The sequence below is a fragment of the Oncorhynchus clarkii genome, chromosome 20 (genome assembly GCF_045791955.1).
Source record: "Oncorhynchus clarkii lewisi isolate Uvic-CL-2024 chromosome 20, UVic_Ocla_1.0, whole genome shotgun sequence".
Taxonomy (NCBI): domain Eukaryota; kingdom Metazoa; phylum Chordata; class Actinopteri; order Salmoniformes; family Salmonidae; genus Oncorhynchus; species Oncorhynchus clarkii.
The window spans coordinates 9,385,320-9,529,498 of NC_092166.1; the positions used below are offsets into that span (position 1 = coordinate 9,385,320).

The 144,179-nt window shown below is 42.0% G+C and overlaps 8 protein-coding genes across 9 annotated transcripts; 5 read left to right on the top strand and 3 right to left on the bottom strand.

Moving 5' to 3' along the window:
• Positions 1 to 4,913: 4,913 nt before the first annotated feature.
• LOC139375847 (GTPase IMAP family member 8-like) lies at positions 4,914 to 17,013 on the top strand. The gene is made up of 5 exons (XM_071117770.1): positions 4,914 to 4,975; positions 12,437 to 12,490; positions 12,684 to 13,382; positions 14,641 to 15,870; positions 16,019 to 17,013. The coding sequence occupies exons 1-5, from the start codon at positions 4,945 to 4,947 to the stop codon at positions 16,993 to 16,995; spliced, it is 2,991 nt and encodes a 996-aa protein (XP_070973871.1). The 5' UTR covers positions 4,914 to 4,944; the 3' UTR covers positions 16,996 to 17,013.
• An 8,401-nt stretch (positions 17,014 to 25,414) lies between these two features.
• Positions 25,415 to 52,540, top strand: LOC139376747 (uncharacterized). The gene is made up of 6 exons (XM_071119642.1): positions 25,415 to 25,483; positions 47,204 to 47,257; positions 47,448 to 48,149; positions 48,539 to 48,595; positions 49,151 to 50,383; positions 50,532 to 52,540. The coding sequence occupies exons 1-6, from the start codon at positions 25,453 to 25,455 to the stop codon at positions 52,538 to 52,540; spliced, it is 4,086 nt and encodes a 1,361-aa protein (XP_070975743.1). The 5' UTR covers positions 25,415 to 25,452.
• An 8,283-nt stretch (positions 52,541 to 60,823) lies between these two features.
• Positions 60,824 to 66,841, bottom strand: LOC139376754 (uncharacterized). The gene is made up of 4 exons (XM_071119651.1): positions 66,745 to 66,841; positions 63,093 to 63,137; positions 62,474 to 62,598; positions 60,824 to 62,140 (listed from the first exon to the last, which is right to left on the bottom strand). Exons 1-4 carry the CDS (start codon positions 66,839 to 66,841, stop codon positions 60,824 to 60,826), a joined length of 1,584 nt encoding a protein of 527 aa, XP_070975752.1.
• Positions 66,842 to 69,694: 2,853 nt separating this feature from the next.
• Positions 69,695 to 77,225, bottom strand: LOC139377238 (COP9 signalosome complex subunit 9-like). Its single transcript, XM_071120244.1, has 3 exons — positions 77,141 to 77,225; positions 72,784 to 72,856; positions 69,695 to 69,762 (listed from the first exon to the last, which is right to left on the bottom strand). The coding sequence occupies exons 1-3, from the start codon at positions 77,201 to 77,203 to the stop codon at positions 69,725 to 69,727; spliced, it is 174 nt and encodes a 57-aa protein (XP_070976345.1). The 5' UTR covers positions 77,204 to 77,225; the 3' UTR covers positions 69,695 to 69,724.
• On the top strand, positions 73,769 to 97,041 carry LOC139377237 (apolipoprotein D-like). 2 transcript variants are annotated; one of them, XM_071120242.1, is made up of 5 exons: positions 73,769 to 74,157; positions 94,074 to 94,201; positions 94,978 to 95,099; positions 95,759 to 95,847; positions 96,625 to 97,041. In XM_071120242.1, exons 1-5 carry the CDS (start codon positions 74,148 to 74,150, stop codon positions 96,873 to 96,875), a joined length of 600 nt encoding a protein of 199 aa, XP_070976343.1. In that variant the 5' UTR covers positions 73,769 to 74,147; the 3' UTR covers positions 96,876 to 97,041. The 2 variants fall into 2 exon arrangements, with proteins under 2 accessions (XP_070976343.1, XP_070976344.1); XM_071120243.1 differs by lacking the exon at positions 73,769 to 74,157 and adding an exon at positions 93,729 to 93,752.
• Positions 77,731 to 82,485, bottom strand: LOC139377236 (apolipoprotein Da, duplicate 1). Its single transcript, XM_071120241.1, has 5 exons — positions 82,398 to 82,485; positions 80,530 to 80,670; positions 80,126 to 80,247; positions 79,664 to 79,749; positions 77,731 to 78,214 (listed from the first exon to the last, which is right to left on the bottom strand). The coding sequence occupies exons 2-5, from the start codon at positions 80,647 to 80,649 to the stop codon at positions 77,988 to 77,990; spliced, it is 555 nt and encodes a 184-aa protein (XP_070976342.1). The 5' UTR covers positions 80,650 to 80,670; positions 82,398 to 82,485; the 3' UTR covers positions 77,731 to 77,987.
• A 6,610-nt stretch (positions 97,042 to 103,651) lies between the features above and the next one.
• LOC139377239 (sterile alpha motif domain-containing protein 7-like) lies at positions 103,652 to 118,470 on the top strand. The gene is made up of 7 exons (XM_071120245.1): positions 103,652 to 104,030; positions 113,917 to 114,052; positions 114,503 to 114,827; positions 116,155 to 116,795; positions 116,928 to 117,049; positions 117,351 to 117,461; positions 117,646 to 118,470. Exons 2-7 carry the CDS (start codon positions 113,950 to 113,952, stop codon positions 117,892 to 117,894), a joined length of 1,551 nt encoding a protein of 516 aa, XP_070976346.1. The 5' UTR covers positions 103,652 to 104,030; positions 113,917 to 113,949; the 3' UTR covers positions 117,895 to 118,470.
• A 4,113-nt stretch (positions 118,471 to 122,583) lies between these two features.
• Positions 122,584 to 142,205, top strand: LOC139375848 (translocation protein SEC62-like). The gene is made up of 8 exons (XM_071117771.1): positions 122,584 to 122,647; positions 126,520 to 126,628; positions 132,314 to 132,419; positions 132,736 to 133,204; positions 133,368 to 133,463; positions 133,958 to 134,018; positions 136,498 to 136,617; positions 138,229 to 142,205. Exons 1-8 carry the CDS (start codon positions 122,612 to 122,614, stop codon positions 138,726 to 138,728), a joined length of 1,497 nt encoding a protein of 498 aa, XP_070973872.1. The 5' UTR covers positions 122,584 to 122,611; the 3' UTR covers positions 138,729 to 142,205.
• The last annotated feature ends 1,974 nt before the right edge of the window (positions 142,206 to 144,179 follow it).

Consider the following 144,179-nt stretch of genomic DNA (forward strand, 5'->3'; position numbering starts at 1 on the left):
TCCAATGATCATCCTTGAGATGTTTCTACAACTTCATTGGAGTCCACCTGTGATAAATTCAATTGATTGGACATGATTTGGAAAGGCACACACCTGTCTATATAAGGTCCCACAGTTGACAGTGCATGTCAGAGCAAAACTCAAGCCACGAGGTCGGAGGAATTGTTCGTAGAGCTCCACATTTCTGCAGCATTGAAGGTCCCTAAGAACACAGTGGAAGAAATTTGGAACCACCAAGACTCTTCCTAGAGCTGGTTGCCCGGACAAACTGAGCAATCGGGGGAGAGATCAGAGATCCAGAGTTCCTCTGTGGAGATGGGAGAACCTTCCAGAAGGACAACCATCTCTGCAGCACTCCGCCAATCAGGCTTTTATGGTAGAGTGGCCAGACAGAAGCCACTCCTCAGGCACATGTCAGCCCTCTTGAAGTTTGCCAAAAGCACCCAAAGGACCCAAAGGTCACGACTACCAGGACACAGAACTACAGTGCTTTGTGGAACACTTAATTTCGTAATTTCCGGTCCCAACTTGTAGACTTGTTTACGTGCTGCTGTGTTGCTAACCTTACTTTGCTACCTGCCAACTTTACAGTTTTTACTTTTTAACTAACGTTTTATATTTCATTTTTTTCTCTCGCTCAACTTTTTTCATTCAACTTTTTCACCCTGGACGCTTTCTCTGGACGTGGTTCCGAAGCTAAGTAGTAACATTATGCCTTCTAATTGCAGTCGCTGTACTCATAATATACAGGAGAACGATCGCCTTATGGCGAGGATAGCCGAGCTGCAAGCCCAGCTTCAGACGCAATCGTTAGGCAAGCGTAATTTAAGTGTAGGAAAGGATGAAAGAGCATCTGTGCCACCAATAAGTACAGATTGTAGTTTAAATCCCCTCGCACAGTCCCTGCAGCCGGACAAATTTCTCATGGCTTCTGGAGGGAAATGGTGTAGGAATGCTCAACCGGTGTCGCTCATTCAGCTGACAGAAACTTTCAACCGGTTTTCCCCATTAAGCAACGGGTCGGAGTCAGAGGCCGAGCCTTCTCTGGTCTCTACTCCTCCCGTTACGGGGTCTGAGACGCCGAAGCTTCCCACGATTAGCTCTGACAAATTGAAAACTCTAGTAATTGGCGACTCCATTACCTGCAGTATTAGACTTAAAACGAATCATCCAGCGATCATACACTGTTTACCAGGGGGCAGGGCTACCGACGTTAAGGCTAATCTGAAGATGGTGTTGGCTAAAGCTAAAACTGGAGAGTGTAGAGAGTATAGAGATATTGTTATCCATGTCGGCACCAACGATGTTAGTATGAAACAGTCAGAGGTCACCAAGAGCAACATAGCTTCAGCGTGCAAATCAGCTAGAAAGATGTGTCGGAATTAAGTAATTGTCTCTGACCCCCTCCCAGTTAGGGGGAGTGATGAGCTCTACAGCAGTCTCACAACTCAATCGCTGGTTGAAAACTGTTTTCTGCCCCTCCCAAAAGATAGAATTTGTAGATAATTGGCTCTCCTTCTGGGACTCACCCACAAACAGGACCAAGCCTGGCCTGCTGAGGAGTGACGGACTCCATCCTAGCTGGAGGGGTGCTCTCATCTTATCTACGAACATAGACTAACTCCCCTAGCTCCACAATGAGATAGGGTGTAGGCCAGGCAGAAGGCTGTTATCCAGCCTGCCAGCTTAGTGGAGTCTGCCACTAGCACAGTCAGTGTAATCAGCTCAGCTATCCCCATTGAGACTGTGTCTGTGCCTCGATCTAGGTTGGGCAAAACTTAACATGGTGGTGTTAGCCTTAGCAATATCACTAGAATAAAGACCTCCTCCATGCCTGCCATTATTGAAAGAGATTAGGATACCTCACATCTCAAAATAGGGCTACTTAATGTTAGATCCCTCACTTCAAAGGCTGTTATAGTCAATGAACTCATCACTGATCATCATCTTGATGTGATTGGCCTGACTGAAACATGGCTTAAGCCTGATGAATTTACTGTTAAATGAGGCCTCTCCTCCTGGTTACACTAGTGACCATATCCCTGCGCATCCCGCAAAGGCGGAGGTGTTGCTAACATCTACGATAGCAAATTTATATTCACAAATTTATATTGTTTTCGTCTTTTGAGCTTCTAGTCATGAAATCTGTGCAGCCTACACAATCACTTTTTATAGCTACTGTTTACAGGCCTCCTGGGCCATATACAGCGTTCCTCACTGAGTTTCCTGAATTCCTATCGGATCTTGTAGTCATAGCAGGTAATATTCTCATTTTTGGTGACTTTAATATTCACATGGAAAAGTCCCACTCCAACTCCATTGACTCAGTGGGTTTTGTCCAACATGTCTCTGGACCTACACACTGGCACAGTCATACTCTGGACCTAGTTTTGTCCAGTGGAATAAATGTTGTGGATCCTAATGTTTTTCCTCATAAGCCTGGACTGTCGGACCACCATTTTATTACAATCGCAACAAATAATCTGCTCAGACCCCATCCAAGGATCATCAAAAGCCGCGCTATAAATTCTCGGAAAACCCAAAGATTCCTAGATGCCTTTCCAGACTCCCTCCACCTTCCCAAGGACGTCAGAGTACAAAAAGCAGTTAACCACCTAACTGAGGAACTCAATTTAACCTTGCGTAATACCCTAGATGCAGTCGCACCCCTAAAAACAGAAAACATTTGTCATAAGAAACTAGCTCCCTGGTATACAGAAAATACCCGAGCCCTGAAGCAAGCTTCCAGAAAATTTGAACGGAAATTCCGCTACACCAAAGTCTTCCACCTAGCTTGGAAAGACAGTACCTTGCAGTATCGAAGAGCCCTCACTGCTGCTCAATCATTCTATTTTTCCAACTTAATTGAGAAAAATAAGAACAATCCCCCCAAAAACGTTGAAACTGTCGCAAAGATAACTAAAAACCAGCATTCCCCAAGAGAGGATGGCTTTTCACGTCAGCAGTGAGAAATCCATGAACTTCTTTGAAGAAAAGATTAGAAAGAAAATTACGGACTCCTCTTTAAATCTGCGTATTTCTCCAAAGCTCAGTTGTCCTTAGTCTGCACAACACTGCCAGGACCTAGGATCAAGGGAGACACTCAAGTTTTTAGTACTATATCTCTTGACACATTGATGAAAATAGTCATGGCCTCTAAACCTTCAAGCTGCATACTGACCCGTATTCCAACAAAACTACTGAAAGAGCTGCTTCCTGTACTTGGCCCTCCTATGTTGAACATAATAAACGTCTCTCTATCCACCGGATGTGTACCAAACTCACTAAAAGTGGCAGTAATAAAGCCTCTCTTGAAAAAGCCAAACATTGACTCAGAAAATATAAATAACTATCGACCTATATCGAATCTTCCATTCCTCTCAAACATTTTTGAACAACTCACTGCCTTCCTGAAGACAAACAATGTATACGAAATGCTTCAGTCTGGTTTTAGACCCCTTTCTTGTCCCTAGGAGGGGTACTGCTCCAACTGTTCTGCCTGCGGCTATGGAACCCTGACCTGTTCACCGGATGTGCTACCTTGTCCCAGACCTGCTGTTTCAACCTTCTAGAGACAGCAGGTGCGGTAGAGATGCTCTCAATGATAGGCTATGAAAAGCCAACTGACATTTACTCCTGAGGTGCTGACCTGTTGCACCCTCTACAAACACTGTGATTATTATTATCTGACCCTGCTGGTCATCAATGAATATTTGAACAACTGGGCCATATTCTGTTATAATCTCCACCCGGCACAGCCATAAGAGGACTGGCCAATCCTCATAGCCTGGTTCCTCTCTAGGTTTCTTCCTAGGTTCTGGTCTTTCTAGGGAGTTTTTCCTAGCCACCGTGCTTCTACACCTACATTGCTTGTTGTTTGGGGTTTAGGCTGTGTTTCTGTAGAGCACTGTGTGACATCAGCTTATGTAAGAAGGGCTTAATAAATGAATTTGATTGATTGACTCTCAGACCATGAGAAACAAGATTCTCTGGTCTGATGAAACCCAAATGGCCCAAATGCCAAGAGTTACTTCTGGAGGAAGCCTGGCACCATCCCTATGGTGAAGCATGGTGGTGGGAGCATCATGCTGTGGGAGTGTTTTTCAGCGGCAGGGACTGGGAGACTAGTCAGGACTGATGGACAGATGAATGAAGCAATGTACAGAGAGATCATTGATGAAAACCTGCTCCAGAGCGCACCGGACCACAGACTGGGGCGAAGGTTCACCTTCCAAAAGGACAAAGTCCCTAAGCACACAGCCAAGACAACACAAGAGTGGCTTCGGGACAGGTCTCTGAATGCCCTTGAGTGGCCCAGCCAGAGCCCGGACTTTAACCCAATCGAACATCTCTGTAGAGACCTGAAAATAGCTGTGCAGCGATGCTCCCCATCCAACCTGACAGAGCTTGAGAGCATTTTCAGAGAATAATGGGAGAAACTCCACAGATACAGATATGCCAAGCTTGTAGCTTCATACCCAAGAAGACTCAAGGCTGTAATCGCTTCCAAATGTGCTTCAACAAAGTACTGAGTAAAGGGTCTGAATACTAATGTAAATGTGATATTTCAGTTTCAAAATTTGCAAAAATGTATAAAAACCTGTTTTTTCTTTGTTATTATGGGGTATTGTGTGTAGATATATGAGTGGAAAAAATATTTAATTAATTTTAAAATAAGGCTGTAACGTAACAAAATGTGAAAAAAGTCAAGGGGTCTTAATATTTTTCCGAGTGCACTGTATGCCAGGTGGAGAAAATGCAGTCAAATTGTTATTCTGTTTACAAATGTTCAAGTTAGTGGTTTGTAACAAATTCAACATGTAGATTGCAGTCTCTCCGCAACTCCACAAAATGAATTGTCCCTTTAACAGGTAGGAGGAATATGTTTTTCTTGAAGTTTCACTTTCACATTTATCTGTCCAGTGCAGACATTTGAAGGATGAAATGGCGGACGCTGCATCATTCAGAGACGAAGGTAAGAGCAGTAAAACCTCAACAATATATGTATTGGCCTGATGTTCACCAAATCTTGTAACGTATCATTCATATTGCTGGCCGACATTTCTAACTCAATTTGCAGAACGGGCTAAATGTATTTTTTTTTGTTGGCTCATCTTGGGCAACTGCTCTTCGTCTAGTATGACCTACAACAATCTCTATGCTGTATCTGTGGAAAATCATTTACAGGAAATATCTGAAACATGGGGTTCTGGAGAAATGCCTTCACCAGGCAGGCACCATATTATTGTTATCCAGTTTATTTATAAAAATGTAAAACCTGAATGTTAATAATGTAAATGTCATGGGTCTGTGTTGGAACTGATATGACTGTCTCGGTACTGTGTCGGAACTGATATGACTGTCTCGGTACTGTGTCGGAACTGATATGATTGTCACAGGTCTCGGGTTTGTGTAATTTTAACTGACTTCTTGGGAAGGGTCCATACAGATCCGGACACGACTGCTGCAGTAGAGAGAGATAAATGTTTTCATTTATGCAGCCAATCATACATCAAAGCGGCAACAGGCTACAGTCATAGAGCCTCCGCGTGTTGCAAAAGTTAAGAGATATATAATAAATGGAAGATGGAATTAAAATGACGAATGTCGATAAGGCAGCTCCTGCACGTTTCTGATTCAGAGGGGTTGGGTTAAAATGCGGGAAGACACATTTGAATGCATTCAGTTGTGCAACTCCCTATGTCACTAGCTCATAGTACGCCAAAGACAGTTCAATATAAAGATAGGCTAAAACTCTTTATCCAATAGAAATCCCTGATCACACTTGGAGGAGATGTCATGGCAAGCTAAGCTCATGCTCAGCTCACGTCATTGGGTCCAAAGGTCGTCTGCGTAACGTGTCAGTTTGTCACTTAATAACATGTTCAGCTACTTAAGACGTTGGCTCAAATCTAGGTTGTGCCTTTAGATTTTGAGAAAATGAACAATTAAGGAATAATCTTTCACATCTCTCATTAACTTCTCAAACCCCAAACCCCGGCTTGTTCTACATAGTCAAGCTTTCCCCGAAGTCTTGCAATGTTGTATCTCTGGGTTTAGAAACTCTGTGGTAGGGCCCCTCCCATGCCTGCTAGAGCTGCACCTCTCTCCCTCCTCGTGCTTTATCAGCTGTGGTTAATAAAGTGAGTATCCATACGAGTTAATGATCAATAGGCATGAACTTGCTCTTCACATTTGCAACATAGTTAGGAGTTAAATTGGTGGCTAAATTTACTTTGTTGGATAATCACTGTCAAAAGATTTATCATTAACTAATTTACTGGAGTGCCGATGACAATATAGTACAGTAACCGTGGCCTAGCTAGTTGACTGTGGCTGCAGTGCCGTGGTCTGGAATGTGGAAAAGGGTCCTGGGTACAGGGTTCGCCTCTCCCGAGTCCGTATGGGAGTTGCAGCGATAGGACAAGACTGAAACTACCAATTGGATATCACGAAATTGGGGAGAAAAAGGGGGTAAAAAGTACCCAAAATAATCATAACAAAAAATAACAAGAAATGAATTATTGCGAGTTTAAGAATATGTTGCAAGAGAAAATATAAATTGCCAGTATTAAACTCTCCTGATCATTTTCCTTCAATGGATGTCAATTTAACTTGTTTTGACTGCTATGATTAAGTAATAAGGCCCGAGGAGGTGTGATATATGGCCATATACCACGGCTAAGGGCTGTTCTTGGGACATAGCGCTTACCTGTGGTATATCGGCCATATACCACAAACCCTGAGGTCCTTTATTGCTATTATAAACTGGTTACCAACATAATTAGAACAGTAAAAAGTATGTTTTTGTAATTCCCAGGATACACGTCTGATATACCATGGCTTTCAACCAATCACCATTCATGGCTCAAACCACCCAGTTTATAATTGTGAATAAATCCCTTTTGTGCATGTGCATAACTATAGATAAATCCGACAGGAGAGTTTGAGTGAAAGTTGGACAGAGGATCTCGAAATCTCTAAGAATGAATGTTGGGCTATTTTCTGCCAATTGTGCAGTTGTAATGTGACAGATGTTAAGACTACAAACCGTTATAAATGGTCTATTTGCGAGATTTACTTATTTCAATAAGCAAAGAATACTGACTCAAATCGGGGTTTATAATTGCAATTCAATTTTGCCATGGTTTACTGAGCTAGATGCAGGTAGCCTATTTATTACACAAGGCTACAACAACAAACTGAGTTATTGTATTTAATGCTAGGCTACAGTAGCCTGCAATGGCATTGAAATTAATAGCCTACTTCATGGCCAACAGATGCAAATCTAGCCTATCATCCTCCACATTTAATGTAATTTTAATTGTGGACTTTTTCCCATAACACAAGCATGCAAGGGAGGTCCATAACTTCAATTTAAAATTTCCACTCGTGCAGTGCTCCAGACCATAGAACTGAGCATGAGTAAAACCCTTCACCTCAATACTGTTATCCATAAGAAAGTTGACTCAATACTGTTATCCATAAGAAAAGTTGACATTAGAATGCAGTTTACTTTAAACCACCTCTGAGCGAATTTATCTAAAGAGCAGAAGTAGTTTTCAAGAGCTTTGTCTCCATTATATCAGTTCTAGCACGTTAATATATTTGATGGAAAAGGGGTGTCTCCATAATGACCCATCCAACAAGCCTACCTACAACTGGTAAAAAGTTGTCTACGTGCTCAGGTGCTGTTCTGTCACCGTGACTCAGCTGCCTGTGCTGCAGCGCTCTCTTAATCAGTGTAATCAGTGTACTTTGAGCACACACACCCCTCCGGCCATCCCCCTCTCCCCCATCAATCAATCACTCACTCACTCACTCACTCACTCACTCACTCACTCACTCACTCACTCACTCACTCACTCACTCACTCAGTAACAGCCTTCTCACTGCCTGATAGTCAGCAGCACAGTGAAATACAGTACCAGTCAAATGTTTGGACACACCTACTCATTCCAGGGTCTTTCTTTATTTTACTATGTTCTACATTGTAGAATAATAGTGAAGACATCAAAACTATGAAATAACACGTATGGAATCATGTAGTAACCAAAAAAGTATTGTATGTAACATATATTCTAAATTGACTTTATACAATAGTCTTCATGTTGGTACCAACTTTCATTCAGAAATCATGGCTTAGTAATAATAATAAAAATGGTGCTCTGGTAGGCTACCAACAAAAAAAAAACACTTCACCACTGGTTATAATAGATGTAAAGGAATTGCCATGTGTGGCCAACTGATAATTAAAAGACCGTTTTATTGGGACAACGTCATTGTGCTGCTTTGAGACAAGCATGGGAACTCATCTTGATAAATTAATCAATGTCAGATTTTTTTTTCTCACTGAATCTCCGTTTGGATATTTGGTTACAATTGGAATGAGGAATGTTAGCTAAGTTGAGGTGAGTACTCATGATCATTAGTCAAGCAATTGAAAGCAATGCAGATATTCTCTCTACACACACACTCACACATTAGGCCTATTACATGATGAGCATCCCTGATGTTTTCCTGAACTTTCTAATACTTTTCTGATGCAATTCAGTCACTTAGCCTACTGATGCGAATACACATTTGTACACTTTTCCCATAGGCAATTCAAGTAATATTGTTTAAAAAGGTAATAAGTGTCACGCCCTGACCTGAGATATCTCTGTTTTCTTTATATTTTGATTAGGTCAGGGTGTGACGAGGGTGGGTACGCTAGTTTTGTATTTTCTAGGGCTTTTGTATGTCTAGTGTTTTGTAGGTCTAGGGTTTTTTGTAATTCTATTCTATTGGCCTGATATGGTTCCCAATCAGAGACAGCTGTTTATCGTTGTCTCTGATTGGGGATCATATTTAGGTAGCCATTTTCCTCCTTTGTGTTGTGGGATCTTGTCTATGTTTAGTTGTTGTTTTGTTCAGTGAGTTTCGATTTATTAAAATGATGTTGAACTCTACTCCCGCTGCGCCTTGGTCCGATCCTTACAACGAACTTGACAGAAACACAGGCTTCCAGGGAGGGCAATTTTGGGGCTTCACCATGTTTCATTGAAATGTACAGCTGTGTATCGTCCTTATAGCAGTGAAAGTTAACATTATGTTTCTGAATGACATCACCAAGAGGTAAAATATATAGTGAAAACAATAGTGGTCCTAAAACGGAATCATGAGGAACACCAAAACTTACAATTGATATGTCAGAGGACAAACCATCCACAGAGACGAACTGATATCTTTTCGACAGATAAGATCTAAACCAGGCCAGAACTTATCCGAGTAAACAAATTAGGGTTTCCAGTCTCTCCAAAAGAATGTGGTGATCGATAGTGTCAATAGCTGCAGGACAGATGCCAAACCTTGGTCTGACGGCAAAGTCTATAGGGGCGCTATTTCATTATTGGATAAAAAAACGTTCCCGTTTTAAGCGCAATATTTTGTCACGAAAAGATGCTCGACTATGCATATTATTGACAGTTTTGGAAAGAAAACACTGAAGTTTCAGAATCTGCAAAGATATTCTCTGTAAGTGCCCCAGAACTCATTCTACAGGCGAAACCAAGATGAAACGTCAAACAGGAAATGAGCAGAATTTCTGAAGCTCTGTTTTCTAATGTCTCCTTATATGGCTGTGAATGCGACAGGAATAAGCTTAGACCTTCTGCCGTTTCCCCAAGATGTCGGCAGCATTGTGACGTATTTGTAGGCATATCATTGGAAGATTGACCATAAGAGACTACATTTTCCAAGTGTCCGCCTGGTGTCCTGCGTGGAAATTGGTGCGCAAAGCCAGCTGCAAGTATTTTTCCATTTGATTGAGAGGAGAAACCATGCTTCCACGAACGATATATCATCGAAGAGATATGTGAAAAACACCTTGAGGATTGATTCTAAACAACGTTTGCCATGTTTTCAGTCGATATTATGGAGTTCATTTGGAAAAAAGTTCGCGTTTTGAGGACTGAATTTTCGGGTTTTTTTGGTAGCCAAATGTGATGTACAAAACGGAGCTATTTCTAATACACAAAGAATATTTTTGGAAAAACTGAGCATTTGCTATCTAACTGAGAGTCTCCTCATTGAAAACATCCGAAGTTCTTCAAAGGTAAATGCTTTTATTTGAAGGCTTTTATGTTTTTGTTGAAATGTTGCTGCTGGATACTAACGCTAATGCTAATGCTAAATGCTACGCTAGCTAGCTACTTTTACACAAATGATTGTTTTCCTATGGTTGAGAAGCATATTTAGAAAATCTGAGATGACAGTGTTGTTTACAAAAGGCTAAGCTTGAGAGATGGCATATTTATTTCATTTAATTAGCGATTTTCATGAATAGTTAAAGTTGCGTTATGGTAATGAGCTTGAGTCTGTATTCACGATACCGGATCCGGGATGGGGAGATCAGAGAAGTTAAAAGGTGATTTACCACCTTCATGAGTGCAGTCTCAGGGCTATGATGGGCTATCAACAGCTTTTACAAACAATTTTGAGAGGAATGTGAGATTCGATATTGGCCAATAGGTTTTTACATTTTCTGGGACAAGGTTTGGCTTTTTCAAGAGAGGCTTTATTACTGCCACATTTGGTACACATCCGGTTTGGTACACATCCGGTGGATAGGGACCCATTTATTATGTTCAACATTGGAGGGCCAAGCACATGAAGCCGCTCTTTCAGTAGTTTAGTTGGAATAGGCTCCAGTATGCAGCTTGAAGGTTTAGAGGCTTTGACTATTTTCATGATTGTTGTGTTGAGATGGGATTTAAAAACTTGAGTGTCTCCTTTGATCCTAGGTCCTGGCAGTGTTGTGCAGACTCAAGCACACTGAGCTTTGGAGAAATACGCAGATTCAAAGAGGAGTCCGTAATTTGCTTTCTAATGATCATAATCTTTTCGTCAAAGAAGTTAATGAATTCATCACTGCTGAAGTGGTGAAAGCCATCTTCTCTTGGGGAATGCTACTTTTTAGTTAGCTTTGTGACAGTACCAAAAATATATTTTGGATTGTTCTTATTAGCAATGAGGGCTCTTCAATATTGCACGGTACTATCTTTCCAAGCTAGTCGTAAGACTTACAGTTTGGTGTGGCGCCATTTCCGTTCCAATTTTCTGGAAGCTTGATTCAGGTCTCGGGTATTTTCTGTATACCAGGGAGCTAGTTTCTTGTGACAAATGTTTTTTTGTTTTTAAGGGTGCGACTGCATCTTGGGTATTACGCAAGATTCAATTTAGTTCCTCAGTTAGGTGGTTAACCAATTTTTGTACTCCGACGTCCTACATAGAAGATCATAAAGAAGTATTGCATTGTGATAATTTCTGATAACTGTCAGACAGATGGGAATTGTAATATGGCACATTTATCGAGACTCGCTAAACTGCCCCCTTCAAACGGGAAGGCATGTCCCCGTGCGTGGGCTAGTCAGTCCCCTCACATGTCCAGGCTGTGCGCTCCGATGACCTTATGGCTGTCATTCCACTTCTGACACCAATGTAGCGAACGACAGGGAGGGGAAGGAAGTGAACCTGGGTCACTGGCTTGAAAGGCCAACACTCTATGCAGTGCACCTATACGATTAGTCCACTTGGTGGGAATTGTAAACTGTAAAAACTGTTTTCAGAGGATTGTGGGTAATATATATATATTTTACATTACAATACTTTACACAATGTTGTATGCATGTTTGAAGAAACAAAAGCACATTTGTATATTAGTATCAAACAGTTTGTTGTGCTATGAGGTGTAATGGATCATGATGAATAGATATCAAAACCGTTGGGAAAGATTAAGTAGATCTAATGTAGATTAACAGTTCTGGATTTGATACAATTAAGTTGGATCTTAGCCATTGTTTTATGCTGGACTTAATATTTTAGTGTTTGAGAAACATTAAAAGTAAAGTATATTATACATAAAAATACATCATCTTGAGTATTCCCAAAAAGCTGATGCAAATAGTTGCAATTTGATTTTGAAGTGGAACCAACCAGCACAATATTTGATTTATTATTTGATCAATTGTTCACAATAACGTTGATATGACATTAAATTAGCTTACCGAAAACCAACATAGCTACTCAACAAAAAAATTATTTCAGAAGAAAGTAGCAGGAGCACTTCAATTATTCTACAAGAACCACAGATGCTCTTAAAAGGGAATCAGGTTGTCAGACCTGATGTGTGTATATTAATAACGTTTTAGCCTATACATTAGTGGGTTTTTAATTTTCAAACTCTCACGAGTGCCTGGACTTTGACTTTTTTTTATGCCACTTAGCACCTATTCGTCGTTAAAATGGTTCCTATTTGCTTTTCAAAAAATGATTTCAGTTTGTCTTAAAATCGCTCATGTAATACTGCCCTGCATCACACACATTCAACACAAGCAACAATCAACATTAACGTCATTACAAAATACTGATGCTTGTTAATTGGATGTGTTTTCAGTCTCGAATCCAAAGGCCCTGAGACGCAACAGTGTGGAACTATTGCCCCCAAAGAGTGAGTGATCAATAAAATATCAAACATATTTTTTTTCTGTCTAGATTGAAGAGTTGTGCATTTATGTTGTTCTGTTGAAATATGGTGCATAATGTTCTGAAAGAAAAGCAAACCAAAATGTTAGTGTCAATATATTCAACAATGTTTTCCAGCAGACATTTTAAATAAGGTTGTGGTGGTGTTTATGTTACAGTGTCTGAAAGTCCTACAGAGCTAAGGATTGTGCTGCTCGGCAAGAATGGCTCTAAGAAGAGTGCTGTTGGGAACGTCATCCTGGACAGAGGGGCATTTGACCCCAACTATGTACACAACCACTGTGAGAGAGCCAGGGGTCAGGTGGAGGACAAACACATAGCTGTGATCAACACTCCAGACCTGTTTGACCCTCACATCTCACTTGACAAACTCTCAGAGGAACTGCGTTGGTGTGTCACTCTGTCTGACCCGGGACCTCATGTGTTCCTGTTGGTGCTGCAGCCTGAGGAGTTCACACAGGAAGAGGGAGACAGAATCAGGAAGATCCTAGACACCCTCAGTGACCGGTCCTTTGACTACTCAATGGTACTGACAACTCATGAAGACAAGAGGGGACACATGGATGAGGATCACCCTCTGAATCAGATGGTCAGAGCCTGTAGAGGGAGGCAGCACCTCAGTGACCGCACTCAACTTATAGCAGATGTTGACAAGATTGTAAAGGAGAATGGAGGAGACTATCTCACCTGTGATGTATTTGAAGATACAAGTGGCATGGTACAAGGGAAAGAGGAAAAACACAGGAGTAAAACTGATGGAAGTCTCAAATCTTCCTCTGAGGAAGAACTTGGAAAGGATGTTTTGGAACAAGGTGAATCAGCACAACTGGACAAATGGGAGAACATTAGAGAAATTGGTAAGTATACAGAGAGCACAAAACTTATTGTGAAATGAACATTGAATACCACTGACAATTAACTTTTGTTTCATTATTACTGGTTTAAATGGACTGCTAAGAGGAAGTCACTGAAATTAATAGTGTAAACTTTTTTTCAGAATTGGTATCACTTATGAGGGAGGACTACGGCTCAGAAGGATTTGTCATTAGGACACATTTTCATTATTGTTGTTTCTGTTTTCAAAATGTCTATCCTGATAGGCAAATATGGTACAAAAGCTGTGTAGGTAGACGTGACCAAAATATATATATATATACGTTTTATTTTTCACTTAAGTCCATTTCAATATTCTGCCGACCTCCATTCCCAATGTGTTTGTATCTCTGAGGTCCTACTGTACTTTATAGTCTAGTACCATGCTCATGTCATTGTTTTGTTTTAACACTTTTAACGATTAGAATGAGATATGAGTTCACAGCTCGTAAACCAACAGTATCTATCAATTTGAGGTCATTGCGCCCTCTGGTGGATACAAAGACAAATACGGATCAACATTTAGAGATTATTTTTGAGGTGCTGCTTAGTGCAGCGATGTGCTGTGTAGATGTCCCCCCCCCCCCCCCTTATCAATATATTTGTCTCTATTTACTCTCAAATTAGAAAATGCTAATTACCATCAATGTAGATATCATGCAAAACTACAAATCCTTACAAGCTCCTGAATGTCATAGCTTACAATTTTGCTAACAGGTCATTTTAAAACTTGCACAAGACAGTTCACAGAATTGTCCATTTAAAGAAATGTTGCCAATTTATTCATTACTACATGTAGATAACATTAGATAGTTAATCCAGAGATTCTTACCTAAGCCTACACGAAACACAGCCCTTATTTTAAGTGATTCTAAAATCCCCTATTGGAAAAATGAATGGTGAAAAAACGATTGGTACCATTTCCCTGTATGACCTCTAGGTTTAATGGGTATTATGACACCTCCATTGTGGGGCTCTATGGTGGCCATTAATAATGGTGCTTTGGCGTACAATGTGAGGGATACCAGGGAAATAACTGTGCAAAATAAAATGCTGGAATTGAACTCAAACAATATTATTGACTACTACTGTCAAGCATTTTGAAAACAAGCATTGGGAGAAAAACATGATTAATTTGTAACAGGGACAATCCTCCAGTGTGAAAATTTGGTAAACAGGTCAACTACATTATGTTTTATATGCATATCCGTATATTAATCAATGTGTACATGTGTTTTACAGTGTCTTCACTCAGGATTCTGCTTCTGGGGAAGAATGATGACAAGAAGAGTACAGTGGGTAACATGATCCTACAGAAAGAGGCTTTTAGGCCTGCTCCTTTCTTCAACTATAAACAGCAATGTGAGTCAGCCAGTGGGAAGGTGAATGGCAAGTCTGTTACTGTTGTAAAGACTCCAGACTTCTTTGCTTCACCTCTGACTGTGCGGTCCCTGATGCAGGAGATGGAGAAATGTAAGTCTCTCTCTGCTCCTGGGCCTCATGGGGTCCTGCTGGTGTTGAAGCCTGAGAAGTTCACAGAGGAGAACAGAAACACATTCAAGTTGATCCTGAGCATATTTGGTAAAGAGGCCTTCAAGTACTCAATGGTGATTATTACTCACGAGGGAGTCACAGGAAATCCTCATCTGAGACAAATGATTGAAGAATGTGGAGGAAGGCATCATGAAATGTACAAACAAGGCTGTGACCACAAAAAGTTAAATCAAAAGATAGAAAAGATGGTAGAGGAGAATGAATGGAGATACCTCACCTCCAATGAAGAGACGACACATGATACCATGACACCAAAGGCTCAGAGACTGAACGTGGTGCTGTGTGGCAGAAGAGGAGCTGGGAAGACTTCTATAGCCAATGCCATACTGGGTCAGACAGAGTCCAGTCCAAAGTCCAGCTCCTCCTCAGTGTGTGTGAAGAGAGAAGGAGAGGTGTGTGGTCGGCCGGTCACCCTCATCGAGCTGCCTGCTCTGTTTGGAACACATCTCACTCAGGAGGAAGTGATGCGTGATACTTTCCACTGTGTCTCTCTCTGTGACTCTGGAGTCCATGCTTTCCTCATGGTCGTACCTTTGGGTCCAATCACTGATGAAGACAGAGGAGAGTTGGAGACCATCCAGAAGATTCTCAGCTCACGAGTCAATGACTTTGTCATGGTCCTGTTTAGACAGGATAACATTCCAGTCGATAAAACTGCAGTTGACTTTGTGGAACAAAATGCAGACACAAAGCAACTGATCAAGATATGCGGAGGGCGGTATAAAATCTTTGATGCTTCAAAGATTGAGAACGCTAAGCAGACAACAGAACTTGTAACAGAAATAATCAAAATGATGGATCAGAACAGAACCTGCTACACTCTGTACATGTACATGGAGGCTAAACACCAATCAGAACTGGAGGAAAAGAACAGAAGAATCAAGGATTTAGAGGAGATAATCAGGAACACGTCACAAGGTGAGTTTGTTGAACACAGGGAAGAACAAATACTGGGGGGTGATTGGGAAAGCAATGATTTAACACTATGAACCTTCAATGTTGATTTCAATATCAGTTCATGCAGTAATTAACATTCATATCTTATCATTTATTGTTTAATTTGTAGGTGCTGAAATGGAGTGTTCCAGCACAGAGTGCATAAGGGTGGTGCTGATTGGGAAAACTGGCAACGGGAAGAGCGCCTCTGCAAACACTATCCTGGGCAGAGATGAATTTGAGTCTAAAATCAGCAGTAATTCTACGACAACAGTTTGCAAGAAGGCAGTCGGCAAAGTTGATGGAAGAACAGTTTCTGTGGTGGACACACCTGGTCTTTTTGACACAACGTTGTCTAATAAAGATGTTCAGCAAGAGATAGTGAAATGTGTTTCCCTGTCAGCTCCTGGACCCCATGTGTTTATCATAGTGTTAAAAATCGGGACAATAACACAAGAGGAGCTGAACGCTTTGGACCTCATAGAGAAAACCTTTGGTCCACGGGCAGGAATGTTCTGCTTAGTTCTGTTTACTAGAGGAGATGACTTGGGAACAATGTTGATTCAAGATTACATTGGGGAAAGCAAGATTGCCAAACTGCAAAAATTGATCAGAGATTGTGGAGGGAGATTCCATGTCTTCAACAACAAGGACAACAATAACCGCACACAGGTCAATAAGCTTCTTAAGAAGATTAATGAAATGGTGTCCATGAACAAGGGCAGTTTCTATACCAATGAGATGTTCCAGGAGGCAGAGACCGCCATTAAACAAAAACAGGAAGCAATACTGAAGGAGAGAGAGGCGGAGATAAAGGCTGACATGGAGAAACTGAAGGTCAGCCATGAAACAGACATGGAAAAGATGAAGTCAAAGTTGGAAGAGGAGAGATTGAAAGTTCAGGAGGAAAGACAGCTGAGAGAAAACATGTTGAGAGAGAGAGAGGAAGCTATTCGAAAAGAGCATGGAGACAAGGAGAAAGCAGAGAAGAAAGAAAGAGAGTTGGAGGACAAAAAAAAGAAAGAAGATGAAAAGTTGAAAAAAGATATGGGACACAGAAAAAGAAAAGATGGAAAAAGAGATAAAAACTCAGGAAATAATGTTTAAAAAACAACAAAAAGAAAAGGAAGAAGAATATAAAATGAGGATGGAAAAACTGAGAAAGGAAGAGAAAGACAGAGAAGAACAGCTTCAAAATCAAGAAAGGAAGTTTGATAAACTAAAAAGGGAACAGGAGGAAGAAATTAAAATGAGACAAAAAGAAGAGGATGAGAGGAGAAAGAAGGAAGAGGAAGAAAGACAAGAGTGGCAAAGCAAAATAGAGGAAGCAGAGAAAGGTCAAACAGAACTCCAAGAGGTCATGCGTAGAGAAAAAGAGGAATGGGAGGAACAGTTGAAGAAAGAAAGAGACAGACAACAGGAAGAAGAAAGGCTAAGGAGACAGAAGGAGGTACAAACTCTTGTAGATCAAGAGAAAAAACAGAGGAGATTGAGAGAGGAGTTTGAAAGAGAGAGGGAACAATATAGAATAAAGATGAAGGAATCAGAAGCGCAGAGGAGAGAAACAGAGCAGAAAGAAAGAGAACGAATAGAACAAGACTTTGAAGAAAAGAGGAGAGAGTTGACAGACAAAATGACAATACAACAAAAGCAGTGGGAGAAAGAACGTGGAGAGGAACAGGAAAGAAGATTTCAAGAGGGTGTAAATAGAAAAGTGGAGGAGAGACTAAGACTAAGAAAACTGGAGGAAACGTTTCAACAAGAACGTGAAGAAGAAAACAGGAGGAAGGAGAAGGAAGATAAAGTCAGGAGAGAACAAGAAGAGAAGAATTTGAAGGAAATGAAGGCAGATTATGAAAGGAAAACAAAAGAAATGATGGATGAATATGAACAAGAGGCCAGAAGACTTGCAGAGGAAATGAATACCTTTAAAGAGAAATATAAAAATGATATCCAAAAACTATTGGATCAACATGAAGAAGAGAAGGAGAAACTAAGACAAAAGCACAAAATGGAGACTGATGAATTAAAGGATCAATATGGTCATAATGAAAAAGAACTGACTCATAAAATGAAGGAAATGGAGGAAAAACATAAAATAGAGACAGAAAACATGACAACATTAAAGGGAATCACTATACAAGTGGTAAACAAATGTACTACACAGTGAGAGATCAGTCGTCCTGGTCCCTTTGCAGAAAAACAGCCCCAAAGCATGATGTTTCTACCCCCATGCTTCACAGTAGGTATGGTGTTCTTTGGATGCAACTCAGCATTCTTTGTTCTCCAAACACGACGAGTTGAGATTTTACCACAAAGTTATATTTTGGTTTCATCTGACCATATGACATTCTCCCAATCTTCTTCTGGATCATCCAAATGCTCTCTAGCAAACTTCAGACGGGCCTGGACATGTACTGGCTTAAGCAGGGGGACATGTCTGGCACTGCAGGATTTCAGTCCCTGGCGGCGTAGTGTGTTACTGATGGTAGGCTTTGTTACTTTGGTCCCAGCTCTCTGCAGGTCATTCGCTAGGTCCCCCAGCCTGGTGCAGGTCTACAATTTTGTTTCTGGTGTCCTTTGACAGCTCTTTGGTCTTGCCCATAGTGGAGTTTGGAGTGTGACTGTTTGAGGTTGTGGACAGGTGTCTTTTATACTGATAACAAGTTCAAACAGGTGCCATTAATACAGGTAACGAGTGGAGGACAGAGGAGCCTCTTAAAGAAGAAGTTACAGGTCTGTGAGAGCCAGAAATGTTTGTAGGTGACCAAATACTTATTTTACACCATAATTTGCAAATAAATTCATTAAAAATCCTACAATGTGATTTTCTGGAGAATCTCATTTTGTATGTCATAGTTGAAGTGTACCTATGATGAAAATTACAGGCCTCTCTCATCTTTTTAAGTGAGAGAACCTGCACAATTGGTGGCTGACTAAATACTTTTTTGACCCACTGGGGCGGCAGGGTAGCCTAGTGGTTAGAGCGTTGGACTAGTAACCGGAAGGTTGCGAGTTCAAACCCCCGAGCTGACAAGGTACAAATCTGTCGTTCTGCCCCTGAACAGGCAGTTCCCAGGCTGTCATTGAAAATAAGAATTTGTTCTTAACTGACTTGCCTGGTTAAATAAAGGTAAAAAATTAAATATACTGTATGTAAATACAACATAGTACATAAAATGTCAATACCTACTGGACAGTGATGATGATGATGAGGAGGAGGATGAAGATGGTGTAAAAGCTGAAATTGTATAATATTAAGTTCTTTGCTCCACGTTCCATTAACAACAGTGTTGTAAATCTCATGTTTAAACTGCTGTAGCTATAGAACGATAACTACTACTATCACAGAGAAAGTGGTAGAGTCCGGACACCTGTACTATCACAGAGAAATTGGTAGAGTCCGGACACCTGTACCTGCATCCTAAATAGTAGTCTGTTTAGGTTTGAAAAAATTGAAAGTTATACAGTAGCCTATGTGAAATGTCTTGCCTACTAATTACTAAACAACATACTGTGTACTAATCATACTACATACTAGATAGCACGCACCGTTTAATAAAAACACATTCAGAAAGCAACAAATATCAACACACTACTTATCCGTACTGAGAAGGCTTCATCTAATGTGCAATAGCGATTGTACCCCTCCCTTGGTTTATTTTTGTAGAGTGCGTCCCCTATTCTGATCATCAGCTGTTGTCAAACACACTTGTTGAGAAGACGATTCTCTTCCTCAATAGGGTGCAGTGAATTCTACTAGATGAATGGCCAAATGAGTATGACATCCTGGCATTTAAGCTTACTCGATGTTTGAAATTTCAACATACTATAAAACTCTCTATTCACATACACTGAAGCCTATTAACTAGAATGCAAGTGCGGGTATTCGGTCATCGGCATTTGTTTTAAATGCTAGGATGTCATTCACATTTCGGCTAAGAATTCACTGCATGCTATTGTGGAAGAGAATCAGTTTTTCAGACCCAGGTGTGTTTTACAACATCTGCAAATAAGATCAGGGGATGTGCTGTACCAAAATGAACGTATGGCAGTAAACAACGCAATTGGGCATTAGATCAGGTTCCCAACCCCAGTCCTCCAGTAACCCCAACAGCACACATTTTAGTTGTAGCCCCGGACAAAAACACCTGATTAACACCTGTCAAGGGCTTGATGATTAGATGACAAGTAGAATAAGGTGTACTTGTCTGTGGGCCACAGAAATATGGTCCTACTTCTGGTTGTACTTGAGGACCAGAATTGGGGAACACTGCATTAGATGACACATTATCCTGGTATGTATGAGCCTAGTATGTATGTATGATCCTAGTAAGTATGGTCCTAGTATGTATGAGCCTAGAATGTTTGATCCTAGATGCTAGTATGTGTGATCCTAGTATGTATAATCCTAGTATGTATGGTCCTAGTATGTATGATCCTAGTATGTATAATCCTAGTATGTATGGTCCTAGTATGTGTGATCCTAGTATGTATAATCCTAGTATGTATGGTCCTAGTATGTATGATCCTAGTATGTATGGTCCTAGTATGTATGATCCTAGTATGCATGATCCTAGTATGTATGATGCTAGTATGTATAATCCTAGTATGTATAATCCTAGTATGTATGGTCCTAGTATGTATAATCCTAGTATGTATGATCCTAGTATGTATGGTCCTAGTATATATGAGCCTAGAATGTTTAATCCTAGATGCTAGTATGTGTGATCCTAGTATGTATGATCCTAGTATGTATGGTCCTAGTATATATGAGCCTAGAATGTTTAATCCTAGATGCTAGTATGTGTGATCCTAGTATGTATGATCCTAGTATGTATGGTCCTAGTATATATGAGCCTAGAATGTTTAATCCTAGATGCTAGTATGTGTGATCCTAGTATGTATGGTCCTAGTATGTATGGTCCTAGTATATATGGTCCTAGAATGTTTAATCCTAGTATGTGTGATCCTAGTATGTATAATCCTAGAATGTTTGATCCTAGATCCTAGTTATATTTGTTGCTTACTGCATTCATGTTTTACTTAACAGTACATTCTAAATAGTATTTAGTATGATTACATATTTCGTACACACCCATTGCCTTCCTGGCCTGTACTAGCAGCCGCTGCCTTGCTTTTATCTGTTGATTTCATCTGTTTAACTTTTATGTCCGTGACTGTGCTTTATATATCTTGATGCTATTTCTGTCTTTGTGCTGTTCAAACCAGAGAATAAAAGACAAAAGAGACATATATCAACACATCTGTTAATGATTGATTTATTTCATTCAGTTAACAACAGTTCCCAAATCTCAATGTCTTGTTGTCCAGGGGCATGTCTGAATACCCATTCTTGCATTCTAAATATTTAGACTCTGATTGGGTGTGTGAAAATAAACGTTCTCTGTGAAATGTATAGTAGACTATGTGAAATGTATAGTACACTATGTGAAATGCATAGTAGACTATGTGAAATGTATAGTAGACTATGTGAAATGCATAGTAGACTATGTGAAATGCATAGTAGACTATGTGAAATGCATAGTAGACTATGTGAAATGTATAGTAGACTATGTGAAATGTATAGTAGACTATGTGAAATGCATAGTAGACTATGTGAAATGTATAGGAGACTGTGACATTTTGCTGTAAAAAAAACAACATTTTGCCTGCCTGCAGACTGCTATATTGGTCCTCTAATACAGGATTATTAAAGGTCCAGTGCACTACAAAAAATAACAATAAAAAATGTTGTTTATAAAAAAACATTTGTTTTCTAATTTTTCAAGGGGTGCTGTAGCACCCTCAGCACCCCTACTTCCTGCAGCTATGGCTGCAGATAACCATCTAATAAAGCATTGCATGGGTTAGGGTTAGGCAATTCTACATGACTGCCGACATTAGCAAAATATGTTTAAGTACAACACAAATAAGAAAATGTCCATGGTTAGAATATAGTTACAATAGGGCATATTTTATATTTTGAATTATTAATAGGCTGACCTTACAGAATATCTTACCACTTCCATCGCGTTCTCTCTCGCTCTGCTTTATAACCTTCTCGAGTGGGTAGAGACGTGCAGAGAGAGGGGCTCTCTAACAGTTTAATGAAATAAGGTTAGTTGTGAAAACATGTCAATATCGATGTTCCCGAACAGATTTGGTTGGTTTTAGATTTTGTGGCTTAAGTGGGCTAGGTCTACTGTCTGTTCAAAAAGAAGATGTGTTCGCACCTGCGCTCTACCGCCTACAACGAGTAATATATTTTGCAAATAATGTTGCATATCTAACATAACAGTGCAATTCTATAACAAGGAAAATAAATCAAATGGGCATATTTCATTATTTTAAATAAATGATGAAGTGCAATGCTGGAGAGATGGAGAAAGAGTTGCAGGCTCATCTCTTTCAGAGCAGAGAGAGGGGGAGAGCGATCATAATATAATCTAATTCTAGTTCTGTGAAAGAGATTGTTACGAATACTCCCTCTCCGGCCTCTAGGTCACCAGGCTGCTGATTATCCCGCACACCTGTCACCATCATTACGACCACCAGCGCATCATGACACTCACCTGGACTCCATCACCTCCTTGATTACCTTCCCGATATCTGTCTCTCCCCTTGGTTCTTTCCTCTGGTGTTATTGACTCTGTTCCATGTCAGTGCGTTGTTCGTTGTGTTGTGTTAATTAATTAAAGATGCACTCCCTGTACTTGCTTCCCGATTCTCAGCGCATTCGTTACAGAGATGGCCTCATACGTCGGTCAAACACGCTCAAACTTAAACCCAGGCCCTGCCCAACCTGAATCTGTTATCACATTATTCCCTGCTGCGGCAGGGTAGCCTAGTGGTTAGAGTGTTGGGCTAGTAACGGAAAGGTTGCAAGTTCAAATCCCCGAGCTGACAAGGTACTAATCTCTCGTTCTTCCCCTGAACAGGCAGTTAACCCACTGTTCCTAGGCCGTTATTGAAAATAAGTATTTGTCCTTAACTGACTTGCCTAGTAAAATAAGTAAATCAAGCGTGGGTTGAAAATGTACATTTTCAAAATATGTTTTTTAGTGGGCAGGGTAATTAACAAGGAGGAAACTTGATATAGCCCAACTCTGATCGCTTTCCTTTGAATTTTTACAATGTAAACAGTGACAATTATTTGTCATGCCACAGAGGTACTGGATCCAGGCAAATAGGTGCCGGAATTCCAGAACAGAGGTTTTTCAAATGTAAAAAAATGAATAAATTACTTATTTACATTTACAAGTATTCAGAACCTTTGCTATGAGACTCGAAATTGAGCACAGGTGCATCCTGTTTCCATTGATCATCCTTGAGATGTTTCAACAACTCTATTGGAGTCCACCTGTGGTAAATTCAATTGATTGGACATTATTTGGAAAGGCACACACCTGTCTATATAAGGTCCCACAGTTGACAGTGCATGTCAAAGCAAAATCAAGCCAGGAGGTGAAAGGAATTGTCCTTATAGCTCCAAGATAGGATGGTGTCGAGGCACAGATCTGGGGAAGGGTACTAAAAAAATGTCTGCAGCATTGAAGGTCCCCAAAACAGTGCCCTCCATCATTCTTAAATGGAAGAAGTTTGGAACCACCAAGACTCTTCCTAGAGCTGGCCAGCAATCGGGGGAGAAGGGCCTTGATCAGGGAGGTGACCAAGAACCCAATGGTCACTCTGACAGAGCTCCGAAGTTCCTCTGTGGATAATAAGATATTACAGTTTTTAATGTCCCGTTGGTAGGGTATACGTGCTTTCAGTTCGTCCCATCTATTTTCCAGCGATTGAACGTTAGCTAGCAGTACGGATGGCAAAGGCAGATTAGCCACTCGCTGCCTGATCCTCACAAGGCATCCCGATCTCTTTGCACTAAATATCAGTTTCTTTCTCCAGCAAATGATGGGGATGAGGGCCTGTCGGGGTGTTTGGAGGATATCCTTCCCGTCCGACTCATTAATTAAAGAAACAGTATTTGTCCAATTCGAGGTGAGCAATCGCTGTTCTGATGTCCAGAAGCTCTTTTCGGTCATAAGAGATGGTAGCAGCAACATTATGTACAAAATAAGTTACAAACAAGAGAAAACAAACAAAATAGGATGGTTGGTTAAGAGCCAATGAAACGGCAGCCCTACTCGGCACCAATACAAGACGGCACCATCACAGTGAGTGAGTTAGCTGTTTCTGTCTGAAAATCTTTTGGTATGACATACCGTCCAGTATATATTCGGGAAAGTATTCAGACCCGTTGACTTTTTCCACATTTTGTTACATTACAGCCTTATTCTAAAAAATATTAAATAAAAATCCTCACAATACCTCATAATGACAAAGTAAAAACAGGTTTTTAGACATTTTTTGCTAAAATAAAACAGAAATACCTTATTTGCATAAGTATTCAGTATTCTCGTTAACAGAGCCCTTGTGTGTAACAACCTCTCCTGGCTCTTTCATATGTAACTGTGGCTACTATCTCCACATCATTCTCAATGTATAATGTCTATCCATAACATTCAACTTTTATCATTGAAATACTGTAGCAGATGGTTTGGTTAGTATCAGTACTGCCTTCCTGTTAATCTGTAGGCTACTGTCAGTCCCGACCTAGAAATGCCTTGTGTTTTCTGGATCAGTGGTATTGACAGTGTTCCTGGAGTAGGTGGTGTTGTGGCGTGGGTTCTCGGGTCCACCATGGTAGGGATGGACCATTTTATAACAACACTACATAGAGGTATATCCAACATGCAGTATTTACAACATTTTACTCCAAGGATGTATAGACAAAAATGTGAAAGATGTATTTTAAATATACAGCTGTTTTCCAGATAAAGCCACCGAAAGATATTGCTTATTATACAATAAGTATTCCCTGTTATGCAAGAAACAGTTTGTCACTCAAAACTTTCAACACATCATCCAGGTTTCTATGGTTACTGGTGCCACCTTGTGGAGGAAGCATTTCATTGTGAAGGTGGGTTTACAGTCTTGATATACCTGGAGACAGTTTGGAATTTTGTCTTTACAGTTTTGTTTTGGGTATGAAGGGCCTAGCTAGATCTACTTAGCCTGCTCAAATCACTTCAGAGTAACATCAAACCAAGTCATTTAGCTAATGTGTGTACAGTATATGCCCAATATTAATCAAATATGCTATTTATTTGAATTGTACATTAATAACCATTTACGTTTTACAATTATATTTTGTTGTTGTTGAACAATGTTTACCAAACACCTCTCAATATCTTCAACTGGAAAGGGCCAGAATGTTTGGTATGTCATTTATTTTTTAACTGCAAGGTATTTAAATGAGCTGGGTTTAATTCAATGTGCTGACATGGGTATGCAATTTAATGTATGTCAGGTGGAGAACATTCAGTCTTGTTGTTATTCTGATTACAAATCAAGATCAAGTTAGTGGTTTGTAAAGATATTCACCTTGTAGATTGAAGTCTCTCCACAACTCCACAAAATGAATTGTCATTTTAACACGTAGGAAGCTGCAACTTTCACTTTCACATTTATCTGTCACAGTGCAGACATTTTAACGATGAAATGGCGGACTCTGCATCATTCAGAGACGAAGGTAAGAGCAGTAAAACCTCAACAATATATATATTGGCCTGATGTTCACCAAATCTTGTAACGTGTCATTCATATTGTTGGCTAAATTTCTAGCTCAATTTGACAAACTGGCAAAATATTCTTTTTTGCGGCTCATATTGGGCAATTGCTCTTCGTCTAGTATGGCCTACAACACCCTATGCTGTATCTTTGGGAAATAATTTACAGGAAATAAAACCGCGGTTCTGGAGCAGGCAGCATATTATTGTTTTCCAGTTTAATTATAAAAATGTAATACCTGAATGTTAATAATCTAATTAATGACACGAATCTGTGTCGGAACTGATATTATTGTCACGGGTCTCGCCCCCTGCACCATTCTGATCCAAAAGAGTTGGGTTAAATGCGGAAGACACAGGAACGCATTAAGTTGTGCAACTGAACAGGGTTTCTTTCCTGTGTAAGTCGCGCACAGTACGATCCCTTCCCTGCCTGCTGGAGCAGCAACTCTCTCCCTCTTCGAGCTTTAACAGCTACGGTTAATGAAGTCCACATGCGGTAATGTTCAATAGGCATGACTTACACTTCACATTTGCAACATAGTTGGGAGTTAAATTGTTGGCAAAATTGACTTTGTTGCATAATCACTGTTAAAAGATCAATCATGAATTAATTAATTGGAGTACCGATTGCAATATAGTACAGTAACCGTGGCCTAGCTAGTTGGCTGTGGCTGCAGTGCCATGGTCTGGATTGTGGAAGAAGCGGCAAGGGTACAGACAAGGTTGCCAGGTCAAGTTCAAATTTGTAGCCCAACTGACCCCTGAAAACTAAATGAATATACAAATATATACAAAAATAAGACCCATAAATATCAAAAAGAAGTAACAAAGACAAATAGAAACAAATTGTAGTATATAAATACAAATTAAAAAGATAATCTAATTATTACACTATTACACTATTGCTAACAAAACACACAAATAAAACTAAATTGCACAAATCCTATAATCACACAAATACACAAATAGAATAACACACTTATAAAGAAGAGAACCTGATTATTACACTATTGCACTGCAAACAAGAAACACCCAATCTAAATTGCACAACTAATTGCATTACTAATTGCATTAGTACTGTGTAAAGTTAGAGGTGCGCTATTTGATAGATTCCCACACTCCCGCTGCCTCGAGCTTCCAGTGGGGAGACCTGAGGTCAACCTACCCAGGCATAGATGCTTGTAATGTTCAACTGTTTGAGTCATGGTGATAAGACTGACATAACATCATGACACCCCTTCAAGTCAACACCTACAGTACCTCATCATGTATACTCCAAATGCCAATTTGGAAAAGCAATTTCCAAACACCTGAAGGTACCACGTCATCTGTACAAACAATAGTATGCAAGTATAAACACCATGGGACCACGCAGCCGTCATACCGCTCAGGAAGGAGACGCGTTCTGTCTCCAAGAGATTAATGTACTTTGGTGCGAAAAGTGCAACTCAATCCCAGAACAAGAGCAAAGGACCTTGTGAAGATGCTGGAGGAAACAGGTACAAAAGTATCATTACCCACAGTAAAACAAGTCCTATATCGACGTAACCTGAAAGGCCACTCACCAAGAAAGAGGCCACTGCTCCAAAACCGCCATAAAAAAGCCAGACTACGGTTTGCAACTGCACATGGGGACAAAGATCGTACTTTTTGGAGAAATGTCCTCTGGTCTGATGCAACAAAAATATAACTGTTTGGACTTAATGACCATCGTTATGTTTGGAGGAAAAAGGGGGAGGCTTGCAAGCCGACGAACACCATCCCAACCGTGAAGCACGGGGAGGGGGGGGGGGTCATGTTGTGGGTGGAAGGAACTGGTGCATTTCACATGGCATCATGAGGGTGGAAGGTTATGTGGATATAGTGAAGCAAATCAAATAAAATCAAATTTATTTATATAGCCCTTCGTACATCAGCTGATATCTCAAAGTGCTGTACAGAAACCCAGCCTAAAACCCCAAACAGCAAGCAATGCAGGTGTAGAAGCACGGTGGCTAGGAAAAACTCCCTAGAAAGGCCAAAACCTAGGAAGAAACCTAGAGAGGAACCAGGCTATGTGGGGTGGCCAGTCCTCTTCTGGCTGTGCCGGGTGGAGATTATAACAGAACATGGTCAAGATGTTCAAATGTTCATAAATGACCAGCATGGTTGAATAATAATAAGGCAGAACAGTTGAAACTGGAGCAGCAGCACGGCCAGGTGGACTGGGGACAGCAAGGAGTCATCATGTCAGGTAGTCCTGGGGCATGGTCCTAGGGCTCAGGTCCTCCGAGAGAGAGAAAGAGAGGAGAGAATTAGAGAACGCACACTTAGATTCACACAGGACACCGAATAGGACAGGAGAAGTACTCCAGATATAACAAACTGACCCTAGCCCCCCGACAAAAACTACTGCAGCATAAATACTGGAGGCTGAGACAGGAGGGGTCAGGAGACACTGTGGCCCCATCCGAGGACACCCCCGGACAGGGCCAAACAGGAAGGATATAACCCCACCCACTTTGCCAAAGCACAGCCCCCACACCACTAGAGGGATATCTTCAACCACCAACTTACCATCCTGAGACAAGGCTGAGTTTAGCCCACAAAGACCTCCGCCACGGAGCAACATCTCAAGACATCAGTCAGGAAGTTAAAGCTTGGTCGCAAATGGGTCTTCCAAGTGGACAATGACCCCAAGCATACTTCCAAAGTTGTGGCAAAATGGCTTAAGGACAACAAAGTCAAGCTATTGGAATTGGCCATCTTAAAGCCCTGACCTCAATCCTACAGAAAATTTGTGGGCAGAACTGAATAATTGTGTGCGAGCAAGGAGGCCTACAAACCTGACTCAGTTACACCAGCTCTGTCAGGTGGAATGGGCCAAAATTCGCCCAACATATTGTGGGAAGCTTGTGGAAGGCTACCCGAAACGTTTGACCCAAGTTAAACAAAAAATGTTTTACCCCCTTTTTCATGGTATCCAATTGGTAGTAGTTACAGTCTTGTCTCATCGCTGCAACTCCCGTACGGACTCAGGAAAGACAAAGGTCGAGAGCCAAGAGTCCTCTGAATCACAACCCAACCAAGCCGCACTGCTTCTTGACACAATGCACATCCAACCCGGAAGTCAGCCTCACCAATGTGTGATGCTGTACACACCGTACACCTGGCGACCTACTTCTAAACCACTGGGAATATGATGAAAGTAGTAAAAGCTTAAATAAATAAATCTCTCTACTATTATTCTGACATTTTGCATTGTAAAACAAAGTGGCAATCCTAACTGACCTAAGACATGGAATTTTTACAAGGATTAAATGTCAGGAATTGTGAAAATGTGAGTTTAAATCTATTTGGCTAAGGTGTATGTAAACTTCCGACTTCAACTGTACATACATATACCTCCACATGTATATGACATTGCACATGTACATACTGCTGTTTAGGAGTTTGACTGACAGGGGGATTATGGAGCGCTTACAGTACAGTCAAAAGTTTGAACACCTACTCATTCCAGGATTCTTCTTTATTTGTACTATTTTCTACATTGTAGAATAATAGTGAAGACATCAAAACTATGAAATAACACATATGGAATCATGTAGTAACCAAAAAAAAGTGTTAAACAAATCTAAATATATTTTATATTTGAGATTGTTCAAAGTTGCCACCCTTTGCCTTGATGACAGCTTTGCACACTCTTGGCATTCTCTCAACCAGCTTCATGAGGTAGTCACCTCGAATGCATTTCAATTAACAGGTGTGTCTTGTTAAAAGTTAATTTGTTGTTTTCTTTCCTTCTTAATGCGTTTGAGCCAATCAGTTGCGTTGTGACAAGGTAGGGGTGGTATACAGAATATAGCCCCATTTGGTAAAAGACCAAGTCCATATTATGGCAAGAACAGCTCAAAGAAGCAAATAGAAAGTCCATCATTACTTTAAGACATGAAGGTCAGTCAATCATGAGCATTTGAAGAACTTTTAAAGTTTCTTCAAGTGCAGTCGCAAAAACCATCAAGCGCAATGATAAAACTGTTTCTCATGAGGACTGCCACAGAAAAGGAAGACCCAGAGTTACCTCTGCTACAAAGGATAAGTTCATTAGAGTTACCAGCCTCAGAAATTGCATCCCAACATCAACTGTTCAGAGGAGACTGCGTGAATCAGGCCTTCAGGGTCGAATTGCTGCAGAAGAGACTTGCTTGGACCAAGAAACACAAGCAATGGACATTAGACCGGTGGAAATCTGTACTTTGGTCTGATGAGTACAAATTTGTAAGACACTGAGTAGGTGAACGGATGATCCACGCACGTGTGGTTCCCAGCGCGAAGCGTGGAGGAGGAGGTGTGATGGTGTGGGGGTGCTTTGCTGGTGACATTGTCTGTGATTTATTTAGGAGGTATTTAGAACCAGCAAGGCTACCACAGCATTCTGCAGCGATACGCCATCCCTTCTGGTTTGCGCTTAGTGGGACTATCATTTGTTTTTCACCAGGACAATGACCCAACACACCTCCTGCATCAGAGTGCTGCATCAGATGACCTGGCCTCCACAATCACCGACCTCAGTTGGACCACAGAATGAAGGAAAAGCTGCCAACAAGTGCTCAGCATATGTGGGAACACCTTCAAAGACTGTTGGAAAAGCATTCCAGGTGAAGCTGGTTGAGAGAATTAAGACTTTTCAAGAAAACACTTTTTTGGTTACTACATGATTCCATATGTGTTATTTCATAGTTTTGATGTCTTCACTATTATTCTACAATGAAGAAAATAGTACAAATAATGAAAAACTCTTGAATGAGTTGGTGTGTCCAAACTTTTGACTGGTACTGTACATCTGATCAGATATAAGGGGAACCCTGTTGTGTCTGTCTGAAGGGAGAAGCTGAAACTCTGGGTGGAGCACATGGGAGGGGTCTGACATCATTTTATTGTTCTGTCTCATGATAGTTTGTCCATAAACACAGTCTGCAGTGACGGGTGCTACCTCACACCCATCACCTTAATGGCTGTATGGACCATTGATTTGTGATTTTAAGGTAACTGACAAGTTGCCAATAGAATAGAATAGAATCTATGACAGCCTGGTAGAATAGGAGCATGACTTTCTGTGATGATAAACTTCTAACACTGAGGAACCGTGTGGGAATGTACAGACCTATAAAAGACAGGAACGCAGGCTGGTGTACAGTGCATTCAGAAAGAATTCAGACCTAGGGCGGAATCTTTCAGTGGGAATTAACGGAAATATATGCTAAATAATATTAATACCATTTAAATGTAGATGTTCTTTGCATTGGATATATTTACCATATCATATGGAGACAGAAACATAAACTAACCTTATCATAAGTAGACAGAATTACAAATGATGAAATCCTTCCAATAGAAATAGAAAAAACAATTAAGTTATGAATTTAACTTTAATTAAATGAGTTGACTCTTCACATGGGATGATTTCACTGAACAACAAAAGAAAGGGAATATTGAATGATCCCCAATGATCCATCACATCTCCCAAAAACGTTTTCAACATATGTATGTTAGTCTAGAAACTAAAGCTTTGGTTGTCTTCCTCTCAGGCTTCCATGTCTTCTTCCTGGACCTCCTCAATGTCCACCTCTTGAACATCAGACTCTGAGGCCTCATCTTCACTGTCACATTCCAACCTTGTTGAGGATGGCTCATTTTCAGGCTCAAAAAGACTCAAATTTTCCTGGACGGCCACCAATTTCTCAACCCTTGTATTGGTCAGCCTGTTGCGTGCTTTGGTGTGTGTGTGTGTTCCCAAACAAGGACCAGTTGCGCTCTAAGGCGGCTGATGTTGGTGGGATTTGGAGGAGGAAGGAGGGAACAGGGGAAAGAGCCTCAGATCCACAAAGTCTCTTCCACCAGGTGGCTGATGAGATATGTTGGCACGACTGCCATATTGCATCTCCATCCCAAAGCCTTTGCTTGGAAGTGTACTTCGCTAGACTGCAAAGAACCTTGCCCTCATCCAGGCCAAGGTGGTGAGACACGGTAGTGACAACACAATAGACCTGGTTGATCTCTGCACCAGACATGATGCTCTTGCCAGCATACTTGGGGTCCAACATGTACGCTGTGGCATGTATGGGATTCAGGCAGAAGTCTTCGCGCTTTTTGATGTATTTCAGAGCTGCAGTTTCCTCTGCTTGAAGCAACAGTGAAGTGTGCAGGGCAGTACGGGTTTCTTCTTTTACATCTGCAAGCAGAGTCTGAACATCAGACAGGATGGCATTGTCTCCCTCAATCTGTGCAATGGCTACTGTTATAGGTTTCAGGAGTTTCAGGCTGCTTACCACTCTCTCCCAAAAGGATCCTCTTGATGGGGCTGTCCATATCAGCAGACTGTGGTATGTTCATTTCTTGGAGCAACTCCTTCCCCTCCAGGAGACTGTCAAACATGATGACAACACCACCTCAACGGGTGTTGCTGGGCAGCTTCAATGTGGTGCTCTTATTCTTCTAACTTTGCTTGGTGAGGTAGATTGCTGCTATAACTTGATGACCCTTCACATACATAACCATTTACTTGGCTCTCTTGTAGAGTGTATCCATTGTTTTCAGTGCCATGATGCCCTTGAGGAGCAGATTCAATGCATGAGCAGCACAGCCAACGGGTGTGATGTGAGGGTAGGACTCTGGCAGCGCTGGACTGAGTAGCTCTGGCGTAGCTCTGGCGCCTCTGGAATGAGGGGCTCTAGTGCCTCTGGACTGAGGGGCGGGAGCTCTGGTAGCGCCGGAGAGGCGGGAGACTCCGGCTGCGCTGGAGAGGAGGAAGGCTCTGGCAGCGCTGGACAGGCGAGGCGCACTGTAGGCCTGATACGTGGTGCTGGCACTGGTGGTACTGGGCCGAGGACACGCACAGGAAGCCTGGTGCGGTAAGCTGCCACCGGAGGGCTGGTGTGTGGAGGTGGTACTGGATAGACCGGACCGTGCAGGCGCACTGGAGCTCTTGAGCACCGAGCCTGCCCAACCTTACCCGGTTGATTGCTCCCGGTCGCCCTGCCAGTGCTGCGAGGTGGAATAGCCCGCACTGGGCTATGCAGGCGAACCGGGGACACTGTGCGCAAGGCTGTTGCCATGTAAGCCGGCCCAAGGAGACGCAATGGAGACCAGATGCGTAGAGCAGGCTTCATGGCACTTGGCTCAATACTCACTCTAGCCCGGCCGATACGTGGAGCTGGTATGTACCGCACCGGGCTATGCACCCGCACTGGGGACACCGTGCGCTCCACAGCATAACACGGTGCCTGCCCGGTCTCTCTCGCCCCCCGGTAAGCACAGGAAGTTGGCGCAGGTCTCCTACCTGGCTTCGCCACACTTCATGTGTGCCCCCCCCCAATACATTTTTGGGGCTGACTCTCGGGCTTCCATCCACGCCGCCGTGCTGCCTCCTCATATCAGCGCCTCTCTTCCTTCGCAGCCTCCAGCTCTTCTTTGGGGTGGCAATATTCTCCAGGCTGTGCCCAGGGTCCATTTCCGTCCAATTCGTCCTCCCATGTCCATTCCTCCTCGCGCTGCTCCTGCTGCCACTTCTCCTGCTGCACCCTGGTTTCGCCCAGGGTCCTCTCCCATCGAGGATTTCTTCCCAAGTCCAGAAGTCTTTATCGCGCTGCTCCTGCTGCTGCCCGTTACCACGCCGCTTGGTCCTGTTGTGGTGGGTGATTCTGTAACGGTTTTCCTGACTTGAAGGAGAGGCTGACCAAAATGCAGCGTGGTTTCTATTCATGGTTCTTTAATAAAGCAAAACTATACATGAATAGACTAACAAAAACAATAAACGTGAGAAAACCTAAACAGCCCTATCTGGTGCAAACACAGAGACAGGAACAATCACCCACAAACACACTGTGAAACCCAGGCTACCTAAGTATGATTCTCAATCAGAGACAACTAATGACACCTGCCTCTGATTGAGTTTTGTATTTTTTTTTATACATTTGCAAATATTTCTGACGAAAACATTTATTTAATACATTTTAGAATAAGGCTGTAACGTAACAAAATGTGGAATAAGTCAAGGGGTCTGAATACCTAGCTATAGCAACTATTAGTGTATTATAGCATGAGTCGGCTTGGTTGGTTGCTGTCTATCATCTCTCTTAACCACGGTAGGTAGCCTGGAGGTTAACGCAGTTGGGCCTGTAACCGAAACGTTGCTGGTTTGAATCCCGAGCCGGCAACGTGGTAAAATCTTCCGTTCTGCCTTTGAGCAAGGCAGTTAACCCCCCAACAACACCCACTCCCCGGGTGCCGATGACATGGATGTCAGTAAAGCAGCCCCCTGCACCTCTCTGATTCAGAGAGGTTGGGTTAAAATGTGGAAGACATGTTGGCTGAATGCTGTTGCGCCACTGACTAAGTTTTCTTTCCCCGCACCATATGTCGCTCACAGTATGCCCCCTTCCCCTGCCTGCTAGATTGGCACCTCTCTCCCTCCTCGTGCTTTATTAGCTACGGTTAATGAAGTACTTTTCTGCTGCTTCCATCACTCAGATCGGACCGGGTGTGGATCCGACCAGGTCTATATGGAATGGTTCTCTATATAAAAACAATCATTTATCCATATCGGGTTCGGGTGGGAAAGCCCCAGGTCTGTTTTGGACCCGTAAAGACCTCTATTCTGAACCCCTCCTGAATAGTCTGTTTGAGCCAGGGGAGAACGGCTGCTCCCTCTAATTGAAGCCACAAAGTTCAAGGCCGACCTCGGTACTGGAGGCATTGTTTGCAGAAAACAACATCCTCTATTATAGTGAATGAGGAAATGGCAATCTTCGTGGTACATTTTTGTGTAAATAAAACAATTCAGAAGAAAATCATGGTACCAATAACTGTTTCTTACACCAGATGTCCTTTAACCAATTATTTTGAAATCGCACACAGAAGAAGTTAATTTTGTAGATCATAACCTGTTGGCCTTCAACTTGAGATACTCAATGAGTCGTGTCACGTGATCGATGGCTTTGTCCATTCATATATACAGTGATTGGTTTAGAGCTACAGACTTCCTGGATGTGTCAATTGACTTGTGTATTTGTTCTGGATCTGCGAGACAAGACAACATCCAGAAAACGATTATTCTCATGAAAACGGTTTGAGCTACATGCTATTATGACCACACCATGAAAAGCTTAGACTGTTTTGCTCACAAGCCACACAGGACTCAGAATGTCAAGGTTTTTCTACAGAAGATCATCAGAAGGATTGCATTGTGATAATTCCGGAGGTTTCTTATAGCTGTCAGACAGATGTCGGAATTGTAATGCTGCTCATTTATTGAGGCTCACTAAACTGCCCCCTCCAAACAGGAAGGCATGTCCCTGTGCTTTGGCTTGTCAGTCCCTTCACAAATGTCAGTCTGTGCATTTAGGATGAATTCTGACACCAATGCAGCAAATGACAGGGAGGGGAAGGGAAGTGAACCCAGGTCACTGGCATGAAAGAACAACAGCCTATGCATCACTCCAATGGGGTTAATCCACTTGGTGGGAATTGTAAACTGCAAACAATGATTCAGGTGGTTAGTAAACTATACTATAAATATTTTGACATTAAAAAAATGTAGTTGTCATCTTTACTTGATAAAAATTAGTACTTTACTTGACTTCTTCAACCAACCTCAAAGAAAAGAAAAACATTAAACATACGATTTGATCTAAACAAGAAATTGTGTGTAAAAACAACTACAACAACAATTGTTTTTAACTTTCTCAATTTTCATAATATTTCCTTTCAACTTCAGAATTGTAAGTTCTTCCAACAACTTGCCATGTGTGGCTCTGTTTTCAAAGAATTGTGGGTAAAAAAATGTTTATACTTTACGATACTTTTACACAATGTCGTATTCATGTTTGAAGAACATAACGCACATTTGTATATTAGTATCAAACAGTTTGTTGTGCTATGAGGTGTAATGGATCATGATGAACGGATATCAAAACTGTAGACAAATTGACAGTCAATGATGAGAACACCCATTCTCACCATTACTAAGATCATGTGCGCCATTATTGCCAGATGCCAATACGTGAAGCTACAATGCTTTCCCTCCAGTTAGTGGAATGAGTACTGCGCTTAATAATTCCTGCTGAAGTGGATAAAAATGTCAACTGATTAAATACTGTAAATAAAGAAATGTTTAACACTAGAACACTATCAATGAAAATAACTATTCAGAAAGATGAAGTAGATCTAATGTACAATTACAGTTCTGGATTTGTTCAATTTAAAGTTTTATTAAGTTTTCTTGTTTTTCAATCAACCAACAGAACACATTCCACATTCACAGATGTGACAGGCTTTAAAAAAATAAAAAATAATAATACTTTTGAAAAAAAAAAAATACAATTAAAATGAATGATAAAGTCAAATAAAAACACACACAAAAAAAAAAAAAAAAAAAACATATAACCCTTGCAGCAGCACTATCAAGGTTCTTATCAGCTATTTCAAGCATTCGCTGAGACGACGGGCCAATAGTTCGTTTTTAGGTTTTACAGTACCTTACACAACATGTATCTGCGCATTTCCCTAGTCACCCCGTTCACTCTGTCCAGTTTGAAATATAGTTGAATAGTGGAGACCAGAGTCTATCAAACTTGGGCTGTCTCTTGTGGAGGTCATAAGTGAGCTTTTCAAGAGGAAGAAAGTCAACAATCTGGTCAATCCACATTTTAAATGTAGGAGGGGTATTAGAGGCCCACAATAGAAGAATACATTTCTTAGCAAAGTATGTAATAGTCATAAGCAAATTTTCTCTGTCAGGATCAAGAACAAAGTCCTGCTGGGCATTAAGAAGATAGATACACGGGGTCATATCAAACTGTACCTCTAGTATTTTCTGTGCAGCAGTATGTACAGATTGCCAGAATCTGGCAATCTCCCTACAGCTCCAAAATACATGCATATAGGTTCCGCTTTCAGAGGTACATCTTTTACAGTTAGGAGACATATCTGTTTTCATTCTATGGAGTCTCAAAGGAGTATAATAAAATTTGTAAAAAAATTTGTAATTAGATTCTTTCATTTTTACACTGGTAGAGGAGCAGTATACCCTGTCGCAAACCTCCGCCCATAACTCATCACTGATAGTCAGACCAAGGTCCTTTTCCCAGATTATTTTCAAAGGAGTAAAGGAGGAGCTTCCTTTCTCAGAAAGGAGTCTATAGATGTAAGATATTTTGCCTTTAATGGATTGTGCTGTGACAAGAAGGGTTTCAACTTCATTCAACTGAGTTCTAAACCTCCTCTTGGAGGTAAATGAGGAAATTACATGTCTAATTTGAAGATATTTAAAAAAATGGGATCTTGGCACATCGAATTCACTGCAGAGCTCTTGAAAGGATTTCAGTGTAGTGGTTTTCTGATGAAATAGGTCTGAAAAGGTCCTGATTCCTAGAGTATGCCAAAGATTAAAGTTGGCATCCCTCAGGGCTTTTGGCAAGTCTGGGTTGCCTACTATAGGCGAGTGAGAACATATTTGGGAGGAAATGCCCAGGTATTTCTTACAGTCCCTCCACGCTAGTAGGGTGCTGTAAATCGCAAAGGTTTTGGCTATGTTGCCCACTTCACTAAAGTTATTAATGAATATAATTGAACTTAAGGGCAATGAACCACAGGATTGGGCTTCTATCTGAATCCACGTTGACTCTTGTCTGTTTGTGATCCATGTTAGCATGTTGCGGATTTGGGCAGACCAGTAGTACAGTTGAAGGGAGGGAAGGGCAAGACCACCTTTAGATTCCGGTTTTGACAAAGTGGAAAACTTGATCCTAGGTATTTTATTTATTTCCATTGGAAAGGACAAAGTGTCTTCATAGAGCTGGTGAGTGTAATATTGAGAGGGCAGACAGTGGATTTGTTAAAATTGATCTTGTAACCTGAAAACTTGCCATACTGAGCAATTGTGTCTAAAATGAGAGGGAGTGATTTCTCAGGGTTGGATATGTAGAGCAAGACATCATCCGCGTAAAGCGAAATCTTGTGCTGCAGGCCACCTGCAGAAACACCCATAATATTTGGATTGCTCCTTATCAGCTCTGCCAGAGGCTCCGCCCCCAACAAGTAGAGCAGGGGGGACAGCGAGCACCCTTGTCTTGTGCCCCGTTCCAGAGGGAATCTGTCAGAGTTCAGTCCATTAGTAGTCACCATGGCATTTGGATGAGAGTATAGTGATTTGATCCATTTAATAAAATTTGGGCCCATATTGAACTTTTCTAAGACTGAAAACAGAAAGCTCCACTCCATCCTGTCAAACGCCTTCTCAGCATCCAGTGAAGCCAGCAGGACAGGGGTCTTTTGTGCGTTTACTTGATCAATAATATCAAAAAGACGGCGAATGTTATCAGAAGAGTATCTGTCTCTAATAAATCCAGTTTGGTCCGCTTTTATTATTTTGGGAAGAAGAGTGTTTAGTCTCTTGGCGAGCAATTTGGTAATTATTTTATAGTCGAAATCCAACAAGCTTATGGGCCGGAAGGACGAGCAGGATAGGGGGTCCTTGTCCTTTTTTGGCAACACTGTAATGCGAGCTGTGTGCATTGAGTCTGGGAGAACTCCGTTTTTGCAAAAATCCTCCAGCATTGGCATGAAGATAGGGCTGAGCTGGGGCCAAAAAGCTTTGTAGAACTCTCTGGGGAATCCATCTGGGCCTGGGGACTTATTAGGTGGCATGGAGGTAATTGCCTCCAGGATCTCCTCAGGAGTGAAGGGGGAGTTGAGATCTTCCTGGTCGGTCTCTGATAGTTTAGGTAGCGAGATTCCCTCTAGGAAAGAGTGGAGTTCTGCCTCTGTGTGTTTTCTCTCAGAGGTATATAGTTTGCAGTAAAAATCATGAAAAGTTAAATTGATCTTTTTTGGATCATATGTGACCTCGTCCTCCGTTCGGATAGCCATGATTGTACGCTCTGACCGCTCCTTTTTTAATTGGTAAGCAAGCAATCTACTGGGCCTATTGCTATACTCATGGTATTTCTGTTTAGTAAAGAAAACTTTTTTTTTTATCTCCCGAGTGTAGTCCAAATTCAGTTTGGCTTTGGCTGCTTTAGGTTGACTCCAGGAGGTGCTGTCTGGGGATTGTTTATGTATTTTTTCACAGCATTCCAGCTCCCTCTCAAGATCTAGCCTGTGTGCTTCCATTGCTTTTTTCTTAGAGGAAGCATATGCAATTAGATGACCTCTTAGTGTGGCTTTAGCAGCGTCCCACATTGTGGCCGGAGAAACAGGAGAGTCTTTATTGTCTTGTGTGTAGTTGTCTATCCATGTAGTTACCAATGTATGGAACTCGTCATTTGATAGCATGGAGGTGTTGAATTTCCAGCTCTTTGACCTCGGGATGTTTTTGCAGAGGTCAAAGCAGAGGTGGACAAAGGCGTGATCTGAAAGTGCTATGGGTCCGATTGTACATGTGGCTGAATTTATGAAACGCTTTGGGATAAAAATGTAATCTATACGGGAGTAGGTGTTATGGACATTAGAGTAGTATGTATAGTCCATAGATGAGCTATTATTCTCTCTCCAGATATCTATCAGTCCCATCTCTTTAGTAAGAGAGTTCAACATCTTTGCAGATCTAGGATTTGTGGTGGGGACTTGAGATGATTTGTCTAGGGTTGGGTTAAGGGTACAATTAAAATCTCCGGCCACCACGCCAAAGGAGACACAATGCTCATTGAACAGGGTTATAATTTTTGACATGAAGGCAGGAGTATCTGTGTTAGGGGCGTATATGTTTAATATAGTAATTGGTTGACCATATAGTGACCCAGTTATCAAAATAAATCTCCCCTCCGGATCAGATATGTTTTTGTCAATTATGAATGGAACATTTTTATGGATAAGTATGGCTGTGCCTCTACTGTTTGATTTGAAAGATGAGAAATACACCTGTCCCACCCAAGCTCTGCGGAGTTTGGCATGTTCAGCATCACAGAGGTGTGTCTCTTGTAATAGCGCAATGTCTGCTTTTTCCTTTTTTAGAGCACATAGTATCTTTTTTCGTTTTATTGCATGCCCTAGACCATGGCAGTTCCATGTCAATAGATTTAAGGTACTAGTCATCGTCATCGAGCAGTAATCGAACTTTAGTGCAAGTCATCGCTGGGTAAAAGTGGATAGTAATTACAGCTGCGTTCACATAAAAGGAAAATAAATGGTGTACACAAAATAATAATCTCTGAACACCCCAGCCGAGTTCCCAAACAACTCGACACATCCCGTTGGATCTATTACCCCCCCGCTCAGTCTCAATTCTGTGTTCCGAATAAAATAAAAACCGGGAACAGTTAGCAACGCACAACGTCTCCTTCTCCCCACCAAAGAAATGCCTCATCCTCTCCACCCGCATTGAGTAAATAACACATAACACAGTTGCCCTCGTCCAGACCCCAGTAAAAGAGGGGAGAAAAATAAAATCAATAGTCCAGCCTACATATGCCTCCCCCAAGGGACATAGGGAACCCCAGGTAATAATAGCAACAACAAAAAACAGGGAAATAAAAGTAGGCTGAAACATTAGTAGGCCTAGGTTAGGCTATACAGCCCATCCCTCTCAGTTAAAGGACAATAAGTATAAATTGGACGGCTATAATGACATTTAGGGGGTGGATCTCTGGATATCGGCTATATGTCGTCTTACCTCCTTTAGTAATGGCATTAATCGCATTTAGTCATTGGTCTGTTTCTCATTGGCCAGGATTGTCTTTCAAAAAACGTTTTGCCTCTTCGGGAGTTTTGAAGTGTCGCAAGGCTCCTTGGTGAAGAATCCTGAGCTCGTTTGGGTATTTGAATCCCCTGAAGATGCCTTGGTCAATGGAGTATTTCTTCACTTCGTCAAATTCTCGGCGCTTTCGGCGTATTCCAGCTGACAGGTCCTGGTGTAAAGCGAGTTTGGCGTTTCCCACTGTGATGGTGTTGTTTTTCGCCGCCTGTAGGACTCGTTCCTTGTCGGTGAATCTCAGGAAACGTATGGTGATTGGGCGCGGTGGTTGTCTGGCTGCTGGTGGGGGCCTCAGTGCTCGGTGAGCTCTCTCGAGTTCTATGGGCCTGTCGTTGGGCAGGTGGAGCCACTCGGGAAGTTTGTCTTGCAGGTAGCGGATCAGTGGCATGTTTCCCTCTTCTTTTTCGCCCAGATTGAATAGAACACAATTATTCCTTCGCCCCCTGTTTTCCAGGTCCTCTGTTTTCTCTTCCAGATGCTCAATTTTCTTTTTAGCATATGCTATTGTTTCCATGGCATCTGTCAATAAGTTTTCCATGGATAGGATTCGCCCCTCTGCCTCGTCCATGGTTATCTTGTTGTTGATGTCGGGCAAAGCGTTTTCCAGGATTGTCACCTTGCCCCCTATCGCACTGAGCTGAGAATTAATGGCATCTAATTTAGTGTTTAGTTCTGTACGTTGGGATCTCAACTCAGAAAGGATGTCTTCGACAGAGTGCGAGGTTGGCATTCGTTGTGCCTCGTGGGGGAGCGGCTTCTCTTGCTCCTGGCTAATGGCGCTAGTTTTTTCTGAAGCTAGCTTCTTCTTGGAGGCTTTTTCCGTCGCTAATACTCGAGTCCGGGTAAAAATGTCACCTGTAGTGTCGCCTTTTGTAGCCGCCATGACTTTTTCTTGCTAAAGCTAAATGAGTGTGAACTTGGAGTGGAGGTAAGATTAGGAATTGGAAACTACTTGTGCGGAGCTCTTAGTTCATGCGGCCATCTCGTTCAAGGGTCACGTGATCCCCCCCAGTTCTGGATTTGATACGATTCAGTTGGATCTATAAAAATGTTGTTATGCTGGACTTAATATATTAGTGTTTGTGAAACACTAAAAAGTTAGTATATTATATGTTAAAATTAGAGGTCGTCCGATTATGATTTTTCAACGCAAATACCGATGCCGATTATTGGAGGACCAAAAACATACAGATATCGGCCGATTTTTTTATATATACAGTGCCTTGCGGAAGTATTCGGCCCCCTTGAACTTTGTGACCTTTTGCCACATTTCAGGCTTCAAACATAAAGATATAAAACTGTATTTTTTTGTGAAGAATCAACAACAAGTGGGACACAATCATGAAGTGGAACGACATTTATTGGATATTTCAAACTTTTTTAACAAATCAAAAACTGAAAAATTGGGCGTGCAAAATTATTCAGCCCCCTTAAGTTAATACTTTGTAGCGCCACCTTTTGCTGCGATTACAGCTGTAAGTCGCTTGGGGTATGTCTCTATCAGTTTTGCACATCGAGAGACTGAAATGTTTTCCCATTCCTCCTTGCAAAACAGCTCGAGCTCAGTGAGGTTGGATGGAGAGCATTTGTGAACAGCAGTTTTCAGTTCTTTCCACAGATTCTCGATTGGATTCAGGTCTGGACTTTGACTTGGCCATTCTAACACCTGGATATGTTTATTTTTGAACCATTCCATTGTAGATTTTGCTTTATGTTTTGGATCATTGTCTTGTTGGAAGACAAATCTCCCTCCCAGTCTCAGGTCTTTTGCAGACTCCATCAGGTTTTCTTCCAGAATGGTCCTGTATTTGGCTCCATCCATCTTCCCATCAATTTTAACCATCTTCCCTGTCCCTGCTGAAGAAAAGCAGGCCCAAACCATGATGCTGCCACCACCATGTTTGACAGTGGGGGTGGTGTGTTCAGCTGTGTTGCTTTTACGCCAAACATAACGTTTTGCATTGTTGCCAAAAAGTTCAATTTTGGTGTCATCTGACCAGAGCACCTTCTTCCACATGTTTGGTGTGTCTCCCAGGTGGCTTGTGGCAAACTTTAAACAACATTTTTTATGGATATCTTTAAGAAATGGCTTTCTTCTTGCCACTCTTCCATAAAGGCCAGATTTGTGCAATATACAACTGATTGTTGTCCTATGGACAGAGTCTCCCACCTCAGCTGTAGATCTCTGCAGTTCATCCAGAGTGATCATGGGCCTCTTGGCTGCATCTCTGATCAGTCTTCTCCTTGTATGAGCTGAAAGTTTAGAGGGACGGCCAGGTCTTGGTAGATTTGCAGTGGTCTGATACTCCTTCCATTTCAATATTATCGCTTGCACAGTGCTCCTTGGGATGTTTAAAGCTTGGGAAATCTTTTTGTATCCAAATCCGGCTTTAAACTTCTTCACAACAGTATCTCGGACCTGCCTGGTGTGTTCCTTGTTCTTCATGATGCTCTCTGCGCTTTTAACGGACCTCTGAGACTATCTCAGTGCAGGTGCATTTATACGGAGACTTGATTACACACAGGTGGATTGTATTTATCCTCATTAGTCATTTAGGTCAACATTGGTCATTCAGAGATCCTCACTGAACTTCTGGAGAGAGTTTGCTGCACTGAAAGTAAAGGGGCTGAATACTTTTGCACGCCCAATTTTTCAGTTTTTGATTTGTTAAAAAAGTTTGAAATATCCAATAAATGTCGTTCCACTTCATGATTGTGTCCCACTTGTTGTTGATTCTTCACAAAAAAATACAGTTTTATATCTTTATGTTTGAAGCCTGAAATGTGGCAAAAGGTCGCAAAGTTCAAGGGGGCCGAATACTTTCGCAAGGCACTGTGTATATATATATATATATATATATATATATATATATAGATAGATAGATAGATAGATAGATAGATAGATAGATAGATAGATGTATATGTATATATATATATATATATATATATATATATATATATATATATATATAGATGTATGTATACATATATATATATACATCTATCTATCTATATATATTGAAATAATGACAATTACAACAATACTGAATGAACAATGAACACTTTATTTTAACTTAATATAATACACAAATAAAATCTATTTAGTCTCAAGTAAATAATGAAACTTGCTCAATTTGGTTTAAATAATGCAAAAACAGTGTTGGAGAAAAAAGTAAAAGTGCAATATGTGCCATGTAAAAAAAGCTAACGTTTAAGTTCCTTTCTCAGAACATTTTTTAAATTTAAAAAAAAAATTTTTTATTTCACCTTTATTTAACCAGGTAGGCTAGTTGAGAACAAGTTCTCATTTGCAACTGCGACCTGGCCAAGATAAAGCATAGCAGTGTGAACAGACAACACATGGAGTTACACATGGAGTAAACAATTAACAAGTCAATAACACAGTATAAAAAAAAGGGGAGTCTAAATACATTGTGTGCAAAAGGCATGAGGAGGTAGGCGAATAATTACAATTTTGCAGATTAACACTGGAGTGATAAATGATCAGATGGTCATGTACAGGTAGAGATATTGGTGTGCAAAAGAGCAGAAAAGTAAATAAATAAAAACAGTATGGGGATGAGGTAGGTAAAAATGGGTGCGGTTAGCTGCTCAGATAGCAGATGTTTGAAGTTGGTGAGGGAGATAAAAGTCTCCAACTTCAGCGATTTTTGCAATTCGTTCCAGTCCCAGGCAGCAGAGAACTGGAACGAAAGGCGGCCAAATGAGGTGTTGGCTTTAGGGATGATCAGTGAGATACACCTGCTGGAGCGCGTGCTACGGATGGGTGTTGCCATCGTGACCAGTGAACTGAGATAAGGCGGAGCTTTACCTAGCATGGACTTGTAGATGACCTGGAGCCAGTGGGTCTGGCGACGAATATGTAGCGAGGGCCAGCCGACTAGAGCATACAACTCGCAGTGGTGGGTGGTATAAGGTGCTTTAGTGACAAAACGGATGGCACTGTGATAAACTGCATCCAGTTTGCTGAGTAGAGTGTTGGAAGCAATTTTGTAGATGACATCGCCGAAGTCGAGGATCGGTAGGATAGTCAGTTTTACTAGGGTAAGTTTGGCGGCGTGAGTGAAGGAGGCTTTGTTGCGGAATAGAAAGCCGACTCTTGACTTGATTTTCGATTGGAGATGTTTGATATGAGTCTGGAAGGAGAGTTTACAGTCTAGACAGACACCTAGGTACTTATAGATGTCCACATATTCAAGGTCGGAACCATCCAGGGTGGTGATGCTGGTCAGGCGTGCGGGTGCAGGCAGCGAACGGTTGAAAAGCATGCATTTGGTTTTGCTAGCGTTTAAGAGCAGTTGGAGGCCACGGAAGGAGTGTTGTATGGCATTGAAGCTCGTTTGGAGGTTAGATAGCACAGTGTCCAAGGACGGGCCGGAAGTATATAGAAGGGTGTCGTCTGCGTAGAGGTGGATCAGGGAATCGCCCGCAGCAAGAGCAACATCATTGATATATACAGAGAAAAGAGTCGGCCCGAGGATTGAACCCTATGGCACCCCCATAGAGACTGCCAGAGGACCGGACAGCATGCCCTCCGATTTGACACACTGAACTCTGTCTGCAAAGTAATTGGTGAACCAGGCAAGGCAGTCATCCGAAAAACCGAGGCTACTGAGTCTGCCGATAAGAATATGGTGATTGACAGAGTCGAAAGCCTTGGCAAGGTCGATGAAGACGGCTGCACAGTACTGTCTTTTATCGATGGCGGTTATGATATCGTTTAGTACCTTGAGCGTGGCTGAGGTGCACCCGTGACCGGCTCGGAAACCAGATTGCACAGCGGAGAAGGTACGGTGGGATTTGAGATGTTCAGTGACCTGTTTGTTGACTTGGCTTTCGAAGACCTTAGATAGGCAGGGCAGAATGGATATAGGTCTGTAACAGTTTGGGTCCAGGGTGTCTCCGCCTTTGAAGAGGGGGATGACTGCGGCAGCTTTCCAATCCTTGGGGATCTCAGACGATATGAAAGAGAGGTTGAACAGGCTGGTAATAGGGGTTGCGACAATGGCGGCGGATAGTTTCAGAAATAGAGGGTCCAGATTGTCAAGCCCAGCTGATTTGTACGTGTCCAGGTTTTGCAGCTCTTTCAGAACATCTGCTATCTGGATTTGGGTAAAGGAGAACCTGGAGAGGCTTGGGCGAGTAGCTGCGGGGGGGCGGAGATGTTGGCCGAGGTTGGAGTAGCCAGGCGGAAGGCATGGCCAGCCGTTGAGAAATGCTTGTTGAATTTTTCGATAATCATGGATTTATCGGTGGTGACCGTGTTACCTAGCCTCAGTGCAGTGGGCAGCTGGGAGGAGGTGCTCTTGTTCTTGTCCTTATGACAGCTGGTGGTTCAATATTCCAAGTAAATAAATATTAGGTTGCAGTTATTATAGGAATAATGACGCGTCGACTATTTCTCTCTCTACCATTTGTATTTCATATACCTTTGATTATTGGATGTTCTAATAGCACTTTAGTATTGCCAGCCTAACCTCAGGAGTTGATAGGCTTGAAATCATAAACAGCGCTGTGATCAAGCATTGCTAAGAGCTGCTGGCAAACGCAGTAAAGTTTGAAAAGTAAAGTCAAAATCCTAGTACAAAGAAACTTTTCACCAGGTATGATGTTTTATTGTTGACAACAAATACATTTATGGGCTGACCAGTGAAAACTGCTGTTGTTGTCTTGAACAGTAGCTAACGTTAGCATCAGCAGTACAGGAAATAGTTATTCAGCCAACCTGAATTATATTAATTCACGCCCGTCAATCCTGTACCTTCAAAGGTAGAAACCTTGACATATTCATAAAAGCTGTTTATAACTATTCTTATTTGAAAAATTGTCCACATTAAGGTTGATATGACATTAAATTAGCCTAGCAATAATGTACATACTCAACAAAAAATTACTTCAGAAGAAAAGAAGTAGCAGGAGCGCTTCAGGTATTCCACAAGAACCACAGGTTGGAGGGGAATCAGGGTGTCTGAACTGACGGAACTGATATGCGTTGGTGTATTTTAATAATGTTTTAGCCTATACTTTAAAGGGTTTTTGACTTTCAAACCCTCACTAGTGCCTGGACTTGGAGTTTTTTGCCACTTAGCACCTATTTGTGGTTTTCCTTTTTTTTCAAAAACATATTTCAATTAATCTTTTAATACTTGTAAATTCTTGTCATTTAATGCTACACTGAGTTACACAAATTCAATTCAAGCAAAAGTCAACCTCTACAGGATCGGTGGGTCCCCCGCGTGACGGTTTAGCTAATGTAGGCTAATGTGATTAGCATGAGGTTGTAAGTAACAAGAAAATTTCCCAGGACATAGACATATCTGATATTGGCAGAAAGCTTAAATTCTTGTTAATCTAACGGAATTATCCAATTTACAGTAGATATTACAGTGAAAGAATACCATGCTACTGTTTGAGGAGAGTGCACAGTTATGAACTTGTATTAATGAAAATGTATTACTAAATCAATTAGCCACATTTGGGCAGTCTTGATACAGAATTTTGAACAGAAATGCAATGGTTCACTGGATCAGCCTTAAACTTTGCACATACATTGCTGCCATCTAGTGGCCAAAAAGTAAATTATGCCTGGGCTGGAATAATACATTATGGCCTTTCTCTTGCATTTCAAAGATGATGGTACAAATAAAATACACAAAAATTCATGTTTTTGTCTTTGTATTATCTTTTACCAGATCTAATGTGTTATATTCTCCTACATTAATTTAACATTTCCACATACTTCAAAGTTTTTCCTTTCAAATGGTATCAGGAATATGCATATCCTTGCTTCAGGTCCTGAGCTACAGGCAGTTAGATTTGGGTATGTCATTTTAGACGACAATTGAAAGAAAGGGGCGGCTCCTTAACTCTTTTAAGAGGGTTTACAACTTTACAAAATACTGATGATTGTGTTAATTTTATGTGTTTTCAGTCTCGAATCCATGGGCCCAGAGACGCAAAAGTGTGGATTTGTTGCCCCCAAGAAGTGAGTGATCAATAAAATAACAACCAAATAAAAATTTAAAAGATTTTTGATTTCTCTGTCTAGATTGAAAAGTTGTGTATTGTTGTTGTTTTGTGGTAATATGGTGCATCATGTTCATAGTGTTATCCTGAAAGGAAAGCAAACACATTTTTTAAAATTTGAAATAAGATTGTGGTGGTGTTTGTTACAGTGTCTGAAAGTCCTACAGAGCTAAGGATTGTGCTGCTCGGCAAGAATGTCTCTGAGAAGAGTGTTGTTGGGAACTTCATCCTGGAAAGAGGGGCATTTGACCCCAACTATGTACACAACCACTGTGAGAGAGCCAGGGGTCAGGTGGAGGGAAGACACATAGCTGTGATCAACACTCCAGACCTGTTAGACCCTAACATGTCACATGACAAACTCTCAGAGGAACTGCGTTGGTGTGTCACTATGTCTGACCCGGGACCTCATGTGTTCCTGTTGGTGCTGCAGCCTGAGGAGTTCACACAGGAAGAGGGAGACAGAATCAGGAAGATCCTAGACACCCTCAGTGACCGGTCCTTTGACTACTCAATGGTACTGACAACTCATGAAGACAAGAGGGGACACATGGATGAGGATCACCCTCTGAATCAGATGGTCAGAGCCTGTAGAGGGAGGCAGCACCTCAGTGACCGCACTCAACTTATAGCAGATGTTGACAAGATTGTAAAGGAGAATGGAGGAGACTATCTCACCTGTGATGTATTTGAAGATGCTACAAGTGACATGGTAAAAGGGAAAGAGGAAAAACACAGGAGTAAAACTGATTGGAGCCTCAAATCTTCCTCTGGTGAAGAATGTGGAAAGGCTGTTTTGGAACAAGGAGTTTCAGCACAATGGTACAATTTTGATAAAGTAACAGAAGTTGGTAAGTATACAGCACATTGACAAAAGTTATAGTGAGATGAGCATTGAATATAAGTTGACAGTATTATAGTGATAGTCCCCCTACATTACCCTGTCAGCACTTTTTGGAAAAGGTAAGACAGCAACCCATGCTTTGGTTGTGTTTACCTGGCCACTGTAAACAAGATTAAAATCGTTGTTAAAGTAACTTCATTGAACTACAATCAATTTCAGACACTTTAGGATGATTTGGACTTGAAACGGGGAAAATGCTATTGAACTATAGCATTAATACTGTCAACCTATATTCAATCTTCATTAAGGATGTCTGCTTTTTTAGTTTCATCATGCTTGGTTGAAAGGGACTACAAAGATAAGGTCACTGGTATTGATTGTCAACACTTTTTTCAGGATTGATGTTCCTTAAGGGAAAAGTGGGGGAGCAATCATGGAGTGGAGAAAAATGTGGTGGGTAAAATTAATTCTCGTTTACACCATGTTGCCACTTCTATATTAAAGTGGGATGGCTACGGCTCAGTTAGGATTTGTCCAAATTATCATTATTTTTGAAGCTCTGTTTTCAAAATGTCTATCTTGATAGGCAAAAATTATGTAACAGGTGTGTAGGCAGAATTTACATGTGAAAGTAAATAGATTAGATTTTCCTTTTCACTTGACTAACTATGATGTACTTATCTTGTAGGGCAGGAATTCAAAATGTTCATTTTTCCTAATGTAATTAGAACAATTGTGAAAACATTCCCAAGAGGGACATTGGCACATGGGTAATGTAATTTGTATAGTATAATAGTAGTACATCATGTTAGATTAACTGAGGATTTAATCCACATGTACTTACTTAATATCACTGTCTATTGCTGTCAAGCTTTTTAATCACAAGCATCACAAGAAAAGGGCCCATTTTAATTTGCATCAGGGACAATCCAGTATGAATATTGATAAACTATATTATGTTTTATCTGCATATCTTTATATTAATCAATGTGTACATATAATTTACAGAGTCTCAACTCAGGATAGTGTTGCTGGGGAGGAGTGACGACAAGAAGAAAACAGTGGGTAACATTATCCTACAGCAAGGGGCTTTTCCAGGAATAGGCCTCTCTGCTGGTTTGTTTGGCAAAAAACAGCAATGTGAGTCAGCCAGTGGGAAGGTGAATGGCAAGTCTGTTACTGTTGTAAAGACTCCAGACTTCTTTGCTCTGCCTGTGGAGTCCCTGATGCAGGAGATGGAGAGATGTAAGTCCCTCTCTGCTCCTGGGCCTCATGGGGTCCTGCTGGTGTTGAAGCCTGAGGAGTTCACAGAGGAGAACAGAAACACATTCAAGTTGATCCTGAGCATATTTGGTAAAGAGGCCTTCAAGCACTCAATGGTGATCATTACTCACGAGGGAGTCACAGGAAATCCTCATCTGAGACAAATGATTGAAGAATGTGGAGGAAGGCATCATGAAATGTACAAACAAGGAAGTGACCACAAAAAGTTAACTCAAAAGATAGAAAAGATGGTAGAGGAGAATGAATGGAGATACCTCACCTCCAATGAAGAGACGACACATGATACCATGACACCAAAGGCTCAGAGACTGAACGTGGTGCTGTGTGGCAGAAGAGGAGCTGGGAAGACTTCTATAGCCAATGCCATACTGGGTAAGACAGTGTCCAGTCCAAAGTCCAGCTCCTCCTCAGTGTGTGTGAAGAGAGAAGGAGAGGTGTGTGGTCGGCCGGTCACCCTCATCGAGCTGCCTGCTCTGTTTGGAACACATCTCACTCAGAAGGAAGTGATGCGTGAGACTTTCAACTGTGTCTCTCTCTGTGACTCTGGAGTCCATGCTTTCCTCATGGTCGTACCTTTGGGTCCAATTACTGATGAAGACAAAGGAGAGCTGGAGACCATCCAGAAGATTCTCAGCTCACGAGTCAATGACTTTGTCATGGTCCTGTTTAGACAGGATAACATTTCAGTTGATAAAACTGCAGTTGACTTTGTGGAACAAAATGCAGACACAAAGCAACTGATCAAGATATGCGGAAGGCGGTATAAAATCTTTGATGCTTCGAATATTGAGAATGCTAAGCAGACGACAGAACTTGTAACAGAAATAATCAAAATGATGGATCAGAACAGAACCTGCTACACTCTGTACATGTACATGGAGGCTAAACACCAATCAGAACTGGACCAAAGCAGAAGAATCAAGGATTTAGAGGAGAGAATCAGGAACATGTCACAAGGTGAGTTTGTTGAACACAGGGAGGAACAAATACTGGGGGGTGATTGGGAAAGCAATGATTTAACACTATGAACCTTCAATGTTGATTTCAATATCAGTTCATGCAGTAATTAACATTCATATCTTATCATTTATTATTTAATTTGTAGGTGCTGAAATGGAGTGTTCCAGCACAGAGTGCATAAGGGTGGTGCTGATTGGGAAAACTGGCAATGGGAAGAGCTCCTCTGCAAACACTATCCTGGGCAGAGATGAATTTAAGTCTAAATCCAGCACTGATTCTGTGACAACAGTTTGTAAGAAGGCAGTCGGCAAAGTTGATGGAAGAACAGTTTCTGTGGTGGACACACCTGGCCTTTTTGACACAACATTGTCTAATAAAGATGTTCAGAAAGAGATAGTGAAATGTGTTTCCCTGTCAGCTCCTGGACCCCATGTGTTTATCATAGTGTTGACTATCGGGAGAATCACGAAAGAGGAGCTAGACACTTTGGACCTCATAGAGAAAACCTTTGGTCCACGGGCAGGAATGTTTTGCTTAGTTCTGTTTACTAGAGGAGGTGACTTGAAAAATGAATCAATTCAAGATTACATTGGGGAAAGCAAGATTGCCAAACTGCATAAACTGATCAGAGATTGTGGAGACAGATTCCATGTCTTCAACAACAACAACGATAATAACTGCACACAGGTCACTGAGCTGATTAAGAAGATGAACAAAATGGTGTCCATGAACAAGGGCAGTTTCTACACTAATGAGATGTTCCAGGAGGCAGAGGCAGCCATTAAACAAAAACAGGAAGCAATACTGAAGGAGAGAGAGATGGAGATAAAGGCTGACATGGAGAAACTGAAGGTCAGCCATGAAACAGACATGGAAAAGATGAAGTCAAAGTTGGAAGAGGAGAGATTGAAAGTTCAGCGGGAAAGACAGCTGAGAGAAAACATGTTGAGAGAGAGAGAAGAAGCTATTAGAAAAGAGCATGAAGACAAGGAGAAAGCAGAGAAGGAAGAAAGAGAGTTGGAGGACAAAAAAAGGAAAGAAGATGAAAAGTTGAAAAAAGAAATATGGGACACAGAAAAAGAAAAGATGGAAAAAGAGATAAAAACTCAGGAAATAAAGTTTAAAAACCTCCAAAAAGAAAAGGAAGAAGAATATAACATGAGGATGGAAAAACTGAGAAAAGAAGAGAAAGACAGAGAAGAACGGCAAATAAATCAGGAATGGAAGTTTGATAAACTAAAAAGGGAACAGGAGGAAGAAATTAAAATGAGACAAAAAGAAGAGGATGAGAGGAGAAAGAAGGAAGAGGAAGAAAGACAAGAGTGGCAAAGAAAAATAGAGGAAGCAGAGAAAGGTCAAACAGAACTCCAAGAAGTAATGCGTAGTGAAAAAGAGGAATGGGAGGAACAGTTGAAGAAAGAAAGAGACAGACAACAGGAAGAAGAAAGGCTGAGGAGACAGAAGGAGGTACAAACTCTTGTAGAACAAGAGGAAAAACAGAGGAGATTGAGAGAGGAGTTTGAAAGAGAGAGGGAACGAGATAGAATAAAGATGAAGGAATCAGAAGATCAGAGGAGAGAAACCGAGCAGAAAGAAAGAGAACGAATAGAAAAAGACTTTGAAGAAAAGAGGAGAGAGTTGACAGACAAAATGACAACGCAACGAGAGCAGTGGGAGAGAGAACGTGGAGAGGAACATGAAAGAAGAATTCAAGAGGATGTAAATAGAAGAGTGGAGGAGAGACTAAGACTAAGAAAACTGGAGGAAACATTTCACCAAGAACGTGAAGAAGAGAATATGAGGAAAGAGAAGGAAGATAAAGTCAGGAGAGAACAAGAAGAGAAGAAATGGAAAGAAATGAGGGCAGATTATGAAAGAAAAACAAAAGAAATGATGGATAAATATGAACAAGAGGCCAGAAGACTTGCAGAGGAAATGAATAACTTTAAAGAGAAATATGAAAATGACTTCCAAAAACTATTGGATCAACATGAAGAAGAGAAGGAGAAACTGATATTAAAGCACAAAGGGGAGTATGATCTTTTGAATGCTCTATATGGTCATGATAAAACAAAACTCACTGAGAAAATCAATGAATTACAAGAGACGCATGAGGAAGAGATAAAGCACCTGTATAAATGTGTTGTACAGTGAGTATCTTGAGCCCTATTTGAATGGGATTGGTATAATTAAGCAATAAGGCCCAAGCCGGTGTGGTATATGGCCAATATACTGTACCAAGGTGAAAGGTTGTTCTTATGTACGACGGAGCCCCTGGATACAGCACTTAGCCGTGGTATAATGGCCATATGCTACAAACCTCTGAGGTGCCTTATTGCTGTTATAAACCGGTTACCCACACAATTAGAGCAGTAAAAATATTTTTGGGTCATACCTGTGGTATACGGTCTTTTTCCACGGCTTTCAGCCAATCAGTATTCAGTGCTCAAAGCACCCAATTTATTATAACTAATAAACATTGTAACTTAATACATTTTTAAATAGACTGCGGTGAAATGAGCAGCAGTGTGAACCAAAGATAATTCAGAGTGAGCGTGATGCAAGAGGTTAGACTCCCACACAGAACATCTGCGGCTGTGTGCTTGTGCATGGGATTTCACGTCACTCTCCTGTGATGTGAAAGCTGCCTGATACTATTTTGAATAGATATTCTCTGTCCTAGAACATCAGTACATGAAGGGGAATTGTCCAAAACTCCATTTATGGTTTCTAAACCTATTTGTTTGATCTATTGTTTATTATCCTTGTTCAAAGCCTTTTCCTTGGACAGATCAGACTGGCCATGACTCATGAAAGTAAACATGTTGCTGGATTGTTGGTCATTTTGTATCGATGTGCGAGGGTGTCATTTTCCTAAAGTCTGAAATTAGCATGTTGAGCACTTTAGTGAGTCTCCATTCAAGGACACTGTCAATTTCACTAAATACTACCATCCACAATATACACGTGATAAAGCAGCCATCTATTGAAGCCCTATTTGAATGGGACCGGTATAATTAAGCAGGGAGGCCAGAGGTATATGGCCAATATACCACGGCTAAGGGCTGTTCTTATGATGTCATATGTTTCATTTTCCTATCTGTGACTGTGCTTTATATATTCTGATGCTATTTCTGTCTTTGTGTTGTAACAAACCAGAGAATAAAAGACAAATCAACAAATGAGTTAAAATGTTTCTTTCTTCCTTTCACTTCATAGTTGTTCCCACAGCCTTGTTTAAAACGCAGCTGAATTATTTTCAACTCGGAGGAGGTCCCCAGTAGAGATTCTCCATTGAACATGTATTATAGTCCAGGAAGAGGCTTAATGTCTGTGAGGGAACATGACCCTACATGTATTATAGTCCAGGAAGAGGCTTAATGTCTGTGAGGGAACATGACCCTACATGTATTATAGTCCAGGAAGAGGCTTATGTATTATAGTCCAGGAAGAGGCTTAATGTCTGTGAGGGAACATGACCCTTCATGTATTATAGTCCAGGAAGAGGCTTAATGTCTGTGAGGGAACATGACCCTTCATGTATTATAGTCCAGGAAGAGGCTTAATGTATGTGAGGGAACATGACCCTTCATGTATTATAGTCCAGGAAGAGGCTTAATGTCTGTGAGGGAACATGACCCTACATGTATTATAGTCCAGGAAGAGGCTTAATGTCTGTGAGGGAACATGACCCTACATGTATTATAGTCCAGGAAGAGGCTTAATGTATGTGAGGGAACATGACCCTACATGTATTATAGTCCAGGAAGAGGCTTAATGTCTGTGAGGGAACATGACCCTTCATGTATTATAGTCCAGGAAGAGGCTTAATGTCTGTGAGGGAACATGACCCTTCATGTATTATAGTCCAGGAAGAGGCTTAATGTCTGTGAGGGAACATGACCCTTCATGTATTATAGTCCAGGAAGAGGCTTAATGTCTGTGAGGGAACATGACCCTTCATGTATTATAGTCCAGGAAGAGGCTTAATGTCTGTGAGGGAACATGACCCTTCATGTATTATAGTCCAGGAAGAGGCTTAATGTCTGTGAGGGAACATGACCCTACATGTATTATAGTCCAGGAAGAGGCTTAATGTCTGTGAGGGAACATGACCCTTCATGTATTATAGTCCAGGAAGAGGCTTAATGTATGTGAGGGAACATGACCCTTCATGTATTATAGTCCAGGAAGAGGCTTAATGTCTGTGAGGGAACATGACCCTTCATGTATTATAGTCCAGGAAGAGGCTTAATGTATGTGAGGGAACATGACCCTTCATGTATTATAGTCCAGGAAGAGGCTTAATGTCTGTGAGGGAACATGACCCTTCATGTATTATAGTCCAGGAAGAGGCTTAATGTCTGTGAGGGAACATGACCCTTCATGTATTATAGTCCAGGAAGAGGCTTAATGTCTGTGAGGGAACATGACCCTTCATGTATTATAGTCCAGGAAGAGGCTTAATGTCTGTGAGGGAACATGACCCTACATGTATTATAGTCCAGGAAGAGGCTTAATGTCTGTGAGGGAACATGACCCTTCATGTATTATAGTCCAGGAAGAGGCTTAATGTCTGTGAAGGAACATGACCCTTCATGTATTATAGTCCAGGAAGAGGCTTAATGTATGTGAGGGAACATGACCCTTCATGTATTATAGTCCAGGAAGAGGCTTAATGTATGTGAGGGAACATGACCCTTCATGTATTATAGTCCAGGAAGAGGCTTAATGTATGTGAGGGAACATGACCCTACATGTATTATAGTCCAGGAAGAGGCTTAATGTCTGTGAGGGAACATGACCCTTCATGTATTATAGTCCAGGAAGAGGCTTAATGTCTGTGAGGGAACATGACCCTTCATGTATTATAGTCCAGGAAGAGGCTTAATGTCTGTGAGGGAACATGACCCTTCATGTATTATAGTCCAGGAAGAGGCTTAATGTATGTGAGGGAACATGACCCTTCATGTATTATAGTCCAGGAAGAGGCTTAATGTCTGTGAGGGAACATGACCCTTCATGTATTATAGTCCAGGAAGAGGCTTAATGTCTGTGAGGGAACATGACCCTTCATGTATTATAGTCCAGGAAGAGGCTTAATGTCTGTGAGGGAACATGACCCTTCATGTATTATAGTCCAGGAAGAGGCTTAATGTCTGTGAGGGAACATGACCCTTCATGTATTATAGTCCAGGAAGAGGCTTAATGTCTGTGAGGGAACATGACCCTTCATGTATTATAGTCCAGGAAGAGGCTTAATGTATGTGAGGGAACATGACCCTTCATGTATTATAGTCCAGGAAGAGGCTTAATGTCTGTGAGGGAACATGACCCTTCATGTATTATAGTCCAGGAAGAGGCTTAATGTCTGTGAGGGAACATGACCCTTCATGTATTATAGTCCAGGAAGAGGCTTAATGTCTGTGAGGGAACATGACCCTACATGTATTATAGTCCAGGAAGAGGCTTACTGTCTGTGAGGGAACATGACCCTTCATGTATTATAGTCCAGGAAGAGGCTTAATGTCTGTGAGGGAACATGACCCTTCATGTATTATAGTCCAGGAAGAGGCTTAATGTATGTGAGGGAACATGACCCTACATGTATTATAGTCCAGGAAGAGGCTTAATGTCTGTGAGGGAACATGACCCTACATGTATTATAGTCCAGGAAGAGGCTTAATGTCTGTGAGGGAACATGACCCTTCATGTATTATAGTCCAGGAAGAGGCTTAATGTCTGTGAGGGAACATGACCCTTCATGTATTATAGTCCAGGAAGAGGCTTAATGTCTGTGAGGGAACATGACCCTTCATGTATTATAGTCCAGGAAGAGGCTTAATGTCTGTGAGGGAACATGACCCTTCATGTATTATAGTCCAGGAAGAGGCTTAATGTCTGTGAGGGAACATGACCCTACATGTATTATAGTCCAGGAAGAGGCTTAATGTCTGTGAGGGAACATGACCCTACATGTATTATAGTCCAGGAAGAGGCTTAATGTCTGTGATGAACTCGGAGGAGGTCCCCAGTAGAGATTCTCCATTGAATATGTATTATAGTCCAGGAAGAGGCTTAATGTATGTGAGGGAACATGACCCTACATGTATTATAGTCCAGGAAGAGGCTTAATGTCTGTGAGGGAACATGACCCTACATGTATTATAGTCCAGGAAGAGGCTTAATGTCTGTGAGGGAACATGACCCTACATGTATTATAGTCCAGGAAGAGGCTTAATGTCTGTGAGGGAACATGACCCTACATGTATTATAGTCCAGGAAGAGGCTTAATGTCTGTGAGGGAACATGACCCTTAATGTCATGTATTATAGTCCAGGAAGAGGCTTAATGTCTGTGAGGGAACATGACCCTACATGTATTATAGTCCAGGAAGAGGCTTAATGTCTGTGAGGGAACATGACCCTACATGTATTATAGTCCAGGAAGAGGCTTAATGTCTGTGAGGGAACATGACCCTTCATGTATTATAGTCCAGGAAGAGGCTTAATGTCTGTGAGGGAACATGACCCTTCATGTATTATAGTCCAGGAAGAGGCTTAATGTCTGTGAGGGAACATGACCCTACATGTATTATAGTCCAGGAAGAGGCTTAATGTCTGTGAGGGAACATGACCCTACATGTATTATAGTCCAGGAAGAGGCTTAATGTCTGTGAGGGAACATGACCCTACATGTATTATAGTCCAGGAAGAGGCTTAATGTCTGTGAGGGAACATGACCCTACATGTATTATAGTCCAGGAAGAGGCTTAATGTCTGTGAGGGAACATGACCCTACATGTATTATAGTCCAGGAAGAGGCTTAATGTCTGTGAGGGAACATGACCCTACATGTATTATAGTCCAGGAAGAGGCTTAATGTCTGTGAGGGAACATGACCCTACATGTATTATAGTCCAGGAAGAGGCTTAATGTATGTGAGGGAACATGACCCTACATGTATTATAGTCCAGGAAGAGGCTTAATGTCTGTGAGGGAACATGACCCTTCATGTATTATAGGGAACTGTGATTATAGTCCAGGAAGAGGCTTAATGTCTGTGAGGGAACATGACCCTACATGTATTATAGTCCAGGAAGAGGCTTAATGTCTGTGAGGGAACATGACCCTACATGTATTATAGTCCAGGAAGAGGCTTAATGTCTGTGAGGGAACATGACCCTACATGTATTATAGTCCAGGAAGAGGCTTAATGTCTGTGAGGGAACATGACCCTACATGTATTATAGTCCAGGAAGAGGCTTAATGTCTGTGAGGGAACATGACCCTACATGTATTATAGTCCAGGAAGAGGCTTAATGTCTGTGAGGGAACATGACCCTACATGTATTATAGTCCAGGAAGAGGCTTAATGTCTGTGAGGGAACATGACCCTTCATGTATTATAGTCCAGGAAGAGGCTTAATGTCTGTGAGGGAACATGACCCTACATGTATTATAGTCCAGGAAGAGGCTTAATGTCTGTGAGGGAACATGACCCTTCATGTATTATAGTCCAGGAAGAGGCTTAATGTATGTGAGGGAACATGACCCTACATGTATTATAGTCCAGGAAGAGGCTTAATGTCTGTGAGGGAACATGACCCTACATGTATTATAGTCCAGGAAGAGGCTTAATGTATGTGAGGGAACATGACCCTACATGTATTATAGTCCAGGAAGAGGCTTAATGTCTGTGAGGGAACATGACCCTTACATGTATTATAGTCCAGGAAGAGGCTTAATGTCTGTGAATGAACATGACCCTACATGTGAAAACTAAGATTAAACTGCAGAGCTGTATTACTCAAAGCTGTTTTATAACCTTTTTGAGAAAATAGATGGTTTCAGTGAGCAGTAAATCTAATTTATCCTCAGTAGTCCTTTCCCTAGTGGAGATGGTCTTAGCTCTCTTCAACCAGCAGAAACAGCAGAAACCAAACATTTACAAGACGACACCTGCAATTCAGTGCATATTTCCACGAGTTTTCAGAAGAACACTTTGGCCTCAAGGTGTAGCCAACTGCTGCTGACAGTTTTAAAAGCAAGTAGCACCCAGTGGAGAATGTAATGATTAGCTGAACCCAGTGTTTGTGCTCTGTCTGGTGACAGGTTTAAAAGCAGGTAACACCCAGTGGAGAATGTAATGATTAGCTGAACCCAGTGTTTGTGCTCTGTCTGGTGACAGGTTTAAAAGCAGGTAACACCCAGTGGAGAATGTAATGATTAGCTGAACCCAGTGTTTGTGCTCCGTCTGGTGACAGGTTTAAAAGCAGGTAACACCCAGTGGAGAATGTAATGATTAGCTGAACCCAGTGTTTGTGCTCCATCTGGTGACAGGTTTAAAAGCAGGTAACACCCAGTGGAGAATGTAATGATTAGCTGAACCCAGGGTTTGTGCTCTGTCTGGTGACAGGTTTAAAAGCAGGTAACACCCAGTGGAGAATGTAATGATTAGCTGAACCCAGTGTTTGTGCTCCGTCTGGTGACAGGTTTAAAAGCAGGTAACACCCAGTGGAGAATGTAATGATTAGCTGAACCCAGGGTTTGTGCTCTGTCTGGTGACAGGTTTAAAAGCAGGTAACACCCAGTGGAGAATGTAATGATTAGCTGAATCCAGTGTTTGTGCTCTGTCTGGTGACAGGTTTAAAAGCAAGTAGCACCCAGTGGAGAATGTAATGATTAACTGAACCCAGTGTTTGTGCTCCGTCTGGTGACAGGTTTAAAAGCAGGTAACACCCAGTGGAGAATGTAATGATTAGCTGAACCCAGCGACTGCTCTGTCTGGTGACAGGTTTAAAAGCAGGTAACACCCAGTGGAGAATGTAATGATTAGCTGAACCCAGTGTTTGTGCTCTGTCTGGTGACAGGTTTAAAAGCAGGTAACACCCAGTGCAGAATGTAATGATTAACTGAACCCAGTGTTTGTGCTCCGTCTGGTGACAGGTTTAAAAGCAGGTAACACCCAGTGCAGAATGTAATGATTAGCTGAACCCAGTGTTTGTGCTCTGTCTGGTGACAGGTTTAAAAGCAGGTAACACCCAGTGGAGAATGTAATGATTAGCTGAACCCAGGGTTTGTGCTCCGTCTGGTGACAGGTTTAAAAGCAGGTAACACCCAGTGCAGAATGTAATGATTAGCTGAACCCAGTGTTTGTGCTCCGTCTGGTGACAGTTGAAAAACAAGAGGCCCCCATCACCAACAGCGGCAGCAAACGCAAACTGATACCTAAGGACCTCAAATGGGGCAGCAGGGTAGCCTAGTGGTTAGCGCGTTGGACTAGTAACCGAAAGTTTGAAAGTTCATATTCCTGAGCTGACAAGGTACAAATCTGTTGTTCTGCCCCTGAACAGGCAGTTAACCCACTGTTCCTAGGCCGTCATTGAAAATAAGAATTTGTTCTTAACTGACTTGCCTAGTTAAATAAAAACAGCTTCTATGCTTCTCAGTCAGGAGGTAATATACTGTTCAAATACTTCACTTTTTACTATTTTATTTTGAGAAGCCCTATCATGATACTCATTCTGACGTCCTGGATACATCTACAATAGCCTTACCACACCCCTGGATTCCACTGCTGGATTCAGGAGATGACCAGGACTGAGTATTCTTACCTCTAAAATGCTGAACATGTTTGCTAATATGACATACATTTCAGACAGCAATGGCTTTTTACTGTGTTTTCATATGTTATCAAAACCACTTTGATATGTCGTTGTGTACTGTGGGTATTAATTCATGTTTCCGTAAGAAAATGGGAGCTTGTTTCAAAATGTTTTATTTGGAAATAAAATTAACAAACTAACGAGCGGAAGGGTTTGAGGTTGACAGGCTTTAGATATACTATGAAAACCACATTAAATTACACTCAGGAGAGACAATGTTCACAAAACACTGGAAATGGACAATGTACAACCACAGAAAACATATCAATATACTGACACAGATTTAGATTAGACCATATTCAAGTCTGCTAGCTTCCCCTAATTCTACAAACACAATACAGATTTTTTTTCTACAGACAAACGTAGTATTAAATGCGCAACTTTCACATAGACTTCTATGGGACCATAAAACCTAGAGGGACTCATGTTGGGTTTCGGGATAGCCAGGATATCACAGTCAGTAAAATGATATACCTTCAGGCACTGTAATTGAGCAAATCAGATTAACTATTGCAGGTCTGTAACTTCCTGTTGATAAGACACTAGTTGTCCTGCTTTAGCAGTATTGGACCATGGGAGATATTTTAGCACCTTGGTAGGACTGTGAGAGAGTGTGTGTGTGTGTGTGTGTGTGTGTGTGTGTGTGTGTGTGTGTGTGTGTGTGTGTGTGTGTGTGTGTGTGTGTGTGTGTGTGTGTGTGTAAAACATGAACTTGTCTCACTTTCTTCCAGTTCTAGCGTCTAGTTGACATTTGTGTGACGTGTGTTTTTTTAAATGTACTTCTTCCTGTACTGACCCATGTAACTCCTCAGGAAGTCTTCGAACTGTGGGACAGCGTACCCGGGCCCTGCCTTCTGCTGCACCTGCTCCTTCTTGGGCTCCTTGGTCGCGGATTCCATCGCAGCGGGGGAGTCCTCGGCGCGACGAAGGCGGCAGTTGTAGTCGTATTCAGGGTCGCAGTCGGGATCGGGCAAGATCACACCGCTCTTGGCCTTGTTGGCCTCAGCGGTGAGGGTAACGGGGGCGGACATGCCGTTGCAGGTGAAATCGTAGGGGTGGCACTGGGGTACGGCGGGGGCCTTGGGTTCGTCGCTGGCCTTCACAGGAGTGCAGTCCTTGTCGTAGTGCACGTAGCAGTCATGGCCCTCCTTGGTCTTCCCGAGGACGCCCAGGCGGGAGCGGATCTGGAACTGAGGCAGTGCTGGGGGGGCCTTATAGAGGGCGGCGGCAGCACCAAGCAGGCAGTATGGGTCGTAGCGCGGGTCACACGCCAAAGGGGCGGGGGCTGGTGCCGGTACGTCTTTTGGCGTGTACTCCAGGACGGGCTTGGTGAGGCCCGCCAGCTTGTTAGCGGTGAGGGGGTTGCAGCCCTTGTCGAAGAGGGGGTTGCAGTGCTGCTCCTTGGGGGTCTCCAGGGGAGTGGGAGGAGGGGTCGCTACGCTAGCCATGCACAGGGGGTCGGTGGCCGGGTCGCAGGTGGGGTACAGGTGGAAGAAGCCGGAGGGGCCCTTCTCCACCAGCTGAGGCCGGCAGTAGGGGTCCTTGGTGGGATTGCAGCCCAGGGCAGCATAGGACGGGGCGGGTCCAGTAGCGGGCCTGTAGCCGTAGGCGGCGCGCAGGTGGTACTGCAGACACTCGGTGTCGTCAGGGTTACAGATACGCAGCAGCTCTGTCTTCTGCTCAGCGGTGAGGAAGGGCTCCAGGACTGGGGCGTAGAACCCTGTGGGGGTCTTCAGAGGGTACGGCAGGAAGGGGGTCAGGACAGGCACTGGGGCGGCTTTGACCGGAGCCGGGGCTGGAGTCAGAGGAGGCTTTGGGGCAGCCATTTTAGGGGCCATGGGGAAGAGGCAGTAGGGGTCGATATAAGGGTTGCACATTCCGACTGTGGCGGTCTTGATGGGCGAGGGCATCAACACCTTGGCCTTGGGCTTGCTGGTGGACTCGGCGATGCACTCTGGGTCGTCGGATTCGGCGCAGGTCTTGTAGATAGCACTGAGGTGGGTGAGGTAGTGGTTGAAGGTGGGACCCTCCTCGGAGCGGTGCTTGTTCTGCAGGTAGATCATGTACATCTTGTCCAGATCCTCGATCTTTAAGTGAGGGAAGAAGAGACAGACTCCCATCAGATTCAGACATGGGTTCAAATTGTATGTTTTCTTTCAAATACTTTGCACATTTGATTGAGCCTGCCTGAAAAGCCAGATGGGTCAAATTTTCACTTTTCCCGACTATAACATTGGTTCCATTGTGCCTTGCTCAATCTAGACTGTTGAGGGCTAATGGGGGTGGTGGAGAGGCGCAGTACAAAGTAGCAGTTATCTACAAGTTAATAAACTGAAGTATATGGATTAAGATAAACTGGTAGCTATCAAACCAAAAGTACGTTCACTCAAAACAACATCTGTGGATTGTTTGACACTCACTCCTTCCTGGTTGCCAGTATCCATGAAGAATCTGTACCATCCCCAGAAGTCAGGGAGCCGCTGGAGGACGGGCATGTGAACAGGAAGACTCCTCTTGCTGCGGACATCCCTGGATACTGAAGATGCTGATACAAGAGAGAGAGAAAGACAGTATATATTAAGAAGAGAATGTGGACTCAAAAAGAGCCATATTAGATTAAATAAACACATCAACACCTGTACATGAGTATGTGTGAGTACACCACTACATGGCTGTTTGTGTATGTACTGTAAGGATGTATGTATAATGGTATCACAGTAAGTGAGTTAACTGTTTATGTCTGAAAATATTTTAGTATGACATACTATCCAGTACACAGTTTGGACACACCTACTCATTCAAGGGTTTTTCTTCATTTGTACTATTTTATACATTGTAGAATAATATTGAAGACATCAAAACTATGAAATAACACATATGGAATCGTGAAGCAACCCAAAAAGTGTTATATTTTAGATTCTTCAAAGTAGCCTCCCTTTGCACAGTCTTGGCATTCTCTCAGCCAGCTTGACTGGTACTGTACATGCTAATATCCATGTTCCCCTTGTTGTGTCATTCAAACCAGTCCCCCTCACTCACCCTCCTCCTCCACATTCTGCCTCACCGGGCCGGCCCCCAGAAACTCTGTAAAACAACGGTAGGGACATGAGTCAACGAGACCCAGATGTTGTGTGGCTCTGCTAATAGATTCCCTGGGAGCACATGGCAGGAGCCGGCACTTAGAGGAACAGGCAGCATCCTGACCATTAACATACACATCCTTTAAACATACACATACTGTACAGACATACCACCTGGAAGTCAGTGGAAACCATAAAACTACAAAGAGAGCCCAGAAGACCCCCCCCCCCCCCACCCAATTAAACCCCCACTATAAAGTAAGATGTTTTGGGGGGAGGGAGGGGGTGGAATCTGATGTTCTGTACATTGCGTCTCTGTACGTTAGACACACCAGGGGTTTCCTTCAGAGGTTTATGGCAGAAGGGGAAACTTCTCGTCAACTGGTTATGTTATGGTGAGATGTCTACGGTGCCTTACCTTGACTAATGAGACTAGAGTTCAGCTACAATGGCATCAGAGATTCAGCTCTAAGGCATCAGAGATTTCAGCTCCAAGGCATCAGAGATTCAGCTCCAAGGCATCAGAGATTCAGCTCCAAGGAATCAGAGATTCAGCTCCAAGGCATGGTAGTGTACACTTTAGCCTGTGTTCCCCTGTGGCTGACAAGTGATTATCTACCGTACAAGCATTGGTTTGATGTAGAGTGTAGTAAGTAACAGCCCTTTATTTTAGTGGCATTGTAGATCAATTATTATGTACCAACATCCATTAGTGGTATGAATGATGCTCTATGTATAATGCTTTCGGGCTACAGTAAAGTGACTGATCATAAAGCAATCTATTGGGCTACAGTTGTGCTTCAATTTTTGCCTGATCCTGTCACCTCTCCGTTTTGGACTGTTTCGTTCTGGAACTTATTTGACCGGTACCGGTACCTCTAGTGGCCTGGAAAATAATTGGCATTTTTTGCAATGTAAAAATTCTAATAACAAAGTTAATTTTAGTTGCCTTTTTTCGTTAATTATCCTGCTGCCCTCCTCCCCTATATCTATCACAGAACTTGAATGAAATTCACTTTCTATGGATCTCTCTCCCTCTCGCTGCTCTGATAGACATGAGCCTGTAGCTCTCATCTCTCCAGCGTTGCACTTAATAATGTATTACCTTTTATAGACTGGGTGGTTCGAGCCCTGAATGCTGATTGGCTGACAGCCGTGGTATATCAGACCATATTCCACGGGTATGACAAAATATTTGTTTTTACTGCTCTAATTACATTGGTAACCAGTTTATAATAGCAATAAGGCACCTCGGGTGTTTGTGGTATATGACCAATATATTGACCAATGTGTATCCAGGTACTCCACCTTGCGTCTTGCCTAAGAACATCCCTTAGCCGTGGTATATTGCCCATATACCACACCCCTTCCTACCACACCCCTTTTTGCTTAAATAGAGCCGCATGAATGGTTCTGGGGGAGCTGAGCACACCTGATCAATTGAAATAAACTTGCCAACGTTATAGAGTTCCTGCCGTCTGTTCAGAAAGAAATTAAATCAATTCAGAAAAGCCTACTGCACCATGAGAAATACTATAATTTTTCCACAGAGGGTGAATAGCTTATTAAAAATAGCCAAGCTGTGGAGTGTAGCCCAAAAACAAGGCATAGCATGCAGTCGGAAACACACTACAAATCTGTCAGTGAACGAACTGCATGTAGACGAAAATGGCCTTTCAAAATATTTATACAATTGCGGGAAAACACGTTGGAAAGCAAATGGCTCCTGCTGAAAAGAGAAGACTATAATCTGTAGGCTTCCAAAATATTTTAGCATCTTCCAAATATTATTTTACAAAGTAAAACGAGAGAGCAAGAAGAGAGAGAGCATGCCAAAAACCATTCTCAAAGTAGCCTGCCATTTCGATCATTGTGCGGTATTATGATGCTTTCAAGACAACTTGGAACTCTGAAAAAATGTGGTCGAATCATGATGTCAGTGATCTTCAGGTCAAAAAGTCTGAGCACTAGAAAGAGGCCAGAGTTCCCCACTTGGATTTCCAAATTAGATGACCGTTCAAAACTCATTTCTCCAGTCGGAGCTCGTTTATTTTTTTATACAGAATTCCCTGTTGTCTTGAACGCACTTAAGTCGGAAGCTGGACATTTCCCTGCTCCGAGATCCCAGTTGTTTTGAACGCAGCATTAAAAAAAAGATTATACCAAAGTCTTCAGTTATGTAAAATGAAATGCGTTTATAAAAGTCCCAAAAATGTTTCCCATGTGTGAAACTTCGGCAAGTGCCTCTATCTACTGCTCTATGCCACTACGCAAATGTGATATGAATGTAATGCTTAATTATAAAATATACTTTGTTTTGCCTCTTCTCATGCCTCAGAGCTCAGGTCACCCCCCTCTCTTGCTGACTTTTTGTTCCGGCACCTTTATAAATGAAGCACTAGGCTACAGTAAAGTGACTGATATAAAGTGCCGGTCAGTAAATCAGTCAGTCATGTCTTGTAGAAAGTGCTGAGGCACGGCAGTCTCACTCACTTGGTGAAAACATGAGGAGAATTCCAGTGTAGATCAGGGAAAACGGTCTTCCTGCCCGTGCCATTTTCAGCTTTGTCTGTCTCCTGAGGGTGAAATTGGGAATATTGAGTATTTTGGGGGGGAGGAACAGGTAAGAGCGAGTGAGATTTATTCCTGAACATGCTAAAATGGGCTAGACTTTATACACGTTTATGTATAAGCATTAACTATGTCTAAGTGGTGTACATACCAATAATAAATGAAGATGTGTTAACATTTCTAAACATGTAGTCTAAAATAATTTATACGTTTCCAACAGCGATCGGTTCCTCTAGCTCACAAAATGTCTGCTTGTCTATGGTCATGTAAATTCATAACCTTTGCAGTAAACAATTGTTTATACAGGCCCAAGTCATTGTCCTGTAAATGGATAATCAGTCTAATTTGTTTATTCTATCAAAAGGTTGAGAACAGCTGACCTTGGAGCAATGCACGAAAGCACCAAAGGCTAGTAACTTCAACAAAAAATATGCAAAACAATATCATGTAGCCTGCTTATCTTGGCTCGGACTAGACTATAGTTTTTCCTGAGGCAAAGTCTTGAAAAGGCATTAAAATGTAATGCACTGGAATGATGTATTATTCTATTGGCTTCACCACTGATGGAGGGATTGACTTGACAGAATAGAACTCCTATGTGTTATGATGAAAATCCATTGCCAGCTTTGCTCCCAAACCAACAACTGAATCATTGTCGATTCTGAAATAAACTCTTGCATGTAGCAACTGACTGACACTAGCTTTCCTACCATACAAAGAGCTCGGTACTAAATAAACTCAGCTTTAGCCATGGTTATATAGACAATATACATGAACTGTATATAAAAAGTCACATTAGTGACATCTAGCAAACATTACACATTTATGTATTTTGAGCTTATTCTTGTATAATGACAAGCGCTTTACAAATGCAATACATACTGATTCTTTATAAGCACACCACTGTAACACACTATACGCATTATAATCCATGACTTACCTGTTGTTCAAGTGAAGCTCTGCCCTCCGGAGATCCTGAAGGAGCCAGTGGCTCTCTGAGTTGATTGGTTTGGGGGGGGGGGCGGGGGTATAGCTCTCACCGAGCCTTTCTGCTACCTTTCTGCTCCCTTGTATGGGAGAGGAGCGCAGGGCAACATTTTTAAGGAGCTTCTTGATCATTAAAAAACAAAAAGCCATGTCGTGTGGCTGGAGCATGCTGTTACAAGCTCCGGTATTGGCTCCTGTACAGCCAGCTGATGGACCAATAGGGGGCCTGTAATTACCCCAACTGAACAGCAAGACCCCTGGGTAGATAAATACCCGATTAACAGGATACCATTTTGATGTACCTTATTTGTTTTACACCGATTTGTAGTTTGGGTTTAAGATGCCTATAAATATCAATCAAGACAACAATCATCGTCTCTGGATAGAACAGCCATTATTATGGATCTTGGAGCTGATTCAGGCAGCATGATTCACTCAGTAAAACCCTAAAAACAGTCAACTTGTCTCGGACTGTGTTGTTTCTCACAGAACATCTAGTGTAGTATAATAGAATGTAAAGATCCCTCACTCAGCCATAGATACAGCCTACCGTCTACCACTATATGTGCAGTGTCTCCAGCAGGTTCATAGAGACAGCCCTGGTCAATAGCTAGTCATATATCTCATAACACATTCCTCTGGTATTTAATTAGAATCCCCATCAGCTGTTGCTATAGCAGCAGCTACTCTTCCTGGTGGTGCACATAAATCATGACATAATACAGAACATTAATAGACAGGAACAGCTCAAGGACAGAATTACACAGATTTAAAATAACCAAAAAAGGGTCCTACAGTTTAACTATGGTCCGTGCGATCCAGAAACGTTTGGACGTCCCTACCCCACTGAAGTTGAAATTTAATTTCATTTAATGTTAAGTCCCAAGAATGCTGAATAATACTGACCGTTACACTATCTCAACTTCTTACACCATCTTTCCTGGAAACACAACTGAAGAGAGCGACTGTTGTCCAAGCAGAGACCTTAATGAGCACACTACCAACTGAGCTCTGACTGACACCTGGAAACATGCCAACCGGGACCGGTGGCACTGAGCTGTTTCTGTTGGAATCAACTTGAAAAGCTTTTATGAAGCCTTCAATGACCCTTCATAAGGCCTTCGTAGATGCTTCATCAACCATTCATAAGCAAACGTCATGCTACATGGAAGGTGGGAAAAGGGGCTATTGCCACATTTGAATAATATGGAGTATAGAATGTATGGATCATGAAATGGACCATGTGCAAAGTGAAGACATTACCTCCTCAGTCTTCCATGCATGGAGGCATTCTATAGTTCAATTGTTGCCTTGACAACAACTCTTAAGTTAATAGTAGCCATATTGTTAATGTCAAAGTTCTTATACTCATGGAAACGTTATGGCAAGGGAAATTTGTGTGAAAAGCCCATAAAGCGGTTTCTTAACACTTGTGGACCCTGAAAACTCGTAAAAATAAAACAGACACTTGCTGTAAAAAACGATGAGGTCCTATCACCACTTTCATGTAAGCAGTTTTTCATGTGTTCTCTTGCGTGTTCGTTTGACGAACTACACGCCACCAACAAGGGAAGAGAACACGTACAGTGGTCAGTCAACGAGGTGAAACGTTCTGAAAGATGTTTAGTGGTGGGAGTACTGAAACTATTTTTGTCCGCTCACACAGGAGCAATAAAGTCCCAGTGCACAAAAAAATATCCATCTCAGGGGAACCCTCAGCACCCCTGCATCCCACAGCTATGGGAATGAATAGAGCTGATACCATTATTTATTCAACATCAGAACTCTGTTCTGTGGAACAGATTTGATTGTATCTCAATGTTCTGTGACATAGCACCCTCGTCATCCACACTTGATTAAAAATAAATATAAATTTGTTGACATGGAAAGTGCTAATTCTAAAGGCCAGGAATTATTTAAATGTTGGATTTGGAACATTACAATGTGTCCTGAGCAATTAATCATAGCATAGCCTTATACAATGTTTGGTGGAATTGGTTCACACCAATAAATCAACAACTCTCCATATCGACATTAAACATACTCAAACTTTGTACTTCAGTTGTTTACTTTAGAAAATACAGATTATTCATGTAATTATTTGTGGAGTACAATTAACATTTTGTTGAGAGAATGCCAAGATTGTGCAAAAGCTGTCATCATATATATCTCAAATATATTTTGATTTGTTTAACACTTTTTTGGTTACTACATGATTCCATATGTGTTATTTCATAGTTTTGATGTCTTCACTATTATTCTACAATGTTGAAAATATATATTTTTTAAAATAAACACCCTGGAATGAGTAGGTGTGTCCAAACTTTTGACTGGTACTGTATATACAGTATATACAGCTTTATAATGTACTGTGTCCTGCTCTAGTGTTTCCAAGGTAACCAAATGCATGGACAAGTGATATATGCATTTTCTCATCTTTCTCCTTAACATTATGTAACCAATGGAGACCAAATGAAACAGGATATTAATCTCAACCACTATATCCATCAAGCCTCACTGTGCCCATATATAAAACCTAGGAACTACCATTATTGTCAGGCTTTTATTCGTCATTACAAATAATTTAAGCGATTCTTTGCGGCGCCCCATTCATCATCTGCCATCTGCAATCTGACTGCATCGGAGGCTCTGGGATCATCCCGTATATAATTATGCTCCACATGCCTGAGGAGCAGGTGTTCTCAGAGAGAAGAGGGGAGAGAGAGAGAGAGAGAGAGACAAACCTACAATCCAGCTTGGAAGTCTGTTGAAGCTACGTTGTCAACTCATAAATTGGAACATTCCAACATATTTTGGGAGAATCCAGCAACATCTGGTGGCAGCAGTGGCGATTTTGTTAAAACCTAGAACTGGCTATTTGGCTGAATGTAAATTGTATGTCATTAGAGTTTAAATAGCCAGTTTTCCATGTAGTCCCAGAAAATCATCCACTCTATCATTCAATCACCTTGTAAAAAAAATATGTAAAGCCCCCCCCCCCCCCCAAAAAAATAAATAAATCCATAATCTTCCTCACTGGACATCATCATCATCAGAATGGTCTTCAAAATCTGAAGGAAAAAAAACAGATGCATGAATTTAGAATAAACCGTGATCTTCACGAGTCAATCCCCTAAAAGCTGTTATCAAAAACCATACTTTGGCAATACTATCAAGGAAAAGGCAGACAACAGGAAAACATTACTTTAAGCCAAATGAAAGACTCTACCAAACCAACCACTTGTACATTACCTGTACTCTAAGACGGGCTGTTAAAATAGACAAGTACCTATCTCATATTACATGTTTATAGGGGGGCAGCAGGTAGCCTAGAGGTTCGAGCGTACAGCTCAAATCCTCAAGTTGAAAAGGTAAAAATCTGTCGTTCTGCCCCTGAACATTGTAAATAAGAATTTGTTCTTATTAACTGACTTGCCTAGTTAAATAAAAGTCACATAAAATAAATAGGGAGGCATGTTTAGGGACATAATCTTTGTGCATCTCCTTTGAACTCAATTGGGAAACATGTAGCCACTTAATGTACCAGACCTGGGTTCAATTAGCCTAATATTTTACATCTTTAAAGAAACGTTGGCCATTTAATTGAGCCTGAAGTGCCAGATGGGTGGGGTTTGCACTTGTGAGACTCTTTGATTGGTTCCATTGTGCCATGCAAGATCAAGCACAGATTAAGACTGTAAATAAAACATATACTATTTGATTCCAGGTCTGGTATGCAGCCTACTGTGTACACGAATGCTGTATTCTACAGTACTGTCTGTAAACGAATGCAAGAATGTTTTTCTAAATCAACCTTTAACCCAGTGATTCACAGAGCTCTCCTTGAGCACCTCCTCCCAGCCAGCTGATTCAAAAGCCCCTCATTAGTTAAATCAGCTACTGCTAGTTCTGGAATAGATCAAAGATGTGGACTGGCTTGGGGGGGTATTCCAGGAAAGACTTTGATTAGGGAAACAATGCTCTAAACTAATCAAAATGCACACAAAAATAAAAAAATTGTGCGCTACTTGATTTATTCAAACAATCCACTTTAAGTTTGGGGGAAGCCTCTTCAACTAGACACAGTCACATAGAGGAAATGAATACATAAATTCTGTCTCTTATGAACTAACGTCTCCTATAAACAAACAGCCCTGGATGTTCCAGCAGAGCGGGTCTAGGTAGGCTAGTGAATCAGACTCCATTATTTATGTATTAAGATTTGTTTTTCCAGGTTTCCATATTTTTTTGTATTATCATCTGTTTTTCAAAATTAAAAACATTTAATCGAAAAACAAAAATGTGGATGTTCTAAGTCCACAACATTTATTAAAACACACCAGGAGACTGATTTTTAAGTCTGGGAAGAAGAGGTTTATTTCCAATATGACAGTGGACACTACATAGCCGGTTCCAGACTGCGTCCATCTGCTCCCTTCTCAAAGGAAACACAATTGAATACTTTGGCTAACAACCAATGAGGGCCTGCCAATAAAACTATGGGCATCCAATCAGATACATATTTCCAATATCACGCGCTGAACACGTGCATACCATTTTAACCAGGTGTGCCTAATAACATGCTGCTCTCAAACAATAAAGTTACCCTTTCATTCCAGTGTGTACATAGCAAGAGGATGTTGTTTAGCGGTTTCATATATGTAATGATAGAGTTGGATTAATGAAAATATCGTTCTGCCAGGTAAGCATAGGCTACTATGCAGTTAACATTTAATTCAGAAGGATTTTGTGAAAGCCTTTCCATCTACCAGGGACCAGTTTTTCATAAGTGATCTATCTAGATTTCATCTACCAGATATGATTAAACGTATAGAAATAGAATGAATAGAACAATGGTTTGTCTGTTCTGTTCATTATATATCTGTGCATTTTAATCCTACCTGACAGGCGAAATCCAGATAACTTTTGAAAAAAATGGGCCCTGAAGGCCGTTTTCAAAACATCGTCGCTAACGGCTACACAAAGTTCAGAAAGGTTCAGAAAGTTGCAGGAAATACAAAATACTTGTGCATTCTGTTCATTATGACACACTTGGGGAAACATATTTATTTTTAATGTGTTTTAGTTGATTCCCTATCAATTTCAATACATTGTTGAATATTGTTGTTCCGTTTTAATGTCTGGATTCCGTGATTGCGTCCGCATTCTCCACATCGCAGATTTTATAGACATATGGTGAGAAGAAGTCATGTTTGATGTTATTTTGCCTCAAGACAGGGATCACACTACATTATAAAACTAACTTTGTAAAATAAAACAACAGGAATGATGGTTTGAGACCAGTAAAGATGCTTCCTGCTGCTTCAGAAGCCAACAGAGTTCTGAAGAAACAGAATGGAGGTGAGCTGCTGGAGGAAGGCACTAATGGATTCAATCTGCCCTGACGACTCGGGCTCCTACGGAACACAGCTCAGCTGCTCTGGTTAAAGGCAACAACCTCAACCCAGTCAAAGTTCCAATGCCCTACCAAGTCAATGTGTTTAAATTACAGTTGGAAACATCAATGTTTCTAGGAAAGACATTTCGGTTATCTGGTCAATTAGCCTTTAGTGACCTTTCTCGAACTTCATATTTAGTTTATCTTGGACATTTAAAAAAAAAAAAATACACCTTTTTCAGATCACTAAAAGAGACATCTAGAAAATATACTTTTATTATCAGTACACAACCTGATCATGACGTCACAAAATATGTCAGAATGACGTCATTGCAACCAGCTTTGTGTACTGGGCCATGGGTGAACCTTTATGTATAAAGAGAGTCTTCAAAAAGAGTGGTAGCATATAGCAGGATTTCCTAACCCTGGTCCTGGGGCACCCCACGGGGGCACATTTAGTTGTTGTGATTCAAATCATCCAAGTTTGATGATGAGTTGGTTATTTGAATCAGCTGTGTAGCGCTAAGGCAAAAAACAACGTTTGAGAGACCCTGGCATATAGGATGCAATGGCCCTGACAAACATTCACAAGAATGTAGCAGCAACTCTGTCTCTGACAGGATAGATAGTCCCATATTTACTATGGGAGATGTAGAGTTATAATTTCACCCTAACAGGTGTTCTTAAATCTTACCATTGAAAAAGTCTGCATGAACTGCCTTCTCATTGGTGGCCAGGTCCATGAGCAGTCCTGAACTCCCCCCGGCCTGTCAGGATAGAAAATGCAGCAGGTGATGGAGGTGAACTCAACGAGCACACAGTTAAAGAGATGGGCATCTCTGAGGGTTGCTGGTAATAGCTTTTCAAATATCGCCTAGTCAGATCATTACTCTTGTTCCAGCTGGCATTATTAGGTAGGTACCATTGGCGTAGCACAAAGAACTTATGACCAACCTTAATGTGACGATACTTTCAAATCTTCTCTCATTGATTGAGACAGGTGGGTGTTCACCCCAAAGTGCTGCATGTCATGATGACGCTCACCCGTCTCGATCAATGAGAGAAGATTTGGCCAAATCTAGAAAGAAGATGATAATCGCCAAGTTAAGGTTTGCTACACCAAACAGGTACCTATCCTCTACCGTAACAGGACACTCAGTAATGGATACCAAAACTCTGTGTCTATTTCCCATTATCTGGTGTATAATCTGTAGCTATGTGTGTGTGTTCCTGGGGGTTTCCCTGTGCCAATGGACAAAGTACGACTTCAACAGCTAACGTTAGTTCATCCAACTGCAACTCAAGTTAGACAAGACAGCAGTGCTTAAAGTTAGTGGTGAGCTGAACCAGAATCTGGGTTTACAAAAGAAGACGTTGAATATGGCGATTCTCCTTTAAGCTCAGGAAGCAGCCATTCAACTTGTCATTCACCAGCTTTCCAAGGTTAATAATGTCCAAATGTGACCCGATGCAGCAAACTAGACGTATGTCGCAAGTCTTCACTTCACAGGAGAGCCTTTTGAACTTAGTTTTTGTTTTTGGCAGAAATGCCTTCTTGAACATGTGAACTTTCATGTACCTTAATATCAAACTTGTATGTCATCTGTAAATACGAATAAAATTGTTAAATTACGAGCCTAGTTGGTTTAGCCACAGAGAAAGGCAGCAACCTTCCCGCTAGCCAAGATTGGCTGAGATAATGAGTGGGCTGGATTGGTCTGCGGTGTTGCATCTGTGTCTATAAAATTAGCTGCTAGTAATGCAGTTTTTTTTTAAAGATATAACTTTAGCCATGGAAAACTGCAAATTTGTTGCTACTGCTCTCAATAACATTGCTTCCCTGAATTTATCAGGCGCTATCAACAAAGGACTGGGAAAAAGGTTGTGATGGACTACTTTCTGGACGATCGTGCCGTGCAATGCTGGCTGACTCACTCTGAAAATAACATGTTTTGAAATCAGTGGAACACAACGGGCCAAACAAGCTGTGCAAACTAAACAGAAACAACACAGGATGTCTGATGAAAGGGGTTGCAGTCTGCCGTGAAGCTTTCATCCATGTATACAGGTAAGAATCTAGCTACAGATTCAGATATTATACGTTTCGGTTTCGTTTTGGTCAGACAGTTGTTTTCATTGCAAACTAAAGCTTGCTGTTAGCTAGCTAGCTGGAGTTCGATGGCTGGCTTGCTAACTAACAATGAAGCTAACGTTATTTGGTTAACTTTAGCTTGCTATGACAATCGGTTTGTATTGCTAGTAACGTGACTCTATGGATTGGGATTATAGTTCTTATTTTAGCTAGCTAACGTTAATGTGACATGTCTAAACAAAAGACCAAGTTAAAGCTTGCTGTTAACTTTGATTTATTTCACCTTTATTTAACCAGGTAGGCTAGTTGAGAACAAGTTCTCATTTACAACTGCGACCGGGCCAAGATAAAGCAAAGCAGTGCGACACAAACAACAACACAGAGTTACACATAGCGTACAATCAACACAATAGAAAAAAGGTCTATATAGTGTGTGCAAATGGAGTGAGAAGGTAAGGCAATAAATAGGCCATAGTAGCGAAGTAATTACAATTTAGCAAATTAACACTGGAGTGAAAGATGAGCAGATGGTGATGTGCAAGTAGAAATACTGGTGTGCAAAAGAGCAGAAAAGTAAATTAAAACAATATAGGGATGAGGTAGGTAGATTGGGTGGACTATTTACAGATGGACTATGTACAGCTGCAGCGATCGGTTAGCTATTCAGATAGCTGATGTTTAAAGTTGGGTGAAAGCTCTGACCTCTAGCCTGTAGATAATTTGTGGGCAGAACTGAAAAAGCATGTGCGACCAAGGAGGCCTACAAACCTGACTCAGTTACATCAACTCTGTCAGGAGGAATTGTGGCAAGCTTGTGGAAGGCTACCCGAAACATTTGACCCAAATTCAACTATTTAAAGGCAATGCTACCAAATACTAATTGAGTGTATGTAAACTTCTGACCCACTGGGAATGTGATGAAAGAAATAAAAGCTGAAATAAATCACTCTCTACTATTATTCTGACATTTCATATTCTTAAAATAATGTGGTGATCCTAACTGACCTAAGACAGGATTTTTTTTACTAGGATTAAATGTCAGGAATGAATAAATACATTTATTTGGCTAAGGCTAAGGTGTATGTAAACTTCTGACTTCAACTGTAAATGACTATCACCCAGTAGCACTCACTTTTGTCATCATGAAGTGCTTTGAGAGACTAGTCAAGGATCATATCACCTCCACCTTACCTGCCAGCCTAGACCCACTTCAATTTGCATACCGCCCCAATAGGTCTACAGATGATGCAATTGCCATCACACTGCACAATCCCATCTGGACAAGATTAATACCTATGTAAGAATGCTGTTAATTGACTACAGTTCAGCATTCAACACCATAGTACCCTCCAAGCTCATCATTAAGCTTGAGGCCCTGGGTGGTGAAGGTAGGAAACAACATCTCCACTTCGATGATCCTCAACAAGGGTGTGTGCTCAGCCCTCTCCTTTAGTTGCTGTTCTCCCACGAATGCATGGCCATGCACGCCTCCAACTCAATCATCAAGTTTGCAGACGACACAACAGTAGTGGGCTTGATTACCAACAACGATGAGACAGCCTACAGGGAGGTGGTGAGGGCAATCAGAGTGTGGTGTCAGGAAAACAACCTCTCACTCAACTTCAGGAAACAGCAGAGGGAGCACCCCCCCTATCCACATCAATGGGACAACAGTGGGGAAGGTGGAAAGTTAAGTTCCTCGGCGTACACATCAAGGACAAACTGAAATGGTCCACCCACACAGACAGTGTGGTGAAGAAGGCGCAACCTCAGGAGGCTGAAACAATTTGGCTTGTCACCCAAAACCCTCACATACTTTTACAGATGCACAATTGAGAGCATCCTGTCGGGCTGTATCACCGCCTGGTACGGCAACTGTACCACCCACAACCGCAAGGCTCTCCAGAGGGTGCTGCGGTCTTCACAACCCATCACCGCGGGTAAACTACCTGCCCTCCAGGACACCTACAGCACCCGATGTCACAACAAGAATTAAGGACAACAACCACCCGAGCCACTGCCTGTTCACCCCGCTACCATCCAGAAGGCGAGGTCAGTACAGGTGCATCAAAGCTGGAACCGAGAGACTGATGGCCTTGAGATAGAAGCTGTTTTTCAGACTGTTAAACAGCCATCACTAACACAGAGAGGCTGCTGCCGACATACAGGCTCAAAATCTTTGGCCACTTTAATAAATGGATCACTAGTCAGTTTAATAATGTTTACATATATTACATTACTCATCTCATATATATACTGTATTATACCATCTTGCCTATGCCGCTCGGTCATCCATATATTTATATATACATATTCTTATTCAATCCCTTTAGATGTGTGTGTATTAGGTAGTTGTTGTGGAACTGTTAGATGACTTGTTAGATGTTGCTGCACTGTCAGAAACTAGAAGCACAAGCATTTCGCTACACTCGCATTAACATCTGCTAACCCTGTGTATGTGACTAATAAAAAAATGATTTGATGTTTTGCCACAGTGTGGGCAATATCAGAGGGAGGGAGAGAGGCTGAGACCTAGTAAGAGGGAGATGTGGATATAGGAAATTAGTTTAAAGAGTATATTGAGTAGAACGTCATTACATATAGTCTTTAATCTTTTTTTCATCTTTTTTTAAGAGCAACGGGGCTGGCAGGAAGGATTTAGTTTCTCCCTGTTTCTGGCCCACACTCCAGTACAGTAGTTGGTGGTAATGCAGCATAACGTTGGATGCCTATCGCCAATAAACCCCCACCGAAGACGACAGTGGTGAGCTGGCTAAATTCAATAAAAAGCTCAATTACAATTCCTACAGCCACCAAATAGAGCTTGGTTACTTCTAGTGTGAGTAGTTCATACAGAGGAAATCTAACTAGTTACAGTAGCTCCCTAACAGGTCATGTTAACGTTAGCTAACATAGCTACCTAACTATCAATTCTGAAGCATAACAAATGTTTGCAAACCTCGTCAAGATCCACGTATGGCCCAGCTCCTTCGGGGAACATCTCATCGACTGCTGGCTTCATCACGGTTGAGTTTTATCGGTCTTTAATTATCATACGTGAATTAAATAATTGAACATGTAGCAAACTAGCCGCTAGCTAGCTGCCGTCGCCGGTTTTGATGCAGTGTCATATAAACATATATCTGATGGGGAGACAAGGAACGCGCATGCTACAGAATAAACGTACAGGATATACAAGTGTCTCCTAAGGCACATTTACACCAACATTGTGTTTAGTTTAAGACTATGTTAAATGAGACCATATGATGGATTAAAACAACGTTAGGAGTTTTAACATATTAAGATACGTGCATTTATCATGCATTCTTCTTTTTTCTTTTACAGTAGCCACAAGGTGGCAGTAGACATCTGTCCAATCAAGCTCACATGATATTGATTTCCTTGTACTTTATTGCCTCTAATGAGAATACTCGTGTTTTCAGTTTGCGACAAACATTTTAAATTTAGATCACAACAATTAATTTCCAGTCATAGGATTTAAAATAACGTAATTGTAACTGGAATATATATATATATATATATAAAAGCATAAAACCCAGACAAACTATTACTGGACATTGTTTTCCTCTAACGATTCCTCTGAATAATTAATGAAATGTCACTGAAGTTTCCCCGAGCGAACATTTTATTACACAGATGAGGGAAAATATATAACTTGTTTCCATCAACATCATACTTTGCATACTATGTTGTTGCAAACCAAATGTCCCTGTAGGAAAATTCTATTACGTTCTACTCTACATTACTATCCTATTGAATTGATTGTATTGAATCTCTCAGAGGGTCTAATCACAGCCCTGCTGCCTGCTGGCAACCATCCGACTAACATCAATGTTGCTGCTCGTGAAGATCTCCCTGGCTTTGTTGACGGTGGCGGCAGGGAGGGTGCGTGTGCGCCCCAGGATCCAGGCAAAGTCCATGTGGAACAGACGCAGGACATCGGTGCAGGAATAGATCAGCGCTGAGTTCTCATAGTCAGTGGAGAGGATCCAGTAAGGAGAGTAGGGCAGGACTATTAGAGACACAGAGATGAGAAACAAACAGATGAAGGCAAGACACACAGGATCACATTAGGTTTATTCCACAGATTATAATGTGATATCAGTCGTGATGACTTCTTCAAATTGCAAGAAATGTAATTATCCCTCTCAAATGGTGTCAAGATCAACATAGTGGGATGAGATGGCCTTCGGTTCTTATTTTTTATTATTCTGTTTATATGGGCTAACAAGTCCAACTCATGACATCTCCTGACTTTCAAAAAACAACCCCTACCATTTGAACTGTGGTGAGTGATCTCTACTGCTCAGTCCGTCCTTAAAGGCTAGTATCTTTCTCATATTTGTTGACCATTGAATGTCATTTGTTAGCTGTGAAGTCTACACACATGTTTAGTAGGGCACACTGTAGCAAAAACATTTAGCAACGGAAAACAAACAAGCAAAATCTCATTGGACAATTTCAGGTAGTAGCTACCTCCCTGTTTTATTCAATGGTTTATATATACACTAGATGACTAACAGGGGCCGCTGTTTTGATGCCACCTTGCCCTCCATCTTGGAACTACCCCACCGCTTTAAAAAATACTTTAGAAGCTATAGAAAGTAATTTATTAATGTCTACATTCGTTTTTGCCACGTTTATTATATTACAGTCAACAGTCAATGAACAGCATTCTCACATAGGTATTCCTCTTGTCCAGATGGGTTAGGGCAGTGTGCAGTGTGGTTGAGATTGCATCGTCTGTGGACCTATTATCCCCTCACACTGTGTACAAGACAGTAGTTTTGGAATTGTTAGTTAGATTACTTGTTGGTTATTACTGCATTGTCGGAACTAGAAGCACAAGCATTTCGCTACACTCGCATTAACATCTGCTAACCATGTGTATGTGACAAATAAAATTTGATTTGATTTGATTTATATTACACCTCAATGCATATTTGTTTATAATATTATGTGAGCATGAAAATAAAAATATAAAATATATAAAACATGTTCTTTAAAGTATATATTTTTTGCAAGTGCTAATGTTACTTTCCCCACTGCAAACAAAAAAATACTTACAATTTGGTCCTTGAAACATTTGATTGAAATACTGTAGAATTCCTATGAACGACTGTTCCTTCTGTGGAGTGCCAATATGATGCCCGGTGGCTTCAGAGCCTCTCATTGGCCAATACAAAGCATCAGCAATCCAGGGTTTATTCCATTTCAAAAGGTTTTCTCCTTACTGAACATGACCCTGGTTAAACTTGTAAGAAGAAAAGGGATGGCTTAAACCAGAATAGACTGTAGCTCTTGAGAACTGGAGCTGGGTAGTGGCACTCCTGCCCTAGATGAGGTGTAGGACACGTTCAGGCAGTACCTCCCTATTTAATGCAGTTTCTCCCTACTGAACACAACCCTGGTTGCCCTGCTCTACTGTAGTTATGGTGTAACAGCTGATCATAACACTCACCGTAAGAGTAGCTGATGCCTAACTTGGCTGGGTTCTTCAAGTCCTCTGTGACTCCTGTCCCCTCGATAGTCCTTAGCTCTCCCTTTCTGTCAAAGGTCACCAAAGGTCAAAAGCACGAGATTCATATCAAAGGATATCAACAGAAAGAACTGTACAGCAACTGAAATGATCTGCATGTCAACTGAAATTAGCTGATTTTCAACAGAAATTAAATGTGTCACAACTGAAATAAACTGCATGGCTCACTACTTTGAGACAACATTGTTCAGGATAAAAGTGTATGTAATCAAAAGGTGTATTTAGGGTTGAAAAATTCCTGTAACTTTCCCAATATTGCCTGGTTTTCCCAGAATTATTAGGAAATAAGCAGGAAATCCGGAATCTTCCAACTAGGATTTTTGGAAAATTGGAGAATTTAAATTACCGGAATTTTTCAATCCTGGGTGTACGTAATCTACTCACAATATTTCAGAGCTGACCACTCTAATGGTCTGATCAGCCTTCATGGAGAAGTTGGTCTCAATGCACTTCCCCTTCTCAAACTGGGCTGGCAGTTTGGCGATTTCAAACCATCTACCCATGAACTAGAAATAAATAAACACAAATTCTCAAAATCTCCAACTTAACATGTTGTTGTGCTTGTTGATTCTTTCTGTGATAAAATTCTACACAAGTTATTTAAATAAATGATTATTATCATGAACATATCACAGTGAATGTCATACTAAATCTACCTGTCTTACAAAATGAACACTAAACACTACATTAGTCATGGTCTCTTCATTTTCTGATTGACTGGCCATTCATGATTAGCAGGTACAGTAGGTAAATTATCTGTGCCGATTGGTCAGGCAGGGGGTTAGTACCTTTTTCATACTGAAGGCGGGCTGGACGGCTGGTTCCGGACAAGGCCCCCAGTGGGGAACCTGGGCACTGACGAGGGGCAGGAGGAGGAGAGGCAAGAGGAGGGAAAACAATGGCGTCATGGTCACAGGGGCAGCCGTCACCTGAAAATAATTACTATCAATCAACAGAGAAAACAAAGCTTTAACAAAATAACATTTTCTGAGGGACAACAGAGAGGAAGAGGCTAAGCGAGAGGTTTACTGCGCCCAAAATCTGTCGGCGAAAATAAGCCCACAAAGTGAGGAATTTTTGTATGGAGGTTAATGAGAGTGTAGAATTTGGTCAACAAAAAATGTAATCCTAATTTGCCACGAGGCGTATTTGATTGAAAATAAGTTTCTTAATGGTTAGGTTGTTTCAAATCACAGGCAGCCGGTGGCACCTTAAATAGGGAGGACGGGCTGGAACGGAATCATTGGAATGGCATCCAACACATCAAGCACATGGTTTTCATGTGTTTGATACCATTCCATTTACTCCATTCCAGACATTATTATGAGCCGTTCTCCCCTCTGTGGCCTCCTGAGTTTACAAATGCACTGATATAAGTGGACGCACTTGGATTTTTGGCAACTTTTTTAGTTGTGCCTTTTAACCATAGAGATATATAGTTTTAGCATGGACATTTGAGTTGAGGACTTCCACCATTTTAAAATAGTAAATTGGGTGGAGATTCCTATGAGTTTGGCGCAATCAGATAATGAAGAAGAAGGACATTAACTACATTTTGAAATGGTGATAGCACCATTTTAAAATGGTGCTTCCCATGCGGTCACAGATCTATAATGGCAAAGATGAATCCTTTATCAACAGAAGCTCTAGGGCCTGTTGTTCACATGTGTATCTGCCCTCTCATTGGCTAGAATAGTCCCACCTGATCTCGCCTCCTCCCACCTGCCTTCCATCTTTGATGACATGTATTTCCATTGTTAGAGCGGTCACTTGACTATCTTGTCAATAAGAGAACATTTTTGGGGACAAGAAGTCAGTCCAGGAATAGGCATAATTGGTGAAACTCGCCTTAGATGTTGTTGTCCATTTTGCTAATAGAAAGATGGTTAATTTTTATTTTATTTAACTAGGCAAGTCAGTTAAGAACAAATTCTTATTTTCATTGACGGCCTAGGAACAGTGGGTTAACTGCCTGTTCAGGGACAGAATGACAGTTACTAGTCCAACGCTCTAACCACTAGGCTACCCTGCCGGCTACCCTGTTAAAGAGAGCAAACCACAGGAAATTCCATCTCAACAGTGTTTTTTTCATTGTCGATTAGTAGTAAATAGTAATAGTAAATGGAGAAAAGGAGGACAGATGACTCATCGGCCATCATTTCCTCAAATGCAAAATATTAACATATACTATCTCTCTCTGTCATAAACGCAAAGCATACAGTATCTCTGATATCTGTCTTAAAATGGCTGGCAAATGTCACTCTCACTTTCTCCTAATTAGTCACATTTTCAAGACAGAAAAAAAAGATTCTTCACAAAGAAAAGATAAAATCAATACAAATATGTTTCAGCATCAACCATGTAACACACATCAATCATTGGGTTATTTTAAGTTCACTGCTATTTGTAAATAGACAGCTATATAGAGATCAGGTTTGTTTCCTTTCCCAGTCCCTGCTGTTGGTCTCTTCGTCTCAGATGATGAAGATATTCAGCAAACTCTACCTTATTTCTCTTACTATCGTACCAACCAAAGGCGACCGTTCATTTGAACTCCCCAAACAAGTTTTCTCATTTGAACATTGAGAGCGTACATTCATTCAAAACATTTATCTTTATGTGAAATCCCATACAACAGCAAAAAAGCACATCTTACCTCTGTCTCTCTGGTCAGAATATCTGGTCAATTCAGGATGTGTATTTATAAGAGAAGCTTCAGTCTCCTGGGTCACGCCACACTGGAGTCTCTCTCATGAATGAACGTCTTTGTTGCACCCCAGGGCTTATTTCTGACATAAAGTAAACAATTAGCAAACTGGAGTCATGGGGACATACCAGGATAAATGTTATAAAACAATCTGGCGGGATGGAATAGAATGGAATGGGATGGACTGGGATGGAATAGGATGGAGTAGATGGACTGTGATGAAATAGGTAGGAATAGGATGGAATAGATAGACTGGGATGGAATAGGATGGAGTAGATGGACTGGGATGGAATAGGATGGAGTAGATGGACTGGGATGGAATAGGATGGAGTAGATGGACTGGGATGGACTGGGATGGAATAGGTTGGAATAGGATGGAATAGATAGACTGGGATGGAATAGGTTGGAATAGGATGGAATAGATAGACTGGGATGGAATAGGATGGAATAGATAGACTGGGATGGAATAGGTTGGAATAGGATGGAATAGATAGACTGGGATGGAATAGGTTGGAATAGGATGGAATAGATAGACTGGGATGGAATAGGTTGGAATAGGATGGAATAGATAGACTGGGATGGAATAAGTTGGAATAGGATGGAATAGATAGACTGGGATGGAATAGGTTGGAATAGGATGGAATAGATAGACTGGGATGGAATAGGATGGAATAGGATGGAATAGATAGACTGGGATGGAATAGGATGGAATAGATAGACTGGGATGGAATAGGATGGAATAGATAGACTGGGATGGAATAGGTAGGAATAGGATGGAATAGATAGACTGGGATGGAATAGAATGGAATAGATAGACTGGACCCCCCCCCCCCCCTAAAACCCCAAACAGCAAGCAATGCAGTTGTAGAAGCACTGTGTTTTAAGCTCTTGATTGAGCTTGCCTGGCTCAAATGAACCAATGTAATTGTCCTGAAAGTACAAACCTTGCACATCTGGCTCTCCAGGCAGGCTCAATCAATAGCTCCAAAATATTTGAAATAAAAACTGTTATTTTGGACCCTTGTCTGTACTGACAACTGACAAGTGAGGGAGTTTCATCTGACAACTGAGGGAGATTCTAACATGGATGCCATACTTGGAGTTTCTTTGTTACTCGGGCATGACAGTGCAGAGTTTGGGGGGTCTCGTCTGGGGCGGAACGCTCTCTGCTCAGGATCAAAGTTCACATAGATCAGACTGCCGAAGTTAGTGCAGGAGTAGAACAGGGTGTAGCTGTCATAGTCAGTGGACAGCACCCAGTAGGGACCAGGGAGTAGCTGTCATAGTCAGTGGATAGCACCCAGTAGGGACCAGGGAGTAGCTGTCATAGTCAGTGGACAGCACCCAGTAGGGACCAGGGTGTAGCTGTCATAGTCAGTGGACAGCACCCAGTAGCGACCAGGGTGTAGCTGTCATAGTCAGTGGATACACCCAGTAGGGACCAGGGAGTAGCTGTCATAGTCAGTGGACAGCACCCAGTAGGGAACAGGGTGTAGCTGTCATAGTCAGTGGACAGCACCCAGTAGGGACCAGGGTGTAGCTGTCATAGTTAGTGGACAGCACCCAGTAGGGACCAGGGTGTAGTTGTCATAGTCAGTGGACAGCACCCAGTAGGGACCAGGGTGTAGCTGTCATAGTCAGTGGATAGCACCCAGTAGGGACCAGGGTGTAGCTGTCATAGTCAGTGGACAGCACCCAGTAGGGACCAGGGTGTAGCTGTCATAGTCAGTGGACAGCACCCAGTAGGGACCATGGAGTAGCTGTCATAGTCAGTGGACAGCACCCAGTAGGTGTTACTACTACTACAACAGTCACTACTATTGCCGTCATAGTCTACTACTACTACTACTGCTACTACTACCACTACAACAGTGTCATGACGTTGGCAACAGTTACTACTTCCACTACTACTACTTCTACTACTACTGCTACTACTACTACTGCTACTACAACAGTTACTACTTCCACTACTACAACAGTTACTTCTTCCACTACTACTACTACAACTGTTACTACTACTACTACTGCTACTACTACTGCTTCTACTACTCCTACTACTACTACAGTTACTACTTCCACTACTACTAATACTACTGCTGTTACTTCTCCTACTACTACTAGAGTTACTACTTCCACTACTACTGCTACAACAGTTACTACTACTACTACTTCCACTACTACTACTACTACTACCTCCACTACTACTACTACTACTACTACAACAGTTACTACTTCCACTACCACTACTATTACAACAGTTACTAATTCCACTACCACTACTATTACTTCCAATACTTCTACTTCTGCTACTACTACTACTACAACAGCTACTACTTCCACTACTACTGCTACTTCCACTACTACTGCTACTTGCAATACTACTACTACTTCCACTACTACTACTACTACTTCCACTACTACTACAACAGCTACTACTTTCAATATTACCACTACTACTACTACTACAGTTACTACTTCCACTACTACAACAGTTACTACTTCCACCACCACTACTATTACTTCCAATACTTCTACTACTGCTACTACTACTACTACTACTACTACTACTACTACACACAGCTACTACTTCCACTACTACTACTACTTCCACTACTACTACAACAGCTACTACTTTCAATATTACCACTACTACTACTACAACAGTTACTACTTCCACTACTACAACAGTTACTACTTCCACTATTATTACTACTACTACCAATACTACTACTGCTACTACTACAACAGTTACTACTTCCACTACTACTACTACTACTTCCAATACTACTACTCTTACTATTACTACTACTTCCAAAACTACTACTACTTCTACTAATAATAATAATAGTACTACTACTACTTCCATTACTACTACTACTACAACTTCCAATACTATTACTACAACAGCTACTACTTCCAAAACAACTACTACTACTACTCCTACTTCCAAAACTACTACTACTACAACAGCTACTACTTTCAATACTACTAATACTACTACAACAGTTACTACTTCCACTACTACTACTACTACTACTACAACAGCTACTACTTCACCTACTACTACTACTACAACAACAACAACAGTTACTACTACTACTACTACTACTACCAATACTACTACTACTACTACTACTACTACTACTCCTACTTTCAAAACTACTATTACTACAACTACTTTCAATACTACTAATACTACAACAGTTACTACTTCCACTACTACTACTACCAATACTACTACTACTACTACTACCAGAACAACAACAGTTACTACTACTACAATAGTTACTACTACTACTAATAATATTAATACTACTACTTCCAATACTACTACTACTACTACTACTACTACTACTTCCAATACTACTACTACTACTACTACCAGAACAACAACAGTTACTACTACTACAATAGTTACTACTACTAATAATAATATTACTACTACTACTTCCAAAGCTACTACTACAACAGCTACTACTTTCAATACTACTAATACTAATACTACTACTACCACTACTACTACTTCCAAAGCTACTACTACTACAGCTACTACTAATACTACCACTACTAATAATATTTCCAATACTACTACTACTACTACTACTGCAACAACAGTGACTACTTCCAATACTACTACTACTACTACTACTACAACAACAGCGACTACTTTCAATTCTACTAATACTACCACTATTACTACTACTACTACTACTACTACTACTACTTCCAATGCTAATACTACTACTACTACTACTACTACTACTACTACTACTACTACTACAACAACAGCTACTACTACTACTACTTCCAAAGCTACTACTACAACAGCTACTACTTTCAATACCACTAATACTAATACTACTACTACTACTACTACTACTACTATTTCCAATACTACTACTACAGCTACTACTAATACTACCACTACTAATAATACTTCCAATACTACTACTACTACTACTACTACTACTACAACAACAGCGACTACTTTCGATACTACTAATACTACCACTATTACTACTACTACTACTACTTCCAATGCTACTACTACTACTACAACAACAGATACTACTTCTACAGCTACTACTAATACCACAACAGTAACTACTTTCAATACTACTAATACTACCACTATTACTACTACTACTACAGCTACCACTAATACTACCACTACTAATAATAATACTACTACTATTATTACTTCCAATACTACTACTACAACAACAACAGCTACTACTTTCAATACTACTACTACTAATACTACCACTACTACTACTACTACTACTACTTCTACACAGGAAGTTCCATTCCTGGTATTGATAATCCCATCAGACCAGCCAACAGCAGAGGGCATGATCCCTGCTCACAACACATCACCTTATCAATTTCAATTGTTTTATTTATTTATTCATTAACTTTGTTAACACATCCAACAACATTATACACATGAATCATGAATAAACACAAAGACGGCAATTTTGTTCATTTACACACACAACCACACACACTTCTCCATCAGGTGTTAGGTTGCAGGTATCCTGTCCACAGCTTCCCTTCTGAAATACGGCTTCTGTATGTGGTACCACCTACCCAGGTACTGCAGGAACAACACAGGCTACAACACCACATCAGATCAGCCTCGGTCTCAGCAGGATCTTTTTTCAACATTCAGTAACACTTTACTTGAAGGGGGTATAGACGGTAGTATAAAGGTATTGATGACACTTATGTAATCTTGACGTGAAAAAGGGCTATAAATGTAATATATAAACATAAATATGTATAATACATTATAATGCAGTCGTGAAGCGGTTTAAAACTTGTCATAATCATTACATTTTCAGTTATGTAGCTTTGTTACAATCAAAATCTAATTTTATTTAGTCACATGCGCCGACTACGACTGGTGTACCTTACAGTGAAATGCTTACTTATTAGACCCTAATCAACAATTCAGTTTAAAAAAAATACAGATAAGAATAAGAAATAAAAGTAACAGTTAATTAAAGAGCACCAGTGGAATAACAATAGCGAGACTATATACAGAGGGGTACCGGTACAGAGTCAATGTGCGGGGGCACCGGTTAGTTGAGGTAATATGTACTTGAAGGTAGAGTTATTAAAGTGACTATGCATAGATGATAACAATAGAAAGTAGCAGTGGTGTAGAAGAGGGGGAGGGGGCAATGCAAATAGTCTGGGGAGCCATTTGACAAGATATTCAAGAGTCTTATGGCTTGGCGGTAGAATCCTCTTGGACCTAGACTTGGCGCTCTGGTACCGCTTGCCGTGCGGTAGCAGAGAGAACAGTCTATGACTAGGGGGGCTGGAGTCTTGACAATTTTTAGGGCCTTCCTCTGACACCGCCTGGTAAAGAGGTCCTGGATGGTAGGAAGCTTTGCCCCAGTGGTGTACTGGGCCGGTCGCACTACCCTCTGTAGTGCCTTGCGGTCGGAGGCCAAGCAGTTGCCATACCAGGCAGTGATGCAACCAGTCGATGTTGCAGCTGTAGAACCTTTTGAGGATCTGAGGACCCATGCCAAATCTTTTCAGTCTCCTGAGGGGGAATAGGTTTTGTCGTGCCCTCTTCACGACTGTCTTGGTGTGCTTGGACCATGTTAGTTTGTTGGTGATGTGGACACCAAGGAACTTGAAGCTCTCAACCTGCTCCACTGCAGCCCCGTCGATGAGAATGGGGGCGTGCTCTGTCCTTTTTTTCCTGTAGTCCACAATCATCTCATTTGTCTTTATCCCATTGAGGGAAAGGTTGTTGTCCTGGCACCACTCAGCCAGGTCTCTGACTTCCTCCCTCATTGTTGTCGGTGATCAGGCTTACAACTGTTGTGTCATCGGCAAACTTAATGATGGTGTTGGAATCGTGCCTGGCCGTGCAGTCATGTGTGAACAGGGAGTAATTGGATACCTCACCATATGGTGAACTGAGGAACATCTGGTCTTAACTAACATAACTAATTACTGTCAAATGTATGTTGATTCATGTCAGTAGTATTGGCAAGTACTAGGAAATCATAATTTGTCATATTTGTAATACTTAATTATATTGTCTCTTATTTGCATAGTTTATGTGATTTTCAATATATATATATATATATATATATATATATCATACAAAGTTTTCGTTTTGAGACAGAAGACAATATAAATACACCCCATGTATTTTGACAATTTTACTGATAATAATTGACTAATAATTGAACTTAAACCCAAGCAACATTTAGTATGAAGCTCCTATACGGTACCTGTAATCACACAGCTCCACCGTGTAATGTGAAACAGTTGTCAGTTACATGGATGTAGAACTTGCATAATTATGATTGACAGCCTTATACAACCACTAGACTGTTACGTGCTGTCACGTGCTCACATGGCAGAACCCAGTGTGTAAGACAGCTGTGTACACACGGGGGGAGGGGGGGGGGTCCGCTGTGTGAACATGTTTGAAGAGGCGAAGGTACCCCCATCCTGGGACACTAGCTCCTGTTGATGGGCTCCAGGGGTCACGTCCTTACCGTTTACGTAAATGGAAAATAAGGCAATGTCATTCACTGGTTTAAGCAGGTAAGTCATTGAGAACACGTTCTCTTGAACAATAACACCCTGATAACCGCTATTCCTCCGCACTTTTGACATTGTGCCTTAGAGGCTGTATCACAACCAGCTGTCATTGGGAGTCCCATAGGGCGGCGCACAATTGGCCCAGCGTTGTCCGGGTTGGGCCGGGTAGGCCGTCATTGTAAATAAGAATTTGTTCTTAACTGACTTGCCTAGTTGAATAAAGGTTAAATAAAATAAAAATGACATTAAAAATACAAACATTTAAGGCCAATACCTAAGAAATAAAGTAATTCATGGTTTATAGCTGTGTTTTACCATATTATCATGGAATTTCTAACATATAAGATACTATTTACTGCTATTAGTTTTGCATTCACACCTGTCATGACATAAAAACAATGTGATAATGCATGATAAAATAGTAATTACACAATAACCTATGGAATTCCTTGGTATTCATTCGAACAATGACCACTTGGCACCGTTTTGTATCATGCAAGAAGGAACCAATTGTGTTGAGTTATGATAAATACGATTTGTAGGTTCGTAAAGGTGGTAACAACCAAAAAAATAGGAATATCCTAAGCCACAAACCTCCATGTCATGATAAGCAAAACCTTCGTGGATTCATTATAAACGGACAGATCAAAATCGAATCAAATGTTATTTGTCACATACACATGGTTAGCAGATGTTAATGCGAAATGCTTGTGCTTCTAGTTCCGACTATGCAGTAATATCTAAGAAGTAATCTAACCTAACAAGTTCACAACAACATCCTTATACACACAGTGTAAAGGAATGAATAAGAATATGTACATAAAGATATATGAATGAGTGATGGTACAGAACGGCATAGGCAAGATGCAGTAGATGGTATAGAGTACAGTATATACATATGAGATGAGTAATGTAGGGTATGTAAAAATTATTTGGCATTGTGGCATTGTTTAAAGTGGCTAGTGATACATTTAATTACATCAAGATGGCAAGATGCAGTAGATGGTATAGAGTTCAGTATATACATATGAGATGAGTAATGTAGGGTATGTAAAAATTATTTGGCATTGTGGCATTGTTTAAAGTGGCTAGTGATACATTTATTACATAAATGTTTCCATTATTAAAGTGGCTAGAGTTGAGTCAGTATGTTGGCAGCAGCCACTCAATGTTAACAGTCTGATGGCCTTGAGATAGAAGCTATTTTTCAGTCTCTCTGTCCCCACTTTGATGCACCTGTACTGACCTCGCCTTCTGGATGATAGCGGTGTGAACAGGCAGTGGCTCAGGGGGTTGTTGTCCTTGATGATCTTTTTGTCCTTCGTGTGACATCGGGTGCTGTAGGTGTCCTGGAGGGCAGGTGGTTTGCCCCCGGTGATGCGTTGTGCAGACTGCACCACCCTCTGGATAGCCATACGGTTGTGGGCGAAGTAGTTGCCGTACCAGGCGGTGATACAGCCCGACAGGATGCTCTCGATTGTGCATCTATAAACTTTTGTGAGTGTTTTTGGTGACAAGGCAAACTTCTTCAGGCTCCTGAGGTTGAATAATCTTTAACCTTTATTTAACTAGGCAAGTCAGTTAAAAAACAAATTCTTATTTACAATGACGGCCTACTCCAGCCAACCCTGGACGATGCTGGGCCAATTGTGCACCACCCTATGGGACTCCCAATCACAGTCGGATGTGATACAGCCTGGATTCGAACCAGGGACTGTAGTGACGCCTCCTGCACTGAGAATGCAGTGCCTTAGACCGCTGGTTCACCAAAAAAAAAGTGTCAAGGGGAAGCCCGCTTGGATTTGGTTTCACTCCTATCACATCTCTTCAAGAGAAATACGTAATTGACAGAAACAACTTTGTCGCATCTCTTGTGTTGTTGTCCTCTGGTGGCTAGGTAGCTAAAATTGGCCTTTTCCTAAAAAAAGAGATAGGATTTATGGAGATAGGGATTTGGACTTGTGGTTTTACTGAATTCTCCGTACTGGCCAATGATTATAAAGGCGATTCTGATCCAACCATAAATTCATACACATTGTGGCCCTGGACTGAGAGGATGGATGTTCAGTATGTAGCTTGATGTAGTAGGCTACTGTTAACTAGCTGGCCAACCACTAACCTTGCCCATGAATGGAAGTTAGTTAAGCAAACATTTTAACCAGGTAGTCTAGGACAACAAAAACTAAAAGGGTGTACAGTATGACAGAGTCATAGACCGTTTCACCAACATGAAAGAGAGGAGGATGGCATTGGCATTTCTCTACATGTAGGGTGAGTCAACATGTTTTTCGGGGTCGGCGGCGAGGGTCCCCACACCAGAGGCGCCACCAAAGTGGGGGGAGCCAGAGGCGGTGGGGTGTCTACGTCCTGCACCAGAGCCGTCGCCGTAAAGGAAGCCCACCCGGATCCTCCCCTTTAGAGTTAGGTTTTGCGGCCGGGGTCCGCACCTTTGGGGGGGTACTGTCACACCCTGACCATAGAGAGGCTTTTATTCTCTATTTTGGTTTGGCAAGGGTGTGACTAGGGTGGGAATTCTAGTTTCTTTATTTCTATGTTTTCTATTTCTTTGTGTTTGGCCAGTTGTGGTTCTCAATCAGAGGCAGCTGTCTATCGTTGTCCCTGATTGAGAATCATACTTAGGCAGCCTTTTCCCCACCTGGGTTTGTGGGTAGTTGTTTTCTGTTTTGTGTTTCTGCACCAGACAGAACTGTTTCGTTTTGTTCCACTTTGTTATTTTGTTTCAGTGTTCAGTTTGAATAAATGATCATGAACACGTACCACGCTGCGCTTTGGTCCTTTACATAAGTATTCAGACCCTTTACTCAGTATCACATTTATTTATAAAGCCCTTCGTACATCAGCTGATATCTCAAAGTGCTGTTAAGAAACCCAGCCTAAAACCACAAACCGCAAGCAACGCAGGTGTAGAAGCACAGTGGCTAGGAAAAACTCTCTAGAAAGGCCAAAACCTAGGAAGAAACCTAGAGACCTAGAGACCTAGAGACCTAGAGGGGTGGCCAGTCCTCTTCTGGCTGTGCCGAGTGGAGATTATAACAGAACATGGCCAAGATGTTCAAATGTTCATAAATGACCAGCATGGTCAAATAATAATAATCACAGTGGTTGTCGAGGGTGCAACAGGTCAGCACCTCAGGAGTAAATGTCAGTTGGCTTTTCATAGCTGATCATTGAGAGTATCTCTACCGCTCCTGCTGTCTCTAGAGAGTTGAAAACAGCAGGTCTGGGACAGGTAGCACGTCCGGTGAACAGGTCAGGATTCCATAGCAGCAGGCAGAACAGTTGAAACTGTAGCAGCAGCACGGCCAGGTGGACTAGGGACAGCAAGGAGTCATCATGCCAGGTAGTCTTGAGGCATGGTCTTAGGGCTCAAGTCCTCCGAGAGAGAGAAAGAAAGAGAGGAAGAGAGAATTAGAGAGAGCATACAGGAAAAATACTCTAGATATAACAGACTGACCCTAGCCCCCCGACATAAACTACTGCAGCATAAATACTGGAGGCTGAGACAGGAAGGGTCAGGAGACACTGTGGCCCCATCCGATGACACCCAGGGACAGGGCCAAATAGGTAGGATATAACCCCACCTACTTTGCCAAAGCACAGCCCCACACCACTAGAGGGATATCTTCAACCACCAACTTACCATCATGAGACAAGGCCGGCTATAGCCCACAAAGATCTCCGCCACGGCACAACCCAAGGGGGGGGGGGGGGGGGGGGCGCCAACCCAGACAGGAAGACCACATCAGAGACTCAACCCTCTCAAGTGACACACCCCTCCTAGGGACGGCATGGAAGAGCACCAGTAAGCCAGTGACTCAGCCCCTTCAACTTTGTCGAAGCACCTTTGGCAGCGATTACAGCCTTGAGTCTTCTTGGGTATGACGCTACAAGCTTGGTACACCTGTATTTGGGGAGTTTCTCCTATTCTTCTCTGCAGATCCTCTCAAGATCTGTCAGGTTGGATGGGTGCACAGCTATTTTCAGGTCTCTCCAGAGATGTTAGATCGGGTTCAAGTCCGGGCTCTGGCTGGGCCACTCAAGGACATTCAGAGATTTGTCCAGAAGCCTTCGCCCCAGTCCGAGGTCCAGAGCACTCTGGAGCAGGTTTTCATCAAGGATCTCTCTGTATTTTGCTTCGTTCATCTTTCCCTCGATCTTGACTAGTCTCCCAGTCCCTGCCTCTGAAAAGCATCCCCACAGCATGATGCTGCCACCACCATGCTTCACTGTAGTGATGGTGCCAGGTTTCCTCCAGACGTAACGCTTGGCATAAGAAGTCAAGTTACACTTCTACCTGTGTAGAAAAACGCTGTGTATTAACATGTTGTTACTTAGTACTTTGGTAGAGCATGATTCCCGCCAGGGTCACCAACACGGAAAATGGATGCAACTGTAAGTCTGTTTGAATGCATCTTGCATCTGCAAAATGGTGTGTTATTTCACTTGTGTAACAACCGAAACCACTAACATGTCAGTCACTAGCAGAGTCAGACAGGAGTTTGTTTCCTCAAGGTCCATTTGAACAGGTGCCATACTCCCAACGCTAATACAAACACTAGCACACACACTCTCAATTCTGGAATTCTGAGAACAACCCCGTCATGAAAGCGATGCGTCAGCCGCATAACTAACGAGTTTGACATATAAATAGGCGTCTATAACCCACTGAACATCACTGAAACAGGTTGATCTTCTGAACAAGTGCAGGTAAGTGGGACCCATTCCCCCTGTTTGTCTCTCTCTCTCTGATGCTTTAAGCTCTGCGATTTCACATTGCCTGAAGAATGACGCTGTGCATACTGTAGGTCTGTAGTTGTTAGGCACAATGCATTGCATTCGTAACGTACTTCTGAGATAAAATGTACGTATCTTAACCAGTGTCTAGGGTAATTGTTTACAGTATGTTCTTTTTCCTAAATTGTTTGATATTAATTCATCACTGTATACTTGAAGTCAATTTGCATTGTCCTCCAACGGAGTTGGTGAAAATGTCTCTACTTTTCTGCGTGTGTGTCTGTTCCTACCCAGGACCCAAGATGCAGACTCTACAGGTACTCTCTCTGACTCTGCTGTCTATTCTGGCCGCTAACGCCCAAACTTTACGCCCTGGAAAATGCCCCCAACCTCCCGTCCAAGCTAACTTTGACGCCGCCAGGGTGACTATACCTAACTTTTATTACTGTATATGAAGTTGCTCTTATGCATGTGCAGTAGCATTGTAATTAATTGAGTGATAACATGGAATTGCATGTATTCATGTGTAGTAACTGTGTCATTACTTGCGTGACAATGTATTCCACAGCAGGCTGCTGAGGGGAGAAAAGCTCATAATAATGTCCGGAACGGAGCAAATGGAATGGCATCAAATACATAGAAACCATGTGTTTGATTCCATTCCACCAGTTCCGCTCCAGCCATTACCACGAGCCCGTCCTCCCCAATTAAGGTGCCACCAACCTCCTATGTTGTATTCATAAATTGTTACCTATTAATTTAGTAATTGTTTTGTCATTACATAGTAATGTGTTTGAGCATTTGTGTTATTACACAAGTGGAAGAGAGATTGTTCCTATTTCCACTTTAATAAAAAAAAAACACTAAATACAATGTTATTACAGCATTACTACACAGGTATACAGCAACCAGTATCTACTTTAAGTGTCGCCTTCGATCAAACCACTGGCATGTTGTGAGCTGCAGGTATGGATAACGCCATGGCATGTCAAAGTCAGGAGGAGTAGGGTAAAGTTGCCCCAAGACGCTGATCTTGGGTCAGTTCTGCAACCATTCCCAACAAATGGTTAAGTTTAGGATTGGGTCAGGGGAAGCTGATCCTAGATCTGTAACATAGGGGAAACCTAACCCCTGAGCTCTAAGCCATACCGTAGCTTCACATTGTCATATAACCTTTGACCTTTGTCTTTGACAACAGTATCTGGGCAAGTGGTACGAGATCAAGAAGCTCCCTGCCGTCTTCCAGAAGGGCGAGTGTACCACAGCTACCTACTCTCTGGAGAGCCCCGGAATCGTTGGTGTGCTCAACAGGGAGCTGCTGTATGTACATTAAAGAGATCAAGTTAAAAAAGTACATTTATTTGTAATTCTTTTTTTACATTCAACTGAGACTCAGCGATATGACATTACCACGAGCAGCAATGCATATGTAGATGAGTGCAATGCAAGATGATGCACTCGTAGAGTATCACAGAGTACCTGTGCACAGCGTTTCCATAGCTACGACGTGATTAGCTGCCTGATCTGAATCCACAGAGAAGTTTTGCCTCGTGCTATTAGTTATTGTTGGAAATCATGCATCGCTGACTTCACCGTTAACGATTGAGATACAAAATTCAATGTTTGTATCTCAACCCAGAAGAGCAGACTACCTTTTATTAACCCAAGTCTAAGCCTCCTATTCAATCAAGTACATGTAATGGAAAAACCGCGCTGTAGGTTTAGTCAGAATGTTAAGGACAGGTGGGATGTGATGTCATTATCCAATGAAAATGTCTGCAGCTTACGTGGTGCTGAGTCGGTTAACAAGGTTAACACCTCAGCTATAGCATAAACATTCCCAGTGAATGTGCAAGTGCTGTTTTCCTTTATCTGCCATTGGTTGAGTCGGGACCCATGAGTTAGCAGGCCTCATAAAACGCCATTGTTGAATGTGTTTAACCTCTAACCTCTCTCTCCCTTTTTTTTTTCTCTCTCAGTGCTGATAACACTGTCAGTGCTATTACTGGCTATGCTAAGGCCAAGGACCCCTCTGAGCCCGCCAAGCTGGAAGTCACCTTCTTCGAGGGTAAACACACGTCAAGTCTAATATACTTGTCTCAACATTCTCGTGAGGTAGACCTAAATAAGTCTATTTGACTTCTTAAGTGGTCTGTTTCTGACCCATGTCTAATCTGACCCTGTATGTGGTATGTATAGCGTTATGTATTGGGCAGTGTAGTGTTAGCGCACAGTTAGGCAAACATATTGACAGGATACACTTCCACACTCCATCCCCCAGGGGGCAGCAGCAACCTTGTCCAGATGCTGAGCCTTGTTGATAAGCACATCAGGTGCTGCCATTGAAGGTGATGGTCAGTCAGAGTAGCAGCTGGTAAGCTGTAAGGCTGCTTGGTTTGTTTTGGTGGTCATGAGACCTTTCGTTTGTTTTTGTCTTTAGTTTGGGGCATGCCTTTTGTATTTTTCCTTTTTGTACATATTCATGTTTCGTCATCATCTAAACAAATGATAGTCTACTTGGATGACCAAGAGGAAAGACTGAGCTGGCCCTGGACCAAGGTAAGGTTGCTGTCTCCCTGAGCACATGTACATTTAACACCAAGGCACATACACAGATCTGTCACAGAAATGTACACATTCAGGTTACAGACCATGTAACTAGGCCTAGGACTCCTAGACAGAGCGACTGCAACAATATCCTTAGGCTAGTTAAGGGTTTCGTAACAATATTTATATTCATATGGACCTCTGTAGAAAAATGTGAAATTATAATCCATATATTTATTTTAATTATTCTCGTAAATAAACTACTAAATGTATTTGAATATGTTTTCCTCTCCTGCAGACTCTCCCCCTGGCAACTATTGGGTTCTGTCCACTGACTACGAGGGCCACTCCGTGGTCTACGGCTGCACCGACATCCTGGGCACCTTCCATGCTGACTTTGCCTGGATCCTGAGCAGAGAGTCAACCCTGTCTGAGGAGAAACTGGAGGAGCTGTACCACGTGTTCACCTCCAATGGCATCGACATTGACGTGATGACCGTCACCAACCAGAGCCCAGAGCTGTGCGCCGACATGCCTCTGTGGGCCTAAGAGACCTGATTTCAGTCTACAACATACGTATGGTTTGCATTCATAGCATGGCTTGCACATAGACTGCTGTACAATGTCCAATGGTTGATACCTGCATGGTTGTCTTGTGTTTGGTCTGTATATGTTAACTTGTGAGGAAATGCAATAAAATGATACTAGAAACATTTATCTGGTGTGAATGTGCACTTTTTCTGACTAGTATTTATAATGATTCCAGTCACCTCGCTGTTCAGTGAGGTGACTGTATACAATGGAAGCTTTTGTCACATTCAGCAAGCAAATGTATGATTTCAAAAATAAATCCAGTCCAATGATGCAACAAAGGCATAAAAAAACATTCTCTGTCACCTTATATGACAATATTGCTACCATGTGCATTCCATATTGTCTCACAAGTACATAGGTATTTAGAGTGGAGTGTCCTACTGTGAATTCACATGCTCAGTACAGTATATATATTTTTTTATAAACTGATTTTCTGTGAAGCACTAGATGGCACTATGACCATGGCGGAATTCAGACTCTGTACCCTTCTCCCTGACGCCTGCACATGCTCCCACCATTATCTGTTGTCTTGTCATACTTGGTTACACGACTAACACGTGTGGGGGCCCTTTTTTGTACTGTTATCATAGTACAAGTTAAGTAAATATATTATTTATATGTATTTATCACAAAGATCCAGATTTTCTATTACAGTAATATAATGAAATATTAGGGGCAATATGTCATGTACAGTAATAGTACTAGTTAAGTACTGTGATGTGTCCAAACGATGCCTGTTACTTCAGGATTTGGCTCCTAAATATAAAAGTTGCTTGTGCTGTATTTATTCTGTTGAAAAATTGTTTTAAAAAAAATATCTAATAATTACAGTGAAATTTGAATACATTATTGTTTAGCTCTTGAAGCATTATAGAGGCTTAGCTCTGTTATTGGACAGCCCTGTCGTGAGCCTTTATCTCATGCTGTCCAGTCTCTGGGAACAAACCATGGAATTTATAGCTAGAGCTCTTTATAAGGCTAAACCCACTTCACAGTGACTACATAATACAGGGTGCAAACAAGCCGAACAGAAATCCCAGCTTACACCAGGGAGATTCTTAAATTAGCGGGTTTAGCTAAGTATCTTAATACTTTGTTTACTTAATTCCTAAGTCTTTTATTAGTGAGTTCCTCTTCTTTTTTGGGGATGAAGTGAGCATTCCCCTCACAATATGGTTGTCTGGTTAGACAGCCCCTCCCCCCAGGCAGACAGAAAGAAACCGTTCACAAACGGTTATCTTTCTGGTTCAACAGCCTCATGTGGAGCCTTCTCAGAGTCCAGGCCACTCTTTTTATATTTTCATTCAAAGTATTGCCACAAAAAGCAAAGCAAACATAATTCAAATACATGTGAGGATCACTCTGGCCTGCACTCCTATAGATGTGGTAAAGAGAGATATATCAAATTTCCCCCCCCCTCACCTTATTTTGCGGTAAAAGCCAGAGTGTAATTCTATACTATCTTATTATATATATATATTTTTTTTTTATTTTATTATCCCAGCCACCGTCCCCACAGGAGGGCTTTTGCCTTTTGGTAGGCCGTCGTTGTAAATAAGAATTTGTTCTTAATTGACTTGCCTAGTTAAATAAAGGTTAAAAAAATACATTTAAAAAAAATGCTTGTATGGATGTCAACCCCAATACATGTTCACGTCATCGGTACTAATCAACTGCATTACAGTTAAAAAACTGATTTAACTACCACAACCGATTTCTAGCTTCAACGAATAGGAGTTAGTATTTAGCAGACAATTGTTCTAACCCTGAAAATGACCCTATCTAAATATTATTCTGCGAAAACAGACAAATATATCCAAATAGGATTTTAATAACCACATTGTGGGCCTGTTAGAACACCAAAATCATGACAGATTTGACGAATATATCCACTCTGTGAGATCAGATTTTTTGAGTTTGCACCAATGCCAGCGTCCTTGTTCTTTCCCCACGTTCTGCATTCCAGTGATCTCATTGGTCCCCCAACGATGAAATCAGAGCGGAATAAGGATCTGTATCCATCCGTTCGCTAGTCACACACAATATCTCATACACCACTGGCCCGATTTTGATGAAACTCGGGTGAATGATGCATCTTGTCATGTAGATCTGCTATTTACGAAATTGTACTGATTGGCCCAATCAGTACAATTCTATAGTAACCAACTGAAATTCTGAACTTTGAACAAGCATCTCTCCTGTCCCTTTTGAGCTATATATGGCTCTCTTCGCAAGTAACACGGGTGGCAGGTAGCCTAGTGGTTAGAGTGTTGGGCCAGTAACTGAAAGGTTGTAAGATCAAATCCCCAAGCTGACAAGGTAAAAATCTGTTGTTCTGCCCCTGAACAAGGCAGTTCACCCACTGTTCCTAGGATGTCACTGAAAATAAGAATTTGTTCTTAACTGACTAGTAAAACATAACACATTTCCCATAAGCTCTGTCCATTCACAAACAGTGAACAACATCTATGGGCCCTGTTATTCCATACAGTTGACGTAAAATGTGATTGTTGCCTCATTAATTGCCTTTCTAGGGAGTTTTTCCTAGCCACCGTGCTTCTACACCTGCATTGCTTGCTGTTTGGGGTTTTAGGCTGGGTTTCTGTACAGCACTTTGAGATATCAGCTGATGTACGAAGGGCTATATAAATAAATTTGATTTGATTTTGATTTGATTAATCAGGCCTCCTAATTGTCCCTGTAATTTCTAAGCAAACAGCTGGAGGCAGGGCTTTCTCCTATAGAGCTCCATTTTTATGGAATGGTCTGCAAACTCAGTCTCAACCTTTAAGTCTTTACTGAAGACTCATCTCTTCAGTGGGTCATATGATTGAGTGTAGTCTGGCCCAGGAGTGTGAAGGTGAACAGAAAGGCTCTGGAGCAACGAACCGCCCTTGCTGTCTCTGCCTGGCCGGTTCCCTTCTTTCCACTGGGATTCTCTGCCTCTAACCCTATTACAGGGGCTGAGTCACTGGCAAACTGGTGCTCTTTCATACCGTCCCTAGGAGGGGTGCGTCACTTGAGTGGGTTGAGTCACTGATGTGATCTTCCTGTCTGGGTTGGCGCCCCCCCCTTGGGTTGTGCCGTGGCGGAGATCTTTGTGGGCTATACTCGGCCTTGTCTCAGGATGGTAAGTTGGTGGTTGAAGATATCTCTCTAGTGGTGTGGGGGCTGTGCTTTGGCAAAGTGGGTGGGGTTATATCCTTCCTGTTTGGCCCTGTCCGGGGGTATCATCGGATGGGGCCACAGTGTCTCCTGACCACTCCTATCTCAGCCTCCAGTATTTATGCTGCAGTAGTTTATGTGTCGGGGGGCTAGGGTCAGTTTGTTATATCTGGAGTACTTCTCCTGTCCTATCCGGTGTCCTGTGTGAATTTAAGTATGCTCTCTCTAATTCTCTCTTTCTCTCTTTCTTTCTCTCTCTCGGGGGACCTGAGCCCTAGGACCATGCCTCAGGACTACCGGGCATGATGACTCCTTGCTGTCCCCAGTCCACCTGGCCGTGCTGCTGCTCCAGTTTCAGCTGTTCTGCCTGTGATTATTATTATTTGACCATGCTGGTCATTTATGAACATTTGAACATCTTGGCCATGTTCTGTTATAATCTCTACCCGGCACAGCCAGAAGAGGACTGGCCACCCCACATAGCCTGGTTCCTCTCTACGTTTCTTCCTAGGTTTTGGCCTTTCTAGGGAGTTTTTCCTAGCCACCGTGCTTCTACACCTGCATTGCTTGCTGTTTGGGGTTTTAGGCTGGGTTTCTGTACAGCACTTTGAGATATCAGCTGATGTACGAAGGGCTATATAAATAAATGTGATTTGATTTGATTAATCCATAATAATTGTCACTAATTGGCCCAAGTTGGGGCACTGCATAATTTGTGGGGGATGACATGTTTGCTGTTGACTTGTTACTCTTGGTTAGATACATTGGGGCAAAAAAGTATTTAGTCAGCCACCAATTGTGCAAGTTCTCTCACTTAAAAAGATGAGAGAGGCCTGTAATTTTCATCATAGGTACACTTCAACTATGACAGACAAAATGAGAAAAAAAATCCAGAAAATCACATTGTAGGATTTTTTATTAATTTATTTGCAAATTATGGTGGAAAATAAGTATTTTGTCACCTACAAACAAGCAAGATTTCTGGCTCTCACAGACCTGTAACTTCTTCTTTAAGAGGCTCCTCTGTCCTCCAGTCGTTACCTGTATTAATGGCACCTTTTTGAACTTGTTATCAGTATAAAAGACACCTGTCCACAACCTCAAACAGTCACACTCCAAACTCCACTATGGCCAAGACCAAAGAGCTGTCAAAGGACACCAGAAACAATTAATTAACAGGTGACATCAATAAGGGATCATAGCTTTCAGCTGGATTCACCTGGTCAGTGTATGTCATGGAAATTCCAGGTGTTCCTAATGTTTAGTACACTCAGTGCATGCACTCTGCCCATTAGAATTTCTGCAAATTAGACTTTTTGGGGGAACAGATTTTTTTGATAAAATGCTGCTACTCTTCCTTCCTATATGATTTGATGACACTACATAAAGGCCTGGTCTTTTGTCAAGAAAATTTGCACAATGATAGGTCACTCCAAGGTCACTCCGATTGACCAAATGTGGCTACGGCGTGCTTGGCCACCGCAATTGCTGCTTGCAGCTATATATTTTTTATAACCGATATTCCTAGAGGGGGCTCTGCATCGTTCGTGGGGGACGACATGTTTACTGTTTCCTTGTTATCCTTGTATTCTTGTTCAAGAAAGTTTGGAATTTTGGAATGTTCAACATTTCAAATCCATGGAAAATTCTTCAGTCAACTGACAGTTGATACAAGTCTCAAAATGACAGTCTGTAAAACCTGGAGGATTTACAAACTGTTTTTCAACTTGAGGTAAACAAGCAAAGCATTTAAATGTATAATGTATTTAAATTCAGAATAATATTTATTCAATAGACCCTATCCTGTGTTTGCAAAGAATTCCAGCACGAGGGTAATGAGCGCAAGTTGGTGGCAGAACAAGGGTGAGTTCTTATAGAGCACCAGCAAAAAAGCCTCTATTTACATGTTGCACGTTACTTTTGGATTAGAATTGGATTTTAAGTCTTGTATGAATGTCCTGCTTAATATAATGTTTGCGTCTTCATCGCAAATCAACTGTATTATACTTTAAAAAACACTTCAACTTCAACCAGTAAAATTGCTCAGAGGCTAGATGCCGTCAGTGTGTCGTGTACTGGAAAAGGGTCTACATGAAGAAATGTATATTATGTATATTATTTTATATTATGAAGACTGTTTAGCTAGCTAGCTAGCTAACAACTGTCATAAGCTCGCTAAGTTAGCAAGTAATGTTATGCCTGCAGTTGAAAAAAAAAACTCTGTGGTTAAATTTCTAAATGCTTGATGTTACATTGTTTCAGTTATCTACGAAGTCCATGGGCAAGTTTCCAGTATTATTAGTTGTATGTACGGGATCACATGGTACACAGCGTCCAATGAAATGCTAACTTCCTTCTCGATCTTCCTTACTTCTCAACAATGTTAAAATCTCAACATCAATGATAGCTCAGCCCCATCACCACCTTAATCTTAAGACATTTTGAGACAAAGTTGATCTACTTTTGCTAAAGAAACGGTTGAGACTGCAATTCTGGTCTTGTGTGTCTGTCTGTCTGTGTGTGTGTTTTTGTGTCTGTCTGTGTGACTGTGTGTGTGTGTATCTGTTTGTCTGTGTATGTGTTTGTGTATGTCTGTGTGTGTGTGTTTGTCTGTGTGATTTTGTGTCAGTCTATGTGTGTAAGTGTCTGTCTGTCTGTCTGTCTGTCTGTCTGTCTGTCTGTCTGTCTGTCTGTCTGTCTGTCTGTCTGTCTGTCTGTCTGTCTGTGTGTGTGTGTGTGTGTGTGTGTGTGTGTGTGTGTGTGTGTGTGTGTGTGTGTGTGTGTGTGTGCGTGTGTGTGCGTGTGCGTGCGTGTGTGTGCGTGTGTGTGCGTGTGCGTGCACAGTGACTGGAGGGTGCTAGTATGACAAACATGGCAACAGCGTAATGATCCTGAGTACACTTAACCCTGCGGGAGCCTCATGCTCACTCCTAAACTGGATAGAGAGAGCGAGAGAGACTGTCCACCACTGTCCCCCATGCAATAACACCCTTAGTTAGCAGAAACACCCTACCCCCCACAATACTGCACACCTAGCTGTAGACTAATCCTACTTTATCCCTCCAGGATATAAAAAAAAGCATAATTCGAGGAACTCTGCTGTAAGCGGCTGGTGAGCACAAACTGTCAGATTAAGACGTCTGAGAGGATGATCCTGGTCACACATTTAGCAGGATTTTATTTCCTACCAAATGACCAGCTTGGATATTTGGCCAGTGTCCCTGTATGGAACTACAGAGAGTCTTAATAAACAAACCCAGACACCTCGTCAAAACAAAAACAAACAAACAACACAAAAACATGGTTGTTCTTCCCACATGGCACAGTTCACAAGGCCAACCTTCCCTGTACTGTTAGTGGCCACCGAGTGGTAGTGGTTACCTTATAAGGCCTCCCCTTTTTCTGCCATCGGAAAAAGGGAGCTAAAGCATTTAGGTGTCTTAACCGCGGCCTAAAGTGCTAACAAGGGCTTAGTGAGGTAAATGTTGAAAGAGGTTTAGCCTCCCAACGCTTAATGCAGGACTCTCCTGGGAGTAATTACTGTGAAGCGCCTGGTCCGGCCGGTGCGTAGTTGGATGAGGAGATCACCCCAATGTCAGGAAATAGGGGAGGGGGGGTGCTTAACTCGGGAGATAAAGCCAGGCTAATAGAGTTGAGGCAAAGCGGTATTTAAAGTTTTTTTTTTTTGGTTAAGGCCGTTAGTTAGCCGTTAGCTGCTGACACAGAACAGGGGTGTGGCTGATTGGCTGGTCACCACTTATCAGAGGTGTCAAGCTAGGCTGCTATACCAAGGCCCTGAGGAATCCATCAGCATCATATTCTGTGAACTCCTGACCTGAAGATACAGTGTAGCTTTAAGGTTTTTTATTTAGTTTAACTTCTCGTTCTGTCTACTCTGTTGGGACAAGTCAGTCACAAGCTGTTCTCATTGGCAGGAACTTGAAGGTGAGTCAAATTAACTTACCTCTGTCCTCTCCCCCTCCACTCTCTCTCTCTGTTACTCTTCAACCTTCTTCTCCCTATTCCCACTCTCTCATTCATTCTTCATTCTGTGCGTTTCAAAAGCTGAACACTAAAATAAGATGTTATTAAATTGAATAATGCAAAGAGCACAGATCTGTAAAAAAAATAAAGAAAAACAGTGGAACTCCTTAGAATTTGCTGAAGGTTCATTTTAGTAAACTTCACAATTTATGTGAAGCACATGATGGAAATGTGAGCTGCAGTATTTGGAACATAGGTTGGATGATGTGATTTCCTATCTAATTTAAATATTATGTTTATTTTGCTCACGCCCATTGGTTCATCCACACTGAACAAATAGTGTATGTTAAAACCACATGCACGTAAATTGCATATATATATATATATATATATATATTGCAGTTATATATATAATTACTGTTATATATATATATATATATATATTCTATCTACGTATACTCTACATATTTGAAAATGTATGTATTCACCAAATACACACTGTGAAATGCATTTTACAGTAGTTGCAATCAATCAATTTGTATTCACAAAAGTTGTTCCTTAAAGGGATAGTTCAGTGATTTATTCAAATTCGGGGTTTAAAAAAAAGGCTAATTTGAGCATTTGTAGACTATGTTTAGTCTAACTGTGGATAACTCCCTCCCCAAAAAGTGTGGATTGCAGTCACTCCTTGTCTATAGACAGGGTTGGGAAGGTTACTCATATCATCTTTTTCATTAAAGGCTAAACTGATCCTAGTTCAGCACCAGGGTTGAGTAGGTTTCTCATCTTATTCATTAGGATCTTGAAGGCTAAACTGATCCTAGTTCAGCACCAGGGTTGGGTATGTTTCTCATCTTATTCATTAGGATCTTAAAGGCTAAACTGATCCTAGTTCAGCACCAGGGTTGGGTAGTTTCTCATCTTATTCATTAGGATCTTAAACGCTAAACTGATCCTAGTTCAGCACCAGGGTTGGGTATGTTTCTCATCTTATTCATTAGGATCTTAAAGGCTAAACTGATCCTAGTTCAGCACCAGGGTTGGGTAGTTTCTCATCTTATTCATTAGGATCTTAAACGCTAAACTGATCCTAGTTCAGCACCAGGGTTGGGTAGGTTTCTCATCTTATTCATTATGATGTTAAAGGCTAAACTGATCCTAGTTCAGCACCAGGGTTGGGTAGTTTCTCATCTTATTCATTAGGATCTTAAAGGCTAAACTGATCCTAGTTCAGCACCAGGGTTGGGTATGTTTCTCATCTTATTCATTATGATGTTAAACGCTAAACTGATCCTAGTTCAGCACCAGGGTTGGGTAGGTTTCTCATCTTATTCATTAGGATCTTAAACGCTAAACTGATCCTAGTTCAGCACCAGGGTTGGGTATGTTTCTCATCTTATTCATTATGATGTTAAAGGCTAAACTGATCCTAGTTCAGCACCAGGGTTGGGTAGTTTCTCATCTTATTCATTAGGATCTTAAACGCTAAACTGATCCTAGTTCAGCACCAGGGTTGGGTAGGTTTATCATCTTATTCATTATGATGTTAAAGGCTAAACTGATCCTAGTTCAGCACCAGGGTTGGGTATGTTTCTCATCTTATTCATTAAGATGTTAAAGGCTAAACTGATCCTAGTTCAGCACCAGGGTTGGGTAGTTTCTCATCTTATTCATTAGGATCTTAAACGCTAAACTGATCCTAGTTCAGCACCAGGGTTGGGTAGTTTCTCATCTTATTCATTAGGATCTTGAAGGCTAAACTGATCCTAGTTCAGCACCAGGGTTGGGTAGTTTCTCATCTTATTCATTAGGATCTTAAACGCTAAACTGATCCTAGTTCAGCACCAGGGTTGGGTATGTTTCTCATCTTATTCATTATGATGTTAACTAGGCAAGTCAGTTAACCTCTAGCGACGAGCAATCCCGTATCCGGGAGCGTCATCATTGCCTCAAACGCATTACCATAACGCAACGTTTTCTATTCATGAAAATCGCAAATGAAATGAAATAAATATATTCAAACACAAGCTTAGCCTTTTGTTAACAACACTGTCATCTCAGATTTTCAAAATATGCTTTTCAACCAAAGCTACACAAGCATTTGTGTAAGAGTATTGATAGCCTAGCATAGCTTTAAGCCTAGCATTCAGCAGGCAACATTTTCATAAAAACAAGAAAAGCATTCAAATAAAATCATTTACCTTTGAAGAACTTCGGATGATTTCAATGACGAGACTCTCAGATAGCAAATGTTCATTTTTTCCAAAAAGATTATTTGTGTTGGCGAAATAGCTTCGTTTTGTTCATCACGTTTGGCTAAGAAAAATACCGGAAAATGCAGTCACTACAAATTAGCTCCATAATATCGACAGAAACATGGCAAACGTTGTTTAGAATCAATCCTCAAGGTGTTTTTCACATATCTATTCGATAATATATCAGTCCTGACAGTTGGTTTCCCATCAGAAGCGAATAGAAAAATACTGCAGCTGGAGATTACACAATAATTTCAACGGAGGACACCAAGCGACCACCTGGTAAATGTAGTCTCTTATGGTCAATCTTCCAATGATATGCCTACAAATACGTCACAATGCTGTAGACACCTTGGGGAAAAAGTGGAAAAAGTAAGCTGACTCCTAGCACCTTCACAGCCATATAAGGAGTCATTGGCATGAGGTGGTTTCAAAAAATTTGGCACTTCCTGATTGGATTTTTATCTGGGTTTCGCCTTTAAAGGCTAAACTGATCCTAGTTCAGCACCAGGGTTGGGTATGTTTCTCATCTTATTCATTATGATGTTAAAGGCTAAACTGATCCTAGTTCAGCACCAGGGTTGGGTAGGTTTCTCATCTTATTCATTAGGATCTTAAACGCTAAACTGATCCTAGTTCAGCACCAGGGTTGGGTATGTTTCTCATCTTATTCATTATGATGTTAAAGGCTAAACTGATCCTAGTTCAGCACCAGGGTTGGGTATGTTTCTCATCTTATTCATTATGATGTTAAAGGCTAAACTGATCCTAGTTCAGCACCAGGGTTGGGTAGGTTTCTCATCTTATTCATTATGATGTTAAAGGCTAAACTGATCCTAGTTCAGCACCAGGGTTGGGTAGGTTTCTCATCTTATTCATTAGGATCTTAAAGGCTAAACTGATCCTAGTTCAGCACCAGGGTTGGGTAGTTTCTCATCTTATTCATTAGGATCTTAAACGCTAAACTGATCCTAGTTCAGCACCAGGGTTGGGTAGTTTCTCATCTTATTCATTAGGATCTTAAACGCTAAACTGATCCTAGTTCAGCACCAGGGTTGGGTATGTTTCTCATCTTATTCATTAGGATCTTAAAGGCTAAACTGATCCTAGTTCAGCACCAGGGTTGGGTAGGTTTCTCATCTTATTCATTAGGATCTTAAACGCTAAACTGATCCTAGTTCAGCACCAGGGTTGGGTAGTTTCTCATCTTATTCATTAGGATCTTAAACGCTAAACTGATCCTAGTTCAGCACCAGGGTTGGGTAGGTTTCTCATCTTATTCATTATGATGTTAAAGGCTAAACTGATCCTAGTTCAGCACCAGGGTTGGGTAGGTTTCTCATCTTATTCATTATGATGTTAAAGGCTAAACTGATCCTAGTTCAGCACCAGGGTTGAGTAGTTTCTCATCTTATTCATTATGATGTTAAAGGCTAAACTGATCCTAGTTCATCACCAGGGTTGGTTGGATAGGTTACTTTCTAAATGTAATCCGTTTCAGTTACCTGTCTAAAGTGATAATCAGTAATATAACTTTTGGATTACCCAAAACTCAGCAACCTAATCATTTTACTTTAATTTACTTTCCTCGTTAGAACAAGACAAAAAAGGATCTATCAAACGCATTTGGTGTGTCATCATAGTGGCCTCTGACTTGTGATCAGACTCGCTTAGGTAGGAACAAACTTAAACGTGCGTCTTTTTTTCAATGCTGAATGTCATTGAGAAAATGGAAAGGTGTCATAATGTTGTTTTTTTCTCTCCCTCAAACATCATTTCTGAATTTAAAAGTAATCAGAGAACTAATCCATTTGTTTTTCAAAAGTATTTGTAATCTGATTACAATATTTTAGTTTGTAGCGTAACTGATTAGTAACGGGGTTTTGTAACTAGATAACATGTCATTCTTTACTTACCCAACCCGGTCTATAGTCTACGTTCAGGGTAAGGAAATGAATATAAAAATATGTAGAATACTGTAGCTGAACTGTCCCTTTAACTTTTTGTCTGTTGAGTTATTTTATTTAATTTATGTAAAATATTTAGGTAATGATGCCGTGAACTATGCAGTTGTAGGTAGCACGGACAGTTAAAAACAAATATATATATATTTACATTTTTTTTAAACTTTACCTCTCAAACCTGGTCTGTACTCACATGTGCTCATCTAATTAAATCAAAATCTAATTAAAATATCAACCTCATCGATATCTAAACCTCGGGTTCATTCAAACATGCTAACAGCGTGTTGATGGTCTCAGCAAAAGTATGTCTAGCATTTGTTTGTCACTTAAGATGATTATAACGTTCCAGACGATGCTTCTGTCTTGTCTGATATGACCTCCCCAAATGCAAGGCTTCATGTAAGTCGTCAGCAATTTTCCTTTAATTCATTCTTGTAATGAGATTAGCCCGGGCAGCCGCAAATCCAGGCACCCGGAGCTCTAGTCTTAGATACAGGCTTCCACTTGTCACATGCAGGCCAAAACTCCAGTTGCTGTGTGCAAACACGTCAGATCAAATGTGGAAACTCCTACATCTCACTGTTCGAAAACCTCAAGTTTTTAAGGTTTTTAAAAATGCACATGTTTATCCAAATGAATGGCATTACTTTAGTGGCTTGATTTCAAATGTACCATAGAATCAGCTACAGTAGGAGCTTAGTTAGTAAGTCAGTTAGTGAGGATTGATTAACTGGGTGTCATTAGTCTAATGTTTCGGACTCCATCTAAAGGTCATCTATTACATTTTGGAGGTGACGATAATAGTTCAATATTTGAGTTAACTATCCCTTTAAAATACGCAATGTGGTCATTTGATTGACTTTAGTATATTCCGTAACACTTTACTTGACACCCAGCATCATAACATGTTATGACCCAAATATTTACACCTGTTGTGACATATGTTGTGTTATTTTATGGCTGGTTGTGACACCTACATAAGACTGTCAAAACCCCCACAAAACCTACCACACAAGGCAAAACATTCCATTACACCATAGCCTACGTGTCAACAGTATGTTTATGTTTTATCATTTTTGGGAGAAACAACCCATATTAAATTATCGTTGTAATTGCGCACACATTGATATCACACATACATCCACCGTAATGCTCTGTTGCTGATGACTGGGATGAATGCAGGAGCAGATTTCAGGAGCAGGACAAGACACCCTCTTTTTGACTCATGACTGATATATATATATATATATATATATATATATATATATATATATACCTTTATTTAACTAGGCAAGTCAGTTAAGAACAAATTATTATAAGGGCCTGTACTTGATAGGCCTATCTGGCTTATACAGTGGGGCAAAAAAGGATTTAGTCAGCCACCAATTGTGCAAGTTCTCCCACTTAAAAAGATGAGAGAGGCCTGTCATTTTCATCATAGGTACACTTCAACTATGACAGACAAAATGAGAGAGAAAAAAATCATAAAATCACATTGTAGGATTTTTAATGAATTTATTTGCAAATTATAGTGGAAAATAAGTATTTGGTCACCTAAAAACAAGCAAGATTTCTGGCTCTCACAGACATGTAACTTCTTCTTTAAGAGGCTCCTCTGTCCTCCACTCGTTACCTGTATTAATGGCACCTGTTTGAACTTGTTATCAGTATAAAATACACTGAAAAGCATCATTTCAAAACGGTTCATATCCGTACACACAATATCTAGGTCTAATAAATGGTGCAGTGCCATTTCAAAACAAGATATATAAAATGGCTGTGTCTCTTCACAGCCCACTTTGTGCAGTTAGTTGTTCTTTTATCTGATTTTTGAAACTGGTTTTATCACTAGCTTGAGTTACCTGTGGTGGCAGAGAGTTCCATGTAGTAATGAGTTTCCCAGGCTCTGTTCTGGACCTGGGGACTGTGAAGAGACCTCTGGTTGCATGTCTATTGTTGTACAGATGCGTGTCCGAACTGTGTGCCAGCTGCTTGAACAAACAGTTCGTTACCTTCAACACATTAATACCTCGCATAAAGACCAATAGTGATACAGTCAATGTCTCCTCAACTTTGAGCCAGGAGAGACTGACATGCATGGTACTGACACTTTCCCTCCATGTACATCTAAGTGCAATACGTGCTGCTTTGTTCTGGACCAACTGATTGGCTGATTCTGGACCAACTAACAGGCTGATTGGTCGGCTGTTTGAACCATTTCAAGGGTGCTCTGCTATTCTTGGGTAGCGGAATGACCTTTGCCCCCCTCCACGTCTGAGGGCACACATCGTCTTCTAGGCTTAAATTGTATTCCGCTACCAACCTCAGCAATGTGCCATCCAGGTTGTCGGTACCAGGTCCTTATTTATAGATAGCAACAATTGTTTCACCTCTTCCACACCCACTTTGTAGAACTCAAAACTACAGTGCTTGTCTTCCATTATTTGGTCCATTGTGCATGAAATATGAAGGCTCAGAATTTGTTGTTTGACCAACAAATATTTTTCACATCTTTAACATTGGAGTCATTGTAAAAAAAAAAACTCTTGTATATAATATAATTATAATCGTTTAAACACAATTTTAGGTCCGGTCTTTGGAACATTGTTTTTTCTAGTTAAGGCTTTAATGATCGCTACATCTGATGGGTGTGGATACTGCTCTAGAGCAGATTTCTGTAACGTTAGTAAAGATGTGATCAATACACATGGAGGATTTAGTTCCTGTTCTGTTTCTAAACACCCTGGTGGGTTGACTGATAACCGGAACCAGATTACAACAGGCATTTTACAGTGAATTGTACAGTAGTTGCTCAGCTGTATGGCAAGTCCTAGTGTGTGCTGCAATAGGGGCCAGGCCTCTCTGGCTTCCCTCGGACTCTTCTTGGTTCAAGTTCATACAAGCCCTACTCTTCCTGTAAAAGATTAATTACTGAGTACAAGCTGTTTTTCCAGCTGAGCGCTATACCTCAAAGACTAGTGTCCCCTCTTCTGACTGGTAGTTCAGTGATAATAGTAGGGATAGGCTTGAATGTACAGTAGTCTGTTGTTTTCGTAGCGTTGGTTTGGTCACTAACCGGGTGAGTTTTCATTTATTTATTACACGCATAGACATACTTATACTCATAGACATACTCACTTTACCGCTACCTACGTGTACAAATGACCTGGACTAACCGGTACCCCCGCACACTGACTCGGTACCGGTACCCCCTGTATATAGCCTCGTTATTGTTATTGTTACTTTTTATTAAACTTTAGTTTATTTAGTAAATATTTTCTTAACTCTATTTTCTTATAAATGCATTGTTGGGTTAAGGGCTTGTAAGTAAGCATTTCACGGTAAGGTCTACTACACCTGTTGTATTCGGCTCATGTGACAAATAAAATGTGATTTAATTCATACTGACATTCACGCAGGCAAAATGACACTATGATGCAATAGATTTTTCCTTACACTCACATTATGGAGACATTTTACACGTAAACTCTTAGTACACAATATACTGTACTCAACACAGATATCCCCCCCCCCCCCCCCCACACACACCCCCCCAAAAAAAACACTTATGTAAATTTACATTCAGGCTACCTGAGGAGGACAGATAAAACCTTGAGCCGTCCATGTATTAATCCACTATGGTGTATGTCATCTTTTTAAATGTTCTCTCTTCTTACCTCTATCCGTTCCTTTTGTATATTTGCTGAGTTTAATAGATGAAAGATAAAAGGTTGTGTGGAGAGTGACATTGGTAGCAGGGACCAGGGTGACCATGCTTGCGTGTGGCGCCACATATTTGCCCATAAACCAATTTCCCTCCACCAGATTTATCCCCCAAGGTGTTTTCAGGACATCTCAAGGGGCTGATGGAGGCTAATAAGATTATCACTCAAGGTGTATTGTCTGGTGTGCTTACAGGCAAGGTTTGCTGAGGTAAAACTCCTAAACGCCCGGATTACCTCCAACACATCCCTTTAAAGTGCTGTATAGTCAGGATTTAGCTAATCGGATAGTGGGGGGAGGGAGGGCCAGGTTGGAAGACACACGGGTCAGCAGATGTTCTCGGGGCCTGGCAGACTAGATGGGACTAACAGGAGGATTAGATGGGTCTGTGAGGGAACTTTAGGGGACTGTGGGGTAGTATGGTACACCACTGACTGGGGATAAAGGCTGCTAACGGTTAGGGATAGGCTGGATCTTATGGGGGGGATTATTTAGGCAAGTATATTTTGTCAGGGGTGTGTTGTCATAGGTTACCCCATAGGTGTATCTAGACACACGCGCACACATACACACACGCACACACACACACACACACACACACACACACACACACACACACACACACACACACACACACACACACACACACACACACACACACACACACACACATAAAGGAGAGATACCCAGTCATTTCAGTAACGCCATGACCACAGTTATTTCAGAGCCACCTTCGACATAATATTTTCCTGTAGTATGGGTTAAAAAATTGGAGTCCATTTTTTTATGGATATAAATCTACAGCCCACACTGGTCCCGGATTAAAGCACTTGTCTGTTCAGTGTTATATTTATTCATTAGATGCTAATCAGAGGTGTCTAAGTCAATCAGGTGTAATGACAAGCTGCAATGATATGCGCTATGTGTGTGTGTATGTGTGTGTGTGTGTGTGTGTGTGTGTGTGTGGGTGTGATAATTAAAAGGATTGTTGTTGTAGCAGAGAGAAAGAGGTATATGGAGTCAGAAAGTGTTCCAATGTTCCTTTCTGCTCTGAGGTGAATCTAGAGTCTAGACAGTATTCCTCAATCCTCAATATAGCTTTGGTTGCTCGACCGAAACTTAATTGTCAACTTTTGACAACAGTTTCTTTTTTTATATCTCAATGTCATCAGTCTTGTCTCTCTCTCTCTCTCTCTCTCTCTCTCTCTCTCTCTCTCTCTCTCTCTCTCTCTCCCTTAAAGACCATTGATGAAAACATGCTTAGCAACGATTAGCAATCCTCACATGCCTATTAAGTGTACTAGTTATGGTAGTATTGTAACGTAAGGGTTTATTGATGGACAGTACACACGTGATCACTGACGAGTAGTAGCCTAATCTTTTCTGAGTCCTGAGGACTTATGTTGCATCCCTCTTGGGCTATAACTTAGTTAATTGGGCTAACACGGTATTGAGTCACACCAACCACCCATGTTTGATATCTATCTGTTCAGTTACATCAGCACACAGTAACTGTATGCCATCATTTTAATCATAGAGGGCCTTTCAATGTATAGGTCATGGTTGCCTCCTAGTGGTGAAATATGAAAATGACAAGCAATTTAAAGAAGGTTGCTAAAAGGGGACTTAACTAAGACTAATTAACACTAATCTGCTCAACACCACTTTACCTTTTTTTATACTGGGCAAGTGCGGTCTTTCCTGTACCAGGTATATGTAAGCAAGGTTCCTTCCTTCTTAAAGGACCAATTAGATTAAAACAAGTACTTGAAAACAGACTAAATCACTGTTAGCTAACCATCTGAGGGACCAATCAGCAATATCCCAGGGACCAATGCTGATCCACGGGCCACAGGTTGACAAACACTGGTCTTAAATACTAATCTCCTCATCTCGGTTCCACAGAGAGGCAGTTTCCTAGAGGTCATAGGTCAGGCCATGACCCCGAGGGAGCAGCTGAGAAAGATGTCAGCGATGGGGGAGCAGGGGGCTCTGGATGAGAAACACTGGTACCGCCTGGTCAATGGCATGTCTGCTGGAGGTAAGGCTGATCCACCTGGCTTGAATCTGCATGTCTCTCCGTTAGCCTGCTGAGCTAAAGTCCTAGGTATTAGCTCGTTCATCCTTGCCTAGAAAATTCCCTCAACCTAACCAAGAGCATTCATACTCTTCCATACCTTAGACGCAGGAGCTTTTCACTGACCTAGGTAATTACTGGGGCCCAGAACTTTACCTGATCAGGTCACATGGTCAGTGGAAACTTTGGGCCCTAGTTTTGTATCGACTTCTAAATGGCGTGACACATCCACCATCGAAGGCTAGGTATTTCAGAAGGTTAGGTATTTCAGAAGGTTAGGTATTTCAGTAGTCCTGCATGTTAGAGCTCGAAGCCTAAGATTTTCACTGTACCCTGCAATCACACCTGCAACCCTGTACATGTGACTGTTAAACACTCTGAATCTGAATCGTGTTGCGCTGTGTTTCGTCGCAGAGCTACGTCAGCGGCAGGAGATGATGATGAGAAACCAGATGACCATGACTCCTCAGATCCTGGCCCAGGGACAGCAGAGGCTACAGGGGGTGCCCACCCAGTTTGAGCCCCGCTTCATGGAAAGAGAGCTAGCTCCTCCCTCTGAGATGGTATCTTCTGAGGTCAGGCAGATGCACATGGGGGGTCACCTCGGTCCGCCCATGCCCCCACACCCTGGTATACCTGGCAGGGGCTTCCCTGGAGCTGGCTATAGCTTCATGCCCTCAGAGCCCATGGAGACAGTTGCCCGGCGACAGGAGCTCATCCACAAGCAGAACATCGCCAGGTACGGTCTGACATTGATCTGTAGCTGCATGTTACAGGACATGTCAAAGTACACGTCATGGACTCAAGGGCTTTGGAAATCATAGCCCTCCCTTTTACGGGCCCCTTCAACTTAATACCAAGAGCCTGTTTCATGCACTACATTACAGAACAGTTGGCAGATATGATTTGATTAAATACAGAGCCTATACACAGAGCACATGTGACCTACAAATGTGTATTGTTATATATATATATATATATGTGTAGTGTTCGGTTACGTCTGATTGGTGTATTGTGATGTCTAACTGGTGTATTGTTACGTCTGATTGGTGTATTGTCACGTCTGATTGGTGTGTTACGTCTGATTGGTGTATTGTCACGTCTGATTGGTGTGTCACGTCTGATTGGTGTGTTACGTCTGATTGGTGTGTTACGTCTGATTGGTGTGTTACGTCTGATTGGTGTGTTACATCTGATTGGTGTGTTACGTCTGATTGGTGTGTTACATCTGATTGGTGTATTGGTTTGTGTTGGTGTGTGTTGTTACGTCTGATTGATGTGTTACGTTTGATTGGTGTATTGTTACGTCTGATTGGTGTGTTGTTACGTCTGATTGGTGTGTTGTTACGTCTGATTGGTGTGTTGTTACGTCTGATTGGTGTGTTGTTACGTCTGATTGGTGTGTTGTTACGTCTGATTGGTGTGTTGTTACGTCTGATTGGTGTATTGTTACGTCTGATTGGTGTGTTACGTCTGATTGGTTTATTGTTACATACGTCTGATTGGTGTGTTACATCTGATTGGTGTATTGTTACGTCTGATTGATGTGTTACGTCGGATTGGTGTGTTGTTACGTCTGATTGGTGTGTTGTTACGTCTGATTGGTGTGTTACGTCTGATTGGTTTATTGCTACATCTGATTGGTGTGTTACGTCTGATTGGTTTATTGTTACATCTGATTGGTGTGTTACGTCTGATTGGTTTATTGTTACATACGTCTGATTGGTGTGTTACATCTGATTGGTGTATTGTTACGTCTGATTGATGTGTTACGTCGGATTGGTGTGTTGTTACGTCTGATTGGTGTGTTACGTCTGATTGGTTTATTGCTACATCTGATTGGTGTGTTACGTCTGATTGGTTTATTGTTACATCTGTTTGGTGTGTTGCGTCTGATTGGTTTATTGTTACATACGTCTGATTGGTGTGTTACATCTGATTGGTGTATTGTTACGTCTGATTGGTGTGTTACGTTAGTTGGTGTATTGTTATGTCTGATCGGTGTGTTGTTATGTCTGATTGGTGTATTGTTACGTCTAACTGGTTTGTATTGGTTGTTTTTTCAGGATGGAGATGAATGCCATCCTCCATCAGAAGGAGATGGAGAACGCGCATCAGAAGGGTCTGATGGGTATGGAGGCGCCCATGATGTACCAGTCCAATGCCATGGCGTTCAGAGGGCGCCAACGCCTCCCAGACGGCCACGACGTCTTCGTCCACCGCACCACCCTGGAGGAAATGCAGGCCAACAGCCTCCTGATGTCCTCCAGCCCCTATCCACCAATCAGCACGCTGCAGAGGGAAAGGAGCCGCAGGGTCGGTCGCAGGGCAGCTAATCACAAGAGCACAGAGAGCCACGCGTCGGGCCCGAAGGGCCAATCGGAAGACAAGAGCGTGGAGCAGAGTCCCGGCGGTGCCTCGGGAGAGGAGAAAGAGGCGGAGGGGAAAATGGACATGGGAGGGGAGGCGGCCAGCAAACAACATCAAACCAAAATGGACGCACAGCTCTCGGCGGGCAGCAGGAAGAGCTACAAGGAGGAGGAGCAGGGCCTGCGCAAGGCCTGCATAAACAGTCAAGATGGCTGCCCTGACGTTACCAACTGCAACAGTGGCGCCAGCGACAAAGACATGCCTGGCCAATGCTCTGCGTTCCAGTATCCCTCCGCCAGTGGGCCTATCCCAGGCATGCCTTACATGTTCCCTCATGGTGGGTCTACTTTCTACAGTCTTATTTTGATCAAAACTCTCAGGGGTTTGTGCTGCTGTCTTTGATTTGATTTGTATCATTTATTTGACCAAGGGATAGATGTGAGCCGTGTGTGTGTGTTGTTTTGATCAGGGCACCCCAATCTCTTTCTCAACGGAGAAGATATGTCCTCTATCCAAGACCTCAGGAAGTGGACAGTGGACGACGTGTACAACTTCATCAACAACATACCCAGCTGCTCTGAATATGCTCAGGTTGGTGTCTTTTCCTGGTCATCATCAAAACAGTAGAGTGACTTCCTGCTTACAAAAATCAATTACAACAGAATTCAAATCTGCCAGGACTGTCACTGTTGTTTCTTAACAGTTTGCACCCTCCCCCGAGACAGTCCCACTTTGCAGGTTTGAATTCTGTTGTTGGTGATTTTTGTAAACAGAAAGTTGCCTCGCTGTATATAGTGTCATACTGCTGCACCTGCCTTTTAAAAGATGTTCTTCTAACTGGTTAAACGTTCCTGTATCCCTCCTCCTCATGTTACCTGATTATTCCCTGCAGACGTTCAAGGACCACGTGATAGATGGGGAAACGTTGCCGCTCCTGACAGAAGACCATCTACTGGACACCATGGGACTGAAGCTGGGCCCTGCACTCAAGATACGATCACAGGTAGACAAACCATCAAACAAATTTGGACAGCAGACCAAAAGATTTTCAAGTGCTGTCTATTTAATTTTCAATGGGATTAAATATTTTGCAAATCATTTTCGGGGAAAAAAAGTATTGATGCACATTGTTTCAGCACATTGTTTATTACAATACCTTTTGGCATCTCTATCTCTGTCCCACCCAGGTGTCTCGACGGCTAGGCAGCATGTTTTATATGATGAACCTCCCGCTCGCCGCCGCCGCCGCTCTGCAGGCCGCCCCTGAGAAGGCAGGAGGAGGCCGATCGTCAGAGATCAGCTCCCCTGTTAACTGTAACAGTGTGGAGATGATGGGCAGCCCGTGCACCAGAGACCCAGAGGGCCTGAAACCAACCGACTCCCTCCCAGAGATTGACAACCCCTCTCCCCCTTCGGCCAGCAGTGGAACTGCCTGAGGCATCAGTGTGTGGGAGAAGAGTCGTCAGCCAGTGGTTCAGATCCAAGTCGACCACTAGCCCCTACCACATACATATAGACACATACCCTCTAAGGACTTCATGTAGATTTTTAAGCATTGGATGGGTATAAGTGATATAGTAACAGCTGCATCTTGCCCTCTGATTGGCTAGATGGAATTGTTGCTGTGTTGGATACACCTGTCCAACTTTCAGAAGTGCACAGGGAGTAGGAAATAGGGTTCGAATAGGAATTCAGCAAGTGTTTCAGCCCAAAGAGCTGCTTGTAAGCTGCTAACCATTTCCGTCAGGCAATGGTGTTCAGTTTTCTAGTGTGTGCCCTGCAGTGTTTAAACTGCTAGGTGTATGATGGCATTTTTGTATGTATTTAGTTACAGTTGAAATGTTTGGTACTTTTTTTCCACCATGTTTCAGATTCAAGATGGAGGCATTAAACCCCAAGCCATTAGCAATATAGATGGCTTGATGAAGAATGGGAAGAACACTGAATATACACATGACCTCTGTGTTTGGGGGGAAAATAAACTGTATTATGTAAATATTAATGCATTTATTGTGTTTTTGTAGCAAAGTGCTTTCCAATGAATATGCGTGATATTATCAGTTTTAATGAATATAAATGATTGATTTTAACGTCACAATGTAGCCTATCAAATCACAGTTTTTTAATACGTTTTCTGTGTTTTCTGGTTCAGTTTTGAAACATTTTTAATGTAGCAATGTACACTGAACATCAATCATATAAATAATTTATATGTCGATAGCTACACTTTATCTGAAATTGTACAGTTGGCACTCATCCAGTTTATCTACATTCAGGGGCGGACTGGGACCAGAAATTGGCCCTGGCATTTCTAAAACACAGGCCTATTTTTTTTCCTTGAGGCCCCCTGATTATTAACCAGATAATGATCAAGTTAGACAGGCCCACTTGGCACTTTTTTTATCAGCCCATCTGCCCGAAATGCCAGAGGGCCAGTCCACCTGTGTACATTAGAATGAACACCCTTGACCCATTTGAGCACATTAGAATGAACACCCTTGACCCATTAGAGCACGTTAGAATGAACACCCTTGACCCATTAGAGCACATTAGAATGAACACCCTTGACCCATTAGAGCACATTAGAATGAACACCCTTGACCCATTAGAGCACATTAGAATGAACACCCTTGACCCATTAGAGCACATTAGAATGAACACCCTTGACCCATTAGAGCACATTAGAATGAACACCCTTGACCCCGTCGTTTGAGATACCGTGGTGGTAAGGCTATTTCAAATTCAAATCACATGCTTTGATACTAACAGAAGCCAAATATAATTAGCATAAGATAACATTATTATTACAAGGTGATTAATTCGATATTGATTTCTCGAAGAAGGGTCTCTTGTTGAAGAAACTCACCTTTGGAATGGTCCATGCTACCCGGGATCCCAGGGATGTCACTACCCCATTGAAGTTTACATTTTAAAATGGTTAATGGTTAAATGGTTAAAAAGGTTTACGGTTAAGGTTAGGCTAAGGGTAGGATTTAAGGTTTTACAACCCTTGCCTTTTGGCTGATCCATTTGTGGTTTCAGGTGTGGGGGAAAACCGAGTTGGGTGCTGTGGAATCAGTGAGGGTAACCAGAAGTTGTCTTGTGATGATTGTTTGTGTTTCTGCTGGTCAGAAGGAGCAAGTGCTCCATGTTAAATGAATGGAGGCACTGAGATGTGATTTTGCTCTCAAGAAAAGGGCGCCATTGAAAGGAGTGATTACTGGGGCAGCGGTAAATGTGAAAGATGACCAACTGAAGGGAAGATTCCCGGTGTTTGTGATGCTCGTCGTTTGGTGCGACACAGACAGGGTGGCGTGAGTGGTGGAACAGAAGAGTCATTGTCTGTTCTTTTGAGTTTTGATGTTAAGTTTTTGCCTGACAAATTGATGTTAGGATATATACGTTTTCCTGTATGAGCTTTTGTGCCGAATACATTACGTTGTTACAGGTGTGACGCTTATGGGCATGTGGCAACAGTGTGTAGGAGGGAGGTTCCTAGGTGGGAGAAGTGTGCAGAAGGGCATGAGACAAATAAATGTGTAGCATTGGGGAAAGTAGTGGTATGTGTTAATTGTAGATGTACCCATGGGGCTGGGGATCAGAAATGTCCGGTGCGAGAGAGGCAGGTTGAGGTTTCCAGGGTCAGAGTAGTGCAGAAGTTGTCTTATGCTGAAGCAGTGAAGAAAGTAGAGGAAGTTGGGTCAAGGGGAGGGATCCTGAGAGGAGTGGTGTGACTAGTAGATCTGTCCCAGTACCGAGGGATAAACCAACAAATGATATATACACTATCGTTCAAAAGGTTGGGGTCATTTAGAAATGTCCCTGTTTTTGAAAGAAAAGCACATTTTGTCAGTTTAAAATAACATCATATTGATCAGAAATACATTGTAGACATGTTTAATGTTGTAAATGACTATTGTAGCTGGAAACGGTAGATCTTTAATGAAAAATCTACATAGGCATACAGAGGCCTGTTGTGCTGATTAATGAAGCAATTAAAACTGGCCTTCTTTAGACTAGTTGAGTATCTGGAGCATCAGCATTTGTGGGTTCGATTACAGGCTCAAAATGGCCAGAAACAAAGCACTTTCTTCTGAAACTCGTCAGTCTATTCTTGTTCTGAGAAATGAAAGCTATTCCATGTGAGAAATTGCCAAGAAACTGAAGATCTCGTACAACGCTGTGTACTACTCCCTTCACAGAACAGCTCAAACTGGCTCTAACTGGAATAGAAAGAGGAGTGGGAGGCCCCGGTGCATAACTGAGCAAGAGGACAAGTATATTAGAGTGTCTAGTTTGAGGAAAACACGCCTCACAAGTCCTCAACTGGCAGCTTCATAAAATAGTACCCGCAAAACACCAGTCTCCACGTCAACACTGAAGAGGCGACTCCGGGATGCTGGCCTTCTAGGCAGAGTTGCAAAGAAAAAGACAGATCTCAGACTGACTAATAAAAAGAAAGATTAAGATGGGCAAAAGAACACAGACACTGGACAGAGAAACTCTGCCTAGAAGGCCAGCATCCAAGAGTCGCCTCTTCACTGTTGACCTTAAGACTGGTGTTTTGCGAGTACTATTTAATGAAGCTGCCAGTTGAGGACTTGTGAGGCATCTGTGGGGGTGGAGGAGTTATTTTGCCCATCTTAATCTTTTCTTTTTATTGGCCAGTCTGAGATATGATTTTTTCTTTGCAACTCTGCCTAGAAGGCCAGCATCCCGGAGTCGCCTCTTCACTGTTGACCTTAAGACTGGTGTTTTGCGAGTACCATTTAATGAAGCTGCCAGTTGAGGACTTGTGAGGCATCTGTGGGGGTGGAGGTGTGGATGAGAGGAGGGATGATAGTGGTAGTGAACTATTATAATCCGTGTCAAGTATTGGACATAGAAGAGTTGGAGAGAGTGAAGGGCCAGGATAGAAGTAAGGTCAGGTGGTGTGGGGATTTTAATGCCCACAACACGCTCTGGGGGGACGGATGGGGGGATGGATGGATCGAAATGGCCAAGTGATGGAAAATCTGATAGAAGTTAAAGATCTGGTGTACCTGAATGATGGCCGAGGGACCAGGATTGATGTAGACACAGGGAAAGAGTCTGCCTTGCACCTCACTCTGGTATCTAGTGTGATGACAGGAATCTGTTAGTGGGAGTTATGGGAGGAGTTGACAGTAGGGAGTGATAATTGCCCCATAGTATGCACAGATGGCCAGAGGGAGGAGGAGGTGTCAGTGGATGGAGTAGGCAGGTGGGTGTTTGAAAGGGCAAAGTGGGATCAGTTTCAGGAGCTGAGTGAGCAGGTGATGGCTCGGGTGTATATGAGAGTGGAAGTGGATAGTATGAATAACTGGCTGAGAACAGCTTTAGTGGGGGCAGCTACTGAGGTGATACTTAGGAGTTCAGGGAAGAGGAGGAGGAGGAAAGCAGTCCCGTGGTGGACGGAGGAGTGCGGGGAAATGGTGAGGAGTAGGAACAGGGAATTTAGAGTACTGAAAAGGACACATAACTTCAAACATCTGAGCAGGCCCAGGCTCTGGTGAGGAGAACTATACGTCAGGTAAAGAGGTCATATTGGCGTCGGTTCTGTGACACCAGTGGAAGAAGCCCGAGGGATGATTCATAGAACGAGTGGGGTCAGAAGGGAGTGGGATTATCCAGTGTTGACGAGTGGGAAGGATGTGGCAGTAACAGATGAGGATGAAGGCAGAGATGATGGCCAAAGCGTTAGTCCAAGTGCGTTGCTCGGCAAATTGGTCAGAGGAGGGGCAGAGGGAATGAGAGAGCTGCTTGGAGTGCTGGATAGGGGGGAGGAAGTAAAGGATGTGTTGAATGCACCATTTACCATGGCAGAGGTGAAAATGGCAATAGGTAAGGCTGGGTTAACTTTACCTGGGAAAGATGTGGTGTGCTTTATTATGTTGGCCCATTTTAGTAATGAGGCACTGGATAAGCTATTGGTGTTGTACAACAGAGTGTGGGAGGAGTGGAAACTACCAGGCAGCTGGAAGGAAGCAGTAGTGTTACCAATCTGGAATCTGCGGAAGGACCCAACGAGGCCAACAAGCTATCGGCCAATAGCTTTAACATCACATTTTGCTCTCGCGATATTCCCCGTACGTACTACGTGATTACACGTCAAAGGAGCTGTGTTGGAGAATCATGGCGGAGCGCAGGAGGCATAAGAAACGGATCCAGGTAAAAATCATTTTAACGCTAACTGGAAGAAGATAGTTTTTGCTTGGATGTATTACAGAGAGTTTATTTTCAAGATTGAAATATTTCCCGCAACAGACTAGTTTTCTAGTATGGTAATGTTGCTAGCGATTCGCTGCTGTTGATAATAGGCGAAAAGCTGTGCTAGCAGCTAACGACTGAAATATTACATTTTGCAGGAAGTCATTTTGCATAACATTTATCTGTAACACGAATATTTCAAATAGCAATACCTAGCTATTTCAGAACATTACCTAGCTAGTTAGCGAATGTTACCGGATAATACAAATTTTTGCTGAAGAGGAGGTAGATATTAGGTAGGTAACGTTACAGTAACATTAGGTATGTACAATTTGCTAGTTAGCCAGGCTATCTCAGAAACCAGGTAGAGAAAGCTAGCGCAAACCCGTAGCCAACTAGCTTTGCTACCAGCTACTAACAAAACTCGCCAGCTAACGTTACCATCACAATGATAGGAAAGCAAGTTGCGGTTTCATGGCGGGCAACCAGATGTGAAGCCAAGACGTGTTTTGGAATATATAAATGGCTAACTAATGTTACTGTTTTGGCAAGCCAAATGCCACTGATGCGCAAGCACATCCTCATTAATTGATGTTTGATGGCCACACGAGAATAGTCTTAATTTAAAACTACGTTGACGTGTGGCATTTGGTCATTGTACAAATTGCAATAGTTTTGCAAGTAATGCTGGACTAGTTTTCTTTGGGGTAAGTCCCTCTCAGTTGTTTGAGACAAACTCCGGGTGGGTATCATTTGTGTTACGTTCCCAACAGGAATCTGTTCCAAAAAACTTCGTAAATAACAAGTTTGCCAATAAACAACGCATACAAAGTTGTATAGCGGTAGAATAAGATACCGGGTAGGGAGTGGGCTACTTTGTTTTCACTCACCACGTTTATTCCGAAAAATGTATCCGGTAGCCTATGGACAAACATTAAGAATAAGCTACGTGGTGAGTTGATGCCTATTCGGCATCTAGTTAGTTGAATTGATCATGCAAATTTGTATGCGTTGTTTGTTGACAACCTTGTACTTTACCAAGTTTTTGGAACCGATTCCTTTTGGAACATTCCGCAAATTATACCCACCCTCAAAGTCATGCCAACACACGAAATGCAACTCGACAACCTGATGACAATAGCATACCTTACTGTAGTGTAATGGAAGTTAATCGAATCGATTACATACAATTCAGGCCTTCTGGTCATTGTCAAATTACTCAACAGGTTCACATCACCTTGACATGCATCAACAACAGCTGATAGGCGACACCTTGGCTGTCAGTGGTAAAAAATGGCTTAATATTCCATATGTCCTTCTCCTGGCTGCAGGAACAGGCTATGTTATTATGCAGTAGTTGAAATTACATCTATTCCTTTATATCCAGTTTGCTCTCTTTTTCTCTCTCAAACTCTGTCTCATGAGATGGTAAGGGAAAAACACATGTTTTGAATAACTGATTACTATGTTGCTTTATTACTATGATGAGTGATGTGAACTTTCGGTGAGCATAAACATTGAACAAAACACTACCCAGGTTTGATTGCTGGCAGTGGCTATGCTATCCTCGTCAACTATTTGACTGTAACCAGATTTGGACTTTAATTTTATTTGGCCACGACGTGGGCAGCTGAGAGAGGGGGCAGCTGTGCCTGAAAGAGTAGGGACTATCAAGACAACGTTGTGAAACGAGGAGATAATCTACTGCCTGATATTTCCAAGAAGAACACAGGTTTTAGTTTGCCTATTGCGTAATGCTTTTGCTATGGTGGGCTCTACTGAACAGAACTGTCTTTCATAGGGGAAGCGAGGGTGGCCTAAGTCCCTCTCCTCATATTCATAGGATAGGCTCAGGTAACGACGGTTTTTTACATTTAGTGGGGTCTCGTGTGTCTGTATTTTGTGACTGATGATGCCCATACCTGAACCAAACCCCTGTTTCTAAGCCCTCCTTGCTTCATCATGTACTGTATAGCGCGAAGCCAGCTAGCTGGGCCAGAGGCAGCAGCAGGCAGGACTGAATCTCATTGTGCTGATGCTCTCTCATTCCCCTCCATGTTAGCAGGCGTACTGGCTTCAGTGTCGGACCAGGGCCATATTCAGTCAGTAGGCACGGAGCAGGATATTATGAAACTGAGCAAAATGGAGGGGGGTGCCAGGGAATTGACCAATGATAGTTTGTGTTCGTTGTCTGTAATGTCCAAAACAAGAACTACAGTCCCATATATCACCATAATACGACTATTTCTGGAATTCCCAGTGAAATAGCCTGTTACATCATTCCATTTTGTTGATTTTATAAATGCTTCTTTAGAAATCATATGAAATGTTTAAATTCATGAATGTCATTCAACACCACGTGGTCATATGCTGGATGGCAACCCCCCTCCCCCCAATTCTAACCTTAACCATTAGTAGGGAAAATGCTAAACTGGCCCAAGATAAGAGTCTAGTTGCAACTTCACCCTAATCCATTTGTCATTTGTAGCTCAGTTTGTAGAGTATGGTGCCCCTGTAACCCAGTTAGTGGTAGAGTATGGTGCCCCTGTAACCCAGTTAGTGGTAGAGCATGGTGCCCCTGTAACCCAGTTAGTGGTAGAGCATGGTGCTCCTGTAACCCAGTTAGTGGTAGAGCATGGTGCTCCTGTAACCCAGTTAGTGGTAGAGCATGGTGCTCCTGTAGCCCAGTTGGTAGAGCATGGTGCCCCTGTAGCCCAGTTGGTGGTAGAGCATGGTGCCCCTGTAGCCCAGTTGGTGGTAGAGCATGGTGCCCCTGTAGCCCAGTTGGTGGTAGAGCATGGTGCCCCTGTAGCCCAGTTGGTGGTAGAGCATGGTGCCCCTGTAGCCCAGTTGGTGGTAGAGCATGGTGCCCCTGTAGCCCAGTTGGTGGTAGAGCATGGTGCCCCTGTAGCCCAGTTGGTGGTAGAGCATGGTGCCCCTGTAGCCCAGTTGGTGGTAGAGCATGGTGCCCCTGTAGCCCAGTTGGTGGTAGAGCATGGTGCCCCTGTAGCTCAGTTGGTAGAGCATGGTGCCCCTGTAGCCCAGTTGGTGGTAGAGCATGGTGCCCCTGTAGCCCAGTTGGTGGTAGAGCATGGTGCCCCTGTAGCCCAGTTGGTGGTAGAGCATGGTGCCCCTGTAGCCCAGTTGGTGGTAGAGCATGGTGCCCCTGTAGCCCAGTTGGTGGTAGAGCATGGTACCCCTGTTGCCCAGTTGGTGGTAGAGCATGGTGCCCCTGTAGCCCAGTTAGTGGTAGAGCACGGTGCTCCTGTAGCTCAGATGGTGGTAGAGCACGGTACCCCTGTAGCTCAGTTGTTGGTAGAGCACGGTGCCCCTGTAGCTCAGTTGGTGGTAGAGCATGGTGCCCCTGTAGCTCAGTTGGTGGTAGAGGATGGTGCCCCGGTAGCTCAGTTGGTAGAGCATGGTGCCCCTGTAGCTCAGTTGGTAGAGCATGGTGCCCCTGTAGCTCAGTTGGTAGAGCATGGTGCCCCTGTAGCTCAGATGGTGGTAGAGCATGGTGCCCCTGTAGCTCAGATGGTGGTAGAGCATGGTGCCCCTGTAGCTCAGGTGGTGGTAGAGCATGGTGCCCCTGTAGCTCAGGTGGTGGTAGAGCATGGTGCTTGAAACGCCAGGGTATTTGGTTTGATTCCTGGGACTACCCATGCGTATAATATATGCACGCAAGTCTCTTTGGATAAAAGCATCTGCTAAATGACATGAAGGGGCAGGAGCAGCAGCAAACGTGTCGCAGCACAAGAGTAAGTATTGACGGTATTCAACTCAACATGGCATTGTAGCACACAGACTTGTGATTTCCCTTTTTCCTCACTGTGTAGGAGGTGAGTGAGCCCACCAAGGAGGAGAAGGCGGTGGCCAAGTACCTCCGCTTCAACTGCCCCACCAAGTCCACCAACATGATGGGCCACCGGGTGGACTACTTCATCGGTCAGTGCTCCGTTCATACGCTCTCGTTCGTTCACTCATTTAGGACATTGATTCTCCAACCAGTCAGCGGCAGTTGGTGCCTGTCCCCATAGCATTTGATCTTTCAGTACTAGCACACAAAGTGCTTAAATTAGTCAACTATCATCAAGCTGTGACTAGGCCTAGTTGAATCAGGTTTGTACTGTTGGAATTAGAGGTCGACCGAATATATGATTTTTCGATACCGATTATTGGAGGACCAAAAAAAGCTGATACCAATTAATCGGCCCATTTAAAAACATTTTATATATATATATATATATATATATATATTAGGTCGACCGATTAATCGGAATGGACAATTAATTAAGGCCGATTTCAAGTTCTCATAACAAATCGGAAATCTGTATTTTTGGACACTGATTTGCCCGTTTTTTTTTACACCTTTATTACACCTTTATTACACCTTTATTTAACCAGGCAAGTCAGTTAAGAACAAATTCTTATTTTCAATGACGGCCTAGGAACAGTGGGTTAAACCTCTTAAGTCTACCCCTTCCTTTTTCGAACATTCTGTTAAAAATCGCGCAACTTTTCAGCGTCCTGCTACTCATGCCAGGAATATAGTATATGCATATGATTAGTATGTGTGGATAGAAAACACTCTGAAGTTTCTAAAACTGGTTAAATCACGGCTGTGACTATAACAGATCGTGTGTTTCATTGAAAAACGCAAGAAAAACTGCTCTCTGAAAGCTAAAAATAATTTCCATAAGTCACTTTCATGGGTTGTTAAAAGGGGACAAAATTTAATATCGACCTGCATGCAATTCATACAAATTCCACACGATGTCACCATTGTCGTCATTTTCAATGGACTTTTTTGTTGGAAAATCCAACTAACAGGATTCCGTTTCTTCCGGTCTCCACCAGGATGGTTTGAATGTGCACATTGGCAGCCAATGATTTGCAGACGAGGAGCTATTGAATATACATCGCCCTGTAATCATTTTGATAGATTATAAACGTTTACTAATACCTAAAGTTGGATTACAAAAGTATTTCGAAGTGTTTTGTGAAAGTTTATCGTCGACTTTTTTAATTTTAAAAAATGACGCAGCGTTTAAAAACAATGTTTTTTTCTGAATGACACAGCTTCCATAGAAAGCTATTTTGGGTATATATGGACCGATTTAAACGAAAAAAGACCCAATAGTGATGTTTATGGGGCATATAGGAGTGCCAAGAAAGAAGCTCGTCAAAGGTAATGAATGTTTTATATTTTATTTCTGCGTTTTGTGTAGCGCCGGCTACGCTATATCTTTGTTTACATCGCATTCAGGCATTTTGGGGTGTTGCATGCTATCAGATAATAGCTTCTCATGCTTTCGCCGAAAAGCATTTTAAAAATCGGACTTGTTGGCTAGGTTCACAACGAGTGTAGCTTTAATTCAATACCCTGCATGTGAATTTTGATAAAGGTTTGAGTTTTAACGAGTACATTTAGCATTTAGCGTAGCGCATTTGCATTTACAGGTGTCTACTTGAGACATCTGCGTCTCAAGTAGGAGCAAGAAGTTAACTGCCTTGTTCAGGGGCAGAACGACAGGTTTTCACCTTGTCAGCTCGGGGATTCAATCTTGCAACCTTACAGTTAACTAGTCCAACGCTCTAACCACCTGATTCCATTGCACTCCACGAGGAGCCTGCCTGTTACGCGAATGCAGAAAGAAGCCAAGTTAAGTTGCTAGCTAGCATTAAACTTATCTAAAAAATCAATCAATCATAATCACTAGTTAACTACACATGGTTGATGATATTACTAGTTTATCTGGCCTGTCCTGCGTTGCATATAATCGATGCGGTGCGTGTTCGCGAAAAAGGACAGTCCTTGCTCCAATGTGTACCGAACCTTAAACATCAATGCCTTTCTTAAAATCAATACACAGAAGTATATATTTTTAAACCTGTATATTTAGCGAAAAGAAATCCAGGTTAGCAGCCAATATTAACCAGGTGAAATTGTCACTTCTCTTGCGTTCATTGCCCGCAGAGTCAGGGTATATGCAACAGTTTGGGCGCCTAATTTTCCAGAATTTTATGTAATTATGACAACATTGAAGGTTGTGCAATGTAACAGGAATATTTAGACTTATGGATGCCACCCGTTAGATACAATACGGAACGGTTCCATATTTCACTGAAAGAATAAACGTCTTGTTTTCGAGATGATAGTTTCCGGACTCGACCATATTAATGACCTAAGGCTCGTATTTCTGTGTGTTATTATATTATTATTAAGTCTATGATTTGATAGAGCAGTCTGACTGAGCGATGGTAAGCACCAGCAGGCTCGTAAGCATTCATTCAATCAGCACTTTTGTGTGTTTTGCCAGCAGCTCTTTGCTGTGCTTCAAGCGTTGCGCTGTTTATGACTTCAAGCCCATCAACTCCCGAGATTAGGCTGGTGTAACCGATGTGAAATGGCTAGCTAGTTAGCGGGGTGCGCGCTAATAGCGTTTCAAACGTCACTCGCTCTGAGACTTGGAGTAGTTATTCCTCTTGTTCTGCATGGGTAACGCTGCTTTGAGGGTGGCTGTTGTCGATGTGTTCCTGGTTCGAGCCCAGGTAGGGGCGAGGAGAGGGACAGAAGCTATACTATTACACTGGCAATACTAAAGTGCCTATAAGAACATCCAATAGTCAAAGGTATATGAAATAGGTCTATAATTCCTATAATAACTACAACCTGAAACTGCTACCTGGGAATATTGAAGACTCATGTTAAAAGGAACCACCAGCTTTCATATGTTCTCATGTTCTGAGCAAGGAAGTTAAACGTTAGCTTTCTTACATGGCACATATTGCACTTTTACTTTCTTCTCCAACACCTTTTTTGCATTATTTAAACACAATTGCAGTGGTTAAGGGCGCTGTACTGCAGCGCCAGCTGTGCCACCAGAGACTCTGGGTTCGCGCCCAGGCTCTGTTGTAACCGGCCGCGACCGGAGGTCCGTGGGGCGACGCACAATTGGCCTAGCGTCGTCCGGGTTAGGGATGGGTTGGCCAGTAGGGATATCCTTGTCTCATCGCGCACCGGCGACTCCTGTGGCGGGTTGGTAAGGGTAACCAAGGTTGCCAGGTGCACAGTGTTTCCTCCGGCACATTGGTGCGGCTGGCTTCCGGGTTGGATGCGCGCTGTGTTAAGAAGCAGTGCGGCTTGGTTGGGTTGTGTATCGGAGGATGCATGACTTTCAACCTTCGTCTCTCCCGAGCCTGTACGGGAGTTGTAGCGATGAGACAAGATAGTAGCTACTAAACAATTGGATACCACGAAATTGGGGAGAAAATTGGATAAAATTCCAAATAAAAAATAATGCGAAAACAAAGCGTTGTAGAAGAAAGTAAAAGTGCAATATGTGCTATGTAAGAAAGCTAACGTTTAAGTTCCTTGCTCAGAACATATGAAAGCTGGTGGGTCCTTTTAACATGAGTCTTCAATATTCCCAGGTAAGAAGTTTTAGGTTGTAGTTATTATAGGACTATTTCTCTCTCTACCATTGATATTTCATATACCTTTGACTATTGGATGTTCTAATAGGTATTGCCAGCCTAATCTCGGGAGTTGATAGGCTTTAAGTCATAAAGAGCTGCTGGCAAACGCAATAAAGTGCTGTTTGAATGAATGCTTACGAGCCTGCTGCTGCCTACCATCGCTCAGTCAGACTGCTCTCTCAAATCATAGACTTAATTCTAATATAATAACACACAGAAATACGAGCCGTAGGTCATTAATATGGTCAAATCCGGTAACTATAAGTTTGAAAACAAAACGTTTATTCTTTCAGTGACATACGGAACCGTTCCGTATTGTATTTAATGGGTGGCATCCTTAAGTCTAGATATTCCTGTTACATTGCACAACCTTCAATGTTATGTCATAATTCTGTCAAATTAGTTTGCAACGAGCCAGGCGGCCCAAACTGTTGCATATACCCTGACTCTGCGTGCAATGAACGCAAGAGAAGTGACACAATTTCCCTAGTTTAATATTGCCTGCTAACATGAATTTATTTTAACTAAATATGTAGTCTTAACATTTTTTACTTCTCTGTATTGATTTTAATGAAAGGCATTGATGTTTATGGTTAGGTATATTCGTGGAACGATTGTGCTTTTTTCGCAAATGTGCTTTTGTTAAATCATCCCCCGTTTTGGCGAAGTTGGCTGTCTTTGTTAAGAAGAAATGGTCTTCACACAGTTCGCAACGAGCCAGGCGGCCCAAACTGCTGCATATACCCTGACTGTTGCACAGAACGCAAGAGAAGTGACACAATTTCCCTAGTTAAAAGAAATTCATGTTAGCAGGCAATATTAAATAAATATGCTGGTTTAAAAATATATACTTGTGTATTGATTTTAAGAAAGGCATTGATGTTTATGGTGAGGTACACACTGGTGCAACGACAGTGCTTTTTTTCGCGAATGCGATTGTCAAATCACCTGTTTGGCGAAGTAGGCTGTGATTCAATGACAAATTAATGGGCACCGCATTGATTATATGCAACGCAGGACAAGCTAGATAAACTAGTAATATCATCAACCATGTGTAGTTAACTAGTGATTATGATAAGATTGATTTTTAATTATAAGATGCGTTTAATGCTAGCTAGCACCTTACCTTTGCTCCTTGCTGCACTCGCATAACAGGTAGTCAGCCTGCCACGCAGTGTCCTCGTGGAGTGCAATGTAATCGGTCATGATCGGTGTTCAAACATGCCGATTACCGATTGTTATGAAATCGGCCGGCCATTCCGATTAATCGGTCGACCTTAGTTGGAATGAAATATTCAAATAATACTTCAAATAGGCTATCATTGTGGGGACTGGTTTGAGAAACACTTTTTGTGATTTTTTTTTTTTTTTTGACCACTTGACAAGGAAAACCCCAATTTTAGACTTTAAAGCTGCAATAAATAATTTTTGGGCCGACCCAACTCAATTCACATAGAAATATGTGTTTATAGAATGACAGATCCCACTTGAATGCAAGTCTAAAAAGCTGTAGATCTGTTCTATGTGCGCAATTTCTATGCTTCCTGTAATTTTCTGCACTATACTTGCTTGTTTTGTCACACAAACGTGGGCGAACTATTAGAATTTAAGCAACCAGGAAATGGCAGAGCGTTTTCTGCGTAGTGCATCTTTACCTAAGGCCTGAAGTTTTTCCTGGTCAGGATAAATCTGGGCCTTAGTAGTAGGCCTAATGACGACGGTGTCTTGATGTGAGAGATGACAATTGCCGTTTATTTGTTATTTCTTCCGGTCCTGCTGCGTTGCGGGTTGGAATAGAGTTAACCTTAACCTGACCCAGAATCTCTCACTATATCTCATAGTAGTACTGTTGACCTGCCAATGTTTACATTTGCCCAATGACTTTAGCCCCATAGAAAACCTATTCTGTCAACAGTGTCAGTAAATGCTGCACAGTCGTTGGTGTCAGTAAATTCTGCACAGTCGTTGTTTTAAATATCTGTGACGTGCTGTCTGTTGGAGAGGAGTTTTTGTACACATCCCCAGGGGCCAGGATTACAGAATGTTTTCATAGCATGCTAGTAGCATGCTAGTCATTGAGTTTCAACGTACCCTATCACTCTACCACCGTTGATGTCATTTTGAACATGGTTGTCTGTTTCCCTTTGTCAGCCTCCAAGGCGGTGGACTGTCTGCTGGACTCCAAGTGGGCCAAAGCCAAGAAGGGAGAGGAGGCCGTGTTCACCACCAGAGACTCTGTGGTGGACTACTGCAACAAGTTAGTCTAATGTGGCAGTGCTGGATGTTGTCTAACTACCACCCTACACTAGAACAGAAGTTGCTTTCACACTACACATTGTTCACTACAACTTTCATGTGTGTATGTTGTCCCTATGTAATTAGGAAGTTCGAGGCATAAGAATATTGGGGCAAAATGTGTGTAATGTGAAAGGTTATACAAGGACTTTATACAGGCTCCCAATGGTTTCAGGGGCTCCCAACAACATCTGAAACAATAGGATGAAGCACTGAACAATATTTGACCATGGTTGATCTTAATTATGTGTTCCGGTGTTTCTGCTCTCCTCCTCCAGGCTGCTAAAGAAGCAATTCTTCCACCGTGCTCTGAAAGTCATGAAGAAGAAGCCAGAGAAGGACATCAAGAAAGACAAGGAGAAAGAAAAAGAGAAGAAGAAGGATTCCAAGGATGCAGAGGCTTCAGATGTAAAGAAGGAGAAAGAGAAGAAGAAGGATTCCAAGGATGTAGAGGCTTCAGATGTAAAGAAGGAGAAAGAGAAGAAGGATGTAGAGGCTTCAGATGTAAAGAAGGAGAAAGAGAAGAAGAAGGATGCAGAGGCTTCAGATGTAAAGAAGGAGAAAGAGAAGAAGAAGGATGCAGAGGCTTCAGATGTAAAGAAGGAGAAAGAGAAGAAGAAGGATGCAGAGGCTTCAGATGTAAAGAAGGAGAAAGAGAAGAAGAAGGATGCAGAGGCTTCAGATGTAAAGAAGGAGAAAGAGAAGAAGAAGGATGCAGAGGCTTCAGATGTAAAGAAGGAGAAGAGTGTATGTAAATTGAATGAACTGAATATATAGGCTATGAACATGTTGTATAGTTTGTAACAGGTTAGACCACTGAAGTGGTTTGGTCATAGAATCTAGATCAATCGTATTAGATTTTTTTTATTTTTATAAAGGCCATATGTCCATACTGTTTCTTTGTGCTCAGGACGATAGCCCCGGAACGCCAAAGAAGAAAAAAGACGTGAAGAAGAAATTCAAACTGGAGCCTCATGAGGATCAACTCTTCTTGGATGGCAATGAGGTGAGTTGGAACACAAGGAATCCTGGGAAAAGGGCTCCGCCTCTCCAAAGATTAGGATGGGTAAAAATCTGAAAGCAGGACTTTCTGGAAAAGTGAGCATGTTTCAGTTGGCGTTGTAGCCAGAGGTCATTGTTGTAATATTCACTTTGAAAGACAGTGAAGATTCTGATCTTTGTGGCATGAATTCAGCACATTGGTGTTTGTGTTTCCATGTGACATGTTGAGAGAATTCCAGAGCAAACAAGTTTACTTTCACAAGATAACTGTTTGAGGGGGTGCACGTAATGAGGCACATTCTCCATGATGAGAGACCTTCTTTGTGGCGTCAGTTTGCCATGCAAGCATGACATGATGGTATGATGGCAAAAGGTTCAATGTGACTTGCACGGAGTTCACCGTGTGATGTGTAAAAAACAGTGAATCCCTATGATTGATAAATTAAAAACTATTTCTAAAGTGAAATTTAAAATTATCACATTTACTCCACTTTCCAGGTATTTGTTTGGATCTACGACCCAGTCCATTTTAAAACCTTTGCCATGGGACTGATTCTGGGTGAGTGGAATTGTAGTATTAATTACCTAGAATATTCCATTTTGATAACTGATTAAACTGTCTTACACAAATAACTGATAATTGCGGCTGAATTGGTAGGGATGGTCATGAGTAGTCGGAATGGACGGCAAAACTCCATCTCTAACCAGAGGTCGAAACGTTGTCTTAAAGATTCTAGTGTTTGATTCTAGTGTTCCATTTGTACATGTGCATTTGCGAGGCACAATAAAAAAAGAAGCCAAGCATCACTCGGTCCCTAAATTCCCTTTCCCCTCCGTGTCCCACTAACGCAATTGCGTTCTGATCACTCCCTCTACACATCAAATCAAATGTATTTATATAGCCCTACGTACATCAGCTGATATCTCAAAGTGCTGTACAGAAACCCAGCCTAAAACCCCAAACAGCAAGCAATGCAGGTGTAGAAGCACGGTGGCTAGGAAAAACTCCCTAGAAAGGCCAAAACCTAGGAAGAAACCTAGAGAGGAACCAGGCTATGTGGGGTGGCCAGTCCTCTTCTGGCTGTGCCAGGTGGAGATTATAACAGAACATGGCCAAGATGTTCAAATGTTCATAAATGACCAGCATGGTCGAATAATAATAAGGCAGAACAGTTGAAACTGGAGCAGCAGCACGATCAGGTGGACTGGGGACAGCAAGGAGTCATCATGTCAGGTATTCCTGGGGCATGGTCCTAGGGCTCAGGTCCTCCGAGAGAGAGAAAGAAAGAGAGAATTAGAGAGAGCATATGTGGGATGGCCAGTCCTCTTCTGGCTGTGCCGGGTGGAGATTATAACAGAACATGGCCAAGATGTTCAAATGTTCATAAATGACCAGCATGGTCGAATAATAATAAGGCAGAACAGTTGAAACTGGAGCAGCAGCACGGCTAGGTGGACTGGGGACAGCAAGGAGTCATCATGTCAGGTAGTCCTGGGGCATGGTCCTAGGGCTCAGGTCCTCCGAGAGAGAGAAAGAAAGAAAGAGAGAAGGAGAGAATTAGAGAACGCACACTTAGATTCACACAGGACACCGAATAGGACAGGAGAAGTACTCCAGATATAACAAACTGACCCTAGCCCCCCGACACAAACTACTGCAGCATAAATACTGGAGGCTGAGACAGGAGGGGTCAGGAGACACTGTGGCCCCATCCGAGGACACCCCCGGACAGGGCCAAACATATAACCCCACCCACTTTGCCAAAGCACAGCACCCACACCACTAGAGGGATATCTTCAACCACCAACTTACCATCCTGAGACAAGGCTGAGTATAGCCCACAAAGACCTCCGCCACGGCACAACCCAAGGGGGTTGCGGGCTAAATGAGCCCACAAGCTCCCGTTAGGCCTACAGAAATAAATGCTCTATAAAAACATATCTAACTGATGGGATACACAAGCTCCCGTTAGGCCTACAGAAATAAATGCTCTATAAAAACATATCTATCTGATGGGATACACAAGCTCCCGTTAGGCCTACAGAAATAAATGCTCTATAAAAACATATCTATCTGATGGGATACACAAGCTACATTCCTTACCAAATGACTACAGTTTTATCTCGTTCAAAATGGACTTGTTGACCGAAGTTGGGGGGATAGGTGGTTCTGGCAACGAGCAGTTTTGGAATAATTGCGTCACGTAATTTTTCCTGCTTAGGCTACTTTGCGAACTGCTTGTGCCATTTAGAATAGATTCGCCTAGGCTATAACACTTTTTAAACATAGACAGTGAAACAAATTCAAAAACGTGAGTTTGATAAAGACAGCGTGTATTTTCAATCATTAAGCCTATGTCTACTCACCTAACAGATGAGTTTGATAAAGACAGCGTGTATTTTCAATCATTAAGCCTATATCTACTCACCTAACAGATGTAGTGGCTGCAGTTCGTCACCATGTTCACGTTCAATGTGGAATTGTTAATCCATTTTTTTAAATTCCAAAGAATAGCAGAATAAACTAAATCGAACGTCTCAATCGAAAATTCTGTTTTGTAACCCCAAATTTTTTTGGCCTCGACATATTGAGCCCAGTTTCAAGCGAGCACTCGGAGAATAACTATTCCAGACGCGCATCAATTAGCACTGGCAACTTTTTTTTTTTTTCAATTTGGAAAAATATTCTGTTCTATTTTATTCTGTTATGTTACATCATGATTTATACTATAAAATAGGAGCCTCTTGACTGTGGTATGGGCTTGGGAAATTAACTAAACAAGGCTAGGCCGTTGCACAGCCATCGTGGTTATGATAAATCGGGCATTGTTGCGCACTGTTAGCATACAGATAAATGCTCACGTTTTTTTCCAGTGCAGGCCTTGTGTTCTAAAAGTCACTTTTTTTTATTTGACTACGGGGAAAAATGCTACTACTCGAACAGTCAACATTTCAGATGCCCATCCCTATGAATTGGTAAAGGGAATAACAACAATGCTTATTTTCCACTGTACTAAGGCCTGCGTCTCTGTTTCCAGTAATTGCAGTGATCGCGGCCACTCTCTTCCCGCTGTGGCCGGCTGAGATGCGTGTTGGTGTGTACTACCTGAGCGTGGCAGCAGGCTGTTTCGTGGCCAGTATATTGCTGTTGGCTGTTGGTAAGAAAGAAAACACCCAACCTCTTGACACTTGTGTACAACTAAAAATAGTATAACTAATAGCCTTCTCTCGTCCTCCTTTTGGCAAATCAGACTGCGACTCCATTTTGCTCCTCCCCGCCTACAAACAAACACTCAAAAGGGATGTTCCGGTGGTCAGGTCTGTACAACGCTGTTCTGACCAATCAGAATCCATGCTCCAAGATTGTTTTGATCACGCGGACTGGAATATGTTCCAGGTCGCATCTGTGGATAACATCATTGAATACACCGACAAAAATAAGGAGATGATGTGATACCGATGGTATCATTCAAAACTTACCGGAATCCAAAAACGTAGATTGATGGCAGCCTTGTTGGGAAACTGAAGGAGAGACATGCTGCTTATAAACAGGGCAAAGTGACCTGGGATAACTGTATGGTTAAACAGCACAAATACGACCCACACAGATCGACAAAAATGCGAGACACAAGTATGGGGACAAAATGGAGGAGTAATTCAGCGGGTCGGATACGAGGCATATGTGGCAGGGGCTTCTAACGATCACGGATTACAAAAAGAAAGCCAATCGCATCACAGACACTAACACCGGAAGAGCTAAACCCCTTTTTCTCACGCTTGGAGCATAAGGGTGAGCCACCGAGGACAGCGAAGGATACGTGCTGATGGTCTCCACGGGGGACATACGTACCACTCACTTCTGTCATCATGAAGTGCTTCAAGAGGCTAGTCAAACACCACATCACCTCAACTTCTTGACAAACGTAGCCTACATTACCACCTCCACACTGATCTTCAACATGGGGGGCCTCAGTCCCTTCCTGTATTCCCTGTATACCCATGGCTGCGTGGCCTCACACAGTTACAACTCCTTCATCAAGTTCGCTGACAACACGACAGTAGTAGGCCTGTTTACCAACAACGAGACGGCCTACAGAGAGGAGGTAGGACACTGCTGGCGTGGTGCCAGGTAAATAATCTCTCCCTCAACGTCAGCATAACAAAGGAGCTGATTGTGGACTTCAGGAGGAACGAGGCTGGGCACGCCCCTTCCCTGTCAACAGGGCCTCCGTGGAGACAGTCAAAAACGTCAAGTTCCTCGGGCTACACATCTCCGAGGAGCTCATCAGGGAACTCGGCCACCTGACCTACGGCCTGTTCTCCACACAGCTGAATAGTCCCGCCCACCCCCCACATTCCCTGTGCATGTGATCACCATATTGCTAATACCCTTAAAGGGATACTGCCAGATTCTGACATTAAGCCCCTGTTCTACTTACAGAGTCCGATGAACTCGTGGATACCATTTCTATGTCTCTGTGTGCAGTATGCAAGAACTTAAGTGTTAGTTTTGCGAGACAATTAAATGCCGGAATCTTGCAGTAACCATTTAACAGGGAATTCCAATAAAGTTAAAGTTCCGTTTTGTTCTTTTACCTTTTTATAATATATCTTGTGTGTTTACCTAGAGACTTGAGTCAAACTGGGTGACACGGCACCAAAGCTGATGTCACAGGGTTGCGTTCCTTCCCCTCAGCATCGTTGACGTTAGTTGCTGGCCTTTGCTTTGACATTACAATGCCATTTGACAAATGTTTATCTCCCCTTAGCTCGCTGCATCCTGTTCGTGATCATCTGGCTGGTGACGGGCGGACGCCACCACTTCTGGTTCCTGCCCAACCTCACGGCTGACGTGGGCTTCATCGACTCTTTCCGCCCGCTCTACACGCACGAGTACAAGGGCCCGCGGGACGCCAGCAAGAAGAGCCAGGACAAGACTGAGGGCAAGACCAGCGATGAGAAGGAGGGTGACGGTGAGGAGGAAGAGGAGGAAGGAGACGAGGGCACAGTGCCACAGGGGATGGAAGAAGGCGAGGTGGTGAAGGGGACGTCAGCGAGTACCGCTGAGCGCTCTGACACAGACAGCGACCGGCGTGAGGACGAGGGCTCGCAGCACAGTAATGGAAATGACTTTGAGATGATCACCCGCGAGGAGCTGGAGCAGCACACGGAGGAGGAGGAGGAGGAGGAGGAGGAGGAGGAAGAAGAGGGGGATGAAGGAGAGCAGGAAGGAGACGGTGAGAGAAAGCCCGTACCTGTTCAAACATAAACATTCTATCACTGCCACCTCCTTCTCCTCCACCCTCGTGCTCCTCCAAGGACAACCTCCCACCTCCTCCAGGTCTTGTCAACCTCGCCGAGGAGACGAATCCATCTTGCCTGCTCCGATCTTCCACCAACTATACAGATGCCACGCCTGAGTATCGACACTGGTGTCAAATGGCTATAACATTGGAAAAGATAAGCCTTATTGTGGTTCTAAAATCCCCAGCTTATTTAAACTGAGAAATGCAAACTAACTTAACAGATGTTTGTCTGAGGAAGTTGTCACGTTAGTACTCCCGACTTTCCCCCTATTTTTCGGTACTTACGTTATGACTGTTATCCCATATCATTCTAGTTAACTCATCCACTCTGTGTTGTTTACCATTGCTACAATGCTTCCCTTGTATGTCTCTTGTCAATTTCCACGGGCGAGGGAGTTGGAGCTATGGAATCGTTTTTACTTGGGGAAGTACTGCCATCTTGTCTACCTACCCCTCAAATCCAGACTGTTGTCTTATGAACAACGTGCGATTTGTACAATCATGGTTAGGCTAAGCCCAGTGTTGTGTCCAGTAGCTGCAAAACACAGTAACTAAATTGAAATGGGAACCAAAATATACACATTTTCACCATTTCCCTTTGGTCTATTGTCACCCAACTGGGCCAAGGTCCTGTACTAGCAGTGGCATCTGGCCCTCTGTACACAGTTCAACTCTTGTTTTTTACGAGTCTGATCTCTCCTCGGCAGCCATCGGACGTTACGATTGACCAACCGTTGGCTACGCCACTATAACTAATGTGGATGGACCAAAATCCATAGTTTACCCCACCACAAGAAATACCTCACTTATTGGGGGGTTTTCCCGAAATATGTCTGACGAGAGAACAAAAGAATGAAAAAAAAATGGCGGCGGCAGATGAACATCATTAACAATTAACAGCCTTGTGGTTCTTTTTGCGGTACTTATTTTCAATGAGAAATGTTTGGTTGATAATGATCGGTTCTGTACACAAACACACACACGTAAAACCAGAGCTCATAAGAGTCATGTCCATTACAAGCAGTGGGACAACAAAAATAAAACAGGTCGTTTGAGATGCCACTTTCTAGAAGAAATGTATTCTGAGGCCACGCCCATACAGACAGCAAAGATGGAATGGAAAACCTGTTCGTAAAGTTTTGTATTCGCCATTTAGAATCGGACATCAAAATGAAAGTGCCAAACTCGTTAATTGTTGTTACAATGCATGCTGTTTTCATACGGGAAGACATGGCAAAAGTGTCAGCAAGGGATTTCGGTACATTTTATTCATTTTTGTAACGATTGTGTCAAATTCCAAACCTTTTACACCTTAGAAACGCAGCGCCGTATAGGAGCCAAGGCATTAGTGTGTAGACCTTCTCCCTTCAGTTCTATCTAAGCCATGCAAAGCAGGCAATATGTCCTGAAGCTTACTATACTCATTCTACGATCGCTTGTAATAGTATTGTCAGTTCAACTCGGATGCCCATACTTTCATGATAGCTTTTGTTGTGTTGCCTTCATTGGTATTCTAGTCGTGCTAGCTGACAACGATGGAGACCCATGTGAATGCATGGGGACTTCATTGGAAACCAATGTGATCGAGGTCCAATTCCCTGTAGTGTTGCATTATGGGGGCTGTGGTCCAATACTGTCTGTTTGTAAGGTTGCATTCTTTTTGGCTGGAGTTGTTTTAGAAGCTAGTGAGGACGATATTTAAAAACATAAAGATGTCATTTATATAAGGAATTCTATATCAAATATATTTTGAATTGATAAATTATGAGCCCGCTTGGTTCAACTTGAACAGAATCCTTTTTTTGGGGGGTATCAACTTATTTTCAGTAATGTTTATTTTTCTCTCTTTTTTCTCTTTTTTTTTACTATAATTTTGACCACCAATAGGCATATTGTCAAGAGTGTATTGTACTCTCATTATTGGGGACTCTCACCAGAAATGTTTAATATTTAATGTGTGGATATATGATCAGATGGACTACCTATTTTTGATCTAGTTGATATTGATCGATTTTGTCATTTATTTTGTGGTAGAGGAATGTATATAGAAAACCTAGCTATGTGGCTACTTACAGCAAGTCCCACAAACATGTTTGTTTCTTGCCATACGAATAGTGAATGATTAACTTGTGGTTGAGAAACCCGTTAGCAGTGGATTGCATAATATTTTATATTGCTGTTCCACACACAATGTTCTGGGAAGAAAGTTCACCCTGCTGTGGAATGGTAGAGCGGAGAGCAAGGGAAAGAAGTCACTTGATGATTCAGATATCCCACACTACACAGATGGACTCAATGTCTAGACTGAGGAGTATCTTCCAGACTCAGACCCTTTTCACACAATCTTGTCAACCCAAACGGTAGTGCTGGCCGGTTCCTGGAACTATGCTTGGATGCGTAACCAGGCGAGCGCAGTGCAGCTCGGTGAACTGGTCAGTAGTGTGAAAAAGGGGTACAAGCACGTCTTGCTTTCCCGTTCTCAGAGCTTGTTGACCTCGGTAGATCTCCAGCTTGTTTCTTCATTGTCTTGTTTCCCTGAACTTTATTCAACTGTGCGTGGCTCTTGTACAATACAAGTGTACTACTTACAACTGCACACTGTTGGTCTCTTTTTAGTATTATTTTTTTGTGTTCATTTTCAATGCTTTTCTGTTTCCTGATGATGTCTTCTGGAGAGCAAGAGTGCATTCGTAAATTCAGTCTGGAGTTCCAGAGTGGCCTCTGGGTGTTGGTAAATTCAGAGCGTTTTTCATTCATCTCAGAGTATTCAGGATGCACACTAGACACTCTGACCGAGGAGGGTTGATCCGAGCGTTCTGACCTCACAACAGTAGTCAAGCACCCAAGCTAACGTTGGCTAGCTTGCTAGCTACTTCCAGACACAAACCCCACTGAACATTTCTCGTCCTAGCAGAACTGATTTAGGCTGTTTTCATGTTATCCAGAGCGTTGGTGACTAACTGCTGCTGGAAACAATTTTATTACGCTTTTTTTTTTTTTGCCGACGTTTACTGACACCGGCCATATTCAACGGGTGTTGAGCGTTCGTAAATTCATCAGTTATTCTGCGCTCTGGCACAGTCAGACGAGAGTGCTCTGAAATAGGAGTAGATCGCCAGAGTGAATTTACGAACGTGCCCCAAGTTGCCAGTAGCTGTATTATGAACCATTTCATGAAAATCTCATCGTTCTTGAGTCTTCTTCTTGCACAGTTACCAGTCTGTTGTATATTGTAGTATGAATCTATACTGCTTTATTCCATTACATTTCTGGAAGAAAAAAACGTCATGTTTTATCTGTTAAATGTCATTAGTCACTTAGTTGTTCATATTTGAATCAATATCATTGAGGACTGTCTCTTGCAATATTTCAATATAATGTCATTAATTGAATGTCTGGAAGTATATCTGTACCTTATTGCAATAAATATATAGAAAGCAGTTGAGTTTTCGGTCTTATTTGCATGAATTGTGGGTGCTTGAATGAAATGATGCATTTCAAATGACCTGTTTTTCATCTACCCCAAGCTTAGTGTGTCAATTACATAAATAGGTCCTCTTCCAAAAAAATAATCTTACATTGATAATCCAGGGGCTGGTTACTGACAGCAACACACAGTTGACTCTTGCCACCTGGCTCTACTTAGCCTTTTATACACTGAGTGGACAGGACATGTTTTTTCCATGATAAAAACCACGTGTCAAACTCTCCACTGAGGTCCCAGAATCTGCAGGTTTTTCTCTCCTCCCTTGTACTAGGCCACTAGTTAGTAAGGAACGCCCCTCGTCTGGTTGTTTAGGTATTTTAAAGGATAAAACTAAAACCTGCATACACTAGGCAGAGTTTGATACCCCTGACTGACAGACTGACCAGGTCACTTGTTAAATCTACTTCAATCAGTGTGGATGAGAGGTTAAAGAGGGATTTGTAAGCCTTGAGACAATTGAGACATGGATTGTGTACATTCATGGCCAAAAGTTTGCTGCTTCAGTGTCTTTAGATATTTTTGTCAGATGTTACTATGGAATACTGAAGTATAATTACAAGCATTTCATAAGTGGCAAAGGCTTTTATTGACAATTACATGAAGTTGATGCAAATAGTCAATATTTGCAGTGTTGACCCTTCTTTTTCAAGATCTCTGCAATCCGCCCTGACATGCTGTCAATTAACTTCTGACTGATGGCAGCCCATTCTTGCATAATCAATGCTTGGAGTTTGTCAGAATTTGTGGGTTTTTGTTTGTCCACCTGCCTCTTGAGGATTGACCACAAGTTCTCAATGGGATTAAGGTCTGTGGAGTTTCCTGGCCATGGACCCAAAACATTGATGTTTTGTTCCCCGAGCCACTGAGTTATCACTTTTGCCTTATGGCAAGGTGCTCCATCAAGCTGGAGAAGGCATTGTTCGTCACCAAACTGTTCCTGGATGGTTGGGAGAAGTTGCTCTGGGAGGATGTGTTGGTACCATTCTTTATTCATGGCTGTGTTCTTAGGCAAAATTGTGAGTGAGCCCACTCCCTTGGCTGAGAAGCAACCTCACACATGAATGGTCTCAGGATGCTTTACTGTTGGCATGACACAGGACTGATGGTAGCGCTCACCTTGTCTTCTCCGGACAAGCTTTTTTTTTCTGAGCAAGCGCTGTACTGGTGGTGCCCCAATCCCGCAGCTGAATTAACTTTAGGACACGGTCCTGGCGCTTGCTGGACTTTCTTGGGCGCCCTGAAGCCTTCTTCACAACAATTGAACTGCTCTCCTTGAAGTTCTTGATGATCCGATAAATGTTTGATTTAGGTGCAATCTTACTGGCAGCAATATCCTTGCCTGTGAAGCCTTTTTTGTGCAAAGAAATTATGGCACGTGTTTCCTTGCAGGTAACCATGGTTGACAGAGGAAGAACAATGATTCCAAGCAATACCCTCCTTTTGAAGCTTCCAGTCTGTTATTCAAACTCAATCAGCATGACAGAGTGATCTCCACTCTTGTCCTCGTCAACACTCACACCTGTGTTAACGAGAGAATCACTGACATGATGTCAGTTGGTCCTTTTGTGGCAGGGCTGAAATGCAGTGGGGGATTTGGGGGGTTCAGTTCATTTGCATGGCAAATAGGGACTTTGCAATTCATCTGATCACTCTTCATAACATTCTGGAGTATTTGCAAATTGCCATCATACAAACTGAGGCAGCAGACTTTGTGAAAATGAATATTTATGTCATTCTCAAAACTGTTGGCCTCGACTGTATGTTTGCCATTCAGAGGGTGAATGGGCAAGACAAAAAATGTGTTATGTTATGTTATTTGAATGGGTTATGGTAGTCGTTGCCAGACGCACCGATTTGTGTCAAGAACTGCGACGCTTCTGGGAGTTTTAAGCTTAACACTTCCCTATATGTATCAAGAATGGTCCAG

Excerpts from the sequence above, each read along its gene's own strand:
- LOC139377238 (XM_071120244.1), bottom strand. The coding sequence starts at position 77,203 with ATGAAGCCAGCAGTCGATGAGATGTTCCCCGAAGGAGCTGGGCCATAC. Across the intron at positions 72,857-77,140 it reads CATACGTGGATCTTGACGAG|GCCGGGGGGAGTTCAGGACT; the intron begins GTTTGCAAACAT and ends CTATCCTGACAG. Across the intron at positions 69,763-72,783 it reads TCATGCAGACTTTTTCAATG|ATTTTGAAGACCATTCTGAT; the intron begins GTAAGATTTAAG and ends TTTTTCCTTCAG.
- LOC139377236 (XM_071120241.1), bottom strand. The coding sequence starts at position 80,649 with ATGACGCCATTGTTTTCCCTCCTCTTGCCTCTCCTCCTCCTGCCCCTC. Across the intron at positions 80,248-80,529 it reads CCGCCTTCAGTATGAAAAAG|TTCATGGGTAGATGGTTTGA; the intron begins GTACTAACCCCC and ends ATTTATTTCTAG. Across the intron at positions 78,215-79,663 it reads AGGCATCAGCTACTCTTACG|TCCTGCCCTACTCTCCTTAC; the intron begins GTGAGTGTTATG and ends TGTCTCTAATAG.
- LOC139377239 (XM_071120245.1), top strand. The coding sequence starts at position 113,950 with ATGACCCCGAGGGAGCAGCTGAGAAAGATGTCAGCGATGGGGGAGCAG. Across the intron at positions 114,053-114,502 it reads CAATGGCATGTCTGCTGGAG|AGCTACGTCAGCGGCAGGAG; the intron begins GTAAGGCTGATC and ends GTTTCGTCGCAG. Across the intron at positions 116,796-116,927 it reads GCCTTACATGTTCCCTCATG|GGCACCCCAATCTCTTTCTC; the intron begins GTGGGTCTACTT and ends TGTTTTGATCAG.
- LOC139376747 (XM_071119642.1), top strand. The coding sequence starts at position 25,453 with ATGGCGGACTCTGCATCATTCAGAGACGAAG. Across the intron at positions 47,258-47,447 it reads GGATTTGTTGCCCCCAAGAA|TGTCTGAAAGTCCTACAGAG; the intron begins GTGAGTGATCAA and ends TGTTTGTTACAG. Across the intron at positions 50,384-50,531 it reads AATCAGGAACATGTCACAAG|GTGCTGAAATGGAGTGTTCC; the intron begins GTGAGTTTGTTG and ends TTTAATTTGTAG.
- LOC139375848 (XM_071117771.1), top strand. The coding sequence starts at position 122,612 with ATGGCGGAGCGCAGGAGGCATAAGAAACGGATCCAG. Across the intron at positions 122,648-126,519 it reads GGCATAAGAAACGGATCCAG|GAGGTGAGTGAGCCCACCAA; the intron begins GTAAAAATCATT and ends CTCACTGTGTAG. Across the intron at positions 126,629-132,313 it reads CCGGGTGGACTACTTCATCG|CCTCCAAGGCGGTGGACTGT; the intron begins GTCAGTGCTCCG and ends TCCCTTTGTCAG.
- LOC139376754 (XM_071119651.1), bottom strand. The coding sequence starts at position 66,841 with ATGGCTTTTTGTTTTTTAATGATCAAGAAGCTCCTTAAAAATGTTGCC. Across the intron at positions 62,599-63,092 it reads GCAGAATGTGGAGGAGGAGG|CATCTTCAGTATCCAGGGAT; the intron begins GTGAGTGAGGGG and ends CTCTTGTATCAG. Across the intron at positions 62,141-62,473 it reads ATACTGGCAACCAGGAAGGA|ATCGAGGATCTGGACAAGAT; the intron begins GTGAGTGTCAAA and ends CCTCACTTAAAG.
- LOC139377237 (XM_071120242.1), top strand. Across the intron at positions 94,202-94,977 it reads CTAACTTTGACGCCGCCAGG|TATCTGGGCAAGTGGTACGA; the intron begins GTGACTATACCT and ends CTTTGACAACAG. Across the intron at positions 95,100-95,758 it reads GTGCTCAACAGGGAGCTGCT|TGCTGATAACACTGTCAGTG; the intron begins GTATGTACATTA and ends TTTCTCTCTCAG.
- LOC139375847 (XM_071117770.1), top strand. The coding sequence starts at position 4,945 with ATGGCGGACGCTGCATCATTCAGAGACGAAG. Across the intron at positions 4,976-12,436 it reads TGCATCATTCAGAGACGAAG|TCTCGAATCCAAAGGCCCTG; the intron begins GTAAGAGCAGTA and ends ATGTGTTTTCAG. Across the intron at positions 13,383-14,640 it reads GGAGAACATTAGAGAAATTG|TGTCTTCACTCAGGATTCTG; the intron begins GTAAGTATACAG and ends TGTGTTTTACAG.